This window comes from Sylvia atricapilla, chromosome 6 (genome assembly GCF_009819655.1).
Source record: "Sylvia atricapilla isolate bSylAtr1 chromosome 6, bSylAtr1.pri, whole genome shotgun sequence".
In the NCBI taxonomy this organism is placed as follows: domain Eukaryota; kingdom Metazoa; phylum Chordata; class Aves; order Passeriformes; family Sylviidae; genus Sylvia; species Sylvia atricapilla.
In genome coordinates, this window is record NC_089145.1 from 46,833,180 (window position 1) to 46,977,358 (window position 144,179).

Consider the following 144,179-nt stretch of genomic DNA (forward strand, 5'->3'; position numbering starts at 1 on the left):
ACAAAAAGATTAGTTCTGCTCTTATTTGTTTGTAAAACAAAAAGCATGAAATATTTAGCAGCATTGTAATGAGAAGCAGATGGGAATAATGCCGGCTTTCAAGGCCGCTGGTAACCACCTCCTTTTCATGCCGCGGCAGCAGCAGGACGAGGCAGGCAGCCCATTAGGACAATTTATGAACTGGACTTCCACAGAGGGAGTTCTAGCAAGAGGTCCACAGCTCGTACAGAGCAACCCTGATAACATCTGTTAGGGTTATTCATTGAAGAGGATTATATTACAATCCCTCTTAATACTACGAGTGCTACAGTAAAACCGGATGAACCTTCAGTTTCATTTGCTCCAGCAATATGTGTTTATCAGAGCATTTTTCTGAAGTTGGAAACCTGGGCTGCATTCATGGTCTGTCACAGAATGGAGTTTAAAAAGCTTGAAATATTAGCCTAGAAAAAAAACCCAGTCCCTGCTTTTAATCTCTCATGGCTGTATTGCTCAGCTTCAATGTGCAGCATCAACACACCATCAGCCTTTTTCCATAGAAAGCCACTCCCCATTAACTCTCCAGGGCTGAGATTGATTTTATTTAAATAGTTCTCACTCGCTAACCTTGCTCCATCCTTTATTTAAGACTTTGCTAATGATGTATTTTTTTCCCCTTAATTTACCTAAGCATATAATGAACGCTCACATCGGAAATGACCTCATTATACCAGCAAGGACTTTGCGTGGATACGATTTAGTGCACAGACATAAGGCAGAGAACTCTCTAAATGGAGAGTTTTTAAACATTCTGTAAAATCCCTGTTGACTACAAGCCAGATTCTTACTGCTGTAAATTGACTGAGTTCCAACAGCTTCAATGAAGCTACACTGATTTACTCCACTTGAGGGTCTTACCCTATTATTCTTATTTATTGAACTTGCCACCTTTTGCTGCTACAACCTAAACTTCCATCCTCTAGCAGCAGGGTTGCTATCTAAAACAGGTGTTTCTGCAGTAATATATGACTTAAGAGATTTATAACTACCTGGAGTATTTCATTGTCCTCTAAAAGTGTTTATAATAATTCTTGTTGACTGTCCCAACTCCCACCAATCAGCTGTAGAGTTGTTTGCAGGCTGAACCTGATCAACAAAATATTCATTCCTCATACAAGCATGAGCTGTTTTATCTGTTTATAGGCACTTTTCCTCCCTGCTGGACAAAGGCCTTTCCTGGTCTCTGTGCAGTGTCTGGGACAAAATGAAGCCCCAATGTTTTTTTGCTGGTTCCAGAAGAACAGGCCCGACACAAAGCAGGCTACTTTCTGGCTCCACAAAAAACAAACTGCAAGATGAAAAAATGCATTGCAAAGGAAAAACAAAAACCTGTAAACCCAGAAATTTCTTTTGTGCGCCAATTGTAGCCCTAGTGGGAATGTGACTGTCCCACCATAACAATCTGCTGTTCCTACAGCCCTGTTTTACCTGGTTCTCTCCTGGGAGAAATTTGGGCTGCTGCTCCAACCTTGACACAGCTATGATCAGCTGAAGTGTCTGTATATGTACTTTGGGGGCTTAGCAGGAGACAGCTCATAGGGAAGGCAAAGGATCACATGGTTCAAATGCCTGAGAGAAGTCAAAGACCTGCACAAAGCCCTGTGTGTTCATAAAAGCAACAGGGAACCTAACCCACACCTTCACCAAAAAAAGTGTAGTAGTTTTCTACTTGTCTAGAAATAACTGCCTGTGGAGCCCTTTGATATCAGGGATACTGGCAGACTTTGTCCCATAAAGACAAGGGAAAGAAAGCAGCAATTACCTGGATGCTAATATGAGTTGTGCATCCATCACACATGCTCTTCAGAGAGATCAGCAGTGTTTACACTAATAAACTGTCAGCTCACTACATGTGATTGGCATTAACTTCAAACCCAAGGTTCACCAAAAAACTCCCTTTTGTTTTACCAGGTTTGAGACTGAGGAGAACCCCACAGCAAACTCTCGTTTTCTGCAGGTCCAGCAGAATTGTATTTAAATAACTTAGAGAAAAGCTGACATTTTCTGTTGAATCTCAATGGACTAGAATGAAGTAGCTACATTTAGCACAGCCATCTTCTAGTGATACCTGAGCAGAGAGGCAGGCAGCAGCAAATCTTATCCTTGCTTCACTTGCTTCACTTGCTTCACTTGCTTCACTTTCTAGGTCAGCCCAAATACTCTGATGGTATAACACAAGCACAGCAAAAATGTGTAACCACCACCCAAAATGATCTAAAAGTCCTTAAAAAGAAATGCACATGTGTTTATTTACTGCATTATAACTGCAACATCAAATACAACTATATTTTCATTTCAAAAAAGGACACATGCAATAAAATACTCTGATTTTATAATCCAATTCAACACAGTTCATTGGTAACAGTGAAGCATCACAGAACAGGCAAGGGCTTGGGGTGATGAATTTCCAGACTCTTGATCCTACTTGCAAACAGCAAAACCACATCATATTTTATTTTTCATCGAGGGATAACTTTTGGAATAATGTGGCTGGATCACAGAAGGCTCCAGCTGCCCCTTAACTCCCCTATGAGTCTTGAAGAATCAGATTTTTTTACTTGGGAAATATTATGCTTTGACAAGGATGAGGAATGGACAGTATTTTCCAAGCAGAGAGCAGAAATCCTTCCATGTTATACCACAGCTGAGGTACAAAACAAGGGCCTCTGCTTCACAGGTGCAAAGAAGCCAAGGCTGAGTTACTTTAACTATTGCTCTGAAGAACGAAATCAGGCCATTTTCTGCAATATTTCACTGCAGCTTTCTATTATGTTCATCTGCTCATGGGGCTTCAATCAATTTAATCTGGCATTTCAGCTATGGAATAAATCCACAATACACAGGAGGGATCCACAGCTCAGAAAAGAACACAAAAAGTTGTCCTGAAATACTCAAATCATAGCCTCTTAACTACTTAAAAGGCCCTGTTCTTCATTAGAAAAGGTCCTTTTTCTATCACAGCTATTAACACACCACAGGCTCTTATTTTTAGTATCTCCCATGAAGTTTCATGGGACTAATTTTGAAATAAGATTCTAAACTGTGTAAAAAAACTACAGACTCAGAGCCCAAAGTGGCACCATTTCTAGCATAAACTCTCCTGACTTTCATCTGGGACTTTTTAGGCAGTGTCACATAACACTGTCCAGCCTTTCAAAACAATGACCTGATTTCTTCTCGTACATCTTGCGTGGCATAACACTAAGGATGACTTAGCTCTAACAATTTACATAAAACATAAAGTCAGTCTTTTGATGCAGCTGTGTTTTTATAGAATTTCACAGAGTCAGTATACAGAAGCTTACAGCTTTTTGAGCTAATTCTCGCAAATAGGAGGATTTATGTATGAAAACAAAGAGTTCCAAAAGTACATGGAAATCTGTAGAGCAAAATATATATCTCTATATAATTTCCCAACACAAGCAATAGGCAGTTTAGAAAAATATGATTGTTACAGTCTTTCTGAACCAGAAAAGAAAGGATTTAAAAAATAAGTTCAGCTTTTCACAAAGCCATATTTTTAATAAGAAAATAGAGTGGTCCACATTTCCCTGAAAGGTTAAAGAAAGGTCCAAGCAAAGCAAGGAGTCTGACTTGGACTTGATATCAGCTGTGATAACATGCACATGTACAGAGACAGCTGCTTGGCTCCAGTATTGTTTACCTTAGAAACAGCCTAATTTATCACAATTGTATGCAAAAATCATAAATAACATGACAAAAGTGGAACTGGTCCCTGCAAGGCAAATAACTATATTCATACAAGCAAAAAGTGACATCAATCCAGTTATTTTCTTGTGACAGTTAAAAGGTTATTTTGTACCCAACTGCTACATTGTACAGCACATGTATAAACACAGATTATTGCAAACTTTGCTATCAGCTACTATACATAAACAAGAAGAGATGTTCATGCTGTAATTGCCTCTAAGGTTTTTGTTCTACTTGAATATTAACATTTACAAAAGCTGAGGTGGAGACCTGAATTCAAGCCAGGATTTCAACATGCAAAATGACAGGGTTCACAGGAAGGTTTCGTATCCTCCCCATTACTGACATTTGGAAGTGGATAGGAGCTCTGAAGAATTTTGAAACTATTCATAATATGAGTTTTTCTTGTGAACAGCCTTTGTTTTCCCTGTTCCCACAGGTGGATGATCTAACACGGGACATGCTGGTGAAATTTAGATTCACACCAATAAATCTCCTGTTAAAGAGAATTCACATTTTAGTTTCAGGTCACTTCTAAAGGAAGGTGGCAAAATGTACCTCAGTATTTGCTGATTTTTAAATTAAATGCAGAGAACAGTTTGATTGCAGAAACTTTGCTCCAGGCTGTTCTTAATAACTATTTATCAGTTAGAACTTCTTATTAATTCTGTTCAATGTGAGAGCAAATCCCTTCATTTTGTTGCAAGTTTTGTGAAATAAATGGGATATTTACTCACTATATGGGAGTCTTAGCACATTTCTTTAAACTTTCTTCTAGCTTGAAACTAAACAAAAGCACAAAAATGGATGGAAGCAAGATTGATGGAGTGTTGGTGAAGGGATCCAAAACTGTTCAAAATCCAGGCTTATGAATAAAATTGAGGCCGAGACAGCCCACTGCTCTGAAGAGTGAGGACCTCTGTAAGAACACTGGACATGGGTTCTATGGCCAGGAAACAACAATGCAGCTTCTGGGTCTCCTGCCACTTTTCAGTGCCAATGGAGAGTTATGTCTTATGAAAGGCAGTGACAGAAAAATGCAACGCCTGCATTATTGCTTGTGTAATTGCTTCACAGTGGTCCAGTACATTCAAGTAAACAAATGAGAAGAAGGTATGCTGCTGAAAGGGAAGCTCTGAGGCTGGGCAGATGAAGTGTGCCCTCCTGGGATTATCCCATAAACTCAGTTAACACAAATTAAAAGGGAAAAAAAGTTGAAAGTTCCACTGATCAAAGGAAACATCTACCAAGGCAAAAATTACCGTCAGGGTCTTGAGTAAGACAAAGGTGTGTCTTTTGCCTTCCAGTCAATCTCATGTACAAAATGAAGGCTGGAGTTTGAGGACAGACACACACTCAGCACATGAAACATCCAAACACCTTCAAGAAGCCAGTGTTCAAGCAATGCCTCCCAGGTTAAATTCTTACAGGGTTTGATCTGGGAATGTGATGGAAAAATCATCTTGGATGCTTTTCAACCTAAAGACTGAAACCCAAAATCAAAGCTTACTAAATCTCATCAAAGCTCATTAAAACATGTACCTCTAAACTCTTCCAGCTTTACTTTAAGACACCAGTTTTTCTTAAAAGCTGCACTTAAAAGTTACACTGAAGTGGAATGTCACTTTTCTTTAAGTAGAACAATAATTATGCTCCCCATTACATATATATATATATACACACACACATACATATATACACACACACATATATATATATATATACATACATATATATGTATTTCATGGCAATGGAAAGTACCATACAGAGGCATTCACTCATATCTGTAGTGAAACAAACTTTGTGGTGTTCAGTGGTTATTAGTCTTGACAAAAGAAATAATTTGATTTTGAAGGTGGGAATCCCTTCAGGAGAAATAACAGCCCCTACCCCTGAGTTCCAGCAGGAGCCTCCCAGCAAAGTGCTGCTGAGGGTGGTGGCACTGCTCTCCAAACTCACCTCTCCCTTTTAACACACAGCTTTTCATGGACCAAAAAGGAGCAAAAATAAATGGCTTGCTATAGGGCTTGATAAATGAGTTGTGAAATCAGTTTGTTAAAAGCAATCATTTTAGTTTGTTTGTTTTTTTTTTTTTCCCCACAGGTCAAAAGAGGGTTGTGGCTTATTTAGGATCTGTAACAACAACAATGGAACACTCCTGGCAGCTCAAGGGCACAGACCCTGGCTGAGCAGCACCTGGGAGCTCTTACCCCAGCAGTGACAATGTGAGGATAACAGAGCTGCAGCTGAACCACCAGCTCTCTGCTCTGACTGAGGGGCAATTTTCTGCACACAGTAATTGGATTACACATCAAAACCTGCTTAGAGAGGAGAAGAGAAAAAGGCTCTGGGCAGGCAATGAACAATGCTAATAGCGAGGCTTTCATTATTAATAATTGTTTGTTCAGTGACACCCACACACTCCTGTCTGCAGATGTGACTATTAGGAGCAGTCCCTGAGCCAAAACTGAAGGCAGATGAGGGCAAGACACAGCCAGGACACTTGGAACAAATGGCTAGCCAGGACTACAGTCCCCCCAGATAGTGATGAAGGCTGGTTTGACACAGGGGACAGCAGAAACAGACAGAGCATCTGCAGGAGGAACTGCAAGGGGGGGAAGAAATGTCTGGATTTTAAACTTACTGAAACTGGACCAGATATTTTGCTCTAGGTGTTGAGGAAGAACAGCCACTGGAAACACTTAAGGTGATAGGAATGACCTAGACTGTGGAAGAACTGCCACAGGAAAAGAATAAAATACTGGGATAATTTACTTTGGAAAGGAAGCAAAGCCAAATCTCCTCTGCTCTCATAAAAGAAGGAAAACCAAACATGGCCTGGAAAGTGTAGTGCTGGTCTTTCTGCTTCCTTGGATTTAACACAAAGTGGCCAAAAGAAGGAAAATCAAACCATGCCACACCCCCCAAAAAAAGCTTCTGATCCAAAACCAGTTCAGGGGAATACCTTTTTCACACAACTTGAGTAATGTGGAGCTTGCTGATGTAAATGGCTCTGAAGCCAGAAAGCCACGAGCATTCAGTAAGGCACTGAATAGGCTTGCCCCCAAAATCCAGAAGACTAAAGACAACACCTGACATTTACTTGAAAAGGAACAGAAAACCTCCCACTTCAGTTCTACAATGCATTTCTGCCTCCTGAGGATTGAACAGAGACCATCATGACTAGCTTTCTATCTATAATAGCATTTCCTGCATCTTTTCCTGGAGCACCAACACCCACCACCTACCATTAACCTGTCACTGAGGGGGTTTAATTTAGCAATTTCTTCTGTATTTAATGAAAAGAAAAAAAAAAAAAGAAAACAAAACAAAACAAAAAAAAAAAACCCAAAACACTTCCAGGGCTCAAATCTCAGCTTGAGTGAATCACCCTGAGGGGAGCCTCCTTCCACACTCAGGGACATGAAACTGAACTGTGCTGATGGCTGCTGTCAAAATTCTGTCTGGCAGAGCAGGATGGCAAGCCCTTGTTCCTGTGTCATTAGTCCTGGACTGCTCTCATTAGGCCAGACCCACATGCTCCTCTCTTCCACTGGATATCAGGTTGCCTTTGGAAGAACTAATGTCTCCTGCTGCTCCCACTGGGATGCTGCACCTTAAGCTGTGCAGGTCCACCTTACCCACACCTTACTAGGAGGAAGGTTGTTATCTCACTGGTACAATGATGTAAAATCTGACATTTGCTGAAGCAGGTTAGGGAACAGAGGTGCTATTTAGGCTATAGTTTGGATTGGTATATTCCTGATATATTTTCCTTATTTTCCACACCTACTGATAACTCCCTGGTAGACACACATTCATATTTTAATTTGGATAGAAAAGAGATAATAAAAAAACCCAACTGTGTGACAGATTATTCCCTTCTGCTTTGGGTTGTTTTTTTTTTTTTTTAAATTCAAGAATCTTTGTTTTCTTTTACCATTTAAGAAGTGTAACATGATCCCGCAATTCTTAAATGGACATGTACAAGTCAAAATGCCTTGTGCCTAAAACATCCTGCAGTTACCCAACACCTACAGCTAACCTGTTTATATTCCAGTAAAACCAACAGATACCTTTTTTAAAATATGGCAAAAGTAATGAGATTGATTTCTCAATGAATCATGTTGCCTGCACCAGAAATATTATCTTTAGTATTTTAATAAACTGCTTTCTGAGACTTGCCAACTGCTGACAGATAAATTAATGCAATAAAGTGGTAATGGCTCAGAGCAGGTCAATGATCTGGGAATTGCTAAGAATATCTTCAACAGCCCCCAGCGATTCTGGCAGAAGCTGGTATACGTTCTCTGGACAAACTTGTTTCCAGCTGCAGTCCAGCAAATGATACTGTCCAAGGGGTAGTAAAGCTCCAAAAGCAGCTCTTACAGCCAGCTTGGTACATAACCTATGACTTGAAAGACATCTATGATGCCTGGCAAAGACATGTTTATTGGGGATTTTATACCAACATTTCTTGAAAGGCAAAACTATTTTTCCTATGGCGGATAATTTAGTTTTAGTCTGTAATCTTCAGTTATTCCAAAAGGCTTTGTTTGGTCTGAGAATCTCTGTCACACGGCAGTTTTGGGATTTTGTTGTTTTTGGTTTGGGTTTTTTCTGAAGAAAAGAGGACAAGGTACTCTCTTGTCGACACAAGTTAAAAGAATTATTGTGCATGAACTCACCCTTCAAATCTCTTTAGTGCTAATGAGATGTGTATGCATACACATCAAAGTAAAACATTCCCTATTTAAAATTGAAAAAGAGATCAGATGTAGCAAACTCCTGCAGTCTAGAGCAACTAAAGAGAAAATACTATTTCTTCTGATCTGCAGGGAACACCATCTGTCTGTCTAGGAATGGCCATTTTGTGGAGATATTTCTTCTCTGCAAGGTCTACAAATACCCCAACAAAAGGGGTTAAGGAGAAGCAAAAAGCCATTCTAAAAGCTGTCCAAATTATTCAGTGATCAGTAGGTGGTTTTATTAGTTAGCCTAGTAGCTTTATTTACAGCCTCAAATGTTTGAGTTTTCTAAGTCTCTCAGTCAGTACAAATAAAGTAGCACTTGGTAGAAATCTTGACTACTCTGGAGATCGAATGCTAGCAGAGGAATACAACATTGTAAATGTATGTGCTTAGAACTGAAGATGTTTTCCATACAGATATTTCTGGAAAAGGCATATATAAATAATATTTAATACCATTTAAATTGCTGGCTGGAATCAGAGAAAGGGCTAGTTGGGCATGTTAATAGACATGGGGCACAATAGCAATTCTCTACCTCGATGTATTGCTGCCATGAAAAATTCTCAGGAAAGCATCAGGCTTCAAAATCAATTAGAGTTTACAAGTGAGGCTTGCTTTCATGCCAAAGGTTGGGTTTGAAGTGTGCCTTAGGGTAATGTCTTACTGTAATGCATGGGCAGTGAAGTGCAGGATTTTGCCTTCAGCCCTGCAGGGTCATTAATGTGGTAAAGCAGCTCTTGGGTCCAAGAGTGCAGGCAAGAGCCTGGGCAGAGCTCTGTGAAAGGCTGGGTGTCTGCATGGAGTACAGGCCAGGTGCACAAGCCACCTCAGACATATTCATAAAACAGATATGTTTTAGAGGGTTTTAGCACTCTTTAACTGTGGCTGCCAAAACCTGGATTGGGGCAAAACAGTGAAAGTGCTCAGTTGCAGACACACCCAGGGCTCTGTGCATCCCATGTTTTGGCAAGGGAAGCCTTAAGGCAGTGGCCCCAGTGTGAACCTGAGCTATAACACATCTCAGTTACATCTGGATGTCAGAGATGTATGAGCTGGGGATTTTATAGGCACAAAAGTGAGCATATATCCACCAAATCATGTGCAAGCAAAGATGAGGAACTGTGCTCAAGATTTTAAGGACTGGTTTGGAAACAGTATGATTTAGTTTGTGTTTTGAAGAATCTGATCTTTGTACAGTTTCCTGGAAGCTGAACTGGGCAGTTTGTTTTCATTATTCCAATTACTGACTTGATTAATATTTACACACACTTCCAGGAATCAGTATCACAAGCTTTTCAGAAAAATAAAACCCATATGAGAATATGAAGGAAACTAAATTTCACATTTACATCTCAAGCTTACTTTTGTGATTTTTTCTTTCTTTATTTATCCAGAAAAATCTCACACCTGCCTTGGACAAGTGAGGTAAATGACATTATGGAAGACTTAAATTGTTTTCAGTAATAGGAACACTGAAGTCCTGTGCTTTGGATAGTTTTCATTGCAAAGAAGCAGAAATATTCATCATTTCTGTGAGATATTCAAATTATTTAAGTTAATGAGAATGGATTGACTGATATTTAAAACAAAACTTTTCAAGATTGCAGACAGGGGACTTACAGAATAAACTGATTGCAAACCCAGCAGCAAAAGTGTGTTTCTAATTTAGTTTTTGGTTCTTGTTTTATAAAGCTGCCACAAACTGAAACATCAAGGTGAGGATGCAGTTGTTCTTGTAAGATCCTCTGTGCAGAATTTTTTTTCTCCCTGTTACACACTCCCATGTTGACAAATGCATTTGTGAACCCATACAAATCACCCAGATAGAAAGGCTTGGCAGAAAGAAATTTGATGAGATTTTGTGCTTTCATAGAAAAAACTTTTCTATTTCCCTATTGATTCCCATTTACAGCTTTATTAATCCTCATTATTTTTACTTTCTCACTGGTATTTGACTTTCATCACCTGGAACAGCTCAGCAAAACCCAGAGAACTGCAATGTAGCTACGTCACAGAAAGGTGTGTGCACACCTACACACATGCACAACCACACAGTGCAGGTTTTGTTCCTGCCCCTCTTCCCCCACACTTCTTCTCTAAAGGAAGATTTAATGTGACATGGAGCTGTGTGTGATGATTAACTCCTTGCTGGGCAGCCACAGGGGTTTCTTCCCCCAAGGCTGGCAGCAATTTTTAGAGGAATGTGCACAGCCCTTGCACAGCTAATCAGGAGAGGAGGAGATGTGTCCTCTGCCACCAGAAAGAATGGTGGCAAAGAAGGAATTAATATACCTCATTCTCTGACAAATTATAGCTCCTCTCCATCTGGCTCCTTCCTGAAAGAAATCACAGGTTTTCCTTTGCTTCCTGAAGTGCATGTCTTATTGCTCAGCATACATGGACTCTCCTCACCTCTCTCCATGTCCTTCTGCCTGCTCTGAGAGCTCTTCTGCTACCTCCTGACAGTCAGGTTTTTAATCCACATCAGCCCAGCCCCTGCTCCATGCTCCCCTTGCACTTTGACTGATACCTTCATCCTCCCTGCTGTCTCTCCTTTCATTTCCACCCTGCTTTACACTTTTAGAAGATTTTTGCCATTTTAATTCAACACTAGCAAACCCAGTATAGTCAGAAACATTTTTAGGAACAGTGACAGAGTCCTGGTGGTGGAAGAGTCTCCTCAGAAGACTGGTAGAAGCCCTGTTACTGGTCTCATTTTAAACCTTGGAAACATGAAGAAAAGCTGTTTAATATGCCATAGTACCAATACTGTAGCAGGGAGAGGGAGCCAAAAAGATTCTGAGATTTTTTTTTCCTCCATACAGCCTGTACTCTTGTCCTCTCTGTTAATTTTGACTCCTTTTTCAAGGCTTTACAAATTGTTGGACACCTCTCCTCTCTATGTTTAGCTGCTCCTTTCACACTGCCTGCTTTCCTAATCCTGTGCCTAAATTGAGCTCTGTGCTGTTATGCCTCTTGATTCTACACAAGTTTGCTTCTTTAACAGAAATTTAATGATTCTTTTAAATAAGTGCCTTCCTCCTTTGGTCTGTCAGCTACGATATTATTTTAGACCTTATGTGAAAAACAACACCAAGTACCCCATACTGATAAGCAGAAGAGAAATTCCTCCTACAACAGAGTCAGGAGAAGGAAAGTAACTGTTCTTTCTGTTAATTTTTTTTTCATTATTACTACTGTGGCTAAAACCATGAGAAAATAAGTGCTAGCTCTCAGAAATGGCATAAATTTTTACAAATTACCTTTTCTCTCAGGAATTAATTAGGTTAAACACCACTAAGAATGACATCACTCTGAAGTGAGAATTGCTTTTACATAAAAAGGCAATGTTAACATGTACATTCAAAAATTTGATAAATCAGCCATAGGGTTAGGTAAATAGATTATAAAATGCCATAATTTTACAGTTTAGATTACATAAAAATCTCTGCTTGACTGTCTTTGATACAACCAGTTTACACAATTTCAATAAACCATTAATATAAAAGAATTCCTAGGTAGGAATCTTGTTTCCAGAGTGGTATTATTAAAGTACTTCCAACTTTTGCTTTATTGACACTGAGCCAGGCTGCATCCCACTGTTCAGGCTTTACAGTCCATTACCAAATGCCTCTTTATAAAGTAAAAAACCCAACAAACCAAACCTCAAACCCCATAGACACAAAAAAGCCCTAAAAAACCCCACTATTTTTTATAGACAAGACTGGTGATACAAGGTTTTGTTCAGTGCTCACAAATTTGTTCAGAAAATTACGACCTGATTTTAAAAGTTCTCCTGCTAGAGAGATGCTAAAAAAATATATTCTGGTTTTTTTCTAGCTTTCTTCCTACTGTATTCCACCTCTCCTGATTCAGGTGGGCTGGAGAATACAGTAATTGGAAAACTGGCAAAAAATAAGAACAAGAGGAGGTCCACCCCCACTCCTACTGAAGTCAGCAGAGACATTTCTATTAGCTTCTGCAATCGCTGTATTGAGATACTGAAAAAACAGCTCAAGATTTCAAAGAGGATAGTCCAAATCTTCCTTGGGCTGAATGTCAACCACTGTATTCCAACATGATTCTACTGTGCCTGTTCTCCATTTTACACTCTGGTGCATGACCATATGTTCCCATACTTGCTCTGACTTCAGTTGTAAACAAGAATCTGATGTTAAAAATCACCCAGAAAATCCCACAACACCAGCATCCTTCAGTATTGTTTGCTGAAAGGTGGGAGAAACATTGCAGAATTATCCTTACACAGTGAATGAGTAGATGGTGGTTGTTAGTTTGACCACAGATATGCAATATATATATATATACATATACATACACAATCTCTATATACATATTATAAATACAATAATAAAAAAAATTGTAAAAATATTAATTTTGCTCAAATACCTGATTAGAGTGGACTAATCTTATGTTGCAATTATGTGATCTATCCAGTTGACACGATGGCCATGTTAGAAGCCCTAAAACCTACAACAGCTGCAATTAAAAACGAAGAGTCTGCACAAAGAGTCGGGCCACGCCGAGAAGTTACGTTGGAGGTGGGCCCTCGTATCTCAGCATCAGCTTGAAGGAGCGAGCGAAGTTGTTGGCCAGTGTGCAGCTGTGGGTCTCCTGTGCCAGGGGCAGCAGGAAGGCCAGGAGCAGGAGCAGCAGCAGGAGCAGCTGCAGTGGCAGCGCTGCCCGACACACGCGGTGCAGGTACGAGCACACGCCTCCAGAGCGCTTCTGCAAAACACAAACCAAAGAGCAGCTCAGAAAAAACAAATCGCTGGGGAGGTCTGCTTCAAATACATCAAACTGCCAGAGAGAAGGTCAGAACAGCTTCTGTTATCCTTGGCCTAGGATCCAGACAGGGTGCTGGGCACACTGAAGCTGACTGAAGTTATTAGGAGAGTATTTCATTATTTTCAAGAATTCCCTGCTGGAAACCATTGTTTTCTAGAAGGAAAACACCACTGACTTTCTAGGAGAAAATGATTGCTTCCAAGCCCATTTTCCAGTTACAAAGTGGTGGTTATACATTCTCATGCCCAAGTTGCTGACTGGTCTCCTCACAGCCACCACACGGCACAAAAGGTTGTGCTTGCTACTCTCCAGTCAGTAAAACAAGAGTTCTGATGCCTGGAAGAGAGGAACAGCTTCTGCTCTCCTTCAGCACAAAGGAACTTCATTTGCAGCTTATCCAGCTCCTAGTCATCTGCCCTGCAGCACCATGCACTTTGGGGTCTACAAGACTAGAGGTCAGAAAAAAGGCCCCACAGTGTACCTGTCTCAGTACATCTTATACCTTACCTGGCCCAGCTTAAAACTTTATGTGATGCAAAAGAATGAGAGAAACACAACACTGATAGTGAAGGGGACATCTATTCCTGTGCAGCTCTAGGGGGCACACACAAAGAAGTCCCATTACACCTTTCTTTATGCTGGTGCAAACCTAAAGTAGGTCAGTTAACCTTGTAAATTTGATGTGGTTTAGCATGACCAGGAGAGACTATATCTATGGCTACAAAATTCAGAAAAGATTAATTAAGAAGGGAGATTTCCACTGGCAAGATTTCTAGGTAACTCCTGCCAATGAGCTGAACTGTGTGAGTTTCCAAAAAAACCCAACTCTCTTGAAAAGAAATGTGATAAAAAAGGCTCAATAACCCACATATTTCATCAAACAAGGATTTATACAATGAGCATAAATGCAGTGCTTAATCAGTTACATTAGGTACCAGCCCACATGATAAATGTCAGCACAGAACATCCACTGAAGTGGGACCCACATTTTCCACAAAAGGAAATTAATTTGTTTTATTCAAGTCGCAGGCAATATCAATCCTGCAGCAAAATTAGGGCTTCTGCCCACTATGGGGTGTTTAACAGGCAATGCCGTTGTCCCACTATAGCACTGTTGCATTTTCTCCCAACCTGGAAATGAAACCTGAGCTAAATTTTGTAAGAAGGTAATATAATGAACATAAACAGTCCATAGGAAACATCAGCAGAGAAGATATGGAGGAGAGTGATGGTAGAAGAAAGTAATTATGCCTTTTGCTATTTTTAATGATCTCTTCCACTGCTTTCTAAATTACTCAGTCCCTTGTAACTCCATATAAATGCTTACAGAATTAATTACAGAGGTAAATATACAGCTGCAGTTAGACATCATGAGACAGTTGTGCTGCAAAATCCTTCTGTTGTAGTTGGTTTGCTTCCATTATATTGAATGGCTGATGAGATTTAATTATTGTGTCAGGCAGATGTAGATGCAGCAGAGCAACAGCTGCTTGCTCTATCATTTCTGGCCCACAGTATCTGGGTTGTAATTTGTTCACTGAGGCCAAGGAAAACTCAGGTCCCCAGACACTGGAAGTGTCAGTGGATAAAGTGTACATGCCAGGGTGTGAGTGGGACTGACTTTGTGCACCACTGGGCAAGTTCCCTAGGTACAGTGATTATTTACCCATGAAATCAAAGCTTCACTAACCTGGCTGCCTTGCAGATGTCATCTGCTCCTAATGTGACCTGCTCTCAAAGTAAAAGGCATAAGTAGCTGTCCTAATGAGACCTTCCCTTCTCTAGTCTGGGCCTGAAATCTTTCTCCATGCCATGAAACAGCCACTACTTGGTGCATTCAGTGTAAAGCAGTGCACTGTCATTCACAGCTCTGTTTTCATTGACAAAGATTTCTCATTCTTAATTCTTCACTGCATCCATAATATGATAAATGCATTTATCAGAGTACCCTAACTACAAAGAAAAATAGGATCTTGAGAGTGACTGTTCGACAGTTCATTACACCTGGAATCTTCAAAAATGTTCCCACAAACTCAAACTGGGTCTTAGAAATCCACCTGTCACTGACACAGTTGTGAGGACCAGTCTTCCTTGCAACACGCAAAACTTTTGTTTTACTGCTGTCAATCCTTTAGAATTGGTTTTGAAAGCTACTTCAATCTGAAACTATTCTTTCATTGCCAGACCAGCTGCAACATGTCTCTTCCCTGTTATGTCTTTCTGCCTATGGTGGGAAATGTGTGTTTCCAGTTGTGCCTTGTCTCTGTTCCTGCCACAGCCCAGGGAGCAGATATGGTCATTGCCATTGGCTTCCTATGATGACCATACTGTCAGTTAGCCACTAGTATTTTTCCTAACCTGATTCTTCTACCAATCCAGCATTTGATTCAGAGCAGTTCACTGACTCGGTCTTGATTTCTATAGCAAAGACTATTAATGCAACTCAAATAACATTTCATTCTCATCCCATTTCTCAAAGTGCCTTGCTTTTAGATACACTGGAAAAAGCCGTCAAATACTATTGCTTTGCTTAATGCCAGAAAAAATTAATGCAAAATGGATTTATTAACAAGCTCTCATTTGCTCTGCTTGGAGCTTTCTGCAGAGGAGAGTACTCAAGCTGACCATAGCAGATCCTAGCATTAGGAAAATCTGTGAAGGGACAGTTACCTTGGGGTAGAACTTCATAGAAGGAGAAATATTTTGGTTTCATCTGCTGCTTCTCTCCCACCTGCTTGCTGGGTTTATAGGTATTTGTGTTCAATGAACTTTTGTCTTCGATGCCCAGCTTCTCTGTTTTGTTTGATCACACAGCAAGGTCAGAATCTTGTATTTTAGATCCCATTTGTTGTCATGGGAATGACTTAGCTATAGCAAACATGGTATTATGATGTCTCTGCAGGACTGAAAATGAGGCCCACAGGAGCTGTGAGGGTTTGGTGTTTTCAGCAAATTTGCAATGATAAACCCTTAATAAATGAGGGCCTCAACCTGCAAACACTGAAATCCACAGGAGATTTATCATTAATTTCAGTGTCTGCAGCGGGATTATGCACAGAAACAACTAAAGAAAGTCAGGATCAGGAACTATTTGTCTCTAGGGGTCAGCAGGTATCTTACAAATGGATTCATTACTTATATGCCCAAGTTGTTGTGACATGAAACCCTATATTAGTTCCATTGTTTTGTGCTTACAGCAACAATTGGTGACTTTTAATTTTTTTTTTTTTTTAATTTTGTGTTAGTACTAAATCCACCACTATGACTGCTTTGGCCACTGCCCAGCAGAAACCATCATGACCTTCTGGGTGAGATATTATCTCTTTCATTGCACAGGTAAAACCTGCAGAACATCAATCCTCTCAACTGGGAGAAAAGGACAGAGTGAAGACACATAGAGAAACAACATGAAGACACCAAGGTGAGTAAAAAAGGAGTCAAGTCCCAAATGGGAGGAGAATGAGGAGATGCCTTAGTCTTTGGCAGAAATTCTTTTATAAGTCCATGGTGATGGGCTGTGATACACTAAAAATATCCCTTTAGTTCATGGAAGCAATATGGGGAGATGGAGTGTTCAAATCACAGATATGAGCAAAGGCATTTGTGCTGAAGCAAGTAAATGTTGAAGCAGCTGTGATCTCCTGAGAAGCTTGAACAGAGAAGATGAGAACGATGAAGACCCTTTGCCCCCAGGGAAAGAAGAAGAAGACTTCTGTTCCCCAGAGATGAAGATGATCTCAGAGATAGATGAAGAGAACCTTTGCTTTTGAAGAGCTCATCCTTAAAAATAGTACCCCATGAGTTTGACATGGCCCATGAATGCAGCTGTGGGAAGGCTGCATGAGATGGGAGGAACTTCACAAATATGGATTTCTGGGCAGCTGCTATTCATGGAAATTAAAAACTACAAGAGAAGTGTTTCTTGTGGAGAAGTCTCCATGGCATGGCAAGAGAGACGTCCTCTCCCTAAGAGAACTGAAAAAAGACTGTTTTAGAGGTGATAAACTGACTGAAAGTCCCAGATTTTGTCTCTGTACATTGTCAGTGGGAAAGAAAATAAGCTTGTGGGGGGAGGAGAAGTGTTCTGAAGGTTTTATTCTGATTCTTATTATTTTTCTCTTTTTCTTTCTGTTTAAATAAAGTTTCCTTAATACCATTTAAAGTTTTGAGCCTGCTTTGCTCTTCTCCTATCTCTCAACAGAAAAGGAGTGATTCTAGTGGGTGCCCTGGCATTTGGCCAGCACTCCACCCAACCTACATTATTTGGTGCATTGGCTGGGAAACTCGAATTGGTGAACCAAAACCACTACACTAAATTGGTATTTCTGCCCGGTTTCAACCTGAAACTGCCACAAGGAGAAAAAGAATTGAAGGAGACACAGTAAATTTTAATAGGAAAGATGATACATGTGGGAAAAGCATGGAAAATTTGAGGCACTGAGTATGAAAAAAATAGCACTTCAATTTTAGTACATCAAGATATTTTTTTAGATCTGTGATGTGAAAAAGACATGCTTTCAGGATGTGGTGGCCTGAGACCATGACACCAACAAGAAATTCAGGAGGCCAAGGTTCAAATCTCTATTCTACTGGACTCAAAGTGATCAGGGTCCTGGAGACAGGATACTTCCAACCCTTTAGCACATCACTCACTATTAGAAAAGGACAGCCTTTCTAACATAGTTCCACCTTTGCAAGAGACAGTTTGAATATATCATTTCCATATGAGATGGAAGGTTGATGGCGAGAAAGATGAGAAGGTTGGAACCACAACCCTTGCTACACAGTGGAATTCCCTTCGCCAATCACTCCAGCTACTGGCATCAGTACAGCTACCACCTAGCACCCACAGTGCCTGCAGTGCATGTGTCAGATACAGCCTCCACTAAATATTCTGAAATCAAATCTTCCTCTGAGAAAAACTGGCAAAACTCCAGTGAAGTCAACAGAATTTTAATTTCCACCATCTTAGAATAACAGCTGGAATATCTGGGTATGGAGCCAAAGTGTCAGAGACATTTTTGAAACACACATGGAAAAGGAATAGGTTGGCATTTAAAAAGAAAATATACTTTTAAAGTTCACCATCGAGAATAAATGTCCTCCCCCTTCTCCCTCAAAACACAAGGACAAGCAAGGACTATCAAGCAGTGGATGGCTGTGTTTTGTGTAATGCTAAATGCATGCTTGCTCCAAATGAACGGCACTGGCTGTGAACATTCACATTTGTACATGATTCATCTTGGGGCATTTGAATGGCAAGCATCAGTTTAGATCTAGGGAGTCCTCAGAACTTAAATCTGTTTGCAGTTAATAACTCCTCACCAAATGCACCGTGAAAAATCACTTGGATGGGAAACAGCAGAAAAGCACTTCAGAACTTGCTACATAATATTCCTGCGTAAGTTGCTGAAGTGTTTAACTAAAAATCAGTGCCCCCCCGGTTTGTCATTGACCACATTCCAGGATATAAGAAAACACACAGTTAATCTAGCTATTTGAGAGAGCAGAGCAATATAGCATCTTATACCAGCCTCATTAGCAGGGTTTTGCTGCTGCTTGTATGTCACCAGCGTGCCTGACAAAAATCATACCTGCACCACTGAGTCAGTGAGCCAGCAGAGAAAAAATATTTAGTCTGGATTTATTCCTCTTACCTCAGAGTATTTCCTGAGTATTGCACTGCTGCCTGAAAACTCCTGCTCTGCCTAGGGGTAAAGAGACCAATGACTTGGTGTCCTACAGACAGACACATCAGCAGCCGTCCTGCTCCGTGCCAGGGCTGTACCCAGCCCAAGTATCCTCTATTCTACAGCAGTTGGCCCAGATGTCTAGGTAGTAAGGCAAGCATAAATAATCTCTCCTTAATATTCTCAGCCTCCAGCTACTTTCAGTTCAAGCAGTTTCCTGAGCCTGATAGGACTTGTTCATCTGTTTAACATTCAGGGAAACTTTCTTCCAGATACTTGTCCACTTTCCCCTTAAACCCACACAAACTATGCAGAGCCCTCAATATTCTTTAGCAAGGAGTTCCAGCTGGCATGAAGAACACATCCTTTGTGTTACCTTTGAACCTGGCTCCTAGTTCATTCTACAAGAAGAGATGAAACCTAAATTAAATGCCTGGGCAGGAACAATCCAGGCCTACCTCAACAGTGGGAAGGTCACGACATTATCAGGCTGAAACTACAGCAATAAGGACAGAGGAAGAACTTAACAGGAAGAACAGATAGGCCTTGGAAAAGATCACCTACACAGGTAAGGATTCTACCACTTCATTATTCCTCTGAGAATAAATAGAGCTGCCAGGAAAGCTGAAACAGCTTGCCATCCATTCTTTTCATCCTGGATAGGAGTATGCCTGGATAGGAGTATTAAGCACCACCACTTGTTTTGGTGAAGCAGCTGCCTTATCAGTGGCATTTTGCCTCTGAGAGGCCCTGTGTTTCTGCCACTTGAGATCCCACTGGGTACTAACTCAGCTGTCACTCACAGAAGCAGGTTATACACAACAAGAAGAGATCAGTTCCAGGGGGATGACAGGCAAACCAAAGCAAATTGGTTTTTTTACCTCAGTGTGAGATAGTTTGGAGCTCATCAGTTCTCAACTCAGAGCCATGAGTGTCCCTTTCCAAGATAAACAACTCATTGCAAATCAGAGCTGGTCTTTTCAAGAGGGAAACAGTTTAGGGGAGTTGGATATTACTGTCAACACAGAACTGAGCACCCAACATGCTCTTGGGCAAAGCATAATCCCATAAACCACAGCAGGAACTAAGGTCAGCCTCTGCTGATTAGAGGTTACATGGCCTCTAGAAAAGGACAGTGAGACCTGGAGTTCAGAACTGTATTTTCCTAAAAGCAAACACTGCCCAGGGTAGGCAACCAGCAGTGAGGAATGAGTAAGGGGGCCTGGGACCCTGTACACTGTACTTATCATTCTCCTTTGCATAAAGAGCTATCAGAATGAACCAGAATGCTGAAGAGAGGTTAACTGCAGTCAGACAAGCAATTTTAGCTCTGACATTTTCCATCTTCAGATTGCTTGCCTTTGCAACCTTAATGCTCCTTTCAATTCTGAAGTGCATAAGCATATGCATGTAAATTGGTAAGTATACAGGCAAATTAAAGACTGTTTTCTTCCTTAGGGAAGATTCTGGAGTACCTCAACATGGCTGGGGGATAATCTAGAATCTTTGATGGAGGCTTCATCTAAAAGAAACAGAAAACAAGGGACAACCAGCAGCTCAGACCTGAGGTTTCAGCAGCCACATATGGTGAATATTTCAGAATTTCTGCTGCAAAGTCACTTAGAAATAAGCACTGTGCCATATGCTACCGTGACACAAATGGATTTATGAAAGTTAGTTTCTGTGTGCATATACAGCGTGATATGTTTCCACGAGAGGCATATCAGAGGACAAAAGCTACAGCCTGATCTGTTAAAGTAGCACTGATTTCTATGGATCTCCAGACCTAAGCAAGCAGGAAAAGAACTCAGTCTTCTGTATTCAGGAAGGCAGGCAAGCAAAACAACTTTTCCCAATTTCCAACTTCCACTCATCCTTCCAAGTTGAAATAAACTAAAATATGCACAGAAATAATAGAAACTGAAAGAAAGACAAAATGTTCTGGGACTTGTAGAAGTAGTTACAGACATCAAAAGCTGGTTTATCATGTCAACAATGTATGTTTCCAGCTGCTTTGCCAGTGACTTCTCTCAAGTCAAGACCAAACTTTTCTTCCTTCAGCAGTCACATAATTTGAATATATCTGCATTTTATTTAAATACTTTTAAAATGTGATTACTTACTTTTAAATAAATAATAGATATAAAAATTAGAGGTAATGATTAGGAATGTTTTTCTCACAGTGCCTTTTACAGTTGTGTTAAAAACGTTTTTTCAGGTATATACTGAAAACTGGTTGCATTCTGCTATTGCTCAATAAATCTCTCTCTCTCTCTTTACCTTTCAGTTAAGACATAAAATTATATCTACTGAGAAAATCATTCTAAGTTATCTCCTTGCTGCAAATCTGCAAATGCTTCACAACATGGCAGGCAGCTAAAGGACACATCTCTTTGCATAAAGCAGGGAGCACCAACCACATGCCTAACTAATACCACATGAGCATGAAAAGAGAGAAATAACCAGGTGTCCTGGGAAGCAGGATGACACCTCTTTGCACCAGCAGAGAGCACTGGCAAGGCACAGGTGTAACAGGACCTGATAAACAACAAAGAGCCCCAGATATCTAATATCTGAGGATATTGTAATGTAAATTGGAAAACAACATGAAACCCATGGAAATAAGAGCACACAGGCAGGGAGTCTCACAGGTGCAGTAATGTGAAGGGAAGCTTGTAAGCCTGCTGGAAAAGAAAGGGTTTGCTGCTGCCAGGTTCAGCACACTTAACAGTGGGTCTGAGTTAGGAATGAGCCAGCAGGATTTTTCTGGAGGTGTTTTTTTTTTTTTTTGTTTGTTGTTTTGTTTTGGGTGGGGTTTTTTTTTGGGTGGGTTTTTTTTTTTTTTTGGTGCTGTGGGTTTGTTTTGTTTTGTTTGTTGTTGTTTGTTGTTGTTTTTTGGGCTTTTTTTGACTAAGTTTCCTTTCTGAGCAAACATCACTGTAGGGAGAAAGTAAGTCCATCTGCTAATTTTTAATGCTAAGATGCCCTTCCTTTGTTTGGGTAATCGTATAATTCCTAATACAGGCAAACACAGGCTTATAGGCAGAGTGATGGAAAAAAAAAAATAATGGAGAGATATTATCTTTATCTATAAAGGAGGTATTGAAAACTGAGGAAAATACACCTTTTAGTAAGTCTTTTTCATTTTACTAAGACTGTAATTGTACAGAAGATTTCCAGAAGTGGGTAACACCTAGCAAGACTTGAAGAAAACAAATGGGCCACACACTTTCAATAGAGAGGCACCGCTACCACAGGCACTAGCACAGAATGCTGTGCTTTTCTGCCACCAGGAACTCTCATCATATCTGCATTGGGCAGAGCAGACCACATTACTGTTTTCCTCCTGGCAAGCTGTGGCAGCTCTTGCTTCGCAGTCTCCTGAATGACTGCATTAATTTGATTGACTCCAGATCAATGGTGTCTCTAAATAAGATTAAATTACATGTTCCTTCAGTCTGTACGTTACAGGAGATTACTCTTAGCAGAATCTCAAAGGAAGCAATTAGCTGACCACTGATGTAATGAATTCTAATTATTTTGTTTGTACAAACAAGAAAGCCAGATCGTTTGTTTAGCAAGGAAGCGTAATTACTCTGAGCACTTGAGAAAATAAATCAAACAGTGCTACCTAGAGCTGTAAATAATGAGCTTTTGACTTCCTATTTATGCCAAGAATGCTCATGGAATATTTTCAGGTAGCTGGGAGCCAACCTTTGAAAGTAACATTTATCATAGTTATTATTGAGCACTTGCTTGATTATGTTCTTGAGTGTGCTAGGTACCTTGCAGAAATATCCATCTACATTGGCTGTCACTGGCACCTGCTAAAAATTCACTGCAGCCAGTGCAATTTCCTGCAACTGTTTTTTGTTAATCAACAAGAAGTTGCTCACATCACAATCATTAGGCTGTTCTGCTCCTAAGGGCACCAGTGGCAGGGGCATGTCCTCAGCAAAGGATAAAGGATCAGGAAAAAAAGCACATTGCTATACATGGAGCAGGCTCAATTCAGCCCAACATTTGGCCATGTAGGCTAGAAATGGAATAAAATCAGAAGGCAATCGAATGAGAATGGTTGCAGCTGGGTCTTCCCCTTCTCCATGCTGATCTGCTCCTGCTGCAGAATATTCACAGCTCAAACAGGAGAGACAAGCAAAGTCACTGGGGACCTTGTGCTGCAAAAAGCAGAGATCAGTCCAAAAATACCTCAACTTCTGCCACTTCTGCTGATTTTGTGTGACTCAAGCGCATGAGGGAGCTGACAAATTAGATAACCTGATCCTATTTTATGCAAACTCACTGGTTGTTGCAAGCATGGTGATGCAGCCATCTGCACTTCCTGCAAATACCAACTCCTGAGATCAGCCATTCTCTTCAAGGTAGTTAGCTTCCTTTACCATAGCTTTGAAAAGATATTCATGCATACAAAAATATTTTGCTTAATCTTTCTTCCGTTTCTAGCCACATTTTGGGTGTTAAATCTGAATTTAAAGTAAACAGCATAGCCTAGAATTCTGCAGTTGGCCTGGTTTTCCTCTTTTCTTAGGCCAAAAAGTGATACACCCAAAAGGGATCAACATTATTTTCTGGCTCTCTTAAGTGGTGCTCAAAAATCTTATGGCAACACTGTCTCACATCCTGATAAAACCTGAATGGAAAAAAAAAAAAAATAAAGACACATCTGCTTCCAGCAGTTGGATTCTTGTTGTAATGATACTGTTTAAATAGAGAATGAAAGCCCTGAGGTCAGCGAAATCTCACTGAAGTGAGCAGGGTATAAGTTACAGCAACATCTGTACTGGCTGAAGGGAAACTGCAAATCACTTGTTAGTGCAATGGGAGCCATTTCCCTCATGCTTATGAGCTATTTCAGTTCTTCAGTCCCTTCCACCCTGAGCTGTTTCTCTTTGTGTTCAGTAGCTATTAAAAACTCAGAGTGGTTTTTTTTCTTGTGCTCTTGCTGTAGGCCTAATTGACAAATGTTTGCTGCCTGCCATTATGTTAAGCCAGTATCTTTGGAAATCAACTGAAGACATTAGTCTAATCTGGAGAATTTAAGGGTGAATAAATACCATGTACCCCAAGGCAGATGAGGCAGACGAAATAAAAATGGCATCTAACTGTAGTGGAGACATGCTTATGCCTTTTGTTTTCCCTACAAACAATATGACCAAATAAAACAACATGAAATCAGAGAATTCCTTGGTCAGTCTTCTGGAATATCCCTGTGAGCCACTTCTAGAGGAAAGAAGCACTACCAAATGTTTGGCTGCCTCTACACCAAGTATTAAAATGTCATACTGTTTTTCCAGCCTGAAAAATTCTGGTGACCTTACTGGATGAAACAATTAATGCTGAGCCAGACAGGCAAGAACAGAAAGTCCTTGGGGGTCTTCAGGAAGGCTGAACTGCAGCCAAAACTATTGAGGAAAGTGTGAAAACTGCCTTAAAATTGGTCAGTACTTTGCTGGGTAGAAATATCGGAGCTGCTACTCCACATTTGAGTATTAGAGAAATATCTCATCAAAATGAGGAAAGTCTTGATTTCTGGCCATGCTTGAAATCCACTGTGCTACACCCTTTAAATATTGGTCTCTTCTACAGAGGTGTTGCAACTGGAGAAATCAAGGGTTTGATTTACCTTAAAATGACTAAGTGATTATGATCCTGCAAAACGTTATTTATCCAACTCCTTTGTGTTGGGCAAATAAAGCCTTACTCTATTCCTTCTAAAAACAAATGGAAAGTGAGGTGACAGTAAAAAGTAGAACAGCGTCTATAAACAAAGCAGATTTTGACAGAAAAATTTGCTGACTCTATGAAAATGGGATAAGAAGTGCTGCTTGATTTAATAAGAAACTGGCAGTATTTTGTTTTCTTTTAGCTTCTCCTTATCATCTCCTGTACTGCTTCTGTTTCTTATGTCATCACTTCAAAAATAAAATCCATCACAGGAGGAATTCTGCTGCTTAGAATAAGGATTTAGTCTGATAGTATTAGACAAATCTCTTGACTTTCTCTGGCTTTCTACATTAAAAAGAAGGTGAGCTGATTGATCCAAAGAAATTTTCCCCCCCCCGAATTGTCTAAAGAATTAGAAGTCCCATTTTCAAAATGATTTTAGGCACTTAACCACTAACCACCATCCTTTGGAGAGATATTTTGGCTCTTCTTTAGTCTCTTTTGAAAAATGAACCAAATTCATATAGCATGTAGATATATAAAAACAGAGTTCCCCTCCGCTCTCAGGAGATGGATATTTAGCTTCTAGAGATACAGTAAGCCTAGTTCATAGTTCAAGAATAAAAACCCCTGTAATATTTTTCCATTTAAAAATCTGGAGAAAATCAACAAATTATTTAAGAGTGGCTCTTAATAAGCAAACTGATTTCAGGAATCTTTAGAAAAGTTTAAATTAAACATTTAAATTAAACACCGCACAAACATTTTTTTTAGCTTAATAATAAGAAAACTGTCTTGCCTTTCTGAATCTGTCTGGTTCCTCCAAAGATACAGCACCCTGTTTAAAAAAAAAAAAAAAAAAAAAAAAAAAAAAAAAAAAAAAAAAAGGCATGAAGTTAAGATCCCAGAGGAGCCTGTAAATGAGTACTCACCACACAGGGGATGTTTCTTTCAAATTCATGGTCACCTGGACTGAGTGAACCAGAAGGAGATTTTTTTTAATGGGCTTTTTAACAACATTAGGCAGAAAGATGACATGTTTTTAAGTTCCTGACTACTTGATTCAGATGAGCAGCTCTCCCAGTAATAGCTTTGACTTTACTGACACCTATTGACTATGCTAATGCTTACAGAAGGTTTTGGTTAACAAAGCATGAGTCATTACAATCAATGGCAAACACAGAAATAAGCTCTTTATTAATAAAAGTCATGCTTACCTTCTATGCATTTAAAGGATTCGTGTTCTAAATAAACTTTGGATTTCCAAGGCAGAAAATTTTAAAATGCCTCAAGTTTTAGGTGTTCAAGTTTAGATGCCTTTGAAAGCACTCACATACAGAAAGTACCAAATGCAAACCTATAAATTCTAATCCTTTGATTATAGTATCTTGAAGCTGTTCAGATAATGTGAGTAGTTAAGCTAGAAAAAATATTTATTAATAATTATATATGTTTATGCTAAGAACATGGGAATATCTTTAGCATGCCCTGGCATATCTTATTTATGATGATGAATTCTGCCATCCTTAGCATGTCTTATATATAACAACCCGGTAACTTCTTTAGTAATTTGGTTTTTGCATTAAAATGCCTCCTCTTTATTTCATTCCAAATCATTAGCCTATAAAGTTTCAAAGGGACTAGGTTCTTCTGTGAACAGTTTGAATCAGTTCAGTCAGTGACTATTCTGTCTCACAGCAGGAGACACAAATAATGAACAATATATTCTTACTGCAGGAAGTGTCAAAAAATAACTCTATGGAGAATGTTGTGTGGAGAAAGGGCAAAAAATAGAAATCCATGTGCCCAGAACCAGGCACATATCCAAAATATTTACACACAAACACCTCTCAGTCCCCAGCTGCACACCTCTTCGTCATTTATTATTCTGGTTTGAAACTTCCATCTCAAGAAACATTTTGAGCATAGCTTACACAGCCAAAAAGCCCACAAGTCTTAATTAAGTAGACACACATGAATGCTGCTGAAATAAGACCAGCAATGTGAGCCAACCTGACAGAGGAAAGGCAGAGCCCAGACTGTGTGTTGTCACGTACCAGTGAAGTCATGGACTCTCTCAGCTTGGATTTGTAGAGCATCCATCGGTAACGCAGCTCCTCCAGGTCCTCAGCATTTCCTAAGACAGGATGAAGGTGAAGGAGGTCCTCAAAGAGATGCTGACCCTGAGGCACACGAGACTGCAGCTCCTAAAAGACAAAGGTCAGCAGCAATTCAGGATATAGGAAGGCCCCATTTTTTAAAGTAGCATTTGAAAAAAATCAGTTGTTATGTGATAGCACATTTATTTTTGTTATTGCTCTTTTGGCCTGAAATGATATGAAACTTACCTGCAGGACTCCTGTAGCCTTGGATATGTCTGTGTTTAGTTTCTAACAATCCAACAAATCTGACAAATTGCCATGTCATTTGGCTGTATACAACAGGAAGAGTGAGACCAAATACTGATTTGACACTGATTTTAATCAGCTTCTTTTAATGAATAGCTTTGCCATACCACACTGGAAATGTCCAGCCCAACAGCTAAATGCCAGGTGCTCCTTTCCTTTCTAGTCTAGTTCTGGCAGACCTTTCTTAGCAGAAATGATGAAATTTGTCTTAAACTCCTTAACTTCATCAACTCTAGAGTCTCATAAAGCAGAGAGCATGGTGCTTGAATTTTTTTGTCTATTTGTTCTTGAGGATTTTGAGGTTTTTTTTAAGGGGTGGTGGGTTTTTGGTTGGTAGGTGGAGTGGTTTTGGGTTTTATTGTTGTAGTTTGAGTTTTTACAATTCTGAGAGAATTTGCACTTATTGCAATATTTTTCTCCATTCACCCCCTGAAAACTAACCTCAAGTTTGCTCTGGTGTGCTTTAATTTCCTCTGTGGAAGATGGAGTCCCAGCAACAATTTTGGTCAGTTTGATGTTTTCTCCTTGTAGCCACTCTTCGAAGTCATGTAGGAGCTTCAAGTGGCCGCTTGTACTTTGCCCTTCTCCCATCTTCTCCTAGGATACAGAACAAGAGAAACAAAAAAGCCCTTACTGTTATGTCAGAATGTTTCTCCTGAAGGCCTGATTCCGAAATCTTAACCTCCAACTTTGTAACCCACAATATCAGATCAAGACAATGAAATCTTTCTTGTGAAGCTAGTATGAAGGCAGACAGAGAGTCCCCATCTCACCTGCTTATGGCTGGGATCGACATCAGAAAGGCGGAAAGCAGGCCTAGACATCCATCTGCTGTCCACAAATGCCCTTTTCTTCTTCTTGTCAGCCACTGGTATGTTTAACTGCCACTTTTTGAGGAGGCTTGAAAACACAAAACCAGAGATATCAGTGCAGTGGACACCCACATTTTGACTGGGGCTATGGGAGACAGCTCTGGGGAAACAGTACTATTATTGTTATTATTATATCACTACTAACGCTAATAACACTATTACTATTGAATTTATTCCCAACCAAAGTGTCTCACAGCTGCACCAGGACTCTAGATCTAGCATTTCCAAGTGTTTTGCTTTCTTTTATAAAAATTTTACCTTGGCCATATAGCTTTCTTTCTGGCTACAGGAGGCAGTGCAATCAAGCCTTCCTCGATTTTATAATTTAATTTTTGTGCCTATTCTGACAGTAGGTATGAATACAATCATACACGCAGCACATCATTAAATAATAATAATACAGACTAGCAGACACAAGCATCATTTCAACAGTACACAGTGGAGGCAAAATAAATTAAGTCTTCATTTCCCAGCTTAAGAGACAATTTTTAGCTCTGTTCATATTTCTGCAGGTTTGCAAAAGGCCCAAATTCCATTGCAGATGCACCCTCCTTGGAGGCATCTCCAAGGAGAACAGGAAGATGAGATAGAACAGCACAAGTCACCCAGTCTATGCCAAATTTTCTCAGACACAGACTGGCAGTACAAGAGTGAGCCAGGTCAGAAGACACTGCCTACTCCGACACAAGATAAAGGAAGATTCAAAGACATTGCAGTTCACAGAGTCTTAAAGGGTTTTCTTAAAAGTAATGATTTTCAGTTTACAAACAATTAAATACAATCCCATCTTGCTTCTAGCATTATGGTATGGCTGTTCACTTTCACAGCCCAGAGCATAAAGCCTCAAGTGTGTCTGTTGTTATTGCAGTAAAGAGAACCTCCTTGAAGGGCCATAAAGGGAGACTCACATGAATACTCACCCAGTTGCCATCTCCTTCAGTGATTTCCATGACTCCTTCAGCTGATCCAGCTCTGCCTGGACATGGGCAGTCTCCTCTGGAGAAGAATTCTCCATGACCAACTGGCCATGAGCTTCCACAAGGTGCAGCTGGATCTCCTTATCTGGAAACTCGGCTAGCAATCTCTGAAATGCAAAGCCCTGACCAATTACTCTCAGGCATCCTGGGAAAGGGAGAGGCTATGTCAGACTGAAGGCCATGTTCACTCCAGGACTATGCTGGTTTTGCTGGCACTAGGTAGAATGTACCTAGTGGGAAAAAAATATCCTGTGGATGCTTCCAAAGAGCTGATGGGAAAACTTTGAGGGTGTAAGCTGTCAATGCACCTTGTTCTGTAGCCTTCCCATGAAAGATTTTGGTCTCCCATACGAAGGCAACAGGTGCCAGCTGAAGTATCCTGCTAGAGTGAATTCAGCATGCAAAGTACTGCTACCCAGGGAAAAGCTGACAGCTTTGGAACAGCTCAGTTCAACAAGTACAGGGCCAGCTGAAATGGCAGGAATGCTCAATATATTGATGAGCACACACAGGCAAAGGCAGGTTTTGTTCAGAGAGATCACCCCGACAGGAACAGACCACCTACCCTTGGATAACACTTAATCCACCTCAACACTTCTTACTCATTTTCACTGCTCTTGTCTGTTACATGGCCCCACATCCCACAACAGGGCAAAGCAGAGAGGCAACAAGAACTAACAGTTACTGAAGGACAAACACAGATCATTACTCTCCAGAACCAAGAAATCCTCACAAGAAACCCTCACTCTTAATGTCTGAATGCTGCAAAGTGAATAATTAACATCTTTAAAATAAGACGCTTTTGTCACCTCCAGGTCTTCCAGCCTGCCCTCGGTGTTCTGCTCTCCATCAGCATCCTGGCAGGAGTCAATCTTCTCCCTGGTTACTGAGATCCACTGCTGGAGGTCAGATAGCTTGTCATTATACACCCAATGCTTCTGAATGTGGTCTTCACTCTGCTGTATCATCATCTATAGATGATAAAAACATGTCAGCAATGAAAGACAGACAAAAAGCACTTTCTTTACTGGCTCTAACACTGTGATGGGCAAAGAACCTCATGGGCAAAAAGGAAAAACAGCAGCTATTAATGGGAAACAGTAAACCCTATCCTTTTAGCGCCAGTGGTGTGGAAAACACCTCCAAGCTGCTGCAGGCCTGAATTCAACCACACGGGGGTGTATTAAGAACTAGAATAGCTCCCTTCCTTCTCAGCTGAAAGGGAATAAAGAATGTCTGGGCGTTTTGTACCCGAGTCAATACCAAATACATCTTACACTCCCCGAATCAGAAATTACTGTACAGACTTGTTTGAGAAAGGTTCAGTTCAGTGATAAATGGGATGATTGAGATTGAAACTAGAATTCCACAGTGCATGTTCAGGTAATGCTGTAACACATACAACTTTATAGCGAGCTAACAGCTAAGGTAACTTTATGAGCTGCTCTTCTGAGATTGCTCTGGAGTTATGGGTATATTTGCCATGGAGTTATAGGTATGTTTTCAGGCTACAAAATGCCTCAAGATAGAGCAAGCATTTATGCAGTCACAGCACTTTTCTCTCATTCACTTTTAGGTCACAAAGCCATAAAACCCCCAAACACTTTGGTACAAATTCCCTCTCCTGTAATCCATGAAGTGCAAGCACCACCATGATAATACGGGTTCTTTTGGTCAGAAATCTCAGGTCCACTCCAGAAATAGTTTATATAGACATAAAATTATTGTGGCTGGCATCCTATCCCCAAGGGAAATCATATTAGAGATAATCAGAGAATCCTGAAAGAGTTATCAAAGTCATAAGAATTCAGTGCCTTCTTCCCCTGAAATGAAAATATCTATAAATGTCCTATGCTCAAAGATTTTTAAAAATATTTTTAAACAGAATCGTCTGACAACTCTCTAGGCAGCTAAAAACTTCCTGATGTTACCTCCAGTGATCTCTTCAGGGCCTGAGAGTCAGACGAAAGTTGGTTCATTTCATGCCTGTGTGTGGTATTGGACTGAACAAGCTTCTCTACCTCCTCCATGTGAATTGCAAGCTCTGCCAAGTCATCTTGGATCATCTGCAGAGGGAAAGACAGATTCCATGCTAGGTGTAGCATGGACTTTCACAAAATATACACCAAAAGGTAGCTTCATTTGGCAGCTTGAGGGCCAAAAAAACCTAGCAACAGCTACTGTCATTAAGAAAATGAATTGTTTCAATGCCTAGGAGTAAATGTTTCTGAAAAAAATAGTTGGATGTCCTTTACACGTTACTGGGAGATAACAAAGAAGCTAAGTTGCTGAGAAGTGCTAAAGGAGCCATAGTAAAGCAAGCAAAGAACTGTGGTGATAACACCCCTGTGGTCACCAAGGATGAAATGCCACAGTACAGCAGAACTGTCACAGCTCACCATGGCAGTCACATCCTCTCTCCCTTCTCCTCCTGCTCTTCTCTCCCCTCTCCCAGGTATGTAACCCCACTGTATGCCTTGACCAGGCACTACTGGATGTTGGTCCCTTTGCTGAACCAGTTCAAAACACTAACCAAAAAAATTATCATCTTCTTCTGTTAGGCTTTTTTTTCTTATCTTGGATAGCTGAATCAGCCCGTGGAGTAAATCCAGCATGTGTCACAGCCAAATGACAAGGTAAAGAGCAGAAAGAGGAGTATACAAAAGGAAGTAGAATACTGGAAATTCTTTTGAGGAAGTTAACCTGAACCAGATTTTTTTTTTTTCTTATCTTGGATAGCTGAATCAGCCCGTGGAGTAAATCTAGCACGTGTCACAGCCAAATGACAAGGTAAAGAGCAGAAAGAGGAGGATACAAAAGGAAGTCGAATAAGGGAAACTCTTTTGAGGAAGTTAACCTGAACCAGATTTTTTTTTTTCTTATCTTGGATAGCTGAATCAGCCCATGGAGTAAATCCAGCATGTGTCACAGCCAAATGACAAGGTAAAGAGCAGAAAGAGGAGGATACAAAAGGAAGTAGAATAAGGGAAACTCTTTTGAGGAAGTTAACCTGAACCAATCTATCTTGTGCAGTTTCACTGCCAATGGGAAGTGTCAGAATACATTTTCTCTAACAATTAAACTAGCCCAAGAAGGTGTACCAGCAACAGCTTCCCTCAAACTCAGTTTGCCAGTGCTTCATGTGTACTGCTTTAATTTCATTCACTGATGCTATAAACAGGACCAAATGAAATTATCTAACACACAATTGAAGGGAAAAGTACAATGCTAATAAAATATGAATAAACAGGAACCACAGTTAGCTGGGGATAACATGGCCAAACAATACTGTAATGTACCTGGAGTCTCTGGAGTTGTGTCTTTTTGCCCAAGAGGTCAGGCTGTGGTTCCTTCTCCAGATCTAATTTGGCTTTGATGGCAGATAATTTCTTCTGCAATGGTGCAAAACCAGCATCAAAGTTCTTATGTTGCAATACCAAATTCTAGATGGAGAAATAAGAAAAAGGTCCAGCATTCAACACATATTTGGCAGTATCTTTTGTCAATATCTGCTTCATATTCAGAACAAACACTGAGCTACACTATGCAACAGACCACAAATTTATTTGAATATTTGATCAACTTAGGAAAAGGGATTAGTAACAAATTTATATGTATAAAACTGGCTTAGTAAAGACTTAATCTTTGTCTTTGTGATCTTTGTCACTGGCAAAGACAGTATGTGGGTTTTGTAGTTCACCTGGAGTTTGCTCTTGCTTTGCAGCAGACTCTTGTGTAGAATTTCTCTCTCCTTTGAAGCTTCAGCTACTTCTTGAAGGAAAGATTCTGCTTTTTCCTCACCAAGGACACTGTTTAGATAATCTTTCTTTAGCTGTAATGTCATCAACTTCTCTTTGAACTGGGAGCTTTCAGCTAGAGCAGCCTGAAGGAGAAAAATTCTTCCAGTGAGATCACACCAAAAAAAAAAAATCATATAACCGTATTATTCTCACACAAGTCACACAACCAAAGCAGTATGACAAAGTCAGGTAAAAACAGCATGCTGGCCAACAAGGGATAACAGAAGGTACCTAGACAGGGCCCAGTTAAAGGAAAAATCTTCCTGATAATGTTAGAGACATCAAGGCTGCATTCATTTTGTGAACAGAAAGAGAGGTAAGCTGTACTATGGAAAAGAATTGTCTGTGCAGAGGAGAGGCCTAAACAACCAACAGAAAGGACAGCTTGAATGCTCATCCTGAGGGTAAATTTCATCTCTGTTCACAGACACATTTATTCTGGAGATCAGAGGGATGACAAAGTAACAAACACGCTTCACTGGGCACATGCACAAATCATGCATTTTAATCCCATGTCTATATCACCACATAACTCTTTATCAGAGTCCACAAACTTCCCACCCAGGGAGATCTGAGCTAGTGCTAGACAGTATTATCATCATTGTTTAAGATATCTAGCACTTGGTGCAGCCTCAGCTGACAACTCCAGTTAACCAAATAGAGGGCAGAAAATAAGACAGTGTGCTACAGCTGGAGCTAAGTAAAGGCCTCCATTCCTACTGTGGGTTTTCCTGCCACACTGGCAGGACCTTCCAGCTGCTTCCTGGCAGCTGTATGCAGGCTTGGTCAAACCCATATTTCTGAACTTAGCAACAGCTTTGCTACCTCAATGTGAGCCAGTTCTGGCTCTGGAGTCTCCAGGAGCATCTGGACCGATGGCTTCCACTGTTCAAAACTTTGCAGGGGATTTTGGATGAGTCTCTTCAGTTGGGTTTCTGTATCAGTGCTCATTTTAGAAGCCTTGCCTCTAACACTGTAAGGATAAAGTGACAACCAAGAGAAGGATTATGAAGAAATCCAATCCCAAACATTCTATTCTTCAAGGCATGAATTAGCACAATACTCGGGTGTAAGCCATAGACAACACAAAAGCCTCAGTCTGTTTTACTGCCTGAGCCTGGTGTTGCATACCAACAGCTGCTCTGTCAGTCAGACACATCCAACAAAACTTTATTTAGATGCCGTAGGACACATTTGTCTTTTGTGCAACTGTGTATCAGGAACTACTTTGCTTTTCTAATAGCCAGTAGTCTCCCCTTTTATGTGATCTGTCACCAGCGTGATTTAACAAATCATATTATCAGAGCAGTCTCACTGACTGATGGGACGAACAATTCAAGAGTGTCCAGAATGTAACTGCAGTTGCTTGTAAAACACAAGGTTTTGTTTCTTAAAAAAATTACCTTAAAAAGTCTTTGATAAGCTTATATTAAAACAAAAAGTGAAAAATACATTTTTATTTCAGATACAATTCTTTTAAACTTCGCAGAACCACTGATATAAATTTTTGAATTTATATTAGTACATAAAGGTGATTTTGATAAAAGCTTTGTATTTATGTATATGTATTTACATACATACACAGCTATATTACTGGGAAAAAATAAATCAGCAAAGCTTCGATGAATATCCAGGCTTCTCTGAAAAAGGCTCATCCCAAACACATCCCAGTGACAAGGCCCAGCAGTGACACACCCCATGCAGCTGCCTCCTGTTTTTCTCAGCTTGCCTGACCTCCCAGTTGGCAGAATCCTGCCTCATGTGGCAAAATGCAGCCCAAACTTTATGTTCATAGGGGAACAGTATTTTGCAAACTCACAAGACAGGCAGGTGAGAGCAAAGCCAGTCAGGATCAATACTGCCCTTCTACAAAAACAGAAACAACAATCTTACCTGTGTCACTGGGCCGTGACGGGGCTAAACAAAGGCAAGTTTGCAGAGGCCAAAAGCTCCGCAAATAGAAAGTTCTGACTTTACATGTCCTCTGCCATTTGCTCTGCTGCCCCTGCCAGGCTCAGTGGGAAGCTGCCAGACTTCCCAAAGAAGCTGCAGACAGAAGCTGGCAAAGGAGCAGCTGCCATTTTCTGCTCAGAGGCAAGTCCCCAGCCTTCCTTGCTCCTCTTTCAACATTGCTTACTTGCTAGCTTTTAAACTGAAATCCTTTCCCACAGTGACCTATAACCCTTCCAGCAGGACAGCATACCGTGCACAGAGGGAAAGAAGCTGGGATACAGGAAAAGAACTGACCTTCTTTTTTCCCTTAAAAAAATGATCCTTTCTTCTAGTTTGCAAAATTTGCTGCAGCTTCTTTACTTCCTGATTCCAGGCAGCCTGGAAACGGAAATACTGAAGTCTGGGAGAGGCTAAACTTTCAGAGTTTCCAAACCAAGGCAAGTTGAAAACAGGAACACGCATATAAAGCTGCCAGGAGAAGGGGAATAAACTCTGCCAAATAATTGCTAAAGCTGGTGAGTCACCACAAGAAACTCAAGGGAGGGCCATAATTCTTCTGAACCGTTTACTACCACAGCTCCTGTCCTGATTTTCTAGTTGCTGGCATGAAAGACAAGCAAAATACATAAACTATTACTATAAAATGCTAATTAGATCAAACCAGCTGCCAACAATCTAATTTTCTTCAAACCATACACAATATTAATGATGTAAGATCATTGCTTGAAAATGACCAGGAGCCTCCAGCTCCTAGCAAATGGCTAGAATTACAGCTTTACTGAAACATGGAGGCGGATGTAATTAGCAAAAGCTTTTTTTCCTACCCATCACCTACAATTGGATGGCATATCACTTTTTTTCTTAGGCCCCTGACAATCCCTGAGAGAAGATTCCCCCCATCTGCCCACCATAATAATCAGACTTCCCAGTACCTTTGATACTGGTGGATTGCAGAGACAACACTGTCAGCGTGTGGCTGCACATCCTGGGAAAACCGTAGCAGTTCCTTAAGCTGAGCCTTCAGCCTCTCAATCTTTGACTCTTCTGCAGCCAGAGCTGCTCTTGTTGCCTTAATTATAAAAATAATGAAGAGATCACACCTTATGTAGTGTCTGGCATATGAAATGAAGAAGTAAGGCTGTGTCTCAGGGTATGCACAAATCCCCTTTTAGTGACTTTTTTCCTGGTTATAAGGAATACAGTCCTTGCAAAGACAGAAAACATTCTCAGCAACAGTTTTTTTCCAGCAGGCTCTCTCTCCTCCCCTCAAACTGCCCAGCCTCTGCATCTGATCTGCAGGCTTCACTATTTGAACAGAGTGAATCACAAACAGGCCTGGTTTCAGTTCACTGATTGCAGAATATAACATGAGCTGCATTTTTGGAGCAGTCTTAACAGCAACCCTGAAAAGATCTTTCTCAGAGACTCACGTATAGAGAATGTTAATTCTAGGCTGACTCAGGGAAACAAAACCAACTAAAACCTATGCAAATGTAGCTGGATTGAACCAGTCTAAATTTTTTGGATCCTTTTTGCATATAGTTTTCCCAGTTAGTCCTGCATAGCTCTAGACATGCAAACAGCAATGAAAGGCATTTTGAGAACAGATAATAAATGCAAAACCAGCCCTCGAGAGGAAACGAGCAGTAAAGATTCTTATCTACTTAATGTGTGACAAATTTTTTGCACTAATTTTTGCAACAGATTTGTTTTGGTGTAAATACTGGACTGCTACAATCTTGGGACTTCATAGTACTGATGATGTGTCTGCTAGTCAAGGAAGAGAGGTACCTGTCTTACAGAGATGAAGGATACGATATAGCAGTGGTCTTACCAAATACCTCAGAAATAAGTGTACTTGTGTCTGTGAATGCATTTGTGTCTGTGCATTTGTATATACACTGAGGCATTAATTTCCTGCTTCTTTTTAAGTGGAGAAAATTGTGTTGTTTGCTCTTTATTGTGCTCTTTTTGCATATGATCCCTTTGAACTCTAGGCACAAACTTCAGCACATCCTCCAACTCTGCTCCTTCTGTGCAGCATATGATGAAGGTTGAGGTGGTTGATTCCATTGTTTGCAGTCACATTCTCCTCAGTATGTTTCACACACACTCATTCTCTTTCCTTATCATCTCTAACCCATGGGACAGGCATTTGTTGGATGTGACTGTGCATGTTGAGTCTATGGCTGCACTTGATCTTCCACACAAAGGGTAACAACTTACATTGCATTTTCTCCACAGAGCTACAAACTCATCTTCAGTCTTTTCCCCTTCCCCAGGGTCAAGATCATTTTCTAGTCTCTGTAGATCTTTTTTCAGCTTCTGGATGTCTGCTTCTAATTGTCTGGCTTGGGACTCATAGGCACTTTCAGACTGTTGGATCTTGAGCAACCTCTCCTCCTCCTCACTACTCCACAGTTTCAACTTCTCCAAGGCTTTTCTTAGCTCTTCAAGTTCATCCTTCAGTCTTGCAGCTCCAAGTGGAGAGGTATTCTGAATCACCTCTGCACACTGATTTTCAAGGTGCTTCCATTTCTTTCCACCACTCCTAATGTCTTTGGCAATTTCCTGCAAAAAGAAGTTTAATAAAGATTACCTGCAGGAATGAGAAGCTGGGGAAAAAGCTGAAATCAGTAGGAAAAGAGACACCTCTCCTAGTTGTATGTATTTTGGTTTCTACTTCTTATTTCAACATATGTCTTTTTTCAAGTGACCAGAAGCCAGGGTTAGTCATCTGACTGCCTTCTGAGTAATACTAATTGCCATTGATTCTGAAAGTACTGGTTTTCATTAATGCTTACTACCTGAGATCTCTGACAAAGAGAACAGGAGCTGCAGACATTAGACATATATTAATTGTTGGATCTCAGAGATTTTAAGCTAAACATTAAAAGCATTGGCACCAAAATAAAGGATATTGTTCTCAAAACTGGTATTTTCATTACCAGCTCTAAACTCTCAAAAACTATGGATCTTCAGGGTCTAGTTGGATCATGTTTCCCAAATTTGATTTATTTAAACAAGAGCCTTGAAGAATCACATAACTGTCGGAGATCAGGCTTTAAGAAATACAAACCAGACCAGTTTGTGACTCATACTGCAAGAACCATACGTACAAACAGTTTCAGGACCTCATACAATTCATCTGCCCAAGCTCATGCTAAAATCACCATCTATTTTGTTTGTGTAATTCTTTTCTCAAGGACACCCGTGTATGGTTTGAGCAACACATATGGGGCATGAAAACCACAGAATCCTAATTCCTTGTCAGAGCTATATTGTTCAAGGACCTTCATTGCCTTTAGCTTGTCCTCTGCTGAAGGCTTGGTTGCTTCTCCAATGCAGCAGTTTAATCTCTCTGTGACACCGTTCAGCCACGATTGAAACTGGTTGACACTGGTGCTGTACTGCTCATGCTCCTTGGTTATCATTTCAAGCAGTTTCACTCTGTTCTGTAACAAGAGACATCAGAAGTGGTGAGGACTCTGCTTATCTGGCTCTTTTTCCTTTACATTGTAACCCAGAATTTATAAATAAGACTCCCTTTTCACGAGCCCAGATAACACTTGGTCTCCACAGGAATTCAAAGTTTACCTCAAGAAAAAGAACACAAAAGTACACAAAGGCTTGTTCCTGTATGGATTTTGCTGCAGGCTCTCAATATCTAAGTCGCCAAAAACACAAACTGCAAGGCCCTGTCAGGCGAATTTCTGCCTTTCCAAACCTTCCTACTCTCTCATTCAAAAAAGAAAAGAGACAGAAGTTTGTTTCTGGTTTTCACTTTGAGAGACAAGTAGTTATATTCCTCTTGAGGGTTAAAAATAAAGACAAGCACATCTTCCTTATCTCTCAAAATGGAAACAAAAGAGAATGAAAATTGGCATGAAAATCGTTTTAAATCGTTCATTATTTAAACAGACTGCATGGAAAATGACCCTCACCTTCAGTCGTGTGGTCCAGGCCCTTTTGTACTTATTTAGCAGGTCACAAACTATTCTGTGGTGGTATCACAGATTTTGGAAGCAAATTAAAGCCAGTGGAAAGCAGGCTTTGTTTTTCAAGTTACTGCCTGTGCACCCTATAACCATCAATCCTTGAATTTACAAGGGCCTGCACATCATGAGTTGATGCCTGCTGATCCAGTCTGGCACTCCTCACAAGTCAGTCACCTCTGCTCATACTAGCCTTGTTTGCCAGCCCAAGTTGAGGCCTTTTTGATTTTGACACAAATCACCTGCTCTGTTGTTTCACTAGGATAATATTCAACCTAAACACTATCTTCTGCAAAACCAGAGGGATTTTTTTTTTTGCCCTTCTCCAGTCGGCATGGAGACCAATTGAGGTACACTGTGGTTACATTAGATTAAAAAAAATCGTTCCTTGTGCAATCCATTTAGTGCTTGCAGCACCTTTAAAAGCACCCCTTGCTCTCACAGACAATGGGCCAAATTTCATTTTGTGTAATACAGGACAGATCACTGGCCTCTGAGCAGCTGCCCCCCTCGGCAAGTAGAATGACAGCTGCAGTGGTGGGTAGAGCTGAGAAGTCCCCAAGGGCATTTCCCCTTGGCCCCTCTGAGGCCCTGGACAGGTCCCCACACCTGCCAACCTGTCTGAGGTGGCAGTGAGCCATCTCCATTCTGTCAGCCTGTTCCCCAGCCAGACCAACAGGATCCCGCATATGCTGGGGATGGCAGTCCCTCTGGAACTTTGCCCTGCACCTTTGGGATAGGTTATGCCCATGGTGCACTACAAACTCACCACCCTGCAAGTGCAACACCACCAGCCTGGTTTTTACACTGCCACTTCAGTCTCTGTTGACTTCTGCAAATCCTGAGTGACACCCCTCAAGTTAGTTGACTTGCTGTGGGACAAAAGAAGGACAGCTGAGGGACAGTTGTTTCCCCTGGAGGGTGAAATGCTGCCCAATTATTATTGGAGCACAAGCTTTAATAGCACCAGCCATACACAGGTTTGGATGAACCCAGAAGGTAAAATTATGACTGCAGAGTTCTGTGGCCAAGATGTATCCAGCAGAATGGCTCAGTTGTTAAATTTTCATGTGTCAATTCTCAAGTCTGCAAGGGCTAAACAATTGATGCTTTGACTTCAGGTCAGGGACCTGAAGTAGACAACCTTATAGCAGTGTAAAAGGACCATACATCAAAGTGAACTAGTCAGGCCAAGATTATTGACTCTAGGAAGTTAGATTAATTTGTCGTACTGGCAGAAGCTCCAAAAGCCGTAAATCAGGATAACAAAGCAGAGATGTTATTAATCTCAAAAATCTTAGGCTGATATACAGGGGGTTCAAAAGGAAGTTAAAACAACCTAACCTTGGCCACCTAAAACAAAGGAATAAGGAGTCTGGGTGCAGTGCTGGTCTGTGAGGTCAAGGAATAGATGCCATGGATCTGGACAGACTGTGCTAGTTGTCAGACAAAAGTCTTACAAAGAGCCCTCCTCCCACAAGAGGTTAAGCAAGAAAACTTTCCAATGATGAAAAATAAGGTATCACTTGGCTCCTGTTAGGTTAGCTGTTTGGGGAGCAGCACAGTGTGAAATTCAACATCCACATTCACTAGGCTAACATGAGGAGACGTGAAGCAAGGGCAAGGCCCTGCAGAGAGTAAGAGCACAGACAGGAAAAGAATGGGTTTGCCTTGGGCTGCAGAGAAAGGGATGTGTCTGGGCAGAGTATGCCCAGCCCTGGGCACTCAAGGAAGGTGGACAGAGGCTTAGGAAGCCCTTTCCCCTGAGCTCCCTTCACAGTCAGTGAAGGCAAATGAGCCTCTTCTGGAAGGCAATCTAGAGCACACAAAGGAGGTTCCTTCTTTAAATCCCTCTGCAGAGTCTCAAGGAGAGTACAGAAAACTCCTGTAGCCCTTCCTGGTGCTTTTAGTCCTACCCTTAGGGTACCTTAGCAAACTATTGCAAGTATCTAGGTTTCAGTTAACAGAGACAACATGGACTGAAATGAATTTGATGTGCTCAGAGGTATTTAACATATTTCCTAAACATCAACATCCTGTATATCATAATTTTTCTTATCATCTTCAATCATCATTTATGCTAAAACACACAACCATTTACCTCTGCATATTTTTAATTTCCTGGGCAGGGGAAAGCATGTAGGAAATGGCTGCCACATCTAAAAATATTCCTGTCGACATTATTAAAATATATGCTTTTAAAATTTGGGCATGTTAAAGACACATGTTAGCACAAATTAAAAAAAAACCCCTCCCACCATTTGCTCATACCAGAGAAGCAATATCACAGGCAAACCATTTAAGAAACACTGTCCAAGAGCCTGCCTTCTGATAGCGCTGAACAACTGCACAGGGTCTAAAAATGCTCTTCAAACACCAGTGTAATCTACAAACACTAGCGAGCCTCCTCTGCTCAGGCATTCAGCTGGCATCTGCAAGTCACACTGAGTCTGGCCTCTCATCATGTGAGGGGCCAGAGCAACCCCCTTACAACGCCTGTGTCTCTCTCATTCATTCCTCCTGCCCACTGGAAGAGGTGCCAGGGTTTCTCTAACAAGTGTTATACTTTCCAACACAATTCCCAAGGTGCCTATAACTTTGGCATTAGATAATAAATCCCTCATTTACTTCAGCTGCAAAATCCAAGGCTTTCCAACTCCCTTCTTTGTTCCATACCTCCTGAAAGCGGGATTTTAGCTGGATTCTCTCACTCCATCCTTCTAAGAAATCTATAACCAATGCCAAAGAAAAGCTTTTTCTAGAGTCTCAGTTGGCTGGAAACATAAAGACATATTTTGTCTAACTAGTATGAGCCACTTCCTGATCTCATTTACACCAGCACACATCCAAGTTGGTTAGAGAAATCACACTATGTAAAATCAGTCTCAGAGAGGTCACATTCAGGCTTTGAGTATTCAAATTATTTGTTTGAAAGAACAGCTTTATTAAAATAACTAATGACTGTCTCTGACTTCAAAACCAAAGACAATTTTGGTGAGGAGGGAGTGAATGATAATTTTAAATGGCAATCTAGACAGACAACACCTCAATTCCCAGGAACCTTCTTGTTTGTATATCCAGATGCCTTGTAATCAAGCAATATACCTTTAAAAATAAATAGTCAGTGTTGAGGCACACATCTGCTGGTGGCTTCTCTGCGGCAGCTGCAGCTACAGAAATTTCCAAATATACTCTAGATTTTGGAGAGACGTTAGCAGAAGTTGTATATTTACAGCTAGAAAAGTACCTGAAATACATGCTCAGAAAAGATGACAGCTTAGGGGACTTTTTGTCACTCTTGGGGCTTGGGATATTTTACTTCAAAAGAGAAAATGTATCTGTGGAGCAAGCAGGGCAATGGAACAAGCATCCCAATGTTGTTCTTCCAGTGTGATCTGAAGTTAACCTTGTACAAAGGCATCCAAGGAGGGAAAGTATCCATCACTGTCAGGCTCCAGTTCTGGACTGGTGTGTAGGTGTGGGAATTAATAGAAGGCAGCATTATAACAGAGGCAGACGGCAGAACCAATGTAACAAAAATGTCTTCTATTTGCTCTAGGTAATTGCAGCCTACAAAATTCCTGGAAATCACTACGAGCAAAAACTAGGTTTTAGGTTTTAGTTTGGTATAGGTGTGTCTATACAGATATTTAAAATATCCCTTTAAGTGTTTCTATTGATTACTTTAGTAAGAAATTGAGTTGTTCTGCCCATCCACTGATGTCTGCCCCTTGGCCAGGGTCTAAATCCTGTCTTTATTCGAGTTTAGAAGTGAAAATTACAAGTATTTCCCGGAATCTTTACTCAGAAATGGGTGAAATGAAACCACTGGTACTGAAAGATGAAGCAGGATGTCTTGCACCAGCCTATCTAACAATTGGTCAAGCTAGAAGATAAGTATTGGGGAAAAACCAGTATCTCTGTGCAAGAAAATCTTTCAGATAGTGAAGGTGGCCTCTGAGCAAAGTGTTGGGCCAGAGGTGACTCCCACATCTGTGTTTCCCAGTTCTGCAGGCAGGGAGGGCAGCTCTGGGTCTCAACTAATGCTGCTTCCTCCAGCAAGACTGTGTCCATGTAATATTCCCTGGCCCCTGGAATGGGTACTCTGCCTCTGGCTATACATGAACAGCTAATATGCTGGAAGATGAGGAACAATTCTAACTTTATAAATAGATCACCTAAAGCAATATTCACTAGGCCACAGCGAGAAGCCTGCAGTAACTTTACAGCAACACACTATAAAGCACCATGTAAGAGCATCCCAATTAACATCACCCCAGGACAATAGCTCATCTTGGGACTTGACAATTATTTCAAACAGTTCACTGACTGTAAGAAAGGGGTCCTCAGCTCTGTTTCCTTTTGCAATCCTATCAGGTAAGCCCCATCACTCAAGGAGCAAGTAGCAAACAACACCATGGATTGGAGAAATTTCAACACCTCCCACTCTTTATAAGTGTACCTGAGCTTCTTGTTTGATTTCTTCATATTCCACCCTCATTTTCTTCTGAGCATCCTCATCAACACTGGGGTCACCTATCCTGCTGAACAATGAAGCAGCTTCCTCCAGCAGCCTTTCCAGCAGGACTGACTGATTTAGGACATCATTCTGCAAAACCTGAGCGTGGCTCAGCTGCCACTGCTTTTCCTTTAAGCCAAGCTGCAACTCTATGTCAGGCTCCAAGGTCACCCTCATGTTGTGAATCCACGTGTAAAACTCATCTTGGGCTTTCAGGTACTCGCTCCAGTGCAGCCAGACCCACTCAATGCGGCTGTTGGGGGGAGCAAGAGAGAGCAATTAGATGACACAACGATGGGAGCAGTGGAGAACAACATCAAAAGGCCTTCAAAGCAGTGCACAAGGTTCTCAGCAATTTTAACTTGCTCTGACTTCACAGGGTTTGGATTCATGTCCCAGGTCCTCTCAGCTTTGGGGAGGAAGTATTCTGTATTTCCCGTGCCTGACCAAACTCATCGTTCCAGACCATGACGTGGGTGGGCCAGGTTGTGGAGGCAGAGCACTGAGGTCTCACTGATCCTCCCTCTTCACACAGTACCCAAAATGCTCATGGGACTGGGATTAGCAGGGAACTGCTATCCACAATCGAGGCAGCAGAGAGAAGCAGGAAGCACTTTATGAAAGCACTGGAGGAAACAGCTGCCTCAACACACCCAAGAGCATGTTTGTCTTACCTGTGACAATGAGTAATGTATATGGCTGTCTCCTCCCACAAGGCTTTAATGTCTTTGAGTTTAGAGAGTACCTCATGCTTCTTCTCCTCACTGATGCTGCGAAGAGCAGCATCTGCCTTCACAAGAATCAAGTCCATTTTCAAGCTGCCTTCTGGTTCCAGTGCACGTATTTTCTACGGGAGAAACAAATGATGCTGAAAGCATGGAAAGAAAACAAGAATAATTGATGAAATGTAAACTTTATTTTTACTCAGGAATCATGAACTCATAGAATCAATTAGGTTGGAAAAGACTCTCATGACCATCGAGCCCAGTTGTTAACACAACACTACCATGGGATGGGAATGTTTCTATACAACACAGACAATTAACTCTTCCCACCTAACTCCCTGCTGCAGTTTCTCCTGAAACGGAAATACGAACGTTTTTTCAGACATGTTTATTCTTAAACATTCTAAAGGACTGACTTTAATTGAAAACCACACAGCAGTCAAAAAACATTTAAGTTAGCTACAAAAACCAGACCATCCTCTGTGAAATGCCTGTGGCTGTGTTTCCATTGCTGCTCTAAGGTTACAGCACCGTGTTGCTACAGGCCAGCTGTTCTCCCCCACCTGCCAAAGCACAAAGAAGCAACCTCCACAGGCTACACTGCAACCTCTCAATTTTAAGCTACACTATAAGAAACCATGAAGCATATTAAAAAGGTTTCCTAGTGCAAATAAAAGTTTGCTTAGAAAAGAAGCCAAGAGAAATTAACTAGTGGAATTTTCTGCCTGCTACCAACTTTTGCTTTGACCCCAAATTGCTAAGTTATGAATTGGTGAAAATGTGTATCTTATTACACAAATAGAAATGCCAGGAACTGAAAGTGCAGTCATCAATTTTTAAGTATCCAGAGATGGAAAAATCAGCACAGGTTCTGTACAATTTAACAGATTAATTATCCCCCAATTCAGATGTCAGCTTTCAACATTTCTCTATCCAAACTTCTGATACTATCAAATTAGCTTTTCTTGCTGCTCTTCCATAAACTCCTGGCAAACTGCAGGCTTTCCAGTTTGAAGAAAAAGGCTTCTGCAATGAAAATACCAAGATTTTCAAAATCAGCGATTACTTTTGGTAAACATGACATTTACTGCAAAGGTGAGACAAGTAAAAGGCCTTTGGATCTCCAGTCCCTCATTCTGGGAATAGCAAAGCCTGTTCTTTTGGCATGTAGGCAGCACACCTGCATGTGATGTATAAACAATTTTTTTGAGAAATTATTTACTAAGAACGGTGTGATTAATAGAATCCAGGGAAGCAGGGCAAAAGGCAGGACAAAGAAAGAAAATACAAGCTATCATCCAACAGGTAAAGTATAAGAATAAAGCTCTATTCTAAGCCTGATATTTTTCCAGCAATTAGAAGCAAACAACAGCTGGAGAGAAAGCAGTGCCTGTACAGTCATTTTTCTTTTTCAAATCTGTTTTTTACATGATTTGTCTCATTGGCTGACATTTTCATTAACAAATTAACAGAAAATAAACCACAGGAAGGAAGCATAAAAAAAATCTGGCAAACCAGGCGCAAAAAAGGAACTGAAAACTGATCACTGGATTTCAAAACAGCCAATAGGTGAAGCAGTGAGCACATCATCAGGACATCCGAGCTGGAGACAGAAGCCAGGCTCAGAAAGGAGGCAGGATGAAGGAGCAGGAGGTGGTTAAGGTATACACAGGAAGACAAAACTTGTTAATCTTTGGAATGATGAATCTCCAAAGTCTGAGTTCAAAGAAACTCTTAACACGACTTTTTGCATGTTACAGACCTCCTCTAAAGCCCACAGGAGTAAAAAGCCTTCAGCAGTTCAGGCCACATCACCACAAATCTCTAGACCTCAAAACTTGTTATCTCTGCCATGAATGTTTCCCCTTTGCCAAACTACCACTCTTCTCCTCGAGTTCCTGCGTTTCTTGTGTGTTTCTTGAGACTGTACACATCATAGTTTCCCAGACAAAAGAAAAGGATGAAAACAATTTACAGTCAGAAAAATAAAACTATAGACCAGGATAAAATGCATGAGATTTTTGTGACTGACATGCAACTCTAGCTACCATCCATCACTCCATGAACAGCCTCTATATTATGCCAGAGGCAAGATCCATCCTCCAACAAACCACAGTTAAGGAAAAAGGCTGAAGACATCACTGTAATCTACCTTATCATCCTCGTAAGCCTTCAGTGTTTTTTGTTGAACTTCAGAAGAGGCAGGCCAAATATAAGTAGACACACAAAAGGAAAGACTTTGGAATAAATAACAATGGGAAAGATCTGGCCATTTAAATTAAAGAACAGATTTCTTGGAATTAAAGGTAATAAAAGCATAAAAAGAGTTTCAATGCTAGTCACAGAAATATCACCACTCCCTCCAATCATGAACGGTACAAATGGGACAAACAGGAGTGTTTCCTTCTCTGAGATTACAAGACCTAGATGTCTTTCATTAGATGTTACCTATTTCATTAGATAACATCTAATGAAACTGAAGTTAATAAATGTGAAATCACTGCAAGAGAGCAGGCACAATCTGCAACAGGATCTCTGAGAGAAGAGTTATACAACAGATTAGGTAAAACAAGAAAAAATGAGAAGTTTTACCTTTTATTAAATGGATCATAAAGGAGATCTGTAGACCCTTTTATCATCAGGGTTATGGAAAAGGACAAAAGAATTACTCTAAAACAGCCCATTACCAGGACACTGCAATCTTTTTCTATCAGTGCCAGAGTCCTCGAGGGGATGGAACCCTAACGTGATCTGATTCTCTTATAGTACATGCTGATCATCTGCAAATGACTATGGTAATTGCAAGAGCAATCAAACTGTTCCAGGCTTGAGCAGAGTGTAAACACTTTAACCTGCCAAACCTGCTGCTAGTGTTCCAAATCAATCTGAAAACCTTGGAAGCCTGTGACAGCAAATTGCCATCCTCTTTTCCTACGTCTGTAAACAATTTGCAAATAGAAAATTTAGAAAGAATACTGATGTGAACTCATCCACCCAGGCACAATGCTCCAACCAGCAGGGGCAGCTGACAATTTCCTAATGGAAAACTCCTCAGCCCACAGCAATAAGTGCTGTAACAATGGCAGCAGTGAGGACCACCTCCAAATTCCATGGCTCTTCCCTTACCTCAGTCTCTCTGAGTCTGGCTTCTAGGGCAGATCGAGGTCCTTTGGTGTTGTCATTGATCTTCAGTCTCTCTTGGATGGCCTTCATCCAGGCTTCTGCGTTCTCCACGCTACTGTCAAATTCATCCTGCAGCTGCTGAGTCATCGCATTTGAAGAAGCTGAAAGGATAGGAAACAGGGAGGTAAGCAGGTTTTGGGTAAGCCCTGAACAGCAATGAAAGGCAATCCAAAGGAGCAAGGGAGAAAAGCTGATGATGTTGTGGCTTTCCCTTTGAATAGTGACACCAAACACTGCAGCAGTATCGCTGTTCAGTTGAGCACAGAGAAAATATTCACACTGCGGCTTTCTCAAATGAAAATATACCAGGAAACAAAAGAAGGTGGAGAACTGTGGGAGGCTCCATTACAGTAAACAGACTTAATTCAAAGCTTTTAAATGAGATTAATTCGGTGTTTGTGGTGTATTCCAGATTAGCTACACCACACACAAACACCTTCTGCTTCCTTCCAGAGTCATGTCAGTGTAACTCTCCCAATGCCCTTCCATCCAGGCTCATGTACTGAGCACCTGATATCACACTAAGTACTTTGGCACATGCTTAACCCAGAGGTGTATAAACTGCTGTTGCAGAGATGTTAAAGCTGCTGAGAACAGGATCAGATGCTTAAATGCTCAGTTAACTTCTGCTGAGACCATGCAGAGGTTACCTGAATGCACATGCAGTGAGTCTGGGATACATAGACAACAGGAATTAGGCAGTAACTTCCAAGACAAACCACAATCCCCTTCACAAGGGATTATCAACACTGGTGGATGTCTTTTTTGCCATCTCTTGTACTCCATACCAGGCTCCAAGCTTTTAATTTTCCTCTCCCTCTCTCCTGTTGCCCATTCCCAATCAGCAGGAACGTATGATGCTTGGTTGCTCTGTTGATGTCTCTGTTTAGAGCCCAAGCTCTCCATTGCCCAGACAGCCTCCTTTGTGCCTGTACAATAGAGCAGAGCCATCCTAGCCTCACCCCTAGGACTGCTGGACTAAACTTGACTAATAAGGATGAGCCATAACAAAGCACCCTGTAGGTCAGCTCCACTGAAGTGAACAGAATGAGAGCCACTGACATTCAATGGCTTTGGATCACATCCTACAACTACTGCCAGCCAAGCAGTGTTTTGTAGAAAATAAAATATTCTTCCTCTTTGTTATTCATCACTGGAAGATTTTTTCAGCACAAAGTTTGGGACTTAATTACTGAACCCAAGTTTGTTGTGCAGAATTCAGTTCCACAGAGCCCCTCAGTTTCCATGAAATGATCCATGTGGAACAAAGTGCCCAGTGTGAGAGCAGAGCACAGCTCCTGGTGAAGCTGGACCAATGGTGTTTTGCAAAGACCACAGCTCTCAGCAGCTCAGTCTTTACAAGGGAAAGCCATCCTTCTGCTCACAAGCAGCAAGCTCCCCACCATCCTACCAGCGCTCCTTTCCACGAGGTAAAAGGATTCATGCAATATTAGAGGTCCTTCCCTGCAGCTCCCAGTTGAGTTTTCTTCCACGTTAGACCAGAGGAAACAAAATGCCAGCATTCACAACAGTCTGAATTGTTGCTTCCCAGCTGTCAGCAGGCTTTCTACTCAACAGGTCCCAGACCAGGACCAAAGAACTGCACCTGCAGAGCAGCTACTGCACCACCCAAGGGGACAGCTGGAGGAGAGGACAGGGTCAGACCACCATGTGCAGACCAGCAGAGCTGCATTTGCATGAAGGAGGGAATTCCTCCCTAAGTGAGACCCGTCAGACAGGACACAATCTAAGCCTGCAGCTCTCAGAACTTCAGAGCAGCTTTAAGAAGAGTGACCTCACCTTGAAAAGTTAAAAAAACCAAAACAGGATGTACTGGATTTAGCGAGGGTGGTGTGGCATGGGGCAGCTACTCCCTCTCTCAAACATAAAAAGTATGACAGGATATATAATTAAAGTTAAAATAATTGACTTACATTGCAAGACTCCTAAAGATGAAGCCAGCTAATGAAGTCATGTTATTCTCAATGGATTGCTAGATAGCTGTGTCCCTCTCCAATTGACATTTCTGAACTACAATAATCCAGTTCCTGTAAAAGAGCATGTATCTCATGGCAGCTGAAACACCAACTCATTTTCACAGTAATATTTCTCACTGTATCTGGCAGTTGTCGAGGAACTGCCCCCTAAAACTCCCCTTGTTACATACATACATATATACATTTCTAGGCAAACAGTTCCTGAATGCTCAAGTATGAGCTGTGGTGACTCCAAGTCATGCTATTGTGAAACAAAAACTCACAGTGCATTTGCTGGGTAGACCCTGACAAGAAGTGGCATTCATTTCCTCAGAGAGGTTTCTATTCCTGGCAACATCCATATCATATTTAAAATTGGCTTCAGTACTCCAGTCATGGAGTAGTTAATACAGAACATAATGTTATCCTAGTCCTATTTTTTACAAGAAGTTGAGGGCAACCTAACATGGTTAAGAAATAGTGGAAAACCTACTGTCATCCAAAAGGAAGAAAACCCCACTCACATTCTACCCTCATGCTGCTGCTCTCTGAGCATAAGGAATTCCTGTTGAAACCTCACAGTAACACAGCTCCACCCCAAACCAATCCATGTAAGCACTCAACCAAGGAAACCACAAAAAGTTATTTCAATATAAAGATCACCAGCTTGCAAAGGAAGAGAAACACTTTGCTACTCTGACTGCAGACATAAAACATCGATTGATTTTGACCAAGCAATTCCTGTATCTAGCACCACAAAGATGATTAAATTTATCTTTGCACTCAATGGTGGATTTCATAGTAGCTATAACCTGCAATACCTGATGTGGATTTGGGCTGCCTTTTGTGACCTCCTGTCCTCCCTTTGTGCAGTGCAGCCAGATGATGGCTGAAGCAATCAGCTACAGCACCAGACTTTTTGTTCTGGAACCCTTCCCAAGCCCTAACAGCACGATTTATACCTCCAAGGTAAAAGTACAATTTCTGACTTACTGGAGGAAGAGCAACCACTCTCTGTTTGAGATATGGCAAGATCTGTAACTCCTTTGCAAGTTCTTCTGAAGCTGGGACTAATGATTAGTGCATAAAAGTTAACCAATCAACAGCATTCACCCCATTTCTGTTGCACCACTGGAACTAAAAGATTAAGCAATACTTCTGGAGATGAAATTGAGCAATACTTCTGGACCCTGATCAGTACAAAAAGGCCAAAGGAGACATATTGGCTCCTGGAACAGACCTCAGCTATAGAGCTGTGCAAAGCTCTATAAAAAAATCATTCACACACCAACCTGTAACAGGAACAGACCATTAGGGACATCTGTACAGTGCTGCAACAGCCCCTATCCAAGGCTCAGTCTCAGGAACCCACTGTGCCATGGAAAGTCTTCCCTCAATCACTGATGAGATCCTCTAAGCAATTTATACCAAACTCTTTTTCTCTCAGTTTTTTTCAAATGCATCCAGCCGTTCAAAACTGCTTTCCACTTAACGCCACTTGAATCAGTGTATTAATTCATACTGTGGAAAGCACGTTTACACTGTAGAAATCACTTGGCATCTCTATACATATAAATAAATGAGGGCAAGAACGATGCATAAGAAATTCTGGCATAGATAATGAGATGCTGAGCAAAACCAACTATTATTTGTCCAGATGCAGTAACAGTTTCTTGGTAGAGGTAACGAAGAAGTGTATTTCAGGATGTTTAAACAGAACTGACCCAGGATAGCTCCTGCAGTATATCCACAGGTTACAAAAAGCACATTCTAGGAATAGAAAAATGCAAGACATTATCTGCAGAAACTTGTAGCTGAACTTCTCCCACAATACAACTCTTCCCACCTTCTCTGAATCACCTCCATGACCCCCAGAACACCACTTGGTAGTGTCTGGATAGGCAGACACATTTCAGTGCCACAGAGGGATGACAGCTCAGCCCTTGCCCAGCTCTGCCAGACCCACTGGACACTCACAGCACAACCAGGGCTTGCACTGAGGCTTTGTCTCAGGGTTTGTCTGAGGCTCAGTTCCACACAGAGGATATCTGTACCTTTGGAAGAGAGAATAGTGAACGTCTGACACAGCACACACTTGTCTCAAGTCAGCATCACTCCTCTCCCACTGTCTCTTCCAAGCAAAAAAAAAAAAACATTTTGCAATGAGCAAAGTCAGATTAGTGCAGCCTACCACCTCTTCCCCAAATCCTAGAGGAAAAGAGACAGCTGGAAGGATGCTGGGGGCACACATGCTGTACCCCCAGCTCACCCACAGGCTGAATACCCCAACATGAATTAATGAGATCCAATCATTAATTGGATGGGCTGGGCTGAAGAGAGGCAGAGGCAGCTTTGTTCCAGCTGTGGTCTTGGAGCCATCTTGATAAAAAAGCGGATAAATGAATTAACTGACTGCTCTGCATTATAGCTCTGGGAGCCATGGACATGTCTGGGTTTCCTCTGCAGACCCTGACACAGACACAGGGAGAGGTCACCCCTCATGGGACCCACCTGCCACTCGCTGGGCCAAATTTCTCTGAGCAGTTCTTCCCTGCCACTGCAGGAGCCACTAGTACATCTAGTGACTCTTCTGGAACATTGTAAGATTTACTCATTTAATATTTCTAATACACTATTGAGAGCTTTTTAAATTATTTTGCAAGTCCAGTGTCTTTTTCTTAGGATTATCCTATTATTTTGCAATGTTTCCTAATGTACTATTTCTCTCTGCCAGTCATACTGGGGTTCATTTTTTTTTTTTTTTAATTAAATCTCTTAAAATGTTTCTTACAACCACTCCCATTTTACACATTCTTTAAAACCCCACATTTATAGAACACAGGCTTTTAAATGGTTTCAATATGTCTTGGGTTCTTATATTCATGTATTACTTGCCTAGTTTCCAGAAACCAGTTCTTACAAAAATAAAAGTACAAAAGTGCTCCAGGAAAATTCAAACCACTCATCATTAGGGAGACTATTTTCTAATTATTGAAATACTTCAAACTTTTCATAACCCTTTTCATCTGGTTCTGAGATTGAATGTGGAAAAAAAAAAGGATTTAAAAAAAAGCCCACTGAACTGTATCAAATTTTAGACAAATGTATGAGTGTGGAAGCAATTTTGGTTCTGGGAATTGTATCTGGGATAATTTAGTAACTTTTCAGCTTCCCTTGATACTATAAAGCGAGCTCTGAGGAGGAGCAGAGCTGAGGGCTCTGTCTGTCTGCTTCAGACTGGAGCAGAGGTCAGGAGCTGGCACAGACCACAGAGCACTGACCCTTGCCTTTCCAAAGTGAGTATTCCTGGTCTACTCTAGGAGGAGCTACTGTGAATTTTGAATCCAGCCAGCCTTCCAGAAAGGCTCCAGGACAGCAGCTGTGCCCATGCAGAGCCCAGTTCAACTGCCCAAGTAGGTGCAGAAGCTCTCAAGGTTTCAAATAAAAGGTGTAGTTATTTCCAGTGGCTAAAAACATAATCCTATCACCTTGGCCATCTTCCAGCACAGCCATCTCCTGTGCTATTGGCAGTGCATGTTTATGGCAGTCAGCAATTGTTTGCCCTAATTAACAAGCTAGACTATGAATAGGGCTTTTTGGAATAAACACATCCATATCCTCATTACAAGCATCCCCTTCAACCAAGGAATGCAATATTTTGAGTAAATACAGCACTTATCCCTATCACAGCTTCTTCCTCTCCCTTACAAAACAGTCCACAGAAAATCCATGGCTAATGGAAGGCATTCTGCCACAACACCTGACAATATTCTGTTACCAGAAACTGAAAACCAGAGACATGTTTTGTGCAGGCTAACTAAAAAAAAAATCCTGATTTTTTTCAGCCATTTGTTTAAAAACTAATTTCAGAATTTGGCGGGAGCCAGTACAAGTGAGATATCTTTCAGTTTCCTAAGACTGCTGGGGAAAACATATAATTCCCGGGTCTAAAAGGCCATTTCCTTAAAAAAAGGGATTGAAATTTAAAAATTGCTTTATACATGAATGGAATCATAGCATAAAAGTAAGGCAGAATTGGGTCCTGGGGCCATCTTCCCTTCTACAAAATGATAATCAGTTGATCTAAACCAGCATTTTTTTTTTTTATTTCAATCTTCAAGTCATTTTGAAGTTAAAAGAGTAAGTGAGGACTCTTAATTACAAATCTCTCCCCATTCCATACACTCCACACACAAACTTCTGCATTTCCAGGTCACTCTAGGAGACAGGTTGGTCCATCATGACTCCATTAGATAGGTAAAATGCAGGGTTTAGTTCTGGTCTACAACTGTTTTTACCATCAAGGAGACAGAGTATCTGTATTAGACAGTTGTCTGGTTTAGATTTTGCTTTTCTATCCTCACATTATTGAGGTATAAACAATCTTTAGAGCATTTATTCATTCAGCCCTCCTGGGAAGTAAGACTATCCTATCCCTTTTACAGATAACAACTTGGGTTCAAAGGCACTTTGTTTCTTACCTCTAAGCAGTAAGGAAATACTTAAAAGGACAAGAACAAAGTCGAAGATTCTGTTAATAAATGTTACAGAGGGTGATTTTCAGCCTTTTCTAATCTGTACCACTTCAAGTGTCTCTGCTTAGATGCAGATATCTTTTTAGTGACTTCAAACTTAATGACAAGAGCCTTCATTTTCCTAGTTACCATTCACAGACACTTTAGTCTGGGAAAGCACAGGTTAAACACCTCTGCTCTACAACTTCAGCAAAGATTCTTCAGGTCCAGGGAATTGATGGGGAAATTACCCGAGAGATATCTGTGAGTTTACCAGCAATCTACATCTTGAGCAGCTGGGGAAAAGTTCCCAAGTAGGTTTGGTTTCAACTTTCGTCAGCTCCCTAAGTTTTATCGTCAGTCAGCCAACAAAAAAGCCCTGCAAGCCAACAGTATTAGTTTCACAGTCTTTAGAGATTAGAATTTATGTATTCAGTTATCTCCCACTTGTCCTCACAGACTGTATGATCCATTAGTACTAGGTGCCAGTCACAGCACTGATGTACTGACTAACAAATAAATCTCCATGGTATCTGCCCCTTGGCTAGAGATCAGTGAATAATTCAGAGTGAATAATAAATCTGATAAATCATTCCTCTTTTGCTGGTCATATTGTTGTGTACAGACAACCTCATTTTCTCAAAGGTGTGGTTATCTCTATTTGCCAAATATACTTTGCAAATTAGTTTTGCTCTGCAGACTATTCCCAAGTAACTCTTCCTGGCAATCTTTAATATCCCAGCTGTGCTGCATAGCTTTGGTTTGGCATCCTAACCCTAATGAGAAACTGCCCATCTTCCCTGGCTAGCTGGGAACAGCTCTCCTTGTTCTGTGCAGCTTGTCACATGGCAGCTCCCAAGGGCCAGAGCCATAATCAGGACTCCAGAGGGTTAAGCCACACACGAGGAGTGTGCTGTCACAGCACCCTTGGTGAGCAGAAGAGCTCCACAGTTAAAAGGATAATACCTCTGTCCCAAAGAGATTACAGAGGACAATTTGGACGTGTTTGGCGATGAAAGCAAGGCATCAGGGTGTACCTAGGGATGTGGAGTGATGGAGGGAAGAAAGGGCTGTTAGAGCCTTCAGCTGCATTGCCATTGCTCTGTGCAAGCTGCAGTGCTTCCACCACTCACACCCTCCACCCACCCCTTGGAACCAGAGGTACTCCAGAAAGAGACCCTCAAACCCAGCTGGAGCACGTGGCCTCAGCAGGGGCTGGATCTCACCCAGAAAAGGGGATTCACTGCACTGAACCACAGGCTGTTGGTGGGACACCCTGGGGTAGGAGCCCTCTGATTCCATGGGGAGTCAGTGTGAGAGAGAGGCACTTCCAGGCAAGGAACCATACCAGACAGAGGTGGGATCATTCACCTTCTTCAGGAATCCTGCATTCTGAAGTGGCCCAGAGCTGTAATATGGATGCTCAGGGCTACAGGATGTCAGTCTGTCTGCAAGTCTGTATTCTTTCCTATTCAACATCACTGTTTCCACATTTGGAGCTGGAGGCGTTTTACACGTGCAATTTTTTTACCCTTACAAGATCAGTGTTACATTTTTTTGACCATCATCTGACTATTTTACCTCCGAGTGTGTAACTTGGAGCACTAACCACATGGCTTTTAAACTGATAAATCTTTCTAGTCAAGTATATACCGGAAATATTTTTTAGAAACAAAGTCACTTGCAAGTACTTTGCAAGTATGCTCTAAGGGCACAGGCCTTTTGTCCCACTTAAAACAGCTGAAGGACTAGCTCTCCAAAACAAGATTTCTCAGATATATCCTTCAAAACATTATCAGTTCAGTTATCCTAATGATGTATTTATACAGTGAAAGTGAGACTTATGGAATTTTAAAAAAAATAGCAAGTAGGACAATACTAATTTTAGACACTAAAGCTGTTGATTAAGAGTTATTTTCTTGGGATCAAAACATATGGCTATGGAAAAATTAGCAGATTTTAATTTGCATGGAACCGAAAAATCTGTTTACATAAAGAAAGAGAAAAATGACCCCTGAAAGAAATGAACACTTGAAATGCTGTCAAGAACACACAGGAGGCTTTACCTAAACAGTAAATAGCTATACCTAAACAGTCAGCACTCTGTACATAATTAAAAGTAATATTTGCATTAATCTGATAATGCCAGGCTTTATATTGCAAAACAGCACTGGTTTGTGTTCAGAGAAACCCACAGGCAAACAAGGCAAACAAAATACACTATTAGAACCGCCAGCAACCTCATCCCCAAGCTCAGAAACAAAGCAGACCACTGCAAAATGCTGGTTATAAATTAATGTCGAGCGGTTGAGAACATTTTTTGGAATTGAATTAAACAGGCTGCTTTCTTGTGACTCATTTTTGCCTGAACTATTGCAGTTTCCACGTCTCCGTCACCCTCCCACAGTGTGAGCTGGCCAGGCAGGGTGGGTTAAAGAGCACGGCCACATCTGGTGTGAGCTGCAGAGATGAGCACGGCCACATCTGGTGTGAGGTGCACAGACCCCTCTGGCCGGCTGGGAACAGCCCAGAACCACCATGGCTTCAGCACTCCGATGGCTCAGGACTCCACAACGGGGAGGAAGGAAGCACAGTCCTTTTAGCAGCCCTTTATACCTGATCAGGGACTGAAGTCCTGTTGTCTACAAACCCACAGGGGATGGGAACTCCTCCTACTGGGATTCATTATAGCTCAAGCAAAGAGGAAAATGGCAGCAGGAGCCAGCAGTGAGCATCATCCCCCAGTGAGGAGGACCAGAGAGTTATTTACAGTTGTGACCACAGATAATTACCGTGCTGAGCAGCACAAGTAAAGTCAATGCTTTTTCTTCTCACACGTATAATCCATGAGCAACTGCTTCTTAGAAATGGAGTACTAGGAGAAACCAAAGCTCTTTTATTCCCCACAAACATCTGAAGAGATCAAGCAGCTCTGCTCCACTCAGACCCCAAGAGGGCCTCAGGGCATGCTGCTTCTCAGCAAGCTTGAAAATTCCACCCTAAATATTATGGGACATATCTCTGGGGCTGCCAGAGAGCTAACACAGAGATACACGTAGAGCAACAGGGGTCCACATCAGCCAAGGATTTGTACACACACACCGCCAGACATAGCACTACCTTTTCTCAAATACCTGAAAGAAGGAAAAGGTATAAAGCTATAGATTTGTTTAACCTGAGTAAGATATAATTCTTCTACAAGGAGTAATAGACATCACAGCACAAACCCAACTTTGGTCTAACAGACATAAAAATATCTCCCCACTAGTCTCCAAAGCTATCTTCTAAAGATAACACAAACACCTGCTGTATTTTAAAGGCATTTCATATCACTGAAAAATTTCTCCACTATTTCCCTTTCAATTTACAGATCAGGGCTCAGCAGGTACCTTGCAAAAGGTTGATTTACAAAACAGGAGAAGCCAGTTATCTTCCAGAAGGAAAACATGTCCAGCCCTGATGAGGACAATTGCTGAAGCACCACAGAGCAGAGCCTCTGATGACCTTGTTTGGGTCCAATGAGCACAACACAAGCAACAGCGTTCGTGCAAACTAGGCACTTTAGTTAAAAAATAAAACTGAATTTCTTTAGTCCCCTTTTTTACCTATTGCATACCTCCAGGTCATGTTTCAACAGTTATATACGCCACTTTAAACCCACACTCCAGGGAAGGGATCTCAGCAGCCCCAGTTCAGCAAATATTTTGGGGCTGTAAAAGCTGATATCATGTCTTGAGCACCAGCCACACTCCCAGCTCCCAACAGACTCTCTCTACTAACTTCACCGACCGTCCCTTATCTCCAACCCTTCTGGTGCACACCACAGGAGGGATATTTTGGCTTCCTCTCTCCTGCCTCACCAAGGAGCTCCCCATGCTGGCCTGCTGCTCACAAAACAATTTATCAGGCCTTATTTCATCACACTGGGCCCTCCCAGGCTGTGGTGCTGGCAGCAGGCAGGAGGGGAGGTGTGGGCTTGCTCTGGAGAAAAGCGCGCGAATGGCTGATCTTGGCACCCTTCACAGCTGGGAGCTGCCAGAACCCTCTGTCATGGCTCTCCTGCAGCAGGCCACTCACTTCTATTTCCCCTTTCACTAGAATTCAAATCCCTGAAATTTCAAGACACTTGATATCTTTAATATTTCCATGTCTCTGGCAAGTTTAATGCAAAGCAGAAAATCAAAAGTTATTAGGAGCCAAAAGATACAGACACTGCCCGTCACAACCATCTCACTATATCATGAAATAAAAGGAACCTTGTAAAAACCTTACCAAAATCCTGGGAAATCTGGTAAAAAGGGTAGGTAAAAGTCTGTGGTGATTCCATCAAAGTTGCCTCATGGGTTCCCAGCCTGGCCTCCACTGAGTGTTAGAACAGCAATTCGGCACAGTTGGCAGCACGAGCAAGTCTGGCACGAAAAGAAACCAGTGGCTTCCTCCTTACTAATGCAGGAGGAAGCCCAGGACTTCCTCTCTGCCTCCTTCCGTGCTGCAGAACTGAAAGAGGAGATGGCAATCCAGAGATATCTCAGTGCAGAAAGGAAAAAATTAAAAAAAAAAAAGAAAGAAAAGAAACCCAGAGCTGGGCATGCTGCCGCTGTTTAAAACGTAGGTGAGATTTAAATAGCAGTAATCCCCAGAAACTATCTAGTTCAGGTCATCAACTAACAAGCTGGTTAATTCCTGTAAGGATTAATGCTTGAAATTATTATGCCTGACAGATGTTTGCTGAATGGGAGGTAGTCAAGAATACACAGGATGAAGACCAGCAAGATGTAAAAGTGCAGGCAGGTACGTCAGAGCTGAGATTTTAGAAATCATTAACTCATGCTCTAACATAGTAATAATTTTCCTTATCTTCCACCAGGTTTTGGTTGGTTTTTTTTTTGTTTTTTTTTTTTTTTTTTTTACTCTCAAGGTCTCTAGCAGGAAATTCCCTTCACAGACTGACACACTAATCTAGATTCTGCTCTCAGTTACAATCATGCAAGACAAAAAGGAGGTTAGCTGATATTTTCAGGAAATACCTCTGCTGCACAACTTGGCTGAATGGAATATACTTTGTAGGCATTAGCTGTCCCTCATGACACACACATGATGAATTCTCCTTTCCTAACTCCCCAAAACGATTGGAAAATATAAAGCAGCATTCTCCCTTGATTAATGGGATATCCTGCTGGGTACACCTGCTTTTAGACATTCCGTAAAACCCACTGGTTTGGTCTATCTACCCAACTACTATTTGGTGTAGATCTAAGACACTCCAGGACCAAAACAGGTGCCACTTGCTCAAGTTGGTGTAAATCCAAAGCAAGTGTGTAAGGCAAAAAATCTCTCAACTTTTTCAGTTGCTGTATGTCAGACTTCATACTACACTGAGCAGCATTTCTAGAATTACAACTAATATGGAGGAGATGTGGAGAAATCAGTGAAAGCAAAACATGGGGGGAAAGCTGGTTTGAATTCTACCTTCCAAATTAGAAGCTACAGATAAAAACAGGGATAAAACTGTGAGCCTCTCCACCCATTTTGGAATCAGGCAGCAAAGGGAAGAGCATGGGGAGAAACTGAAGAGAGGAACAAAGACAGATGAAAACCTAGGTGGAAGAACAACAGTGGAACAGAAAATGTTTATCAAGCTAGCTCTGTGAAGTTGCTAATACAGAGAATTAACTGAGGACCAGTAGCCTCAGAGAGGCTGTGACCCCCATGTCCAGTTGCAACCTCAGCACAGCCAGCCAAACAGAATTTTGGTTAAAAAACCCCAAAGGACAGAAGAGAAGGAACAGCTTAGGAGTTAGCAATGCTGATTGTACCTCTAGAGGGGGAACCTGACATACCAGCTATTTTCCAACTGTCTTGGTAGCCTTTTGCTACCATGAACAATCCTTAGAACTATATGAATATCTCAAAATATATCAGGATAAGAACATCTTAAAACACATAAACATGCAAACTAAACTATACAGTGCCTAGGAGATGTAAACTGGACATTGGTCCACTTATCTTAAAGTCAAATCAGTTGTTTTAGAATTGTTTTGTTTGAATGGAGGGTTTTAAATGCCTATAAGTGAACCCTTTATAACTTTTCCCTTGTTCTCTCTCTCTCTTGTGGTATATCTCCAAAGTCACTGCAAGTTTGCCACAGTCCTGATTAAAAAAACCAAAAGCACTGAAACTAGTAGAACTGAGGAAGCAGAGCAACAGCAGCTTCTAAAACAAGGTAAGAATCAGTCTCTTTGGATGACTAATCTAGAAGGCAAAGGAGCTCCCCTGGTGAGTACAGACAGCCACAAGCAACAATGAGAGGATCAAACTAATAGTGAAAAATGCAGCATTCACCAGAAAACTTTGTGTAAATTAGTATCACAATGCATTTAAAATATATGAATACCACATTACCACTTGAACATAATTCCCTGTAGAGTGAACTTGATTCTATCTATTGCCATGCTTTTAAAGGAAACCAGCTTCAGAAAAATATTCCAAATGTCCCCACAACATCTGACCTGCCATTCTCTTCTTTCCCATACAAAGAAGTCCATTTTCGGTTTCAGGAAGGAACGAAACTGCTTTTCCCACTCTTCTGGCCAACTATCATTTCTGTTATGCTAATGGAAAGCATTTGAACGGCCCCTTCTTCAGGCTGACAAGTCCAAGTTCAAAGACGGATTCAGTTACATCTGTAACTGTGGTAACATCTGCTGTAGCTGTAACTCTTGTAACACATCTGTCGGATGATCTTAGGTTACCTGGCAGCCCGTGGGCACTGCGAAGGAAACATTTCTGCAAACCCAGAGCAGCCCGCAGAGTTAAGTGACTACACTGCCCCACTGATTAATCTACTGTAAGTGATACCCAGGGCAGACTGGCCTCATTGCCCACTAACAGTCTGCATCTTCAAGCAGGCAGGGATGTATCTGTCCTCTAACTGCTCAGGAGACAGACGCTGTCACCCCAGCAGGGTTGCAAGGGTTATAAATTATAAAGTGTTATCTGAGGCCTGACAAAGAGCTATGAAACCCCTCAGACAGGAAACAGAGCAGCAGTATAAACATTTTTCTTCAAACACAGGCAATTGTGTTACATATTCTTACTACTCTGCAGATGATATCTCTAACTATATTTTAGTTGTCAATTAGAATAACTTTGGTACAAAGGGACTGTCAGTGCAAGTGCTTCCCACCAAGGAATCTGGCTTCAAATTGCTGTGAAAGGACTTTTCAGAAAAGGAACACATCAAGCATCAAGTTGTCCTAAGTACTGGGCTTGGAGGTACTGGCAGGGATACCACACACAAGTGTCAAGCTCTTCATCCCTCTGGTTTTATGCAGTTTCACTCTGTGTAAACAATGAATCATTATGAAGAACTTAATCATTAGCACAGCCTAATGATTCAGGTATCCTTTCTGGCAAGCCGAGCATCTTAAAGTTCTGGCTTACATCATCATTATGCTCTCTTCCATTCAGCAAGGAAAAACAAAATAAAACAAAACCAAAAAAACCACAAACAAACAAAACCCACCACCAAACAAACAGGATTTTGATTTACCAGTTAGCATTAAAATAAATGAAAAAAACCCCTCAACCCACACACTAAATCAAACTCTGAAAAATGTCAGATCTCACCTGAGCAAGACTAAAAGAACCAAGGAGTGAGTTAGCTACTGATATAGTTGCTTAACTGAGAAAAGCATCAATTTACAAATCCCTAAACTAAGGTGTAACCTGCTAGTAGCAATAACAGCACTTCACAAATACCTGTGATAGCTGACATAGGAAGGGCACTATAGAAAATAATTACCTCCAGAGCACTGACTAACTCCAACTATTCAACAATAAAAGGACTTAGAAAAAAAACAAGGGGCTGTCACATTTTAAGTATTGGGATTAAACATGTTGACATAACTACTTATAAAAAAGGTTTTTATAAACACCTTCATCTCTTTCATCAGACAGCAAACACTATTTCACTCTGCAGACCAGAATGACAGCACCAGGTCTCCTCCATCATGAGGTAATCACAGAATGGCTGAGCTTGGAAGGGACCACTGGAGCTCATCTAATCCAACCTCCCTGCTCAGTCTGGGTCTTCTAGTAAAGAGTGTTACTCAGGATGGTGTCTAGATGGCTTTTGAGTCTCTCCAGAGGAGACTCCACAGCCTCTCTAGGCAACCTATATTATCACAATATGCAATAGCTGGACAAGCAAAGACCTAAGGGGAGAAATAAAGTAATGCTGAAGGCAAAAATACCTTTAGGGTTGCCAGTAGCTCCATCCCAAACAGGAATTTCTCTTGTAGAAAAAAACAAACCAAACCAACTAACCAACAGAACACCCTCACAAAACAAACAAACCAAAAACAACAATAAAAACACAAACAAAAAACCCCAAACAAACAAAAAAACCCAATCCAAAGACACTTGAAATATCTTCCTTTTTGTTAGTCTGCAGACATTTTCTGTAGACTGGCATTTCACACCAGCAGCACAAATAATAGAGTCGGCACGTTTACAATCTGAGGAGATGAGGGAAAATCCCAGGCTCTGGTAAAGCCAAGGGCAATTCTGTCACAGAGTCAAGATTTTTGCCCTGACTCCTTTGGACTTAAAAGACAAAGTAACAAGTATATTTCTCCTTGGGTGCTCTCTTAATCTGGAGATCTAAATTAATGCACGTCTGTGGTGTTTACTGAGTCAGTGTTAAAGTCTTGTACTTCACACAAAGCCTGTGCTTAACCTGCTGCACCTATAGACCAATTCTGCTGACTTACATAAGAAAAACATCACCACATTTGCCAGCTGCTGTCATCTGCCATTCATATAACCACTACCGATGACTTGAGTGCTCATGCAAAGACTCTTGCTAAAGGGATTGCACAGCCTGGGGAAGAACTGACAGCTTCAGAACTGTTATTTAGTCACAGAAACTTTAAGGCAGGAGTGTATTTTCTCACATGACCCCATCTTTGCACTGACTTTGTAACTGACTTGAAAATGCAGTGGGTACATCAGTGCTTGTGCACTTTCCACCTTCAGCTTCCCAGAACTCCTTCAGGCTGCACCAGGGTACAGAGCCTGGATAAAGACCAGCTGTTACATCTCTCAAACTACCCCTCAGTCAGAAACAACACATGTTTGTATAATACAATTGCCTCATTATAATGGCAGGAAAATAGCACAAGCATGTAATGCTTTAAATAACATACCACTTCTGTATGAGATGGAGATAAAACACAGCCAAAAGTAACCTCTATACTTTTTTCACAGTTTAATTTATTATTGTTGTTGTGTCAGTCCAGATGAGTGAGTAGGAGAGTCAGTGTGTGAGATAATCTTTTAGGGTGAAAACTCCAATCCTGGTTTTTAAATAAAACCAAGTACCCAGATCCACTGTGGGTGGTTTACTGTCACACTTGTGATACCCTCCCACCTGGTACCTACAACACAGCTGCCACACACACCAAGTGTATGTACCCTGTGGGTAAGACGTTAGCGTCCCATTTCACAGATGAAGACACTGGTGCTCTCAACAGCATCTGTCTTTCAAATGCAGCCTTTGACAGACCCAACAACACACAAAGCATCCAACATCACTGGCCCCATTTTAAACCTCTGACTGTACACGCTCCTTCAAGATCACAGAGCAAACTTGTGGCAGGTCACATTAAGGGAGGTTTAGACTGGACGTTAGGAAGCACTTCCTGCCTAACAGGGTGGTCAAGCACTGCAATAGAGAGAGGCAGTCAATGCCCCAAGCCTGTCATATCTGAGGCATTCAGTGCCCTCAGTAATGTGCTTTAACTTTTGCTCAAAGTGGTCAGGCAGTTGCACTCGGTGTGTGTTGTAGGTCCCTTCTATTCTTATTACAATCGTGATCAACCACAAGGGGAGCAGCATGTAGCCTTATGTAAAGTGTGTCTAGGATTCCCTGGTGACAGGCACTATATTTACTACGAAGAACATTAAGTTCCCCAGCACAAGCTATCCCACGTGGGGCTCTCATTCAGCTTGTGCTCCCAAGTATTACTGTCACGTTTCTCAGAATGCTTTCTGCATAGCACAACTGTAACAGCAGCTATTTCACCTATCAATGCCACTAAATAAACACTAATCAAGAACAAAACAAACAAGCTACAGTTTGAAGTAATACTTGAATTCCAATCAAATTACAATCTCTTGGTTCTCCCAGTTTCCTGCTGTCTCTTAATTTCTTTCAGTATGTTTTTTATGCACCTGTTCAGAGATATCCCAAGGGTGAGACTGCCCTGTAATCCTCAGTCTGTTATAGTCAAAGCAGAAATTCCCTTGAAATTCCTTGATATGAAGGACTTCATATAAAGTCCATGTCTTTTATTTAAGTGTAACATAGAAAAGAAGTTTGTAACAGCAGAGACATTAAAAGTCAGTCCTGTTTAAGGGAAAGAAATGTTTCCACATCCCCTTGAAATCAATTCACTTTCCTTGAAATACAATTAAGCTGTGCACACAGACAGAGACATCAAAGATTGCTTATTAGCTTGATAGGGGTTCTCAGTGAGAACCACCCTGGCCAGACCTCCCATTCTTTCCTCAGCATTGAGGTGGGGTCACTTGAGATACCTGAAGTTAAAAACCCCAGGGCTCTACTCTCTGAGAAGTTTTTCTGTCATTCAGGCAGTACCATCCCGTGATGCAATTTATCAGCAATACAGGAACACATGATAACCAACAGTTCATGCTACTTTAAGTCGCTAAAGCAGTGAACCCACAGCAGTGTCTAACAGACAGCATGTTGCAGAATCATCAGTCCTTGTGGAGGGCAAGGAGTGACTTGGAGCTCCAGCTCTGAAGAAGGGTGTGTAAGGACAATCCTTGTGTAAAGATCTCCAGTTTCAGTTTAAAATACTCCATTTCCTCAATACTTAAACTGTTATGCCCTCAACAAACACTGGAAAACAAACAAGAAGAGTAAACTTTCAAACAAAAGAGCAAGACTATGTTTAAGTTGATGCTGACAACACTGCAGCTACTCATGGCAGTATTATAAGAAAAGTCTGCATATGCCAATATCAGTCTCAGGCAATAAAATTGTATTTCAGACCAAAATGTAAGCAAAATTTAAGGCTGTGACATTTGGGCCTATAACTTATCAATATCAGGCTGTTTTGAACTTTAAACACTGCATTTGATGGCAACTGAAGATGGCAACCGAAGACACAATAAGACTTTTCAGTTTTTCTCACCTCATTTCAGACTACTTTAACCAATATTAACTAAAGGCACTAAATTCCTATCATTCAGTTGTTTGCAGAGCAGACTTGCATGATTAAAAGTCTGACCACCTGTTTTGTATGTTTTTATTTCATAGAATTGCAGCCTGAAGAAGCTGAAACATCACTGACCATCAGTAAGCACTACTCTAAAGATATTTTCCTTCAAGAGAAGAGTATTCCACTTAATGCACTCCAAAGATAGTGAGAAGGTTTTCAGCCAGACTCAAAGAGGTATTGAAGGACCTGGAATTTATTCCTGTTGATCTCAGGTGCCTGATACCTTTGTTTTCATATACAAAACATGCCAAGCAAAAAAATCCCTTGCTAGCTACAACCGTCTGTAAACATTCCTGGAGCTCAAGAATTTTTCCCGCTACAATGTGTTTTTCTCCTTTCACATGCCTGAATTACCAGGAATCACACTTGGCCCACAATCCTTATGTGGACAAGATACACAATCCAGTTATTAGGGGACAATGTCCCTTTCTAAGGGCACCACTGCACCTGTCTATATGGTAGAACAAGTTTGAGAGGACATGTCAAAGCTGTGCCACAAAACCCCATCTGCTGCTGACAAGGACTAACAATTAAGAAAACCCAAATCAAAACAGAAATCCAGTATCTTGTCATTGCTACAAATGATCTGGGATTTGTCCTGCCAGAACACATTATTTCTGTGAGTCAGGATGAATGGTCACTGCTTTTGCTTGGTTTCATGGGAATTAGGCTTATATGATGGCAGTCTTGAAACTGTTGGCCAATTTTATCAAAATAAAATAAATAAAGACACTAGCTGAGATCACAGCCCTTCTGTACTTGTGCAAATGTGCGCCTGGCAGAACAAAGACAGGAGTTGTGCCCTGGAGATGCAGGGATGTAAAAACAAAGCACTCTGTGACCAAGCCAGCTCAGGAAATCAGATCTACACAGCTCTGTTCCTTGGTTGATTTAAAGTAGACACTAAACTGTACCAAAGATTTCTGGTCCTATGTACAAAATGCAATGTAACATATCTGTGTTACCTGTATTCTTTGAAGTTTTAAGGGATGCCAGTTCAGAGACATTCACTCAAAAAATCCTTCTCCTTTTCTCTTTACAGCTTCATTCGCACCAAACACAAATATTGCCAAATATGAATGTATCACTCAGCCACTGAGCTAAAATCTTGGGAAAGCTAGCAAGTGTCTGATTTTAGACTTGCTTTTCCCTGCAGGCCTGTTTCTACGAAATCTGCAGGAACTTAATTACCTTGGAGTTGTTCTCCTTATGTCATACTTGGCTGAAACTGGGAAATGGCAAAAAAAGTGTTACATAAGGGACGCATACCAAGACTCATGTGTATACATATATTAAGTGATGGCAAAAAACCTTGTTTCCAACAGCTGCCAATTACCTTTCTGAAGCTGCAATGCAGGTGTGGAGCATCCCCTCAGGCAGTGGAATTGCTCTCCAAAGTCATGTGCATGCAGGTACAGCCACATTCTGAGGCCAAGCATCCACAAGTGTATACAACAGTTTTGAGGATGATTTGTAAGCCACGGGTAAGTGGAGGAGCACAAAAAATGGCTTATTCCCAAAGAAAAGCTAGACATCCTTTTCAATGAGGTTAGTACACAGAGGCCACGCAGAGGACATGTGTGCCAGGAACAGGCTTGGAGGTATGGTACAAGTCCTGACCAAGATGAGAGGGAAAGGAGGAGCACTGGAATATGGCTGAAGGGAAGAGCTGCAACTGTCAGAAGAAATACAAGAGAGGGAAGCACCACAATATCACACCTTGAATGGTAGCTAATTCTGTTTTCCTTGGGAATTTGAGGGGACTCTGGATCTGATGATTCACAAACAACATGGAAACAGCATTAGAAGTAGGGGAAGGCTGTTCTTATAGAGAGACCATCGGCATTGTCAGACTCCATTTCCTGACAACAAGTTTGTAGGGAACAATGTTACTGTGACTCACCAAAAGATGTTTGTTTCTTGTGGAACAAAAAGTCACCACAGGACTGAGTGCAGTAAGTTACATTTCCTTGAGATCCAACTGGCTCACACACTTGGCAGCCACAGAGACTGTGCCAAGCTGGTGTGCATTTCAACAACTGCAGATTTGAGACACTTCCAGTAAATGAAGGAAAACACTTGAAGGCAACCAATCAGCTTTTAAAGTTTTGTGGCATTTTTTAAATTCTTTCCCCAGAAAACAAACACTGCGTGCAAAGATTTTCAGATGACATGCACCACGCCAAGGGCTGAAAACTAACATTGAAAAGTAGAAGCAAGGAAGTGGCAAGAGTAGCATAGTGATTTTATTTTTCATGAATGATTCAAGGCAGCCAGGCTTAGATTTGAGGCAAAGGAGAAGACAAGCATCCTTGCTCTGATGAACTTGCAAAATAAAGCAATGTCTTGCAACCATAATTTTCACAATTGGTAATACAATCATGCATAACTCCTGCAAATTTCAGTCTGTTAACCTATTTGAGTAGATCTATTTCTATGAATAAAATTTTCCTGGACAAAGATCTGAACTCACAAGGCCAAGCCAATAAGCATGTATGAGAATCCAAAGCCTTAGTATACCTTGGCTTATGGGGGAACTTTACATACAGAAGTTACACAGAATGTTAGTTGCTCTTATAATAGAAAAAATGTGAAACTTTCTAAACTGTGAAATTTTCTTTCTGCTTAGAAAGAAAATGCAAGACAAGGTCAGACCCTCTTAAGGGGAATCAAAGCCAAGATGGGATGCATCCAATAGGTTTGAAGGGGAGAGAAGTGGGAACGGAGAAGAGGAACAAGGACCTTGCAAAACCGCAGCAGAGTCACGGCAGTGGGGACCTACAGATGAAGAAATGTGACAGTAACGCTGAGCAACCGCCTTTGGCAAGAGCCCGACATCTGTCTGAGGAAGAAAAGTTGCAGAATGCAGCTAAGCGCTGAACCAGGCTGGCTCTCGTTCGCAGATGCGATTTTCTGAAAGAAGCTAAATAAAGGCTTTACCCGTTTAGCGTATATAACTTAGGGAGACATGCTGCGGTTACTGCAGCTCCGGTATTAGGCGTATCGGGAGCAGACGGGGAGCTCTCACGGAGCTGTCCTGGCAAGGACAAGCCCTGCCGGCGCTCCCGCTCTGCGGCCCGGCGGTGCGCGCTTCCCCCGCTACACGGGCGGCCGGCCCGGGGGCCGAGCGGGGACCGGGCTGTCCGAGCAACAGGAGGCGGGTCTGGAGCCGGGCTGACAGCGAGCCCCGCCGAGCCCGCCTGCCCCGCGCCGCGCTCCCGCCGGGGAACGGACGGCACGGGACAGCACAGGACAGGACGGGACAGCACGGGACGGGACGGGACAGCACGGCACGGGACAGTGCAGTCCCAGGCGCCGCCGCCTCGTCGCTTCTCCCTCCCGCAGCCCCCCGACAGCCGCAACAGGCCCCGAGCAGCGCAGCAGGGCCCGTCCCACTCACCGCCGCGGCACCGCCGCCGCTTCCCCCGCGGGCAGCCCCCGGCCGCGCTGCCTGTCCCCCGCCGCGCCGCGGCCGCTCGGGCGCTGCCTCAGCCTCGGCGGGGCCGCCCGCCACCGGCCCCGGCGCTCCGGGGGCTGCGCGGAGGACCCGCCCTCGGCGGCGCGGCCCGGCCCGGCGGGCGGTGTTATGTAAGCCGGCCCGCCCTGCCAGCGCCGCCGGCCGCCGAGCCCCCGCCGAGGGCAGCGGGGCCGGGCGCTCCTTGTGCGGCGGCTGCGGCGGGAGGGCGGCCCTGGGCGCCAGGTGAGCACCCGCGCCCTGCTGTTTTTGGCAGAGTAAAACGCAGCTGAAGAGGAGAAGCTGAGTTTCTCCCAGTATCGTGTCCTGGGGGACTCGGAGCTCTGGGAGTCACCGAGCACCAAGGCTACGGGCGACAAGCCCCGGGCGATCCTTGCACGCGCCGGTAGCTCCAGCGATCCGTGTCAACACGTGAGGAAGTGTCTTAATGTTTCTTTTGAATGGCCAGCAAGCAGGCAGGCAGGCAGCCTGAACCTCAGCAGTTACACGTGCATGAAACAATCCCGGCTCACCACTGGCAGTGCCAACAGGAATTCATCTGGATGCATGGAGGGATATTTTGGGGGGAAAAAAAATCAACGAAAACTAAGGAAACTAACCCTGTTCCCATTGTAGTACTGATTCAGGCACAAAGCCAGCGTGTGCTCGATTATGGGAAAAAATCAGAAGCAAAAGGAGCAGCAGTGGAGGTGCATTGCCAGCCAAAGCGTCGGTTCTGTAGCCCAGTGAGAGAAGCCAGAGTCATTAACATCTCGTGCTACATCTGCAGCATCAGAAAGTTGTAATCATATGAGGGTCTATGTGCTGAGCCACTGAGAGGGAAGGAGGAAAGAATGAACAGCTTCTTCATATTTGAACAATAATGTAAACAAACTGAATGAGCATGTGAATAGCCTGTATTTCATAAAGCACTAAACCATCCTCTTTGGCAGGGGTTATATTGCTGCCCTCTGTTGCAGGCTATTTGCGATAAAAATCTCTGATTACACTTAACAGTTCTGTGGCCAAGAGCCTCGAGATACATATTTAAAAGTGAAAAAACAGTGAGCTCCCCAGTTGTGTGAGCGGCAGGGGATGACAGCTCTCAAGGTTGAGTGGGTTGGCCGCCTTACACCAGTGTTCTCTGGGCCTTCATGGGCTCACTTCTGCCCACAGCCAGCAAGGTGATCTGCCATACACGTGCCAACACACTCTTAACTGGAATAGCTCTGTATTTATATTGCTCCCAAAGCATCAGGAATCCCTATCCCTCACCAGCAGTGGAAAAGGTCACAGGAAATTCTGTCAGAACTTTATGGTAAGGAGTGCACTTTTACAGCTGGTTCTGACCTCGAAGTTTCGACTGCTCACAGTGCATAATGTAGTAGTACAATTTAGGGTGACTATGACCTTTTAAATTGTCACTGAGAGGGCAACTGAATGCTGTAATTTCTTTGTGTTTCTGGGCAAGCCTTTCACCTAACTTGGAAAATAATTTATTCCCTAGTTTGGCTTTGACAGACTATTTACTTAGAGGAAGTTCATAAAGACAGTGTGTAAAACTGAATCTACGCCTATTGCCCTTGCCCATGGTAATTCAGAGCTGACTATCTCTCAATGACCTTTGGAATAGTGTGAGGAAATGGATACAATACAAGAGGGTTGCATTCCAAAGGAACGTGTCTAGAACAGATAGATGACGGAGAATATAAAATCTTACTCGTGAATTTGCCTTAAGAAAGCAGGCTCAGTTATCATGGTGAGTATACAAACTACTGTTACTGACAGTGATTAATTCCTTAGGAAACCACCCCCTAGGAAGTTACTTTGCATGCCTAGACCTTTTAAACCCCTGTATTCAGAAAGCTTGCTGGTGGGGGACAATACATCACTATATTTAAAAATTGCTTGAATGAAGCTCCTCTTCTGCATTTCCTCGTGTGCAGGCTTTCATGGCTCTGATTTTACTCCCTCAAACAGCTTGTACATGCTGAGTTAGAAAAATCCCACACGGGCAAACAGCAGGCATTAAGTAAATGAGCATTCAGTGCATTACCCAAACAATAAAAAACTGCCCACAAACCACACCTAAATGACAGAGGAGAGGTTAGAATGACTGCAAGCAGTGCGGAAGGGTGGAGGGGCTTCTGAAAAGGAAAGAATTGCAGCCCTAGCTCTCTTTCTTTGGAAGAATATATTTTTAGAAGCAGTTAGCCCAGCCTATAAACCAAACCACAAGTATTTAGTCAGTGAATATATAGCATTGTCAGGCATTTCCTGTGATGAACAGAATGCCCAAGAGACTGGGTGGAAAGCACCAAATACTACAAATGTAACAATGGTGTTGGCATGTTTACTACACAGGAGGGCCTGCGTGATGTCTGTAGGGTATCAGAGAACCACTTAAAATGCTGCAAGGTAGCTGCTCTCTCTCATTAGCATAACACACCCATTTATTCATGCTCATAACTGATGACAAACTAGTATTACAAGATATTAGGATGTTTTCCTTTATGTTTGCTTGGGTACAGCAATACAAAATCGTTATTCAAACAATGAGTCACATAGCAGTCAGGGTGGGAGGGACAGCATTTGTTGGCAGAGTAACATTTCTGTGCAGGATACCAGTGACATGTGTTTAGCATGAGAGGTTTCAATATTGGAGCTTCTCAGCGTTTTGTGTTGTTTTATAGCTACTAGATGTTGCACGTTGCTCGACAGAGAGCTTTTATGGGTGGTGAGGGGAGTTGCTACACAAGAACTCTCTCCTCAGTAAGGAATCAAGAACTATAAACTGTAAATGCTGATGCCAAAGCAATATATCCTCAGGAGCACTAGGCCAAGGACTACACTGGCATACCAGGCTAACTTCCTGTCTTTTATCCACCCAGAGGCCACATGGACTTAAACCCAGCATTTCACATTCTCCCTGCTGCATATGCTGGTCTCCACCTTTTGACTAAATTGGCCCCATACCTGAGCACATACTGACTACCTCCACAGAGAAGTGAAAACTATGTGCTACTGGATTAGTTCTGACACCCTGTCACTTTAACAGTACAGCCAATGTTTTTGTTGCATTAAGTTTGGCCGAAAAATAATACCCCGTTCATCCCAACTGGCCTCAGACATTAAGAGGAGCTGGGGAAAGCTGGGCTTATTCTGAGAGCAAATTCAACACTAAGGAACAGAAATGCAGAGCAAATTGGACACTGTAATTCCAATTATGCTCAATAAGAACTACCACATTTTGAAATTTACAAGTGATGTGATATACTCTAAGTCTGGTCACATCCAATGAACTCTCAATGCTGGCCTAGAAATCAAGTCCTGTTCAATTACTCTCACAGCCAGGTGCAACTGTAGTTTACTGAGCAACACACAGGCAGGATCATATTGGAAGAAAAGGCTCCAGGGAGAATTTATAGCACCTTTCACTACCTAAAGGGGGCCTCTTAGATGTGCTCTGGAAGTGTGAAGGAAGCTGCAGCAAAATGGAAGGCTGTAGGTTATGGAGGATGCAGTGCTAACTTTTGTAACTAACAGCAATGCCCCCACTGGCACTCAGCAAATGAGCCAGGAGAAGCCAAGACTCCATGAAAATCAGGATTTGAAGCCAAATCTTCTGTGTCCAATTCCACTGGATTAGGTTTTCTTCCTTACTACTCTCCACAAGTGTTTTGTTTTTTTTAACTATACAAGTTGCCAACAACTAGTTTAAGAAAATATTCTCTGAAGTCCTCTGAAGAGAGAGCAAAGCCAACTGTTGATATATGACATTCCATAATTAAAATATTTCCTTGGTTCCCTTCCCAGCACAAATACAGTTCTATTACACTAATTTCTCTGAGACTCAGTAGTCTAGAGCTACACTTCAACTTTATTAGTCTCCCTTTCCCTAGACACGACAGCTTTGTAGAACAATTTATTTAGATCTAGTCTTTTAAGGGATGGGAAACACATGCTGCACCAAACAACTGTTGTATGCCAGTGTTTAAAAGACTGTCAGTCTAGGAAGTCTTTAGTTTTACTTTCCTCTTTCCATGGCATACAGACCTTAAGTCATTCACCACAGTAGCTAAGCATAAAACAGAGCACAGATCTACTTACTCTAATTGTCTCAAACTAAAGTACAGTGACAGAAAGCAGCTGTGAGGGCATAACTTTTGTCTCCTCCTGTCTCCCAGGACCAGCAAGGATGGAAAAGAGCAAAGGGGCTACTGATAAGAAAGGGAGTCGAAGGATGATTCAGAGTGATCTGAGCATCACTGTGACAAGCAAACTGATTGTTCTGAAACTCAGAGCTTTTTCCCAGGCTGAAAAATGCTTTTGTTTGTCTGTTTAAAATGAAGTCAAACTGATTATAAAGCAGGCCTTTATACAAGACCAAGAACTGCTACAATTAAATGACACACAACCTTCATGGCCAAGTTCTTTATCCTGCAAGTTACTAGCTATGTGAGGCTGGGGAGCAATCTCAGCTGCCCTGGATATTAGCAAGGGAAGAAGGCTACTATGAAGTAGTAAAAGGAAACACTAAGTATTGCAGGATGGAAAGGTCAATCAGTGAATTGCAAGAAACTAACTTAAAGGGAGGCGTTAGAAAGCATGCCATTATTTTAAAGGAAATTTAGGAAATATGTGTATGCTTGCATTTGTGGAGAAGCTGCCTGTTCTGTGAAAGAACTGCCCTCTAAAGCACATAGTTAATAATCATCCCTAAAAAAACCTGTTTGTGTGATGGAGTTATGAGCAATAAAACCACTGCATGTGCACGGTGAGAGTAATGAAAATCACTGTATCTATATGGAGCATTTAGAAATACTCTTTGAAAAAAAAAAAAAAAAAAAAAAACAAAAAAACACAAAACCCAAACATCCCTCATCTGTATATTATTATTTCTGATTTTACAAGTTTTTAGTTAACTGCAGCAATGTAAAAATTCAAGTTTCTGGGCCACCCTTTAAGAATTTGCATTTTTACCACCCACAAGAGATACTTTGCCTCTGTTCTTCATCTCTGAGTGCACATATTACAAATGCAAGTATGCCCTACACACCCACTCCTCCTCTCCCAATTTAAGTTTCTGCTACATGTTTGGGTCTGATTTTCTTCACATCACATAAAAACTTTGCTGACCAAGTGATAAAATACAGTCTTACTGTACTCATGCACACTTTTATGACATTGATATCCATGGTCAGCAGGCAGGGATTTAAAGCACAGCAAGTTCAAAGCACCTGCTGACTTCAGAAACACACATTCCTAGAAAAAAAAGAAAGACTAAAGGCTGTGCAGAGAAAGAATCTTTATTGAAATATTGTAGTACCAAACTTAAAAACTCTTTAAGATACAAAAGACCTTATCACTAAGATTCTTCATACCAATTCCTCCTACTTTACAAATAGAGTGATGTGTGCAAAACTCTTGAATTTTTACTTGAGGAAATAGTTCATACAGATGAAACTCACATGTGATGACATGTTTGGTACTATCTGTCCTCTACCACAGAGGAGATCAAATGGCCAGTGCTATTAATTAACGCCAAGATTTTGTAACGGGACACATTCCTCAAAATTACATAGCAAAATACTGTAATTAAAAGTATGTATGTATATAAGAGGTAATGCAGAAGTGCCGAACAAGAAGGGATGTAACCACTGAGGCACCAAGCAATGAGCACTGCCCCTGTACCTCAGTGTGTAACTCCAGTCTCACCCAGACCGAAGCTGCCAGGGCCCCCTCGTGGTCACGACACACACGATAATCAGATACTCTTGTGCCTCACTGCACCTGCACGATTTTAAAATAAAGTGAGCCAATGAAAGCACCTCTGTCACTGCTGCTGTAACACAGCATGCTGGCAGACCTTAACTGGGGTGCAAGAATCTTTCTTACAGGCAGTGAGTGCCCTGGGGTTTTCCCAGCCTCACTAAAGGCCAAGACACTTCCAGCACTTCAAGTAAGTTACAATTGTACAAATTACCATTCCAGAGACCAAGACCCTGCTTCTGTGACTGGACAAAAGTGAGCACACAGGAAGCAAAGAATAGGACATGCATATAGTTACAATCCCCCTGCCTTGCCTTCTATGGCTCAGGACTTGATACCATAATGGTGTCTTTATACCTGGCAGATCAGTTTTTTCTTGAGCTTGCCCAGTCTCTTTCTAAGGCCCATGAAAGATTTTAGCACTCCTAACTCCTGGATGAAAAAAGGCAAGAGGTGTTCTCATTAGAGGTGGTATTTCTCAGTTCTGCATGGAAATAGATGCATATAAAATTATGCTTCTTCCATAATACTGAAAGACTCAAGAACTCCTACCATCTGCAAATCAGAAAGGAGGATCTAACAGATTTTCCTATGCCAGAACAGCTGCAAGCAGCTTGCTTATCCCAAAGAACAAATCTGCTCCTCTATGACAGAGGTCATACTACTTGTCCTTGCTTCAGGACAGTGTCACAACTCACGAAGTTCAGTGAGAAGAGGCACACAGTGATATCAGTGTCATTAAGAAGTAAAGGAAGTCTAACAAGTGCCGCATTTAAAGGTCCACGTTCAAGTCTGAACATGACCTTCCATTCTCTTCGTTAAATGTGGGCCCCAGACAGTTCTTGGATGATTACCATGACCCCTCTCTGCTAAAGGTATCTTTACATGGTTTAAACAAAAAAACTGCCTTAGGTCATGTTTATCCCCATCAGTTAAATTGATACAGGTAATTTTGTAAATATTCTTCACCTGTCATTTATGAAATGGACTGTTGTATTTTAAGGCTAACACAAACACCCTCTTAGGAATATGCCATAAATCCATGGATGCTATTTAATTACTTATCCAGTTGAGAAACAAACTTGCTTATAGATCTCTAGGTTAGATCCAAAACAGGAAGTTAGGTACAGTTTAGATTCCAAAATGTCTATTTCCCTGTAAAACCCCCACAGCATTGCTGTATTTCTGCTGTTTGTTGCACAACTTCTTAAAACTACCACATCTCCAAAATAACCAGGAGCTTTTCACAGATGTGTCTTCAATGCTCACAATTAGGGAGCTCAGAATTCTAAGTATATTTTAAGCATTCATAATGCTCTCAAAACTGAGGATATGTTGGTGCTGCCAGATGTTACTATGATGGTGCACTGAGATTATTTACCTGGCATGCAAAAACAGCTGGAGCTCAAGCTATCCCACTTAAAAACTCCAATAAACAAACAAAAAAACCCCACCTAAACAGAGCTCAATTGTTAGGGCACAAGAGACTTCATTTTCAGTCACTAGCACAACTCAGAATGACAGAGATATCAGACTTGAACATGAAAATGTGTTCTGTTCTGATAAGCTGAAATGAGACTTTTCTTTCTCACTAGCTAACTTATCCCTCCCCTTTTTAAAAACAAATAAAAACCTTTTTGCTGGCAGTATCATTCTTGGATGTACCTCCTTGTACACCATGCGTGAACAAACCACAAATTTATAGAGCATAATTCTGTTCTGCAGCAGAATGCCTGAAGTTAATTCAGTTTATGACTGACTGTGAGTATTTAAACCCTGCAGTTTGAATACTGGTGCTTTTATTAGTGTTTTCAAAATGAGGTGATAGGTCTTCTAACAGGAACATCAGCAAAATGTCAGGAGTCTCATGGGAATCCCATTAATATTTCTTCTGAACAGATGATTTAAATCATTATCTGGAAAACACAAGAAGTTTCACTTAGACTAATAGAAGATGGGACCAGGTGACAATTATGGTTCTAGAGTGTAAATGGATGAATTGTTTTAAGTCTTATCAGTAGGTAAATGTGTTTATCCTCTAGCTGAGTGCTGCATATTGCATAATCCAAAAGCATTTCACCATAATAAACACTTTATATTAAAGAGCATTCTGTTAAGCTTAATATCTCACAGGCTGATCTCATAAAACTACAGGGAGTACAAATTCAGTACTTCTATTTAACATAGTACTCAAGACTTCTGAGAAGCTTTCCAGCATTTTATAGCAGTTTCTTCAGTGTTCAGCAGACGTTACTCTATTTGCTAAACAATATCAGACTGCAAAATTGCTCTTACTGTTGGTAGATCAATAATGACACGGGCAGAGTCATTATCTCCGTGGCAACAGAGTGGCAACTGTTGGAGGAATATTGCGCACGCTGCTGCTGCGCTCTGGCAGTCGTGCCTCGGCTTCCTCCTGCTGCTGCTCTCCCTGCAGGCCTGGTATGCCCAGGGTACCAACAACCAAGGGCACCTCTTAGACTACAGAGGGTTCAACTACCGTGTTCAAGCTGTGGTTACACGATTTCTGAATGAATATATTCTCACAAGGGTTTATTACATTGGACTGATGTCTTTATGTTACTTATTTTTAAAGGACCATCCCTTTGTAGAAATAGCTAGGATGAAATTCAAGTAGGTAAATACCACAGTATTCTCTTCATAGCCTAATATTTTGTTGAAAGAAAACGTTTAGTTGTCTTTAAGAATAAAAAGATACCTTTCTTGTCAATCAATTTTTATTTCATTACATTTTGACTCCCCAGGATCTAAAAGCCATGGGAGTCTTTATATTTGATTAAAATTAAAAAGAGACCACTTGGGATATTACATTTAACACTTGTTATGTCTCTGTATATTGAAACAGTCCAACAAATAGGAAAACATACTTTTGCTCTGCATAAGTTACTGCAGCTCCATCTAGCATGAACAGGACATTCTTTTTTTTTTTCATTCTGCACAACCTTCACTATGTTAATCACAACATATTAATTTGCAGAAAGCAAACACTCGTCTGTGTCTTGATGACCATGGCTGAGCTAGCCTTTTGATGTTTTGTCGAAGGCAAAACATACCAACTCACAAAATACATGGTGTTCATCAGCAACACAACATATGAACTATGCCTTCAGATTAAACATGGAAAGTATTTAAAAGTAGATAAATAAATCTACTTTTAAATACTGCAGCAACACTGTTCTTTTCATAACTCACATGGGATGACAAAGGGCAAGTTTGCAACAAGTCCCTTTAGAATCTGTTCTTAATAAATATAAATAAAAGGCAACAGAAGCCATCCTGAGGACAGCTTCCAAAAAGTTAAAACGAAGATGTCACTCAAGCATCAGCCAAACTCCACAAAATACAATCAGACAAGCACTCTTCTGAATGTTGAAAACAAGCTGGTCTTATTTGCAAAGCTCTCACAAGAACAGAACTGGATGGTAGAAGTTCTTTTCCTTACAAATGTAAATATGACAAATGGTCATTAACATACCGAAAGTCCAGATGCTACATCTGCAATATAAATTATTGCTCAAAATGCACTGTGACTTGTTATTTGTGAGAGACTTTGTATTTGAGTTAAAAGGAAAACTATTCAACATTTTCTTCTACTTACAGGATAGGCCCTGCTGCTTTAGGAGACCGCCACGCTCTGCGCCAAGTTCTTGGAAAGAATACGGCGTCTGCCCAGGAAACCAAGGAAAACTGGCTGTACATACGGCCGTCTGCAGGACACGTTCCAAATCCAGCACTTCTCTGGCTAACATGAGGCAGCTCTGCCCTTGCTCCAGCACCGACTGAACCATCCTTTTGCACAGGCAGCCAGCCAGCCCCATCTTGCTCCTATTTTCCCATCCCGCTGCTACCCCTGGCAGCTGCTCGGGTGACAGGTCAAGCTGTGCAAAACTACTCGGGTCTCCCCGCTCAGCACCAAAGCCGAGCATGCAAACCACCGCTGCTTTCTCAGGGACAAACCGCCTGCTTCATCCCATCAAAGCTCAACCAAACCCGCGCAAATGAACGCAGTCAAACCGGTCCCCGGACACAGCCAAAGCCGGGAAGGAGACAGACCCATGGAGCTCTTTGCCAGCTGCCCACGTACAGCCTCCACCGCCTACGGGGATAGAAGCTGCCGATTGAACGGCGCTGCTCGTCCGAGAGCGGCTTCCCCGCCGCCACTCGCGCCCCGGGCACGCTTCAGCAGCGCGGCTTCATCCCGCACAGCCGGCGACACTCCAGCGCAGCGGCTCCATCAGCCCCTTCTCCACGGATTTCCCCGGACCCTCAGACAGCCCCGGCCCGAGGGAGCTCCACCACCGCCTGCACCATCACACGGCCGGCGGGATAAAATCCAGACCCCGCCCGAGGGCCGGCGGCGCCGGCGTGGCCCGGGGGTCTTCGAGGGCCCCCAGGCCCAAAGAGAGAGACTGAGCACAGCGGCGGCCCCGCGGCAAGGCCGCCCCGCCTGCTGCTCGGCCCTCCGCTGCCCCGCGGAGGGGACGGTGGGGGCGCGGGAGGGGAAGCGCGGCCCGTCCATCCCGGGGACGGCGCCGGGCCCGGGCAGGAGGAGCGGCAGCTCCCGACGCGTGCCGCCGCTACCCGGAAACGGAAGGCCCCTCAACGCCAATCGCCCGCCCGAGCATCCGAGAAAAGCCCCGCCCCGGGGCAGTTTGACCAATCGCGTCTGCGGGGGGGCGGAATTAACCCATCCACGTTGGATTGACAGGTCCCCCTCCCAATGCAGCCGCAGCGGCTCTGTTCTCTCCACTAGGAAAGCGAAGCCACCTCAGGGTAGCTGGGTGGGACAAGTCCCACTGTATCCCAGCGCTATTGGCTGTGGTTGCTGATTGGCGGGAGCCTGCGCCTATGCGGGGGAAGCTCTCCGGCGACCGGCCGCGCCGTGCGCCAATGGGCGGGCGGTGCGGAGCGGTGCGGAGGGGCGATGAGAGCGGCGGTGCGGACGGGGTGGCGGATCGGGGCCGCCGCTCTACGGGCCCGGGCCGGGCGGCCGCTCAGCCAGGCGGCCGGGGAGAGCGGCGGGGCTGAGGGCGGCGGCGGCTCGGGGTCGCGGGAGGCGGTGGAGCGGCTGGTGCGGGAGCACCCGGTGGTGGTGTTCATGAAGGGCAGCCCGGCGCAGCCGCTCTGCGGCTTCAGCAACGCCGTGGTACAGATCCTGCGACTGCACGGCGTGGAGGATTACCGCGCCCACGACGTGCTGCAGGACCCCGACCTCCGCCAAGGTCAGCGCCGGGCCGGGCCGGGGTCACCTCTGGGTGCCGCCTCCCGGGGCCTGTGCAGCCCAAGCCGGCTCCCGGTGGGGGGCAGAGCCGGGGCCCGTTCCCTGTGGGAAGGGCCCTCGGAGCCGCCGGGAGGTCGGGCTTGTCTTAACGCCGCTGACCTCGGGCACTGTGGGAGCGGCCCCTGCCCGCTTGTCCCGCCCGTAACTTGCCTGTTCTTGCTGTATTGGGTGGGCTGGGTTGGTCTCTGTTCTTTCTTAACGAGGCAGCATCGTGGGGAGAAGGTGAGCGGAGCTGGGGAAGGATCTGGAGCGCACGTCCTGTGAGGAGCGACTGAGGAGGGAGTTCGGCGGCGTTAACCCTGGAGGGGAGCCATGGTGGATGGCACGGGTGACCTTACTGCTCTGTATAACTACATGAAAGGAGGTTGTAGGCAGGTGCGGATCGGGCTCTTCTCCCAGGCAGCAAGCGACAGGACGAGAGGACAGTCGTTGGTTGTGCCAGGGGAGTTTTAGGCTGGATACTGCGAGGGATTTATTCACATGAATGGTGATTAGGCATTGGGGTGCGCTGACCATGGGAGGTGGTGGAGTCGCCGGCCCTGGAGGTGCTAAAGGAAAGACTGAACGTGGCACGTAGTGCCATGGTCCAGGTGACAAGGTGGTGTTCAGTCATGGGTTGGACTCGATGGTCTCAGAGGTCTTTCCTAACCTAATTAATTCTGTGATTCTGTTTGGGTGTTAGTAGAACTAGAAGTGTGTCACAGAGATGTGCCATTGAGGTTGCTGCCCAAACACCTTGGTTTGGTTTTTGTGACCCTCCCCGTGTTCATGAAGTCTGAGTTATCAGCACAGTGCAGTTGTGTGTGCAGGGTGATGCTTGGAGATTGGGCTCTTGGTGCCACACTGCCTTGCCTGGCTCGGAGATAGAGAGACCCCTGATACCAGTTCTTGTCTTCCCGGTGAACAGTATGGTGGAATTTCATGTATGGCTTGGGCTTGTACTACTTGATTCCCAGCTTGTACTGCCTGCTGGGATTCTCTTGATAAAGTACAAATTTATGCTAATAATTTGCATAAGAAATACTTCATAATAGTTTCACCACTACTGCACAAGTGGTAGTAGCTATTCTGTATAAGGTTTTGTTGCCAGTTACAGAAAGCTAGTAATCAGTTCTAGTAAATGCTTTTCATCTTTCCCTCTGCAATGTCCGTAGCTGACTGTTGAGTTCTATGTGGTTATTTGATAAAGTTCTGAAACAAAAAAAATTATATACAAGTACATAGTAATTAGTCTTGTAGGTGTGTGGCATTAACAGTTCTTGCCCAGAATACACTAAAATACACTGTAAAGCCACATGCTGGCATGTATCAGGTGACTTTGTTCTCCTTTGCTTTTGGTGTCATCTGACTAACTCAGTATTTCATTAGCTCTTAGCTAGAAGGCTGATTTTTCCAGTCCTTGTTTGCTTTTCAATTCACAACTATAATAGTTGGTCTAGTATAAAAGCTTGGAATTTCTGTGTAATGACATCGTTCGTTATTGAAGGTTGATTTTGTTCAAGTACAAAAACTCCTCTGCCTTTGCAAGTGAACGAATAATGGTAATTTTCTAAACTTTGTGTATCTGAATTTATTAATTGTACAGTTTACTAGAACAAACTCTTTATCTCTTCCCACAACTCATAAACTAAAAAGGAGGAAGCAAAACCCTGGAATCAAACCATCAGCATTTCATTTTGGTTGAGGGGGTTCTTCTGAGCTTCTGAATGGGGAGTTCATTTATAAGTTATAGCCTCTGAGCACTTGACCATGTAAATAGATAGTATTTTCTTTTGTGTAGCTTAAATTTTTCCTCTACATGATCTTGGCTTGTGCTAGTTATTGAGAGAGGTTATTGCTCTCTTGGCTACCAGAGCTATAAATTGAAATTAGTGTCTTGATCCAGCCCTCCAGTGTCTAAGCTACATAGAATGCAGTTACAGAGTGTACCCTTGCACAATATCCCGCTGGTTCTCAGGTGCTTAAAGAAGTTGTTCTGTTCCTTTCCATGCATCAGCTTTGACACTTGTCCAACTGTGCAGAGGGCCAGCTCAGTTTATTAACTGGATCACTGGGCCTGCAAGTTGGAGTAGCAGTCTGTACTGTGAGCTGAGTGCCAGAGCCAGCATGAAGAATGGAGCCTTGAAGAGTTGGGGAACGACACAGCTGTTTTCAAGGGCAGCAGAATTCTTGTAGTGCTTCAACTGTATTACCTCCTGCACCCCGAAAAGCCAGGATGTGCCTGCTCCCGTGGGTGGCAATCTCTGACAGGGGAGAGGACAGGCCTGCTCAAAGTTGTAGTTCTCTAAGTTGCGAACTGTATTTCAGCAGTGACTGTTGTGGCCTCGAGTGCCAAACAGGTCTGAGCATGTGAGCCTTTCCTAGGCTCTCTCTGTGAACCTAGTCTGCACTGCAAGCAGGGGGGCTGGTGAGGGAGTGTTTCACAGGCTTTAGCTGTGAAAGTATCAAGAACATCAACTGATCTGCAAGGAGATTGCTGTATAAGATCTGGCCACCCACTTTGTGTACATCTGAACCTAACTTCAGTGTTTGAATATATGTGTGCTTATACATTTGTAGTAGAGACAGGCTGTTGGAGAATTCAGGCATGTCTGGATTGCTTGTTGGTTTCTTGCCTCTATCTATTGAAACACCTTATTTTTAGCTAGGTATAGTTCAATCGGTGAAACGTACCTAGAGCTAAAATATGACAAGCTGTAAAGCTAAAACAACTCCCCTGCTTGCCTCTTTACCTAAAAACTCAGATCTGTGAGACTAAAGTTATTGGTACTTCATGTGATCTGAGTTTAGGCTGAAGATACACTTCCCTGACACAAATCCTTCCTTATTAAAGCTGGTTTAGAAGACTGTGCCACTCTGTTGGGCTCCATGGCAATTCAGGTCTTCTAAGTCGGCTCTCAGCTGATGGACAGCATTAGACTGGTTCCAGTCTCTGAGGCAGAGAAGTTTGGGATTACATACTGGAAAATAGGTGGTTTAAACTGCTGGGGTAGTTCACTCTCAGATTATTTTCTTTGTTATCTCTACATTATCTGGGCATGGGATGCTTCCAAGCTGGTGTTCTTGATCCTTTCTCCCACCCTTGGCTAGCCTTCCCTCAGTAAAGCTTGTATCAGTGCTAATGGTACTCAGGCTTGGAATTGACTGCGCAGGGAAGTGTTGGAATCTCTGTCCCTGGAAGTGTTTAAAAGGCATGTGGACATGACACTTGGGGGTATGGTTTCCTGGTAGATGATGGTGCCAAGTTAACAGTTGGATTCTATGATCTTAGAGGTCTTTTCCAACATTAATGATTCTGTGATGTCCATGAAAATGTGTTGCTTTTCTGGAGCAAGTGTGGTAGAAATGAATGTTGTTTGAGTCAGTTCTCTGATGTGGCTCATCCTTCGTTAGTGCCAATGCTGCCAAGAGAGGCTGAGAGTTGGAGCTGGGGAGAGGGGTGGGAATGTGCTGGGTACCTGTTTCAGTAGCTCTTTGCACCGATCCTGGTTTCACAGTTACTTTAAATGTGCTCCCACAGCTGTCAGACTGAACTCCTGACCCGTGAGTGTGTTGTTCCAAAGTAAACAGTGGTTCAGAGCAGAAGCTGCAGCTTCTGAAGTACAGTAGGGAATCAGTCTGCAGCGGGGGATGGAGATCCCTTGGGATGTTCGAAGGAATCATCACAAAAGTGTATCCCTAGGGCAGCAAGTGCTGCCCAGGCTAACTTGCTTTGAGACCACTGCAGCAGTGTCAGGCACTGCACCGAGGTGAGGCTTGGGTGGCCAGTGCAGGGAGCATTCAGTTTGTGACCTGGGAGAGCCCCAGCAAAAGGCATTTAAAGCAGCTTGTCCAGCACATGAAATGCAGCACACAGAGCAAATGAGCTTGATGGTATTCTTATTTTTATCTGAAGCTGGGTAGGTCCTTGAAAGTACTATCAGTTGTGTGCAGTTGGGTCCTTGAAGAAAATATTTCTGTGAAAGAATTACTGGTGTAAACATTGCCTTGGAATGCTCATTAGCAGTAGGTTTATTATGCAGAGCCCTTGGTTCTCAATTCATGTTTACCATTGCAGTATCTTAAATGAGCCCTAATTTGTATCTGCAGTGGCCTTAGACCAGGATTATCCTTCGCATGTCTTAATCATGGACACAGTTTTTCACTGAAACTTTGATGGGTTAAAAGACATTTAGGAGAGTTTATGCAGTTTTGAGTACTCAAAGGCCAAAGAGCATTTAAGGAAAGTATTGCTAAGTGCAAGTTGACACTAAAGCTTAAAAGTCCTGCAAACTAAGGAAGAAGTTACAAGTGAAGATGGAGGTTAGATGGTTGTGGGTTCCTTTTGGCCTTAATTTATATGCTAAGCTTTTAGTTCGGGCTTACAAAACATGGGCTGTCCATGCACAAAATCTGAAGTCAGAATAAAATCTTAGCTGACATATGTAGTGGTTAGGAACACTTAGTTCCCAACAATCTTTTTTTCTCAGTTGCTATTGTTTTAGTGGATATTTTAAGCATGTTGTATTTTGCTAAGGGGAATTATTTAGCTATATTGCATCTTTTATACATTGAAGTAGCAATCCCACTGTATTTTTTTGCACATATACATATTTATTAAAAAAGAAAGTGGTTTGCATTCCAATAAAGCAAGCATAATTTCCTTACATGGTTATTTTTTTACCTCAAGTATTTTGGGGTTTGCTCTTTTAGTCTCTAGAGACGAAAATGTTTTCTAAGGGGAAAACAAGTTCTCTTGTGCTCTCAACTACTCAGGTCTAATAGTTGGTGGTGGGGGCTTGGCTTCCAAGGTAAGTGGGCTCTGATGTTTTGAGAAGGTACCTCTGTAGGTTTAAGTTTGCTTTATGGGCTTTCATGCCTTTGGCGGAAAAATTCTAGGTACTGCATGTTGAAAATACATAAAAATGTTGAATTCAAAATGTGTCATCTAATCAAATGCTTGTGGTTGTGCTATAAAAATAAGCAGCAGTAGGTTTTAGCTATTTCCTCTGCCACAAAAATAATGGCTTTGTGTGAAGGGTCATTTAAAAAGTGGCAAATTAGATACAAAGATTCTTCTGTGTGATGTCTAAGGGTGAGCTGGTTTCAGTGTGTATCAGCTGATCAGTTTATATTTTTGGGTGGTCTTATATCTGTCTTCTGTGAAGTATATTTTTAAACTTTAATTCTGTATTTCTTAATTGTAACTTGAGGTATGTTTTGTCAAATGAGTACTTCCAAATGAGTTCTTCCGCCTTTGTGCCCCTCCCATGTGCTGTAAGGTCTGGCATTGAAAGATAAAGGAATTTGAAATTCATAAGGCCTCTACAGGGCCAAATGTATCTTGCAATTGAAATTGCAGGAATAAGTGTAACTGTATGAGTTCAGGATATTTTAAAGTCCCTTTGGGAAATATAACAGAAAAGTAATCAGTTCTCAGTATTTTTCAATACTTCTCATTTCTGTAATTGATTGAAAGAGTCAGGCTTTTTGTTGGGAGTAAAAAGAGATGTGTTTTTCCACTTCCTGCTGACTCCTTATCTTTCAACCCACATCTTTGAGTTGGGATGAGAAACAAACCTGATTAATATAGGTTTTTTTCTGATAGTGCTCCTGTTACATAGATATCTTTTTGCCTTTATTAGAAAGAAATTTGGATATCAATGGCAGAGTCAGGTGGAAGCAATGCATTCCTTTTAAAATACCATTCTATTAAGAGAAGGGGGAAACCTTTAATATTTTTTTTTTCCTTTTGCAGGAATAAAAAACTATTCTAACTGGCCTACCATCCCACAAGTGTACCTCAATGGTGAATTTGTTGGTGGCTGTGATATACTCCTCCAGATGCATCAGAATGGAGATCTTGTAGAAGAGCTGAAGAAACTAGGAATCCGTTCAGCGCTTCTGGATGCAGAAAAAGACCAAGAGAAAAAGTAAAATAAGCAAAAAAAGATGCTGTGACAGGAATAAAGCAAATCTTTGATAAGAACTTGTTACCCATAAAGCCTTACGTACTTTAGGTCAAGGAAGGCATCTCTTTGAACTGACACTAAGTGAATGTCTCTTAGCTCATGGTAAATGTAGTGATCTTGGTATTTTGATTTATGGGTATTTTGAAAATTTGAGTATAACCACTGCACTGTAAAGCAAATGTTTGTGAAAATTTGTGTTTTAAAAAAGATCACTTCTAAAAGCGCTCTTCATTGAGGTGGGAGTAAACCAAAAGAACTAATAATATTTTTGTGGATTTTATGTGTGTGATTCTCTGTTCTTTGATACATGAACCTATACAAACAGCATTTGCATTCCCGTGCTTCTCTTGAAAAAGCATTGAGTAATAGTGCATCTGTTTTTCTGTTTAACTCCTGGTGATAAGACTTCCTGAGAGCCTGTAAAACCTGTGTAATCACATACAATATAGGAGAAAAACAGTTTTCCAACAATATAGGAGAAAAAAGATTGTATGAGAGTGCATGAAATATACTTTTATTCCAATGGGTAAAAATAAACAGAACTTGTACAAAAACATGTATAGTGGTCATTATTACTTTGTAACTTTCTGATGGCTTTTAAAACTGCTAAGACTTGTGCCTAAATATTTTATAAAACCTTTTCTACCTCTTGCAAAACAGCTTTTCCCCTGCTTATATACTTTGTGTATGGCAGTTCTGTGTCAGTGCTAAAATTGTCATTGGGAATTGTTTGGGGCTTCAGTATTCTAGCTTCAGTATTCCTGAAATAGTACAGGAGAATACTTCAGTTATTACTGTAATCTTGTATTATTTGCTTGTTATCTTTTTATATCTGTTGTGTTTCCAAGTGTTTTCTCCTGACTGATGTGCTCAGGAGAATATAGTCTTCAAATGTGGGATTTACAGATGAGACATTCATGTGGGTGAGTGCAGCAGAGAGGTTACTGAAAGATAAATATTTATTTGTGGAAAGTCTCTGAAGTGTTCAGTACCTACCTAACCACATTTCTCTAAATAAAAAAAAATATATTAAGCAGTGTAGCTTCAGCTCTGTGACAATACTGCTAAGGTTAAAAGCTAACCTAGCTATTTTTGATTGCAGTTTAATTATTACAAACCAGTCTGCATGTGAATTAGGCAAATGGTTGGAAATAAACTGTTTTATGTTGATTGTCTACAGTAGTTGCTCCTTATTTTAAATGTCTAATGAAACTGATACTACTTTTGATTTGAAGCCTAAGATGTTTTCCACTGCATAGGATATGTGTCCTGGCGAAAGAAGAAATTATAAATGGTCAGTGAAAGGACTGGAACCTGTAGACAGGAGAGATTTGATGCAAGTTCTGGTTCTAAATCTCTCCTGCCCACTTGAGCAAGCAGTGGAGAAACTATATTAGAACATTCTGCACAGGATTTGCCAAACTGCTATCAGTGAGCTTGCTGTATAGTTGTAATGCAGTCAGGGTCAGCAGGACTGAATAGAGCGTGTGTGTTGTGTGTATTCACTTGGCCACCACAGCAGGTCTGTGGGGGCCATGTATGACTCTGTGCAGGAGGGACTTCCACCTGGGGCAGTCACTTGGGGCTGTAGGGCATGGAGGTGTGTGTGCAAGCTTTTTTCTGCTCATGTGCCACATCACATCATGCAAAGCTTAAAGTATTGATGAAGGTTTGTTCTGAGCATTTGAATTCAGAGTAAATGAACTTGGTTATGGCTAACCACAAGTAGTTTTTTGCCATTCTGAATGTAAAGCAATGTTTAGAAAAAACATTTCAGAAGTCTGGTTATTTGTGTCAACCTATTGAAATGAATGTACCCAGTAAACAAAAAGGTAATGAAGAAAATTTAATTATTTTCTGCTTCAATAGTTAACTTTTAGTGTGACTACTAAATAAATCTGTTTAAAAAATTCCCCAAATGTGCTGTTTCACAGTTCTCTAGTTTTCTGCACAATCTGAATATTTTCAAGTAACATCTGCCAGCAATTTAATATAAAGGGAACTTCAACATTGTCAGGTAGTCTTTATCCTCTATGCAGCAAAATTTTTCTCCCAGCATGAGTTCCTGCTTTTAAAAACCATGGAAGTTTTTCTGCTTTCTGTACTTTCTCTCCCTCTTTAGATTTTAATTTTTTGATTAAACCATTGCATACCATACATGGTAATGTTTATAGCAATCTTTACCTGACTGGAACGTTATTGAGCAAGTAAAAGCAACAGTGATTCCATAAAATGTGTGTGACAGCCACAGTGGGGAATGAAATTGGGACTTCTGCCTGCATTCCCATGCAATCCATAGATTTTCAGCCAATGCGTGCATAAGCAGTCATTCTACATTTATAAAAATGGTAAGAATGTTAAACCAGCTGCAATAAAAAAAAAATTACCATCTATGTAAATTGTAGACTTTGGATGCTTACAAAGAGCTTTATTTTGTTGATTGAGAGTATTTCCCCCAAGAAATTACTTCTAGGGGATCATTTTAGAAGATGGGCAGTGTTGTGCACTCTGCTCATCATCCTCTGCTGTCCCTCAAACTAGAGGAGAAAGAGAGCATGTGCTTCCTATCTCAAAAGGGTGCTACAGATAAATGGATTTTTGAGGAAAAATCCCATGCCTCCCTCGAGGAGAGATTTGTACCTGCTTTTCTCATGCTTTTAGGTAGGGGAAGAAGGCAATTGATAATACTGGAGTATGGAGTGACAACCAGTGAGTGTGCTGAGCTAATGCTGGGGGGCTGGTCCCAGCTAGAAGGATCCATAAGGAATCTGTGGTCAGGAGGATAGGACAGGTTCTGTGGAGGAAAGGGTGACTTCTCCCCAGGAGGAGCAGCTTGTCACAGGAGGTGAGGGAGGGGATGGGGGAAGCTGCTACAACTGCTGTTCTTCCTGGGTTCCTCTTCCTAAAATGAAGACCCAAGAGGTAATGGTGGCCAAGAGCTTGCCTTGGGAAGGCTGACTGGAGTTCCTGAGGAGAGCCAACAGCGAAAACGGGGACCTGCCCTTGCCATCTTGGGTGAAGAGAGGCAAAACTGCCTGGGCTAGAGTTCGGTCTGCTGTGGTAAGGATAGGGCAGGTGGCAGGGCTGTGCAGGAGCGTTGCCACCTTCTATGGATCAAGGTCGGGTGTGTGGAGCTGCCAGTCCCATTCCTGCTCTTTGTGTTCTTGTGTGTTGTGCCAGGCAAGAATTCCAGCTGGCTGCTCCTCTGGTGAGATGCTGCTGGATTCATCTGGGTTGGATTATCCTGCTGAGAGCTTACGGTGAGATACTTGAGAATGCATGTAAACTTATGGGGGATTGTTATTTTATTATGGGTTTGTAGTATGAGCGTTTGCCAAACTGGAAACCATTACTGTCATTATTTACATTTTATTGTGAGGCTGCCCTTGGTGTTGCTGCTGTGCTAAAAGGCTGAACTGAGTGGATCAACCTAACCACCAGATCATAAAGTAAGATAGTCTTTTGGATTTGCTAGCAGTTCACACCTCTTAGATAAGATAATATCTTATCTATATTATTATAGATAAGATAAGGTCCTTTGGTTTAAGCAAATGAGATTGTTCATATTCCAAAGCTGATCTACTGTCTTAAACCTTCACCAAAGTGGACTCTAAGGTTTCTTTGTTCTTCTTGAGCAAGAAGAAGAAAACCCTGGTGAGAAGCAGAAGGAAGCAGGTTGCAAACACTTGCTATTGTGCTGCTAATTTTGTGTTGGGAGCATTAAAACCAATTAACATAAAAGTTGTTTTCCTGAGAAAACAGCTGTTACAGCTCAGCTCATATTAAGGGATTACATGGCAAGTATTTCTCAGCAAGTGTGTTTCTCAGCCATAATGACTTGCCTTAATTTTGCTAGCAAAATTTGGACATGGTCAATATTCTTAATTGCTTGTCTGTTCTGAAAAAATAACTATACCATCTAAATGCCCTGAAATACTTGAGTGCCTTTTTTTAGGTATGACAAACATACATGTAGGCTTATTTTCATGTTCTCTGGTTCTCTTTGAAAAGTAGGCTAGAAATCTTGGCAGGACTTTTCTGGAGTCTGTCCATACCAGTGAAGTGCATAGCTTGAGAACATGAAATCAAAGAATTGTACCAAGGAAAATATCTCCTGAGTTGTCACCAAGAATATCAGTAAGACCCTGGCAGTCTCTGCATCTAAGAAGGGCAACATTAAAAAGCAGAGCTGGCAGCCTGATCAATAAATCCCTGTCTAACCTGATTTGCATGTCCCTTCTGCAGAAAACAGGTCTTCTTACACTGGGTTGTTCAATATCCATGTTACAGGACTGTGGAAGAAAAAACCACGTATTAGTTACAAAATGTGTGTCACCTGTAAGTTAAGGAATCTGTGAGCAGAGGTGGATAGACAATAAGGAATGGTAAGGAGAGTGGAAAGGGTCTGGATTTTTAATGGTGCTGAGTGGTAGGTCAAGCTTGTTTTTTGGCTGAAAGAGTTGAGATGAATAGACTGCTCTGTAAAGGGCTGTGGTTCATTATCTAGTTTTGGCTTTTTCTTTGGGATGCTGCTTGTTTTGTTTAATAGCTCTGTCAAAGCAGTGGTGTCTCTGATGTGACCTGATAATGGCTATAGAAACTCCTCACCGATTTAAACACTTGAGGCCTTTCCTGGAATCACCCAGGGAAAGCAGGTTTTAGTTACACAGAAAATAGGACTAAAATGGCTAAGTGGGTTCAGGCTTTATTTTCAACAATTTTTTTCAATCATCCAACTTCTCATTTTGCCTTGTTTCTCTGAACTAAGGGAGTAGGCCAGGAGCAAAGGGTTTTAGTTAGAAAGACCATGGTACTCCATAAAATCCACGGTAGTCATAGGGTGTAACTGAGATGAATGCGCCGTGCTGTATGTAATCAACAAGCATTTCTATCTTCCTAGTTTTGAGGATCACACCTTAATTGGACCATAGAAATACTGGCAGAACAGCAGGCTGCTGGCTTATACTCCCCTTTCAAGAAGAAACAAAACCCTTTAAGGATGACTTTTATTCTCAAATGACAATGTTTGAAGACATTTAGAATCAGAGTAAATAAACAAATTAAACTTGCTAAAGATGGAGGGAGTCACTAGAAACTTTTTTTAGCTGTAGAAATACATGTTATAATCTCCACAGGACCTGGTTTACCTTAAGTACCTGCAGCTGGTGATGGTTTATAATTACCAAAGAAGAATCCAAAGGACAAGTTCCATATGAATTTTGAAACAACTTTGCCACTAAAAAGATGTTTAGCAAACAACAGAGAAAAGAGTTTTTTCCTTTTCACTGTGCAGCATGCACACAAAGCCATGAGACTGCTCCTGTTCAGCAGGTGCAGGCATGGGTGTCTGTGTTTATAGTTACACGCTAACGTCTAATTTAAAGCTTGCACAAGGGACTTACTGAGCATCTTTTAAAGATGAGCTTCTGTAAAATCTTGCCAGACGTTTAAGAGTAAATTTAGCTAAAACAGGCTTTGGATGAGTATTGAATTAAAAAAAAAAAATCATTGACCTAAACTTTTTTGGCTTATTATATAAGCCTTCAAGGTGTGAAGGATTTTATCTACAATTTAGCCTCAAAACAGTGAAACAAATCTTCACTTTGAAGACTAATGAAAACTGAAATACAGAGGATATTTGTTACTATACCTATTACCAAACAAATACGGCTATATTTTTTTTGTAATAGCTATAGAGAGAATAAAGTTTTTATAGAGAGAATTAAGTTTTGGAGCCTTTGGTCCTAAACCCATGATCTAGTGAGTGAAAACCACAGGCTTTTACAGGGTGTATCTCAGCAAGCCTTCTAGAGCCTTCAAATACATACTACAAAAGAGTATCTTTGAAATACTACTTGTCAGACAGGATTTCCCCACTGAATGGAAATACTATGAAATCACCCATTTCTGCTCATTTCCATCATTTCACTTGTCTAAACTCTAAACAGCTCTTCAAGTAGATTTTTTTTTTTCTCGAAGAAAATACAGGTATTCTCTGAGAAGCAGCAATTTTTGGTTACTTTAAAGAGGATGTGCTCCATGAAGATTGGGTACATATATAAACATTCACAGCTCAGGAAGGGAACAGATTTAGGGCTGTTGTTCAAAAATGTCTTGTACTGCTGATTTAAAACAAACAAACAAAAAACCACAAACAACCCCCCCCCAAAAAATCAATCAAAAAACCCCCAACAAATTCTAGAATTCTTCAGTATTTCACTTATTTACTCATCCATCTGTGATACTTCATGAGAGACAAGCAACAGGATGTGAAAGGAAACATTTGCAAAAATATTGATAGCGCCTGAAAGGAAAGCAAATGAGCTAATCGCGTTGATGGCAGAGGAAAGCCGCGGAGGGTCCCCCGGGGAGATGCTCTGGGCTGAGCCGGCAGCCGGGAGAGCCACCCAGGAGATGGTGCTGTTGGACCGGGGAAGCGGCGCAGCCCTGACCCAGAAGCGTCTTTCAATGCGGTCCTCCCCGTTTTCCATCTGTGTTGCATGTTACTCCTCGGGGTTTACTCGTTTTCTTTTGGGAGGAGAGGGTGTCGGTGTTGACCGGGGGCGCACCGGAGCGCGATGCCGCTCCCGGCCGGCCAGCCCGCCGCCCCGGGTGGAGATGACGGCAGCGCTTGAAGGCGATGTGTTTCGCCGGGACTGCGCGGCTGCCGAGATGCTAACGCCGAGGCGGGGAGCAGCTTCACAGCTCAGCGCCCTCAGCGGAGCCACCGCCTGAGCAGCGCTGTGCCCCAGCCGGGCGCCCGCAGCTCGCTGCCTGGCGTGGGGAGCTCCTCCGCGGCTTCCCTGCGCCATCCTCGGGGCGGCCCGTCCCGCCACACGTGCCTGGCCCAGGTAAGGCTGGGTGAGGCCGCCGGGGCCGGCGGGGCGAGCGGGGCGAGCGGCGGGCGGCTCCCGGGAGCACTGGCCCGTGTCTCGGCACACGAGGCGCTGCCCTCCCGCCGGCACCGCGGCACCTGTGGGCCGCTCGGTGCGAAGGTCTGCGGGCGGCTCAGCGGGGCAAGATTGGAGGCGGCAAAAACGGGGATCTGGGGCTCTTTCGGTCCTGAGTTGTCTCAGCAGAGCAAGAGGTCAGAGGGCCGTGGTGACGTTTTCTGTCAATTTGCTGTTTTATTGGCATCCTCTCATCTCATTTGGTTCCGAGGCTTCAAATCCGGCCAGAAAAGATCAGCGGGAACTGGAACAGGTTAGTGGATGCCCTGGGAGGGACTGTAGCAACGTGAAGTCACCAGACTGAGTACTTGAAGAATATTTAATGGAAGGGAACATTAAAGGCCTTTCCCCAGTTGCAGGAGGGCTTCTGTCTCTGACCATGTCTGCATGTGTAACCAGGGTTTTATATGTGATATAAATCTATTCCCCCAATTCTTCAGTTCTTTTCTATCTGAATGAGTATAACGAAAAGAAGATCTTTCTACATGCAGGCAGAGGTGCCAAAAGCAAAACTCCTGCAGGTATCTGGGTGGGTTACAAGGCTTCCCTAATGGCAGCCACCACTGCTTGCTATGAGCGAGCCATTCTGAGTTGGTTGCACCCATTTCTCTGTGGCTGAAGTGAGCATGGCCAGTGGTGGAGGTGAGGAAGGAGCCATGAGAGAGAGGATGGCCTAACCTCCTTTGGAGTAGAACCACTGGGGAGGCCAGTGGTACAAGGATATGAGGATTATTTCAGTTGTGCTGCATTTCTATTCCTCTCTTTTTAAATCATTAACAGCAATTCAATGGCTGGTGGTAGGACTCTCGTTTTTTTTCCTTAACAATAAATGATTTAAAGCTCAGCTGACATTTTGTGGGGGCTGTTGCTACATGAGTCATTTGGCATGAGCTGAGTAGGGAAGCAACTGAGAAACTCTGCTGTCCAGTCGTGTATAGGTGTGTCAGCAGAAGGAAACCAGAAGAAAAATACTAAAAAACCAGCAGTTCAGGAAAGAGTATAACAGGCCCAAAGCAAGCTTGTTCAAATTCCTTTTCTTTTCATGTGAACTTGAGGTACAGTTCAGCTCTGCCAAACATCTGTCAAGTTTTCAGGCCAGGAGCTGATGTTCCTTGGGCCTGAGGAGTGGGTGCTCTGGGCAGGAGATGGCTCAGGGCTCAGGCCACAACTTTAACATTGTCCCACACATCTCTGTCTCAGAAAGATAAGCTCTTCCTACATATTGAAGATGAGTTTCAGCAGGCATCAGACAGTAAATTACACATTTGTTTTAAGGATCATTTTATGCTGGGCTCATGGATAAACTAAAGTGCTTAGGGATCAGCACACTGACCCAAACCCAGGAGACCTCTTTGCTCTAAGACCCCAAACCACCAGGCTATAGTGTCAAGCCTCCTTTAACCCCAGAAGCTTTGCAGTTCTTTCTGGGCCAGGAACCCTGTCCCAACAAGTGGAAGGCTGTGCCCACTTCCCTCCTTGTTCCCTGCCAGGTGGCCAAGTGCTTCGTTTGAGATGGGCAATGATTGCTTGACCTCCCTCCCATGCAGCCTTTCCATGTCTGGAAGAAAGTACTCTAACCACTGCAGTATTGCAGAACAGCAGTTTCCAACACCATTTGCTACTGGTATGGATTACACACCCCAGGTTTGCCAGGTACTGTCCAATTACTGCCTTTGGAAAGTATTCAAAAAAAGGGTTGGTGCCTTTTTTTTCCCCAGCTTGGGCTAGAGCCATAAGTCAGTATGTAATTTCAGACCAAAATGCCACATTTTTTAGGTGCCTACATCCTAATATCCTGATTTTTGGCTCTTAATCAATGTGCAGGGAGAAATTCAAGCCAAGATTGCATCTGTAGATGCTAGCAGACATATTAATGTAATATAGTCCTGTAGCTTGGTGGGAAATAAAGTACAAAAAAGTGACTGAAATTTCAGAGCATCTGGGTTTTGGTTGTGTTGAGAGGATTTGTCACAAAAGCTCCTGAGGGAAGAGTAGTGGAAGATGCCATGAATTCCACTTAAGAACAATAATAGAGTCTGGAGGGCATGTATGTTGCCAACAACAGTAATACTGGGCAAACAAAGAGGAAATCAGTACAACTGAGTGTCAGAGAACTCTTCCAAATCTGAAAATCTAACCTTAGTTTTCTGATACATTTGTTTATTAATTAGTGTAAAGACTAGATGAAAGGGAAATAAAAAGGAAGTATGGTGGACTGAAAAATACAAAAGTTACAAAATAAGAATGCTTTAGGTTTGTCAGTCATAAGAGTTGGAATAATTAACTGGTAGCTCAGAAACTGGATCACCAAAGATTAAAGGCAGAAATTAAAGAAGATAAAGACATTGCTGAGAATCTAAATTATTTGTTTGCAGCGCTCTTCAGCACAGAGAATATCAGAGTGATACCTACTGGGACTTGCTCCTTTCTGGTAATCAAGATGTGTCAGAAGGAAGAGCTGGAACAAATCGATAATTTAAAAAGCTGCAAATCATCAGCTCCAGATGGTACATTGAAAAGTTTTGAAGGAGCTTAGTATGAAATAGTTGATCTGCAGCAAAAATATGCCTTCCTTAATTAAAAACAGCTATTTTGCTAGAGAAGTGGAAGGTAACAGTTGTATCCAGAGTTGAACACAGAATTGAGATAATGTGAGGAAGCACACACTCTCTATACCCAGATATACACTTCTGTTTTATAAGCTGGTTGAAGACAGAATATAAAGTAGGGAAAAAAAAAAAAAAAAAAAAAAAAAAAAAAAAAAAAAGAAGAACCATAATATCTAAAGAGCAATGTTTCTGCAGGAAAGAGTCATGCTTCGTCATTAATTTGTTTTAACTCCAACTGGGATATGAGAAGGAACCTCTGTAATTTAGATAAACCTCAAAGGACCTTTGGCCTAGGCAGGATATGGTGAAATAAAGAGAGGAGAGCTTGCTGCAAATCTCTTATCTGATAAGATTGTAACAAGCTGCATGACCAAAAGAGCCCTAGCCACCCTTGTCATCTCCACGCTGCGTCAGGCCTGTGACTTGTTCCTGCTCTGTGTTATCCCACCCATGTGATGCCAACCCTGCTTTCAGCTGTTCTGGGAGGTGAGGAACCAATGAGGGGATGAATGATCCATTACCAGCCTCCGAGAAAGCTGAGCAGAGGTTGTTTCTGTGTGTCTGTCAGACTCACGAATCTGAAAAGGTGAACACTGTTGAGAACGCTTACATACTGCTTTTAAATTTTAAGTCCTACAGAGGATCATGGGGTTGCTGTGAGGAACTGCAGGGGGCCAGAAACTAGGAGCTGAGGAGCATCAGTGGCAGCTGTGGTGGGAAGCTCTTCCTGTGAGTAGCACCAAGGCAGCATCTGTGTGGTAAAGGCATTCATGGGGAAAGAAAAATATGAACAAAAAGTTTAAGACCCTCCAAATTATTAGGTAAAGGCAGGGGCTGGCTGGCAGGATGCTTTTTACTATTGTCATTCACTGGAAGCAGGTCTAGTACTATTTTAAAAAAATTAAGGAAGGAATTTGCTTATTGCAAAATAGAAATGATTATGACAAGGCATCTAAATTCAGAAGAAGAAGCGAGAGGAAATGTAATAATTTTCCCTCACAATGCTATGCGTGAATAAATTAGATACAATATCAATGTCAACACTGTTTAACAACAACCCTGTATGCTTGTAGTGAATACTCTGGATGCAATGAGAGGAAAATCCATACCTCTTCCCTTAGAGGGAATCCACAAGAATCCATACCTTTACCCTTAAAAACTAGTTTTTTCCTATCTTAATCTTATGCAAATTGGGACCATTTGTGGACTCCTTATCATGTTCTTCTTTCCCACATCCTGCTTCAAAGGCATTTCCCTGCTTCTGTTCTGTCAGTGAAGGCTGACAAACTGACAATGTCACCGGGAAAAAAATTCCAGTAGGATTTTGTGCAATACCTTAAAAACCCAAACAACCAACCACCAAATCTTTAACAAGCATTGCATGTTCAGAACCTTTGTTAATACAAATGTACAGTTTTTTATCAACTTCAACCAGAGGCTCTTTGCTCTTTTAGGCAGACAACTGAACTACTACCTCCTTCTTTCTCATTTGTTCTTGCCTGTCAGTCCTTCTCTATTTCTCCTGATCTCTTCTGTGCATTCTTCCCTCAGTCCTAGGGTCTTTCCTTGCTTGCCTCTCCCTCACAGGTATGTGATGCTGCTGTTGCTCATCTTCTTCTATACCTGCTCCTGCCTCCTCACAGCCTTGTCAGCTCACAGCTGTACCAACTCTGGTGCCCAGCCAGAGTCAATTATGCCAGCAGAGCTAATTAGAAGGCACGAGATGCCGTGCCTCATTCTTGAGATTTGTACAGCTCACCATCACAGTGTGCTCTACTGATTAGGAAGTGCTAATTTATAGTAACAAAAATTACAACCAAAAAAAAACCAAATTTAAAGGCCTCTGGAATAATCCTGCTGTTTTTCTCTTTGCTCTGTTCTGTGCAATTATTTTCATATTAATAGCCACTAGTATACAGCACTTCTAGGATTTTGCTGGTTATTTGGTGGGGAGCAGCATCAGCCAGGAAATGCCTGGGGAAGTGCTGTATTTATGGATGATAAACTAGGCTGTAGATTTTAGAAAGAGTGTGTTTTGCCTTTTCCTTTAAATTTTCTTATGCAGAAGCATAAGGGAGAAAAGGATGGTGCAGAGGTGCCCAGGACACTTTTAAATTAGCTAATTTAGATGCAAAGTCAGTTTTGCCATGGCAGCATGGAGCAGAGCAGCACGGCTGATTCACTCAGCTCCCCAACAGTCCCGAGGGTCCCACTGCTCAGCTTTCTCAATGCTCTTTTCTGCAAGAAAAGTCTCCCCTCTCTGATGCCATGGGATCCTGTGGCTCATGTCATCACACAGTAATTCAGCTGCTTGATGTGACAGTTTGCTGATATACAGGCTTGTGGGCTTTTCCAGATCCACAGTGGAGTTGAATGGCTAACGCTTCAGGGTCAGTAGGTTTGGGTCCTTTCTTTCCATTTATGAAAACACCCATAACTGTCAAAGCTCAAGAGAACCAAGACCCTACAAAAAAACCTGAATCACTTGCACATCGATGCCATCAGCAAATGCTTCTTTGAGCTGGTTTTCATGTCTGAGACTCAGACCAACATGCAGTGATCTTGTTATTTCTACATCAGCAGAATAGCAGACAGCTCTGACATTTCTTCCCTTACCCAAAACCACTTTGGGCTAGATAAAACAATAAGATTTCAGTGATGGCTGCCCAGAGCAGTTCTCAAAACCACTTTATTCATCATTAAGACAAAGAAAATTGTCTTCAGTTGCAGGACTATGGAATAGGAAATAGAGATTATAGATACAGACTTGGGGAAAAGCTCTGTGTTAATTATTGTTAATGTCTTGTGAACTCCTCTAAGATGTCCAAGCTGTAACTGTTCATCTGGGCTCCACCTAGCAGAAAAATACATATAGGTTTTCTGATCATCCTGCCAGCATAATGCAAATTGGAACTAAACAGTTTGTGGTTACTTTTTTTCTTCCTGTCTCCTTCCCCCAAGGCTAAAGGGTGCTTAATCTGGTGAATAAGTTGTTTTTCATTTTTACCTCATAAAAAAGCCGTAATAGAAGAGTGAGACTTCAAATCTCATGTTGAGGAGAATTTACTATATAGTTTTCTGTTTGGAGAAGCCAAAGTTAAAAGAAAATGAAATCAAATTTTTCTCAGAAGAGGGATATAATTTTGTCTGGTCAGCTATTGTAAGTTTGTTTTCCTGAACTGCTGAGTTCAGCTGGAACTTTAGGTGCTTGGTCTCTTTGAAAAATCAGGCCTGGGGCTTCCAAATCCAGGCAAAGGGCCATGGTGGTTTATATAGTAACTCTGGCACAGAGGATGAAATAGAGCCTCTCTCTTTCAGAGGGACCTTCTTACTTCAAGGGCTTCAGGGACTATGAGTACTGTCCCCTTGCTGTTTGAAGTCCTTTCTGCTTTGAGGTATTCCACCAGGGACTAGAGTCTCCAGAAAATGATGCAGTCCCAAATAGGACACTGCATCTGAACCCCCTCTAGATTATTATCTGACACTATTATTTTTTCTTGTGGAGATCATAAAGAATGCATGATTAAGCCCTTCACCATCTTTTCTAAAGAGTACTGGGAGCTATTATCCTGAGAATATGACAGGAACCTCTCATAAATAAACCTTGAAGTTTATTAGGTAATCAAATCCATGTTTCACTGTAGTGTAGTGGGGTTAATACTTCATTCTGTTCACTGTCCTGCTTTGATTGGAATTTCAAATGCTAGATCTAATCTGACTGCTGTAATTTTAACTCCTGTTTTCTATATGCCTGCTTCTAGTTGACCATGCCATGTTGCCATCTTGCTTTTTTGGTTTGAATGTGTCCATTTAGATTTCTGAAAACAAGTTTACCCTATTCTGCCTTGCAGAACTTTTTCAGAGAGTCCCAGAGATTGATTTCTGGAGACTCACTTGACTTTGAGATCACATCCTGGAGGATGGTGGTGTTGAACTATAATTGGTTTCTCAGAGTTGATTTTTTCTTCTTATTAGTTCACAGAGCAGATGAGCAATTCATTCACTTAACTCTAGATTGGTTCATGAGATTGAGGAGCCTGTCCTTGCACTCATAATTTAAACATCTCCTACCATTTCTTTATAAACAGCCAGTAGAATGATACTAAGTTTGAACCCAAAAAGTACTCATTTTCTTTACCATATTGAAGGAGAGCTCAGAGCATCCAGAGTCTGGTGTAGCTGTTAGGAAAATGCACTGTTCTAAACATGCTGCTTTTGTTGATTTGCCCCATGATAACACTAGTCTGTATGCTTTCTGAAGGAATTCAAAGAGACATTTACGTTTCTCTTCTGCTTGTAATTAGGGTAGAGCAGACAGGAGGAGACCCTGACCTTTTACATCAGTTTGTACAGGGGCTGTGGTCATAATGCCAGAGCAGAAATTTTGAGACTCTTTAAGCTTTGTTAATGACCCTGCTGGAGAGGCTTCCTCCAGGGCTCAGGTTCTGTTCCCCTTATATCAATGACTTAACCTAATTTTTTTAATCAGTGAGCTAACACTAATTAACCCACAGAGCAGGGTTTGTCCTCGGGCCTGTTTCTGCAGTACCAGTGACAAGTGACCAGAGACATGAGGTTTGCTTGTGCTGTGTGTCCTCCTTGGGAATATGGGGAGTAAGTGGTAGGATGCACATGCTGAAAAGCACTTTGCTGTGGTGCTGCCATGTCCCAGCCAGTGTGTAAAACCTGGGCAGGTTTTAACATGCGTTAGGCGAACCGTATGGAGTTGTGAAAATGTGAAATGGCTGTCTGTTCCTGGTCTGTAGTCAATGGTGGTCAGTCAGTCCTGCCAGAGTGGACCAGAGAGGTGTCCAAGCATCAGGGGCTCAGTTCAGTTGCTGAAATGTACATGCCTGGTGCCATTTGAGATGCCCTAGAGTAAGTGGAACATCCCCAGAGAGCTGAAGATTTAGCACAGAACTTTTGGTCTCCTGGAAGCTGCAGGTGACACCAGACACCTCCACAAAGTCAAACCTAATTTTCTGCTTGAGGGTAGGCTGAAATGCTCTCTAGGGTCTGCTTGCTGTATTTACAAACTCTCCCAGTGACTGCAACCTGCACGCAGCACTCACATGTAGACACCTGGATGGAAGCACCTTAACCTCCAGCTGCATCCAATCCCTTATGGCGGAAGACACAGGTCTGGCTTCCAGAGGCTTTTAGAGTCAGATATGTAGGTAAGCAGCTCCAGAGGGCAAGGCATTCAGCCTATTTTTAATAGCACTAGGAGCAAAAGGAGTGCCTTCTGAAAACGGCTGTCATCAAACTGGCTGCAGAGAACACTAGGCATGTAGCAGTTTAACTTTCAGTTTAAGAAAGTGAAAAGCATCCTGCCTTTAGATGAGATGCAATCCTTTTAACTTCACTGGCCCAGAAACAGTTTTGTCCAGTTACCTGCAGGAAAGGCCATATGGTAGACACAGTAGTGATATTCTGAACCTCAGGAGCATCCTGAATATTTTTGAACTTTGCAAAATGATGTCTACTTAATGACAGTTGAGTCGGAACTGAGCTATGCACAAGCTAAAAACTTACTGTTGTTTCTTTTCTCCAGATACTTTGCACCTTTGCAGCCCAAAAGATCTGTGGAAATGAGCATAGTTTCTCACTCTATTTCCCTGGACAATTTGAGTATTCATCACCTGGGTGGTATTTTCTTACCCCTTTCTCCTATTTTCATTCTTTTTGAAAGATAAAAAGAGCACGATTTCACTTGGGTTGTTCTGGGAGGCATACAGACCATGATGGCTGCTGTGGGATTGATTGGAGAGGTTTAGTGTGGGAGTAATGACATTTTCAAATTAAGGCTGACTGACCCAGATGCTCTTTATAGAGGTATCTCATTTAGAAGCTTAAGTGAATTATATGGTCGAAGTTTTAAAAGGAGATGTGAGGGGGAAAACTGGGACAACTAAAAAAGTGCAGCAACAGTGAAAGTCTGAGAAGTGCAATAGGGTTTGTATAAATCCACAATTCATCACCCTGGGGACATTTGAAAGTGGAAGTAATTGTAGAAAAGTAAAAGGTAAGTCTTCAATGGATGTTGACTAAGTTAATTCCAGTGGGATTAATTTTACTTACATCAGTGAGAATCTGACTCTCACCAGTGTGGGTTGATGGCTCTGGTGAGAAGGCAATAGTGTAAATTTGATATATCATTAAACAATATTATTTTACCTGCATAATTGGCCAAAATCTCATATTTTTCAGCTGTTTTGATTAGATTTAGCTTTTTATCTGTATCTAGGTAGTGTGAATGACTGAAACTTTGAACAGTCCACTTATGTATTCTTTATTTCCATATATATACACATATATCTATATGTATACAGGAAAATGCATATTTATATATCAAGTGGAGTGCACAGGGGTATTGGGATGAAGGAGCTAAGCAGATCATAGCAGTGAGCAGTTTCCTCATGATCACTATTCTGTGCTTAGATGCCTCCAGAGGGGCATGTGTATTTGTTTAGACTTCTAAGGAGACCAAGCAACAAAAGGACACTGATAAGTTGATGTGTGTTTCATGTGGTGCCTTGTTTATAAAGATCCTAAATGACCTTGCAAGGTGTAATGAAGAGAGGGTCAAAACAAATGTGATGCCAGGAACAGTACCAGGGTGCTGCAGTCCAATATGGGCAGGGGATTTGCACAGGAGCCCTGTGGCAAAAGCAGGATCACAAAGACAAGGCTCCCTGGGGCAGTCCCCTATGCACTCCAGGTCTCCCTTCACACATGCTGGCTGTTGCAGTCAGGAGTGCTGCACAGAGCTATCACCAAGGTTTGCTCCGTGCAAACAAACTGCAATGCCATCACTGCTTGCTCTGATAGATTGGTAGGGTAGGAGTGCTGCATGAGCCCAGAATGAACTCCACTCCACCGAGGCCAGCCAGCTGCTGTGCTCATGTTCATTTGAGGAATCCTCTCCTGTTGGATGCCATGTGCTCTTGGGAGAGGCCTTGGCAACCTGTGGTCAGCCGTACTTAGTGATGGACCCAGTTGTGTTCCCTGTCTCTAATTGTCATGACCTGGAGCTTGGAAGAGAGCAGAGATTATTTTGCTGGATGAATGGTATCCAGTGTTCTTTGGGGCAACACCTGGGAGGGTGTCACATCCTAGAGAAGCTGCTGAAGGCAAGTGCCCAGAGGAAGGTGACAGGGATAGTTTTGGCATCCTGAAGTGGGAGATAACTTAAAATAGGTTTTGCAATGTAATTGAAAGTGTGATACTTCAAGTAAATTCCTCCATCCATGTGCCTTCCTCAGCTCAGCTCTCTGTACTTCTTTCTTTCTTTGAACCAGCACCAACATCTCTTACTTGCAAATTTTCCTAGGCAAAATTTGATTGAAAAAACCAGAAATCAAGGACCTCTGCCTTCCCATCCACTTCTACTGCTTCTTGTGATGGTTTGAGTTGATTTTTATCCTCCCTTTGCTCCTCCAGATGCTGTCACAGCTTTAATAAGTCAGTACAAAGCTTAGGCAACCTCACCAGTCAGTCATCCTGCCTCAGGGCAGCAGGTGCCTCAGCAGGTGTTATTTGCTGGAAGGAGACATTTCACTTGGCTTAGGCTGATGGGAAGAACAGCTGATGTTGGCAGTGGGATGGGAGGAAAATGATGGTCCCATGCACAGTGGGGTTGGCTAATGCTGTAACTAGAAAATGTCCCTCTTTTGGAATTCATCTGACAAGTGAACCCACCTTCACTACTAGTCTGGATCATGACAGGAAAAGAAATTCTCCCATATAGAAGACACTACTTGTCCTTTGCTTATGTAAGTCAGAGCTATAGCTTCTGGGCTCTCACTGAATGCCTCCTTTTCTCTGTACTTTTCCAGCTCATTTGATACAGTTTTGAATTGTGGGTTGTTGGGGTTTGGTTTTTTTTAAGGTTTTTTAAAAAAGATATATTAATTACACAAATGCTTGGTGCAGAGCAATGCTCATGTCAAAAGGTTTAAGCTTTGGGTTTAATTTGGATGAATGCCTGAAATTTAGCTCTGAACCAGTGGCAGTCTTTGAATTTATAAATACTAATATCCACCTGAGATTCTAGTCCAAAGCAAGAGCAAGACTTTTATTCTGTTCAGGTTCCTCATCTCTGCTTATCACTACAGCAAATTAGGCCTTTTCAGGCAAGCAACAAGTGGTATGACTAACAACCTTGTAGTGCTTGTTCTTTCTTCCCAGCAGTTTCAGTGAGAACAGCCAAGGACTTGGCCATTCCAGCCAAGGACTTAAAAAAAAGTTTGATATTTTTGAGGACTCTTGCAAATTTTAATACAAATTATTTTTGTTCGGGAGTTTGGCTGCTCTTGGCTGGCCCAGATTAACCAAGTACAGGGGACAGGTTCAGGATCCTTCCCATTCTCCAAAACTGCAGGGTGAGTGAGAGTCTATACCAAGTATTTAACCACAGAAGTCAGTTCCTGGGAAAAGAGTGATCAAATAAGATAAACTGGAGTGATAGATCAGCTGAAAGCATGACAATAGGATAGGAATAACACCTTAGTTAGGATAAAATTGTAGAAGTTAAAATGTTCATGCATTTAAAAATTAAGAATTTATGTTTTCTTGCCATCTTGAATAGGATTTAGAAATGACATTGAACAGGTAAGTGAAGCCCTGGATTTAGGATTTTGTATATGATAAAATTAGATAACTCAGCTGGTATTTTTTTTCTGACTAATTGGTAGGACTGTGGGTGGAAATGTCTGAGGTACTGTGTGCTGTGTAAGCAAGCACGTCTGCTTACTGAGCTCACTCTTCCCTGAAATCATGTTCTGATATGTGTTTGCTGATTCCTGTTCCAACACAGATAAAGTCCTGCTGCAATCTCTTGGTAACAGGCTGGCTGGGTGGACTCAGGGATTTTCACCTTATGGTAAAATAGAAAATATCACCGAGGCAGGGCATTTTATTCTAGTTGGAGGATTCTGTTTCCAGTGTAAAGAAAGACAAGAGAGACAAAATGTAACCTTTGTGACTCCCCTACACACTTGGTCTGAGCACAGGGCTGAAGGTATCCAGCTGTTCTGTAGTCTGCAGGAGCTCTACTTTCACCTGCTAAAGGTGAGCAGAATGGGGAGCTTCTTTTCTTAACCACCCATCAATGAATACTGTTATTATTTAATACTTGTATTGAATCTCAGATAATTGCTAAAGTGCTGAACTGCTGTCTCAATTTATCCACACGCAATTAATAATATTGATCACCCTACACTGACCTTGAGAGTTAATAATTGTTTTTTTCCCTTAGTTTCCTTTGATGAATGGTGCTTTCTACATGCCAACTTATAATTTTGTCAAGGTGTCAGAACATAGGATCTGATCTTGCAGACACTGAAATGCAGACAGTACTTTCTGCAAAGGTTTCTTTTTTGGGACCAATAAGAATATTTCTGTCTAGGCTGAGAAAAGGAAGTACTTTTTTATTTTTACAGGATTTTGCCTGGGGGAAGCCTATACAAATATTTGTGTAATAGCCAAATTACTTGAAATCTGTGTAAGATACCTACACAAAGATTTGAGGCTGCAAAAGTCAGGCCTTATTTTCTCCATCAAATAATTAGGTGGTTCTTTTCTTCATCTAATGATAAAGTGTTTCTGTTCTTCCCAAAAAATCCTTTCCCAGAGTAAACACCCTGGTTAAGACACAGAGAGATAATTGAGGCAATTTATTTGTCTCATCTCTTTTGGAGAGACCTTTAGAAGTCTTTTTGCTCTAGGTAATCAGAACAACTTCTTTTTCCCAATTACCATGAACAAACTGAAGAATTTATTTATGGTTATCTTTTACTAATAGGTTCCTCTGCTTACCTAATTTTCATCTTACTAGTATTATCTGATAATGAATCAACTGTACTGCTCCTGTTTTGTATGACATTTTTTTCTTAGACTCCTGCTGCCCAATGTGCCTTTTTGTTTGTGCATATCCCTCTGCTGAGATCCCTAACAGAGGGATCAGAACCACTGCAGGCCTGGAAACAGGGAATGTAGCAAAAAAAAAAAAAAAAGGGTTCTGCTAAAATCTCTGAAATATTTTTATTCTCTGTTGCAGAGAAAATCAAACAATCAAACACATCTGGAATGTGTGAAGTAGCACTCCCAACCCAGAGCTTGGCATCACCGAGGAAAGCTTTGCAGTGCTGTATTTTCCAAGAGACACATATGGAGAGAGTTAGGGGGAAGAAATCCACCTCCACATCGGTTTTATCACATCAGCACTAACACTCAGTGGTGGAGCAGTATGTGGGAACGGTGTGTGATAACCTCACTGCTCCTTCTGCAGAGCAAACCGGGCACATTGTCCTGGAACAGCCACCTCTCAGCACTTCAGCACTGATTTACCTTCCCCACAGACACATATAACTGCCCTCTTCCTTTGGACAAAGGGCATCATCTGAAGACACCTTATCTTTGTAAAAAGCATCTTGACAAACTCTTCAAATACTGCCTCTTCCCTGCATTTGTGCTTTCACTCCCTCCCCATTACATCCTCAGCTAAAGCAGATTATTGAAAAATCCATTAAAAAAATGCAGCAGTTTTATACTGAAAGATATCTAGAGGGCAGCAAATCCAGAGGGAAATCTCATCCTTCAGTGCGAACGAAACCTCCTCTTTTATTTAATTTCTGAAAAATCAAACACAGAGTTACATAAAGCTTTTTTTTTTCCCTCTCTCTCTTTCCACAAAGCAGGAAGAATAATAAGATATCTCTATAAGGTTGAGATATAATCATACCTGGGAGCAAATTTTTAATTTGATTAATGCTTACAGTACTGGGCAAAGCCCCTAAGTTCAGGTGTGAGTTATGAGGAAACTGCTCGGCCATCCATAATCCCATCTGAGAGCAAATGTATTTTCAAATATTGCTGTATGACATGGAATGCTCCTGAGTTATTTGTGTATAACTGTGCTTGTTGTGAAATATATATTTATTTTAGTATTAAGATTGTGTTATTGATTGCAATTTCATATGCTTTCATATTTTGTTCAAATTGTAGTTGGCCAAACAGCAGCTGGGTTCCTTTTAACTGTTGGCAATGGAAATCAAGGCTTCTGTGACATCTTTCTTTATTGCATACTGCCTTCTTCACACATTTTGACGCCCTTTGAGAAGTGTTTCTGCAATTACCCTTCCTAAATCTCATCACTAACAGTTGATGTATACAGTAATAGATAGGGATGTTGGAAACCCTTATCTCTTGTCCCTAATGTCTTATGTTTGGCACTTGAGGTTTGGAACCTGGCCATCAAGAATCCCGTTTCATGCTAATGGTGTGAGGTTTTTACTCGGTTTTTGAAACTTTTCACTTTAATTGTGTATGAAAGAATGGCACCTGCATGTTGGAAGATACAAGTGGAGGCAAATCAGTGCAGCTTTTTGTGGATGCTGTCAGTAGCCACTGACAGGGAAACAGTCAGGGAAAAGCAGACAAACTCCTTTGAGCACACTTGGGAGTACTAATATCTAAACGGCAGAAGAGACATTCCTCACTTTCTGAAGTTGCAAAATGGGGTAATGAACTGACCTCCATTGGTCTGATGTTTACCTTTATGTTTACTGATGAAAAATGTGGTGTGAGGTGGGTGATTCTTGTGGTCAAGGGGAAACATACTTGCATTGAAGCAGGATAGGATGTATACAGAACAGAGGAAGGTTGAGACTGTGTGATGACTTTTTTTGCTGGAGACTATGCCTGAAACAAGAAGTGTTTAAGTGGTACCTGACAGCATTGATGGCAAAGACCACACAAGAACACAGGCAATTTCCTGCTAATTGCTTTTCTTATGATGTACAGCCCTCCTTTCTGTCTCATACATGTGATGATTTTGCACAGCTAGTATTATATTAGCATTGAAATATCAGGGAATTTTTGTCACTAGAATAGTCAGTCGTTACTGAACATCACCTTCCTTATTATAGCTGCTATCTCTGAACATCTCTGTGTTGCCTCTGCAGGAAGGGAAGATTCCCTTTCTTCCTCCATCTTCCCTAGAGTGTTCCTTTTGGCTGGGGTGATTGTTTACGAACCACTGGGTGGTTTTCTAAAGCAGCTACAGGTTGTGAGGTGCTGGTTCAGAATGATGCACTGCCAAAGCCAGCTGACTTGTTGTTAAGGGTCATAGAATGGGTAGAGTCACAAGGGACCTTCAAGGTCATCCACCCCCTCTGGCATGGGGGGACCCTGTTGGCCTTCAGGGCTGCATTTAATAGGAATATATGACTGCTTGTTTGTTTTGTTTGTTTGGCATTGTGTGTACCCTGCCCTGTGAGTACTGGGTATATCTGGGCCATGAGAGGTTAAACTCTTTTGGACTCCTTTGGTTGCTCAGAACACTCTCACTGCCCTGGGCTTTGTAGATGAAATATAAACACCATTTACATCTACTTAAAATCTGAATTGCACTCGAAATTTCTGTTCAGTCCAGTGGTGAATGTAGCTACTGTTAAATTGGTCCATTAACTATATATAAAGCAAAGTTTAATCTGCTGTGTTTTACTTTCGTAAAATGCTTCTAAGTACTGGTAATGTTCCTTTTTATTGTGTTCCTTTGACTTTTTAGAAAATGGAAAACTTTGTCCCAATTAAAAACAAAACAAAACAAACAAACAAAAAAAAAAAAAACAAATAAAAGGATTAAAATACCCATGGAAGGTAAAGGTTCAAAAAAGAAAGAAGAAAGGATGAGCATTGCCAGGAAGAATTAAGAGGGACAACACTGGAGCAACTTGCTGGTTTGCCTTTTGGTTTCCAAAGGAAAAAGGTGGTCAAAGAGCTTGGTCAAAGAGCCCCACTAAGCAGATTACCTCAGCTACTTGTGGAAAAGACTACAAATGCAATCCAGAAAGGCAATTACTTTTTTTTTTTTCCATTCAGATAGAATTTTTCAGCTTCTAACATGGAGTTAATTGCCTCTTTTTTTTTTCTCCTTTTTTCTTGTAATGGTCCTTTGCATAGGTTTAGTCATCCTTGAGGGCAGCTGCTCCAAGTATACAGCAATTGCCAGATGATTACTTCTTTAATGTTTTCACTGAGTACTTTGCTGGTTAACCTCCTTAACTGGAGAGCTGCTTATTGTTATTTATGTCTTGTCAGCATAAAGGTTCATTAAGCATCGGTAAATGACATGTTTTCATATCTGCTGACACTAGAAATGCAATATGATCAATTGCAAATTGACTTCAGTGCAGCAATAGAGTGCATTTAACACACATCAGTGGATCATTTGTACAAGCAGAGCTCGAATTTTTATGGCTGTTTATGTCTCTCTAATACCCAAGTATAAATTCTCCCAAGCCAAGTGATTCTTAGTAAAACCAAATGCAGAACTGTCCAACAAGTGTATCCCAAGCTGGGTCTCAGCACTGGAAGTTTTTGGCTGGCAAGAAGCTGAAAGTGGTGAAACAGCCCTGCTTGCCTCAGCCGTGCCAGGAGGCACAGATGGGCTGGGGCATCTCTTGTGAGCATTCCTTGCCTCAGGCTGTACCAGGGACAGCTACCCAGAGCTTTCCCTCACTTCTGGCTTGCCACTGCCTCAGGAGGGGAACACTGGGCCCTGCCCACAGCCCAGGGAAGGTTTGGAGATGGCTTTGGTTATATGTGATGTCCAGAAGCTGAGCTGATGACACCTCAGTGTCCAGGTCTTGTGGGGCATGGGATGTCAATGATGGGGAGCCAAGAGTCTTCCATTGTCAGTGATCTTTCATTGCAAGGGAGCTGAGCTCACACTAAGTTGGGTCCAAAGTGCTGCTTTCTGGTTACTGCAGCAGCACTTTCTGAGGGAGCTGCTGTTGCTTTTAGTGGCTCAAGCCCATTGTTAAATTGACAGCCTTAGGGGCAGAGGGCAAGGTCTTGAAACCTGTCCTGCTGCACAGGAGGATAGAACATCCACTGCAATAGCACTGTCAGGCATTGGGGATCTCCTGTGCTTCCATGGCCTGGGGTAGTGATATTCCTTATCAGTGCTTGGATCTCCTCTCTAGGATGAGCTCTGACCCCATGCCAAAGGCAACTAAACAGTGACTGCATCCCTCCAGGTTGTCTCTGCCCCAAACTGCACATTCACTTATGTTTGACTGCTTGTACTTCACTGGAGTACAGGCTCTCCATCTTGTTTCCTTTTGACCAAAATCAGGGACTACTGATATTTCTGTAGCTCTGAGACTGCTCTTGCCTGTACCAGTTTGCTCGGATTGGAGTATGTCACCTTCACAGACCCTTCTGATTTTCTAGACCTCCATCTTTGGAAATTGGTCTCAATGGCAGAGGTAAAATTTTCAACTATCTGGATCCAGGCAGATTATGGGGTAAGGATTTGCCTTTAGAGCTAGGAAAAGTATACAGTTATCTGTATTAAAACAAAACAAAGGAAACTCAACAACAACAACAAAAATTTCCATAACCCCAAAAGCTTATTGAGGAAAGGTTTTCATTGCAAAACATCAGGTTTCAATTTAACAAAACACTGTAAAATAAAAGAAAACCATGAATGCAGGCAGCAGCCCTGGGAACATTCAGTGCTGATTTACTATGCCAGGACAAATCTCCTGTAGAGTTAGATTATTATTTTTTTCTACTGTTCTGTCACACATTGTTTCATGTCTGAGATTCCTCACTAGCAACTGAGCAAAGGCAGAAAGGATTTACTCACATTAAATCCATTATTTTATGTACTGGAGAAAACAACAACAAAAAAAGCTTGTATTGAAATCTCTTTGGGAAGAAAGTAAGATCTTACATTGTTTTAATTGGAGTAGCTTTGGCAATTTACAATCTATACATAAGTCAAAACATTTTGACATTTATTTGGAGTATCTGACTCTTAGCTGATGCTTTTCTTCTGTTGGAATATTTGTAATATGCTCATGGCTTTATACGCTACAATAACTTTCTTGTTTTGTCTTATGAAAATGAAATTAAACTTCAGATTGTCTTTTCTGTATAGAAAAGATAGGAGCTTCTGATCTAATCTGTTTGATTGGTGACCTTCCTGAAGAAAACTGCCATCTTCCTTGTTATACTTACTCTCACTAAATATCCAGAACCATATTTACTCACAGGCAGCTGAAGTACTGGTTGTGTTTGCTCCCTGTCGGTTGGAACATGTGAAACAGCCTTGTTTAAGCACTATGAATAACAGAATACTGAATTAATATACAAAATTAATAACAAAATTGCTTTGATGTAAGATTCCAATATCCTTATTTTGTTAAATAGCCGTAATACTTGTTTAGCATTCTGTTATTCACTGGCTGAGATGATACTGATGGACTTACTAGGAGTCCAGCTATGGAGTTCATGCTTGGGTAGAGTTAGACAAATTAAGGCAAATTTCAGTCCAAGTTTATAAGGTGGAGCAGATGGCAGAGCCAGTTATTTCAGTCTTTGCTATCTTTGCTGATTGTCCCTGCACCTTTTCCCCAACTTTGTTGGTTTTTATCACAATGCAAGGCCAGATCCTGCCCTGGGGAAACCTGCAGTGTACTACAGCACAGGCTGTAAACTGAGTCTTAATAAGGTGTATTTTAAAAACAGACCACTTGTTGGTCACAAAATATGAATTTCTGCTTAAGGAAAGCAGTGATAAATGTGATGAAGGATAGAAAGATGGGGAAAAATGGACTAAGAGAGGTCTGAGTATCCAAGCACAGTGTAGTGATTCCACTAAAATCGTGATAATTTAACCAAGCTCTGCTTGTGCACACAAGTATGAAAAACAATTGAAAGGAAAGAAGAAAGAAAACTGCTCTGTGTGTCTTCAGATAGCATATACATTCCTTATAAAATTCTCCTGGAGCCATAGTATATAAAATATGGTATGAACTATACCAGTAATAACCAATTTAAGATCATGCAAAATTTTACCATTTCTCTTTTGCTTCTTAAAATCAATTAAAATGTAATTTTATTTCAAGAATATTGAAGGATGATTTACAGAGAACTGTAACTCTGGATGATGATGCCCACTAACAGCAAAATGCAAGAAAACAAGATCCCAAAACTCTTCAGAGTAATCTCTTAAAATCTGCTGGAGACATGTTGGGGTCAGGCTTTCTCAGAGGCACTGCAGACTCCATTTCTGTCATCTCTGGCTGCCCAAATAGCAGTGCCAGGCTGTAAGACATAGAAACTTTCATTTCCCTCCAGGCTACCTCAAGATCCCAGATGCCCTGCAGACAGATGAAACTGCCTCTGACATCCTCTGAAGATCATGGTCCAGCAAAGGGGTGAGGGCAGAGATGTGTCACTTCCCAGCTTGCTGTGTGTGTTCAGAGGCTGCTGCCCATCCCAGAGCTGTAGACAGAACTGCTGGCCCAGCCAGGGGTGCAGGAGGACGTGGAGCTGGAGCCAAGAGAAGGCTCTTTTTGATTGACAAAAGCCTCTACTTTTGATTGACAGGGATCTGAGTATTAATGTTACACATAGTTGCAAGGATGAGGACGAAAATTGACCAGAAATACCAAAAGGACCAGTATTTCATTAAGGAGGATAGATTTATTGACTGTCTAGACCGAAGCTAGTTTTGTATTCACACTTTAAAACTTTTAATTAAGGTTTACACTTATACTGTCTAGCCATTCCCAGGTTAGTTTTATGAAAACATTAACCTTGACATTTTGACAACTTTTTTTCCTTTCATTTAGTCTCTCATTTAAAATTGTTTTCATTGTCTGTGGTTTAGTGATTCCCTTGGTCCGCTTACACAACCAAGGCTTTTGAAGAGTGACAGCTCAGCGTGCCCAGTGGCAGCTCCCAGCACAGTGTTTAATTCTCAGTTCAAGCTGAGCAGTGGAGCTCTACCTCTGTGCCACTGCACCAGCATCCCACCGGGTTTTGCAGGCACAGGGGGGAAATTTGCCTCCACACCTGCACAGTGCACCTGTGAGAACAACACCCTGGTGCCTTCACAGCTTGTGGGACCTGGGACCTGCAGAGGATGTGGGGCTCTCCCCTCACCTTTGGGCCTTGGCAAGAAGATCCTGCTGTGCCTCTTGCCATCACATGCACACACAAACCCTGTACCTCCCAGGGCAGTCTGTTTCTCTAGAAGATGCTTCAGCTTCTGCATGAGACATTCCAAGCAGGTCCCAGTAGCTTCTGTCACGTGCTGGGACCAAGCAGTTACAGCATGCAAAGATGCCTGACAGTGCCACATGTTGATTTGGAAAGTCCAAGTTCAGCATCAGGAAAGTGTCAGGAAATGCCTCAGTTCACCCAAGAACTTACTGCAAGACCTACTGAAAACTTGCTGCCCTAGCTCCCCAAAGATATTTAGGCAGATATGTACCCAATCTATGTTTACAGTGAGGCAGGGAGGTGCTGTGAAAGTCATACAGGAATGTGTCCATGGCTCACACAAATAAATAAGCTCTTAAATTTTACTGATGTATTTCTTCTTAGCTGCTTTTCTCTCCAAAGCTGCTGTGGTTATTAACCCACTGGAGCTCACAGGGGATGAGGCAAGACATTTGGATGTTAATTGCAGCACTTTGATAGACAAGTTGAGGGAGAGAGAAGTTGTAACGTCTCTCCTCAGGGAGCCAGGAGAACACATCAACTCTTCAGAAAGGAGTAACCCTCGCCTCTGCATCCCTGCATATATTTCTTTAAGACTGCATTGTGTTGGGGAATTTCAATCTCACTGACTGCAAATGAGAAACTGGTCTTTCAAATTTACTGGAAGAAAGGAAAATGAAGGGTTTTGTTGTTTGAAACAACAGAGAAAAAGTGGTAAGATGACATAATTCAGACCAAGTTCCTGTGGAAAGAAGGAAATGTTGCTGATAGAAATTTCCAGAGAACAGAAATGCCTGCAGAGAAGCAGGAATGTAAATAGTGTGGTTGTGCCCAACCTTTCCTGTAAAAGATTCCCACATGTCCTCCTGCTTCTCTTTCAGGTATTGTCCAGCATGCTGTTGACTGGATAAACTGAATACACTCTCTGGCTCAAGTTGTAGGAGTTCAGGATGAGAGCACTGAGTCACTTGCCCTTACCAAAGGTGACTTTCTAACTGGAGTGTGGATCAGAAACTAAGAATGGTGACATTTTCCAAAGTAGGGCTACCCAAAATGTGAGAGATTCTGCCTCATGTAAGGCCAAGGGGAAAAGAAGGCTGGGACTGCATTTTTAATACTGTTTGGGAATCCAGGTTCCCAAGACAGGCAATGCACATCCCTGTGAGCACCAGGGAAGAGTGAGGAGAGTGCCTGACCCTGTGTCACCACTTCCCTGCTGGAGATGCTGACAACATGTTTATAGCAGGAACACAGTCCCTGCTCCCAGGGTGGGGTGAGGCAACGGGGACCTGAGGAACCAAACACCAGTCTTACTCCTGAATAGCAAATACATCTCTGTCTTTGAATAAAGTAAGCATCTGAGGATTAACTGGAAAAGGATAATTTTGGAATTGGTAGTACGGGTTTAGAGGAATCTGATGAAGCAAGTAGTGTACAGGGCTTGACATAAAATAGGCCTGGCAATGAAACTGGTAAGAGAACAACCCTTGGGAATCCTGGAATAGAAATCTTCATTGATCTCTTCTGGCACCGAGAAAGAAAAATGCAGGTCTACAGATTGACAAGCACTATGTGAGGAAAAAAATTAAATTACACTCAGGTGATAATCCCAAATCAAAAGGAGTTCAGAAGAAAGAGAAGTGTCTAAGCCTTTTGTTTATAACTGAAGTTTACAATCATGGATGTTATTCCCTGAGAACATGACTTTATTGATAATGCCAAAAATTAAATTTAAAAGGAAAAAACCCAACCCAGAAGAACATATGTACTGAGTTATTTATAAATTGTTTTCCTCACCATGCAAAAGAAGGAAAAGACTGCCCCAAACCATCTTCATTAATTCTGTAGCATCCTAAGGTTATGCTCTGTGTCAGATATGTAAATATTTTCCTCAGAGGAAAATATTTTTTTAATCAATCTGAAGATTACTGGAACTGATTTACCATAAACAATTTATTTTTTATTAACAGTTTATTAATATTAGAAAAATCTCGTTTGTTTTCTCACTTCACCTACATTGGATTGCAAAATTTGGCCCAGCAAACCATCTTTTCAACATATTTGACCCTCACTGATAAGAATATTGATTTTGTTTTAGGGAACCTGGCCTGGCATTTAAGTTTACAATATCTGATTCCCTTCTCTGACACAAACCTTATGTATGAATATGAAGCCTTAATTTTTGGGAGCTCATTTTCCTTTTAGTAAAATATGACTTTTGGGAAAAGAGTTCCCCAGCTTCATCCTTCTAATATCTGGAATTCTTCTAGTTTACAGGATGAATGTGATTGTGGCGAGTTTTTATACAATATCTTTATCTAAATATCTCTATAAAATTAAATAGTTCTTTTCCTATCATGGTAGTTAGTTCTTGGATGCCTTACAGACTGCAATTGTCTCTTCTTTCAGCCAGTGTTTTACTGTGCAAAACAAGATTTCCAACCTTCTGTCATGAGAAAATGCTCCTCTGATCACCTCCATAAGCCCCTCCATGTCTCTCTTTTGATGTGAGCTCTTGCGTGCAGTATCCAGATGGGATTTCTCTCTGTTTTGTATAAGAAGTTTTTCCAGCAAGACATTTTGCAGAAATGCTGGACCCCTCAAAAAAAAAAAAAAAAAAAAAAAAAAAAGCCTTCTGATACTGTTCACTTATAAAAATACATAGGACAGTGACATGTGCTTGTGATATCCTAACACCATCTCTGTCACTCTGTCCTTTAACCCCAACACACAAGGAAGGTCCAGCTGAACAGCCAGCATTTCCTGGAGCACAGCCTAAGTAAAATACAAAATCAAACAATACGGGGTAAAAAAACCCACAAAAAAAACCCCACAAAAACAAACCAACCAACCAAACAAAAACCACCCAAAAAACCAACCACCAAAACCAAAAGTGTGTGTGAATTGCTGTATATCTATTATTTACTAAGAGTTTTAAGCAAGAAAATGCTTGAAACCACTCTGTGGTTTGAGCATGGGTCACCTTTGTGTTGCTCTCTCCTCTGCCCTTGTCCACCTGTCCCTGTTCTGCTCCCTGTAGCTGCTGGCTGCAGGAACACACTCAGCAGAGGCAAAACCAGCCCACCCTAGGGCTGGAAGGAGCAGCCCCTCATGGCATCCTGGCAGAGACAAGGGCCAGCACATGAAAGCAGGTTGCTGCTGCCAAGGAGGAGCCAGGATGAAGGTTCAGCTGGTGTGAAGTGCTGCCCTTCAAGGCTCAAGGCAGCTGTGCTGGGCAGCCTGGGCTTTGTGACTCTGCTCTGTGCCAGGGGAAACCTGAGGGGATGCATCCAAATGCAGTTAGTGGGGCAGAATTTGATAGTTCTGGTCTGGAGGAAACTCTAGTCCCTAAGAGACAGACATGATACACCTTGCTGCTGGTGTGATGTGGAGCTGGGACAAAGGGCAAATATTAGGGACAGAATGTGTCAGAAGGGGGCTTTACAGATGGCTGATGCTCCTGGGATTTAACTGAGGATATATAAAATGCAACAGTTGTGAGTAACTGCACTCAATCTTTGTGCAAAACTGTTTCATTAGAAGTCACTGGCTAGTGATTGCTGCCTTGATTTACTTTTTTTTTCTAAAGTTTATTTTGCACTTAGAGTTTGTGAAATGATCTGGTTTAGACTTTAAGATGCTGAAATTATATCTCCAGATTGAAGCATTTTGTTGTGTCACTCCTTGTTTCTAGTGCCAAGATCAGAGTCAGAAGGGAGTCACCCATGAAGATTTGTTCATGCAGCTAAGCAGACTTTCATGGATAAAGTTCAAACCAGGAAAGGTCAGTTATACTCATGTAGTTTTGTATATTTCTAGTTTTCTGACTTATGAGGAGGAGTCTTTGTGAAATAATACAAAAGGAATATTTTGTTTGCTTTTTTTAAGAGTTATTTGTGGAAAATACTGTTTAGAAATAAGGTTTTTCCTGAAGTTGTCTAGAAACAAGCTGGATCCAAACACACTTAAACTTGAAAAAAATGTGAGATGGATGAGGTGAGGCTCTAGTGTATCTAGTCTTTTGGCTTCCTTCTAACTTTAGAGATACATGAAAGTTCATTTTTTTGGGGGGAAGATTTAAAGCAGAGCTCCAAACTGGCTGCTAAAAGTCTGTACATTTAATTTCTGTTAGAACTCTCCTTGCTTTGTGTTTTTTATCTAAGCAGTGGGTCTCCCAACGTGGCTTTACTACTTTGACGTATTCACAGGCATTTGCAAACTATTAGCACAGGATCCTGCAATTTTTTCAGAAAATCTTGTTGGGTTGGCATTTTTGGAATGTTTTGCTGCTTGGAAAGGAAGGCTCAGGTGCATATCCAAAGGGTTTCTGCCTTGTGACTGTTTCAGACCTGCTGTAGTCTTTCCTTGATCTATGTAACTATCTCACAAAAGCAATATTGAGCATTATGCGTGGCTCAAATTTCTTTTAATATCAAGAATGAATACATTTTGCTTGTCCCTTATGGTTCCTGTAGGGTTTAGATCAGGGTTGGTTGTTTTTTAGGACTGACCATATTCTGACCCATAGAGTTAATGGAATTAACCTGGGAAGGGTTTTAGTCTGCTTTAAAGTCTCTGGTTTAAAAATACTCACTTTTAGCACAGAGGAAACTGGAGTTGCCTGTTTTTTTAGGAGTGCTTTATTAATATTACCCTCACTCCTAATCAGATTGCTCTTCAGTACTTAGCTGCATCTTTGTGCTAACATTAAGTAAACATAAAAGCCCACTTGGAAACACAAAATAATAGTATTTTGCTTTCTGGATCCTCCTCTGGAGGAAGTTCCTGGGTATCTTGCACTTCCATGTATCTAATACCAGCAACACTGTACCACAGGATGAGTGTACCTGACCACAGCTAGAACAAAACTGTACTTTGTCCTTGTATACAAAAAAATTACTCTCCTGTGGCAGGAGCTTATATAAAATATGTTCATTGGTTCCTTTTTCATGCCATCCACTCTTCCTTCTTCCACCAACAAAATAAAGGTCAGAAAAAATATTATGAATACAAACACTAACTTTATTTGTGTGACTTTCCCTTTTGCAGAAACCTCTACCCACAAAGTCAAAATTGAGGCCAAAATCTTTCAGAAAAGAGAAACCATCTTAAGTCTTGGCCCATTGTTCATCTCTTTTCCAGGCCAAGCAATTCTTTGCTACTGAATTATTTACTGAGAAGGAGAATCAGCTTTATTCATCAGAGGAGCATTAGAATCCAACAGGACTGTGAATACATATTTAAAATGTTTACTAGCGTGTTGGAGGATATTCATTTAAAGCCTTTAGAGACTAAGTTGTTCATTACAACTTCAAATGAGGTTTGCCCTAACTGTTTCTTAACTTTCCAGATGCTTGTCTTGGCTTTTTTTGTTTGTTTGTTTGTTTTTTTTCTGCCCTGAGTGTGTGGCTTTTTGTTTTGTGCTGAAGGTATCAGAAGCAAGATGTTATTTGTGATATTAGATTACCTTATGTGGACACTGTGTGTGGTATTTTATCCATGAATTTATCCATGTTGGATGATGTACGGGGGGGAATTCCATTGATTTCCACAGAGAGGGGACGAAATTCTCCTTCTGTTTAAGACTGCAGTGTCATGGTTGCAGTGGCATTAGAATATTATCCTCCTATGCTTGAGAAGCATTTAAAAGCACTGCTCTGGATGTCTTGCTCGTTGAATCACCCTCATGGATATTCTGCTCCTGGTGCAATCAGAGATAAACAATACTAATTCTTCCTCATAGCTATTAGCATTTTAAAATCTTACACTTCAAGCAATTCTTTCACATTTCCTCAAGATTTTCAGAGTCTTCTTTTGGATTACTTCTCAGAATGGAGCACAATGAAATATTTATTAAGCTTTCTGGAGAAGCTCTGGAGGCAGGATTTATTAATAGTGAAAATTCATTACTGATGCTGTTGTTCTCAACTGATAAGAAGTTTTATGCCTCTGTATGTTATATTTTTACTTTTTAAAAGATGACATAGCTTGCAACTGCTCACTATCATAAAACCTTCTCTGGCTTTTGAGCTGGCAGAAGACTGAATCCTTTGTGTTAAGGGTTAACAGCTGAATCTCCTGACCTGTACCCATAAACTCAGTTCTGCTTGTATCAGCTAAGGCAGAACAATTTATGTAGTCTGCTATTCACATGTCTTTCTCAAGGCTGCTTCTGATTGTCTAGATCTGACTTCTCTCTAGATCTGACCAATGCTTCACAGAAGTATCTCCATCTCCTCTGCCTATGTCTCTGCCATTTAGTTCCTTATGTCCCAGTACAGCAGTCCATGATCCAGCACTTCCAATGGTGCATGATATGACTGAGATTAGGGGTATTACAATTTTGCTGGGGTGGAAATAGATGGGTTTTGTTATTGCTATGATGGTGGGCAGAGCTTCTCTTCCAGGAAAACTAGATCTCTTTCAGAGCCTTCCTGAACTGCTAACCTTAATTTTACATTCTTACCATACATTTGAAGCACCTGTGGCTAAAGGGACGCCTTTAGAGATTAAGTGGTGCAAAGCTAACCCTTCCTGGTGGTCAGAAACTCTTAAGTGTCATCTTAAAGACTCCAGACTATGGGGCTCAGGGCTCACCATGATGTGGTAGGGATTAAGGTATTTGTGTGAAACATTCTCTGTATAAAACGATAACACATTCCTCAATCACATTGATGTTAAATCCTTTGTTTTACATTGGCAATCCTAAGTATATAATTGCATTTCGGTACAAATTGCTTGTTGCATTTAAATACACTAAGTAAATCCCACATAAAACTCACTGTTCTGAATGCAAAGCATTTTAAGTCAGTGTTTCTAAAACAGCAACTCCCAGTGCTCTGTCAACAGTATGATCTGAGCAGGCTTCTCCTTCCTATAACCTGCAGAGAATGAGAGAGTGGGAAGAGACCTGATCCTTCTCAAATCCACCTGTCTCATCTGGAAAAGAAAAAAAACCAGCATAATGCGTAATAATATTGCAGGGGTATAAGCCTGGTCTTCCCTTCTGCTTTCTTTTCCCATAAATAACATTAAGTTATCTTCTTGTCCCTAAATTGCCTTCAAAATACACTTTCATCTAGTGAGAAGCACAGAACCCTTTTAGAAAGCAATGCCAGCAAACCGTATGCTGCCTGGTTTTCATTAAAGATACACTCTGATGAAACCCCTCACCTTAAACCAAATCTTTTCTGTCCTGGGTGGGCTGGAAGTTTGTACTTGATGATTGCAGTCTGTAAAACACAACCCACTGCAACGTGATCTGAGTTCTAGTACATAAAATCACCACACCACATTGTCAAGTTTGTAATGGGAGATTACTTGCTAAAAGTAAATGATCTGTTGTGCCCCAAAATAAATAATGGCCAATGGGCAAACCTATAAAAAACTTCTTTGAGAATGACCTTGTTAGAGTAGCTGAGCTGTCAGTAAGGAGAATGATGGTGGGCTTTGTTACCTATATGGACTCCTTGATCTGTCTTGATGTTTGCTAGTTTGCTTCCTGTCTAAGATTAAATTATTTTCTCTGAGAACAATGGGGTTAGTTGAAATCCCGAGGTCTCTGTGCTACTCCTCGGCTGTGGTGAGAGGATAAGACATCCCTTAGTAATTACCTTTGAAATTGCAAAAGACCAAAGCTTTTACCTCTCATTAATGACCAGATGTGTTTTGACTTATTTTCCTCACTCCATCTAGATTTAATTAGAATTTTGAACAAAAATGCAGCTTTATAGCTGAGATAATAATCCAGGAACAATTTCTGAACCTTGCCGTGAGTTTTGCTGCTCCTTATTGAGCTGCACCTCCTTCCCAAAGCGCCGCAGTTTGCCTTCCTTGGGCAAACAATTCCCTCCCAGACCGTGGAGTGCGAGCTGCAGAAATGAGATCAGGGCGCAGATAATTGCATGCTGAAAGTAAAGCTGAACCGGACTGCTCGTGGCTGGAAATTTTAAGTGTACCCTTCTATCTCCAATTTTTAAAAGTGTTTTTTTTTTTCCCCCTTCCACCCATTAAGCGAAATCTAGGAAATGACATAAAGGGCCCTTGTGTTATCCAGCTGTGACTATTTTGGATATGGAACTTTTCTTCCCTTTCTCCTCTGCTGGTTATTATGAAACCTGTATGAAGAGATAATAAAATTGCTTTGAGGAGAATATGTATGTGAATCCTTTTGACCAAAATAATCTAGTGCGGTTACTTTATTCCTTTTTCTCTAAGAAAAAGGAAAAGAAAATATCTTTGGCTGAGTCCTTCTCTGTCCCAACTTGGTCTGGCCATGCCAGAGGTTGGGTGGATCAATTTAGAAGACGCTTTTGGCTCTGGGTTAGTATCTTCATTTTCGGTTCCCAGGCATATGACTGCAGTGTGGAGTAACTGAGTAAAAAGTGATATTCTACTACATTAGTCTCTGAGTTAATCTTCTCCCTCCTGAGTAGGACATAAAAACCCAAGGAAAGTAGGAAATATTTTAATGTGTCTCACCAAGGCATGCTGTAATCTTAAGGATCCCTTTTAGTAGCCAAAAGTGTTTTTTTCAATTGGCAATCATAAAACAGCCTTCGTTGCAAGGGAGAAACAACTGGAGAGATAGTCAAGCAAACAGCACCAAATATCTCCTTTTTCGTTCAGATTTACAGGCCAAGGCCAAGCCTTGCATACTTATTTTGGATAAAATCCAGTCTTTCATAGAAGTCTGGGATGACCACTGTGTGCTTACACCCAGGAAATGTGCCTGGAGCAGAGCACAGGGCTTGTGCTGGATGAATTGGTGGAGACTCAAGCTGTGAGCCAAAGGACACCTGCCAGCAGCACTCAGGAATGAAGTCTTTGTCTCTGCTAATAACAGTGTGAGGGCTGTGTGGCTGGCAGGTACATTGTACATCCAAAGGGACACAGTCTTGTATCTTCTGTCTCTACTGGACCAAGCATATTCTGGCTGAAAGCAGATGCAGGAGGGCTTTTCTACTCACCAGACCTGTGGCCCTGCTGCTGGAGGCAACTGCCATTCCTCTTGCCAAAGTGTTTTTGCCTGGAGGTTAATTGTTGAAAATTTTGCCTCCCGTTTCCACAGTCGTGGCTTTGCTCCCAAACCTGTGTCCTTGGGTGATTTAAAGGCTTCCCATTTCTAGCCTCAAGACTTTCATGGGCAGTTTATAACCGTTTGTGTAAATCAGGTAAATGACACAAAATCATAGCTACTGAAATGCTTTATACTATTAACACTAAAAAGTTATATGCATTGAATAATTGTTCAGTTGAAATATTGAATGTTGAAAGTAAATACCAGTTTACTGAATGCCAGTCCATCTTGAGATATAATACAAAACTTTTCCAGAAGATTGCCTGAACTGAGTGTTTCTTTAAATACCATCTTTCTTGATTTCTAATGCTACTGGTTCAAAATTGCTGCTTATTCTTGCTATCCAATTTCACAGCATCACTTCAGTCTGATGCCTTTCCTGCACTGAGGGGATTGCTTGGAGACGCATTTACCTTTTTTTTGTGACTTTGCAGAAAACTAGAGAAATAAGAAGCCCAAAGAAAAAATTCTACAGTATGGTCACCTAAGGTACCTACAGTATTACAAAGTTTAATACAAATAGATCTTTAAACTTGAAGAAGTGATGTTTGAAAGGCAGGTGAGATGTTTCAAAGAAAACTGGTTCCATGTGATGAATAAGGCATGTGTTCCTTTGGAACACAGAGTGGCTTGAAACATATAGCTCTCCCAATATCTGAATCATCCTGTGGATGTGATTATATCCAGAGGATATTGAAACATAGACAGAAAGAAGAAAAGTCAAACAATAGAGGCAGAATGAAAGAAAAATGAACACTAAGATAAATATTTCAGCAGTCTATTTAAAACCATGTTATTACAGCGCTTGAGGCATTAAATTTGCTGGTCTGACTAGTGTGGGAAATCATTTTATTTTAAATGCTGTACAGTCTTGGAGAACTTGCAGAAGTTTTCAACCAAGTAATGCATTATGCATCTGAATTGGACTGAAAAAAAGTGTAAATCCTACATATAATAAAAATTGATGGAAGCATAAAAATGCCTGGAATTTAAAAATAAATTATGAAGAGCATTCAAGGAGATTAAATCATGTAAAAAAAGAACAGTGGAGACAAAGCAAACTTTACAAAAAAGAACAACTGGGAATTTCATCACAAGATTGCTCAAAGATGTTTAGGATACACTTTTCCCACTGGCTAAAGTCAATCCACAAAGTAAAAGCTAAATCATCTACTTTCAGGAAATCAGAAATAGGGCCAGTGCCTTGGTAATTCCAGTCCTCTCTGTTACTGATAAACAGCAAGGTTCATCTCATGGCTTCCGAAGAGGACTGATGCTGATGTCCTCTGCATCAGATTGCCTGCTGTGGGAAAGAAGAGGCTGCTGAAGGGCTGAGCTACAGTCTGCCACACATCTCAGCAGAAATAGATTCTCCAGCTTTCTCATTCCCAAGGTGAGAGGGCATAGGAGTGGCAATTAATAAAATGCATGCTGATCCACCTTTTTCAGAATGCCTATTTATAGGCAAATACCTATTTATACAGTGAGGGTGGAAGCAGAGATCTGATGCATTCATCAAACATGGGAAATAAATGGTGTTAGAAACATCCTCCTGCAGGTGCTATAAACTGTTTCTTAGTGCTAAGCAAAAAGGAGCTTATCACCATCTTCTTTAGGGTTTGGTATTTGGGAACAGTATGATTTCACTTCTCTAGGCTCCTTTAGATGTTGTGTGATTAAGTATAGTCCATTATGGTTTATTATATGACTCCACAACAGAAACTCTTCATTCCTTCCCTTTTCCCTCCCTCCTTCTCCTTCTCCAAACTGCCAAGGGAAGCTGTTGCCTGGGTTCTGTATGTCTGAGCAAGCTTTCTCAAGGAGAGCTGGAAGCAGAGTCATAGTCTCAGTTGTGATGTGCTGTAATGAGGTGTTTTCAGGTTTTCCAATTGCCACTTCTGTTCCTTTGCTGGCCAGATGGCCCATTTGAAACCATCTCATCCGAGTTATAGCTCCTTGCTGTCAGCACTTGCTTTCTGCCTGAACTTCCAAATACAGCCCTAGAGTGATATCCAACCTTTAATTTCTGAACACAGTATAGTTATTATTCACCTTGCAGTTTGTTCTCTGATGCAGGATTTTTTTACAGTGTCTGAGTCTTTTTTGAGCCTTCCTTAAGGAATTCTTCAAAGCATTTTTCTAATATTTTAAAAAATTTTTAGTTTCTTTCTTTTTCAGGGAACGTTGTTTCACAACTTTGTTAAGATCTGATTGTGGAACAAAACATTAGCAGTCATAACCACTGTGGTACTGAAATCTTTGTAGCCTAATTAAAAGTAAGGCTTGAACTGGAGACAGTTTGGGTTGAACACCCCTGTGTTCATTTCATTAATGAGTGCCCAAATTGTCACTCTGAACAGGACTTGCTTCAGTGCCAATGGTGGATTAGGTTGTCCTGTGTTTGATCAGCCCACATAGAGCCAAAGGGGTTTGCAATCATGATGGGTTGGTTTGTGGCTGGGACAGCTCTCCTCCCTGATCCCCACAATCCCTTCTGCCTCAGCCACGGGGGAGCTCCATCCCTCCCCATGTACCTGCGTTTTCTCTGGGAGGAGATGCAATGATTGCAAGCAGAGGTGACAGTATTTCCTCACTTAGGGGTAGGGCATGGAGAAGGCATGAACCTGGAGACCAGGACAGTAGGATAAACCCATCTAATGGTGAAGCTGTGCCTTAAGTTCAATAAACAATATTTTCCATGTGCTTAATGTCTTTTGTTAGAATAGACCATGCAAATACACTGGTGTTTGGATTATACCAGTGCCTAATTGTGGAAACCCCAATCAGTTTGCTCCACTTTGTTCTCTGTCTTGGAGATTTTATTTCCTTTCATGAAATGAAATTTTTCATTTCATTCAAGGAATGGAAATCTTGTGATTTCAATGAGTGTTGATTTGACAAGGTTTGGTCCATTTCACTGCTAAAAAAGAACATCCCACTGCCCAAAGATTGCTCCCTCCACACCTTTCTGCTTGGCACCACCCTTATGCTGGGCACCTCAGCAAAAAACTGCTGTTACTGCTCTATTTAGGGTTAGGCTTGAAAAATCCACAAAGCCCAGAGCTCCAGGGACACTGCAACTACAAAAAGCATGCCAAGGGGAAAACAGCACTGCCCCAGCATTGCTCCCTCCACAAGTTTCTGCTTGGTACTAGTCATGTGTCAGCAAAAGACTGCAGTATTCTTAGATCTCCCTTTCATATCTTTAGCAATCTTTTTTGTCTAACTTGTGCTATTTGCTTTAATGATCCTAAGACTTGGGACAATGTGTATATCTGGAACACACCAGCATGTGGCTTTTGACTCTGATGTACTGTTACCTACAGAAATTGCAGCAAGGGTTATGACATCAGAGAAATGTAGAGTGTGAGAGGTTGGAGGTAATCTTGGCACTTGCAAAGAAATCTACATTTCAGTTTAAACTGAGCCAAGAATCCCCTTTTGCCAGCCCTTATGCAACCTCTGTTTTCACCTGAAAAGCTCCAGATCTAAAAATAACAGAGAGGAGAATGTCAGTGTGGGATTACATAGTGACTTCAATATTAAAAATATATCCAGGGTGATTTTGAGCATTTCTGAAAATGCCTGACATGTACCATCTTAAATGCCTGTTTACCCTTTTGCAAGTTGGAATTTCTCCTGTGGTAGATCATTGGGCTGAATACCCAGGGGCCTGGGTTAAAGCTTAAACAGGAAAGACATCAAACAATGAAAATGCCAAAGCAAGTTTGCTGAGTGGAAAGTTGTTATCTCTGTATCTATGGCTTGTAAGGTTTTACACAGCCAGTAATAGATGGTCCATCTCAAATGCTTATCAATATGTCTTTTTGGTCCTTGTACATAAATGTCCTTGGGTTTTAGCATTTGGAACCTGGGTCTCTAAGCCTCCCTCTGGGAGGTTTATTTTGTGACACTGAATATTTTCTGTGCTATCTATGTTCACTTCAATGTTTCAGGGCAGAAAATCATCCATGATACTTCTTCCCTGGTTTATGAACTTTTTTGCCTTCAGGTAATTTATAAAGGGAGGTTTGAGTGGAACTTGTGAAAAAATGGCAGATGTTTGGCAGAAATTGCAGGACTACACTCTTCCAAATCCCAAACATAATTTGTTACAGGGAACAAGTACATATCATGTATGTTTACAGTAGGATTAAATCTAAAACAAATGCACTGAAATTAGATAACATAAAAGTAATGAAAAGGTTTTCATTCCCAAAATTCTACAAATATATCTGATGTTTATATTGCAGTTCTGTATTTTAGCAAATAAGAAAAAGCTTGTGGAATATTTGGATCATGAAAGAGTAAAAAATACTAGGTAACTATAACTTTATGTATCAATAAATACTCATGCTTTCAAAAGGCCTTGAGAGCTATTGTTGATTATGAAAACATCAGTTGCTGTCCAGAAGAACAATATTGGAAACACTGATTCAGTAAAATGTGCAACATAAACCCCTTAGAGTAATAAACAATGTAATAAAAACTGCCAGTGGCATAATTGTTTAAAAGGTGCCTTCAAACCTGAAGCTAAGACCATAGAGTTAGACTAATAACTGAAGATGTGAGAAATTTATGCTGGTTCCCTCTCCTTGCCTGTGGATTTTCCATGTGACCAATGGTCTGTCTCTGAGTAGCTCATCTCTCTGAATGCTGGCTCAGAGTTCCAGCTGAAGTGCTGCTTCCTGAGGTTACCATCTGTCAACCAAGTGTGCGCAGGCTTTTTATTCTACACTCATACCAGGTTAATAGTATCAGCTACAATTAAAAAGATCAGATCTTACGTATTTTTTATTTTGCCTGTGTGACAAGTGCATGCAGCTTCACTGGCAAACAGGACTTTGTCAAGTACTGACAGCTTGACTGGGTCCCAAAATGGGGATAAATATTCCTTTCTCTGCACTGAAGATAGTAGCCACATTATAGCGGAGACAAGTGGTTTTGGGTGGTTCTGGATAAAGGTTTATTTTCCTACTGAAGTAGTACTTAGTCATGCGAGATATTTTTTAGCTGGAGTTCAGCTTGCTGCTAGTCAGTGCTCCGTGCAGCTCAGTGGGTTTGTGCCTGTGGCCACATCGCCCTGAGCAGAGCTCAGAGCTGCCCCTCTGCCCTGTCTGCGCAGGGCTGTTCCCACCGAACCTCCAGCCCTGCTCCCTGATGGCTGGACTGCACGTCAGACAGGGCACAGCTCTGAGGAAGTTACTGAAGAGGAATTACTGTGAAAGGGAGACTCAGGATTAAATTCCATCTGCACCTGAGGGTGCTGCTGGGAAAAAAATATTCCCACTGACAGAGATGTAGCTGGGTTTGATCAGAGGCAAAAGTATTCCAACAACTCAAATGTCCTGTTCTCTTACCTTGTCACAGCCTATTCATTGAGTGACAAAGATGTGTTAAAACATTTGGTATATTCTTTCTCCAGCTGTGAATGATACTTTAAAAAATTTAAAACCTCATTTGCCTCAACATTTTCCCCAAAGAGTTACTGCCATTAAAATTTCTGTGGCATTTGCAATAACTAAAAATAATGTTGGAGTTCATTTATAAATATTATAAGTTAATTTATGGCCAGTGAGAATCAGCTAAGCAGATTCTGTTGTGCAAGAGTAATAACATGAACAAAAGTTGTTAATTTCCACTTCAGGATCTTGTGGATGTAGATTAAGGCTGTGTTGATTCTTTGACTTTTTTTTGTGTGTTTCTGACTCATTGTCACTTTAAGCTGTCTGATAGAAATGCAAATCTTGGCACCTGTTAAACATAAGCAGTAGCAAACTGGATTTCTATCAAAATGAACAGCCCAATGATTTCTCCTGATAGCCTCTGCCGAGACAGATGTGGCAATGGTAAGAAGGCTCCCACCAGTTGTACAAGCATCCCATGAGAGGGAGAGAGCTCAGGCAAAATTACTGACCTCAGCAACAGCAGATTTATTAGTCTCTTGTCATATCATACATGAGAGTGAAGTAGGAATTTGCTTTAGGCTTGCCTAGTAGGGGGATGCTTTTTGAGAGCCCATACATGAGACACCTGTCAACTCCTTACCCTGATGTGAGAGTTTTGCTGGTGAGCTTCACTGCAGAGACTGAGTGTGTTACTGTCTCCCTCCATCTGGACAGCATGCTGTATGCTGTCTTTCAGTGGAGGAAGGGTATGAAAGCAACCAGTACAAGGTCTCAGAGCCCTGTTCAAACCTGATGATTCAGGCTAAAAGCAAGTGCAATATTCCTTCTGTCAGGTCCCCCCGTGGAAGAGGAGCCTGTGTGGGAGATGCTCTAAGGGATGTGATGGAGAAGGGGCAAGGGAAGAGACAGGGAGTGTCTGGCAGGCTGGAAATGTGCATTTTAAGTATGTTTTACTGTACTTGAGAAGCAGCTCTGCCTGGCTGAAAGCAGTGAGCTACACAGTGAGGAGCTGTGAACATGTGAAGTCTAGACTAGCTGAGCTCTCATATGTGAGGTCAGTTGCTATTTAAACATACAGCAGTAGCTGCCTTTATCAGGACCAAATAGTTAGAACCTTAAAGAAGTTTGAGATAGGAGGCTTTCTGCAAAGATCTTTTGTGGTGGAGGCCCTTCAGGATTTTCCTCCATACATTAGGGCTGTACTGATTTTGGTGCCAGAGCAGAGGCTGCTGGTGAACAGGAATGGCTCCTGGGGCTGAAAAGTCTCACCAGACTGGTGGCCATCCACTTCAAGCATCTCCACCCTGCAAGACTCAGCAACCTAAAACTATAAGTACAGTGTTATTTTAAGATGAGTTATGAAATGAAAATCTGAATTAAGCTGGTGGATCTCTTGAGATGAAAGGGTTGTGAAATTAATATTATAGTTTGAGAAGGAAATGTTGTATGCCATTCTGTTTATCTACACTGCTAATGGTACTTTTTAAAAAATAATGATTGACACTTATCAATTAACAATTAACAACTTGACAATCACTTGTCTTTTTAAAGTGGGGTTTCTGGATAGAGGCTTCAGCCAATGTTCTATAAGCAAACAAACTTCTGATTTACCTCCAGACAAGTCACAGTGGAAGGACTACATGTGGCTGAATAAGAGAAAGGTAAACAGAGAAACACATGAGAATTTGTAGGGCATTTTGCTGCAAGCAGGTTTTTGTTGACTGTGATGACATTAAAGAGAAGCAATCCTACTTAATTTTTTAAACTAAGAAAAAATATAGGCAGTAGGGAACTCTATTATGTTTTGCTGGATGTTTTCCTTGAACATTGAACATTGAAACCAAGAACCACCCCCAACCATTTACAGGTGAATTTCACTGTCCTTCAGGAAGCCCAGCTTTGTGAGCCAAGAAGTAGTGCTCTAGTGTTGCTCATGGTCTCTTTAGCTGGTTACACATTCCAGCAGTGAGTTAGTGTGGCAGTGGGTCAGCCTGCAGGAAGCAGGTCAGCGATGCTCAGTGCTCTGTCTGCAGGAGCCTGTTTCAGAGAGAAGTGCACAGAAGCAAGAGGGACGAGAAGTCTTGATGGGGACCACTCTGTCACTGGTCCATGCTCGCAGGTGAAATGTGTGCTTCAGGTGAAATTGGTATTGGGAGAGGCAGGAGGCATCTTCATTCATCCACCTATCACTGTAGTAAGAGTCGAGCTCTAAAAATGCAGTAGGGTACATATGCATCCTCCTTCATCCTTGCTTGAAGATTATAGTCTTCTTTGGAAGGGTCTTTGTCAAGTTTAAGTACTGATGTGAATAAAAACACAGGCAGTAATTTAGGATCCTGAATATCCTCTTTATATGGCTGAAAATTGCTGTAACATTTATTGCACAAATACAGAGAGCCAGCAAGATTCAGTCACCTTTAGTCCAGAACACCCCATGTCTTCTTCCAAAACACTTGTAAGGTATGGAGAGCTGGAGAAAGGGAAAGCATCATCTTGACCCAATACCCTTTTCTGACTTTCCACTATTGTCTAATGCTTTCCCAGAAATGAGTCATTGCTTCCTTGAGGCCCTTCCACTCCAGTGAACTTGTAGTATTAGGCCTGATATGATGGAAAGGTCCAGGCAATTGAGCCAGGGCAGTTCCTCACAAAAGCTGTCATGATCCTGTCTGTTGTCATAGGACACCACTTATTTTCTTTGGATACACTTTTGGGCGAGATGAAATGTAGGCAGATGTAGCTTTAGATGGTTTAAATTTAAAACTGATTAAACCCCTACTTTCACTTGTTCTGCTGGTAGCCTAAGATATTACTTTTTTTTTCTGTACTACAAGCTCTGGGCAAGAACTATCTGTGATTGTGACTCAAAATCTGGAGACTAAACAATTACTTCAGTAAAGATTTCAATGTGGCATTTGACACACCACAAATTGCCTGGCATATATAATCCTAATAACTGGAGTGGAGGGATGAGATCCTTTTATGCGCAGAATCAACAAACACTGCACACTAAACACTGCTTATCTCAGACACTAAATGGGCACCGAGAATTGAGGCTGGTGGTTGGCTACCTGACTCACCAGTGCAAATACAGATAATACCACATGTTCTGAAAATACCAGACGTAAAACATGCTGGCTTGCTTTTTCCAAAATATCTCTAAAACCTGTTTGTTTGTTTTTCCTGGCATAGCTTTTGGCTTACTTGCTTTTACTTAATTCTAATTAAGATTTTCTATATGTTTGTCCTGGGGGAGCTTGATGATGCTTGTATCCCCAGTGATCTGTTCTGTTTATTCTGGGTATTAAGTTCTGCACCTTTCAGACTGGTTCCGAGAGTGAAGGGAGGAAAGAAGAAGTGTGCAGTTTGTTTGCAGATACTGCACTGGCTCCTCCAGATTCCTTCTCATGGAGTGTGTTGTCTGCAGCATGGACAGCCGGAGAGAGCTCTCCTTTGCTTTTAGTTAGTTTTTGTTGTTGGTGGTGATTTTTTGTGATGATGATTTCTCCCCGAGCTGCAGAAGGACTTTCTGAATTTGCTGTCTCTTCAGAACAAGGAGAGGTTCCATTGTTTAATATTATTCATTTTTTCATGTTTGTGAGTACTTTGCTTGTTAAATAAACCTTTTTTCCCCACTTCTCTTGAAGGAGGTTTTTCTCTTCCAGGGGGGAAGGCAGCTGAATTTTGCCCCTTAAGGAATCATCCCTTTGGAAGTTCCTTCCAAATTTGTCCCAAGCCAGGACAAAGTTCCAGTAGTAGCAACCTTATGTCACTTGCTAAATGCCAAAACTACTACTTCCATGTTTTTTATCTCAAGTGAAATGGAGACCTTGCTTAGGGATGAGCTCTGATATGGTACAGAAAATAATATTTCCGTAAAAAAATGCTGTAGTGAACAAACATCAACACATTTACAACATCAAGCTTACAGAATGTGAGGAATAACAACTGAGAGTGTCCTTTGCAGTCTTTCTTCAGTGCCACTGTGCACATTTGCTGTGATGCAGTCTTCAATTAATTGAAGATACTATGAACTTCACTATCAATGTGAAGACACAATGAACACACTACGTGTGTTCACATAGTCCTTTTCTCAAAACATGGTAATATGCCTTTAATAAGGATTTTCTTGGGTAATCTCCTAGGGATTTCAAAGGGATAATTTTTTTAACTGCATGTTTATCTTCCATTTTGTCTAAGGACATAATTAGCACCAGTTCAAAGCTGTTTGTATCTGGATAGGCCCTAGAAGGAGATGGCCCCTCTCTCCTTCAGTTGTTTATTCTGATCTCATCTCACATCTATACCAATGGGGTGCATTTTTTGCAATTGTTCTCTGCCTTCATAAAATTTCTCATCTTGCTGTTTTACAATTGATATTTGCAGATTTCAGAAGTTGAAGTGAATCACTGGACTGATTTTTATCAATGTGCTCCTGTAAAGAGCAAACACTTGTTCAAGTCAATCAGCTAGTGTTGCCTGTTCTACTTTAAGAGAACTCTGAGCCCAAATAAATCAAAGCGAAGCAAATACTGTAAATAATTTAGGTGATACACATGGTTTTTCTGTTAGTGGCAAATACTACCTACATCACCAGGAAATATATTGAGAATCATAAAACCTTAATTCAGTCTGGAAGGGACCTCCAGAGGTCATCTACTCCAATACAACCCTCACTTAAAATGAGGTCTGACTAGATAAGGCTGTCCAGAGTTATGTCCAATCACCATCCTGAGTGCAGTGAAGCCTGCGGATTGCCCCAGAACATCTGGGACATCCCAGATTTGCTGCAGTGTGACCAGTGACTGTTTGCTTTAATGGCATGAAACAGGATGCCTGGGTGAGCTTCTGAATAGATAGAGGAATTAAACTCAGTTAAATGTAAGAAAAAAGACACTGCAGTTTGTTCTTGGAGAAAAAGGGCAAGAATAAACCCTGAACAAATTAAAATCGTGAGGATGTAAAACAGGGGGGTGTTGATAGATGCTCTGAATTCTCAAACGCTGAGCTAGCAGAATGTGAAAGTTAACTCTGTAGGTTGCAAATTTTTTGCCAAGGAATTTCAAATCCTTCCTGGAAAACTTGCCTTTAAGCTGCTACTGTGAGCTGTGGGCATTTATTCTGGAGAGAACCCACAGTGTTTCTAATGCGTTTTGTTGCATGTGGTGTGCATCTGCCGTGGTGTGATGTAATGTAACATGGCATGTGGTGTTATAAATAGAATGATGAGATCTTGCAAAAACCTGCCTGGCAGGCAAACTCCCTGTCTTTCCTTTTGAAAGGTTTCCTGAGCTCTCCACTACGCCTCCCTCTCTTGTTAAGTACCTTCCACCTCAGCACCCTCCTGCTTGGGTTCCCGGGGAGAAGTTGGGATGGAATAGGTTTTTCTCCCAAATTCCTCCTTCTTGTCAGCAACACAGCAAAGACTTCACAGGGGGAGTGTCTTGTTGCTCTCATTTGCTGTCTCTCCTTTCATCTGTTTCTATGCATTTCTAATTTGCTCGGTGCTATGGGCAAGATGCTAATTTTAGCAACCTTGTGTAATTACTCTGAAGTCACTGGGGTTAATGCATGTGTTCAGTATAGCTCCAATCAGAATCTGGCCTTATGTTGTCTTAATATTTTTAGCTTTTTTTTTTTTTTTTTTCCACCCTGCTGCCAGTAAATTAAATCTCTGTGGCTTTAGTAGTAACACTAATGTTAGAATAATATTCAGACGTGGTTTAAAATAGGCCAGGGAGTGAGAGTTACCAACAGGACAACATGGGAGCAATTCCCTGATCTTTCTGGCAGGGATGCTGGTCTGCAATTTTATGGTCCCCAGCTTGCTCTCTGGAAGAGTGATGTGTTACTATATTTATACCAATCTGTTAAGAATATTGCTTTAGCAGCATTTATTTCTAGAATTGTTTGTGTTTCCAGGCAGGCTTCTCCTCTGACTGCCTAAGCAAGAATAGTTTGTTTTAGCAGCATCTTGTATAAGAGTTGAAGGTCATATCAGTTGCCTGATAATAGTCATAAATCTAAAGCCTCAGCTGTAAATCTGAACTTATCAGGACTCCTTTTATGTTTCATGTGACAAAATACACATAAAGGAATTTAAATGTTATTTTTTGCTAGCAGTTTTAAAGTTTTTTGTCTTCACTTTTTGTATAGACTGAAATGAAATTTCTGACTCTGTTGATAGAAACATTAGATATTAGGATTTTTTTTTCCACAGAAAGGATTGTCAAGCATGGAATAGGCATCCCATGGAAGTGGTGGAGTCACTGTTCCTGGAAGTGTTCAAAAGAAGTGTGGATTTGGCACTTGAGCCATGGTTTAGTTGTGATTATGGTGGTGATACTGGGTGGGCAGTTGGACTTGGTAATCGTAAGGGTCTTTTCCAACTTTAATGATTTATATTCAGGCATATAAATACTTTGACATGGTGTGATTTCCTGTTGCAAAGCTTGTTGCTTCTGTTGAATAAAATCCAAACATATTGTGATACGACTTCCTGAAGTCTTCAATGGTTTTGAGACAACAGTTGTCAAGTCCATACATGAAGACAGCAGTTTGGTGGCATTCACTCTCCTTTGGCTGAGCCACATGGGAGAGGTGTGCATGCAGAAATGACTGAGATATTTCACAAGGGAGATGTTGCATCAGACTTGGTGCATTTCCTGGAGGGTGAGGAGAAGCAGTCAAATGTAGCAGATAAATAATTGGTTTGTTTAATCACTTCCCATTGATTGTCCGTCCATACATAAGAAAACATTAACCAGGGAAAATGTTAGCACATGAATGCTGCATTGAGTTGAAACTCGTGTTTGGCTCAGTAATCTAGGCAAAACCAAAACAGATTCAGCCTAAAGCATGATAGCTCTTGTTAAATTTCACAACTCATGAAACATTTGAAATGCTATAGTGTTACAAATTAAAAGCATGTTTATATGCATGATTGGAGGCATTATCAGGGGGTAGTTTTATTAAAGTCTTTCTTTCTTTCTTTCCACTTATCTTTCCAGCTATGCTGAAACAACCTTTGTTAAAATGTGTCTTGTGTGGGATAACCCTGCCTCTAATTTTGTGCATCTCACATCCTCATTTGCATCTGGAGTGTTATTTGCTTTCTAGTTACTTTGAGGGCTGTTCTTTGCATCCAGATTTATTCTTCTCCAGCTCCAAAGATTTATTTCTATCTGCAGTACAAAAAAGAAATCAGACTAAGCAATGCAAGAAAATGTTGCTCCCTTTTTCAGCAAAGAATATTTTTCTTCTGGATTTAAATGTGCACTACTTGTCAGAAACAAATGGATCTTGGTTGGATGCAATCCAAAGCATATACAGCAAATTCTGGACTTTTGCAGTTATTTAATTGATAGACAGGAATTGAGATAACTGCAGGGTCCTTTGATACTACTTAAGGAGCAGAACAAAATGATCCAGTACAGTAGAATGGGCTTGAAACACATTTGATCTCAAATTCCCCTCATTTGAAGTGAAAATACATGATAAAACACAGAAGTATTGAAAGAAAATGCAGCGGCTGATAAAACCTGTGAAACCTCTTTTAGTCACCATGGCATCTTGTCTTTAATTGCTGATGGATAAGCATGAAGGGTGGGCTAAAGGAGCTAAGTAGATGCTGTCATATTTTTGAATACTCAATGTTTATTTAAATTGCATTTTAAATGTGTAACTGTATTGGAGCTGGGATTCAGCAATATGACAGAATATAAAATCAAGCATTGCTTTATGATGTAAATATGCCCACCTGCTTTTGTCTGTGTTTGTTTGACTCTGTAGTCTTTGGGTGTGGCTTTTTTTTCTTTATTAGTAAAGCTTAAAAAAGAAAGCAAGGGGGAAAATATTCCTTATGTGATCATGCAGTAAAAGTTAAGGACACCTCACTTCATCAAAGGCATCCTTAGAGTAAGTGGCAAAACAAAAGGTTTTCCACTCGTCAAAACACAGAGCACACTGCACTTGTGCAATGAAATTTATTCCTCATGAAGCTTGCTTGAGAGCTCACCCTGGAGTTTGTGTGCAACTCTTCCACAGTTCTCTTTGAGCTTAACAGTCTCCCAGAGCAGCTGAACTAAGTGCCCAGTAGACTTTTCTTTGCCCAAATATACCTTGAATATTGCAATAGCTGAGATATGAGCTTATGCATTTTTCTGTCTGTAAGCAGCAAGAAGAACTGAAGAGGAGATTGCCTCTGCTCCAATCTGTTCTGCATTTGCCAAGCTTTTCTCTGGTGGTAGTCAGTCTCCAAGTATCTTTACACAACTTCTGTAACCAGAGAAGCTATGTGCAAAATAACCTTTAAGTCAGAATTATCTCAAGATTATTGTGTGCAATTGAATAAAACATAAATTGCTTTCTATTTTTAATACTCAATTGAATTTCTAAAGCTTGTTGCTAGATGAGAAGTTGGTTTATTATTCTACAGATTCCTGATGGAAATAATTAGCTTCTCTCACTGCCAAGACTCAATGCAATAAGCTATTCTTGAGAGCTATCCTGCCAAAGATATATGCTTAAAAGCATTCTCTCTGTGAGTAATTGTTTTCCTTGTTATCTGGAGAGAGAAACAGATTTACATACCAGAAACAATTGCTGTCTGCTGAAATTGGCCACTTTCACAAAAGCCAATTACTTTTTTCCCGTTTTCTACCTAAGAGTTCAATTTTGATATGGAAACTATCCTGTGTTACATTGGTATGGGGTCAAACTTATCAGAATGTATTTTCTGGTCATTCATCATTCTGCTGTGTGGGTCTTGACTTCCTGCACTCCTTCTCAGTCAGAACATGAGCTGCCTACTTATTTTCTTAGACTTTGGGTTGGTTTTATTTTGATTTTGTTGGGCTTTGGGGTTTTATGTTTGTTTGTTAAAGTCCTAACACAAAATTTGGATGAAAGATCTTCTCTGCTTTCCATTTTTGAGTAAGTTCTTCTGTATCTGGAAATTCTCCTTAGAGGTGGTTGTTCTGGGATGTGGTGCTGGAGGAAGGAGGCTGATCCTCTGGATGATAATGCCTGCTCCTGTTTTTTAAAAAGGATCAATTCTTGTGCTCATGAGCAGTAGTGTTGGGACTTTGGTCCCTGTGGTATTCCCAACTCCTTTGCTGTTTTTAGGTATGGAAGAATAAATGCAGATCTTGGCTTCTGAGTGAATATCATACATGTTTTGTTCAAAAAGAGATCATATTAACATTGGGCTAAATGCAAAGTTTCTTTTGTATGCCTGAACCTTAAGACGTATGAGGCCTTTGTTTTGGTCTGCACATATATTGGCTTTGAATAGAGCAGTTAATGCCCTACCACTGTTTGGAATTACAGACCCAAGAACAGTAGAAGTTCAAAGGGTTTCTTAAGAAAAAGTCAGAATATCTGGTGTTGGAAGGGACACACAGGAATTGTGGAAGTCCAAATGCTAGCCCTTCAATGGACCCACAGGGAATCCCACCATGTGCCTGAGAGCACAGTTCAAACTCATCTTGAACTCTGTGAGGCTTAGTGCTGTGACTGCTGCCCTGGGGAATCTGCTCCAGAGCTCAACCACCCTCTGGGTGAGGAACCTTCTCCTGATAGCCAACCTAAACCTTCCCTGATTTAATTTCTAGATATTCCCTCAGTCCTGTTAATGTCACCATAGAGATAAGATCAGTGTCTGCCCCTCCTCTTATCCTCTCAGGAAGATGTAACTAAGGGTTTCCCCTTAGTCTCCTCTTCTCCAGGCTGAACAGACCAAGTGACCTCAGCCTCTCCTCAGAGAACTTCCCCTCAGGGCCCTTCACCATTCCTGTGGCCTCCTTTGGACACTCTCTAACACTTCATCAAGTGAAATATATGTTGGATATTAGGAAGAAGTTTTTCCTGGAAAAGGGGATTAAATACTGGAATAGTCTGCCTGGGGTGGAGGGTGGAGACACCATCCCTGGACATGTTTAAAAAAAAGCCTGGATGTGGCACTCAATGCCATGATCTAGTTGAGATGTTAGGGCTGGGTTGGACTCGATGATCTTGAAGGTCTCTTCCAACCTACACATTCTGTGATTCTGTGATTCTGTGATTCTGTGACTTTAATGTCTTTCCTGTGTTGTGGCACCCAAAACTGCCCCCAGCACCTGAGGTGAGGCTGCCCCAGTGCAGAGCAGAGTGGGACAATCCCATTCCTTGCCTGGCTGGTGATGCTGGGCCTGAAACATCCCAGGACATGGTTCTTCATGTATTGTGCGTGAATACGACTCCAAGCACAAACAAGTTTCCAGGCTTCATTCACAAGAGACCAAGGAGTGGTTAAAAACAGTAGGAAAAAAGTACACAGTTCATTTATGTTCTTAAACTCTAGATGAACCCATCTTGACAATCACAGCAGAGGAAAAATGAAAAATTAACTTTGAGGATGGGGGTAAGTGGGTGAAACAAGAGGTAAAGTTGTTAAGATAGCTTTATTAAGAACAAGCTAGTCTATTAAGGAAACCTCCTGCTCCTGTACTTCTAGCTATGTGCTGTTGATAGATGCAATCCTTAAACAAAACAAAACAAAAAGACACATAAGCCCATAAATGCGAGTGCCAGATAATGATTTGCAGTTTTTGTGGTCATCTTTTCTGTTCTCAGTAAATATTTTTCTTCTGAAATGTTTGTCATGGCAGTTAATAATTTAAAGTTATTATATAGCTAAGGGCTTCTCTCAAGGCTGATGTTACATTAGGCAATGCAGAAATACAGAACAGACAATGAACTCTACTGAATTTGCTCTCTGAAAAACTGAGACATACTAATAAAAACAGGCACCAAATAGAAAAATGGTACAAATGGATTTCTGTTTGAAGCATAGCCTGTGCCAGGAAAAGAATAAAGTGTTCTCAAGTATTTATTTCCTTCTTCAGTAATCACTGAGGGAATAACCTTCATATGTGCAACAGCCAGGGGGTTTCTTCTAGCTATAAGTAAAGTAAAAATTGCAGGGATCTTTTCCATGCCTAAACCACTTTATTTAAGTATATGTTAAGTGTAGTCAAATGCTGTCTTACATTCCCACTTAGAAGTAGTAGCTAGAGACTGAACTTTTAAATACAATATCCTAGAATATCTATGCTCAACAAGTGGTGTACAGAGGTCCTAAGTTTGCTCTGCTCTTTGAAGGGGGATAACAGCACTGATTGCAGTAGAAAGGGGAATGACCCAAAAGGTTGGATAAATTGGGACAAATGGATTACAAAAACAGTTATTGACTTCATTTACCACAACAGGCCTGCAGCACATGTGGACCTTAGTGGAATTAAGTCAGAATCCAGTTGATCTATTAATTTTTTTCTACCTTAATATACATGCTACATCTGCAGAGAAAATGATGAGTCTAACTGAATTTCAGTGGCTGAAATGTTTGCAGTCTTAATGCAGGGGTGAAGTTTATAGATGTATAAAAGAGCCTTCTGAAAGACCAAGTAGTAAAAAAGGTCCATTAACATTAATGTGGCTTGTTTTGAATACAACCGGGGAAGAATTCCAACTTCAGCTGTACAAAGTAGGCAGATTCCAACCCACGGATACATAATATGGGGTGGGTGGAAATTGAGCTCACTTTCAAATAAATGCAAGTACAGTCAGTATAGGGGAGAGTTTGATGGATCTGTTCTGATGGGATGTGTGTTAATAATAACTGAGCTATATTGGTAAGCTGTATGCTTCTTGCTCAGGCGTAGGCAGAATATATTTAGTGCCCATTAGAGCCCACTGAGTTAACTTGTGATATGGAGTCCAGTGAAGCATGTGGTATTTGAAGTCTAAGAAATTCTGTGAAAATTTCCTCTAAGAAAGATTCTTCTAGTGTTCAGTGGAATTATTAAATTATATTCTGCCCAGGCTCTGAGTCATGATGCAATATAATTAGGAAAAAAAAACAACACTGGTGTGTCCAAAGAATCTCCCACTCCCCAAATCCTTGAATCCTATGCTTGTGCTTTCCTGCAAAATGCTTTATTTGATCCATCATATGTTCCTGTAGAAACTTTCCAGGTAAAACCAAGCAGCCAGTATCCAGCTGACCCAAGTAAGGAAAGATAGTAGCTGCTAGTTATTAGCTGGGAAATTCTTACCTGCAAATTAGAAAAATGGACTTACAAATTTGGCTTGAGGGCATTTTTGTCTGCTCCCTGTTCTTACTAAACTACTAAATGCCAAGGTTTATGTTTGCCCTGTTCTTCCTCATTTATCGCGTCCTGTAATAAGATTGACACCTTCATTATGAAGATGTACCAGCTAAATAGGTAGACAAATTCATAGAAAAATATTTCATTTTTATTTGGTGACTTAACCTTGAATTGCAAAGATAAATAAAGGGCTATATTCACTCATTTGGGAATATATCAGTGGATATAGATTGCCCAGGGTGTTTTACCCATATGCTGTAGGTAACTTCCCTGTTACATGAAGTATTCATATCTATGGTGAACAAGCAAGACCCTGATAGATACTAAATCCTCAGTGAATTGTTCTGTGTTATTATACCTGCTGGATGCTAATCAGTGCACTGAGCTTGGTCTGGGATCCAGGATCTGACAAGAACAAGGTGACTCTTTATCCTTCTAACAGTTTTTTCATCTCCAGCAGATCTCTGCTTCTAACTTTTGTCTTCATATCCCTCTGAGATTTGCTTAGCAAGCAAGTCTCATGTCCAAATTGTTTCACAATTCTTTCTATTTGTTCATGTTCTCTGAGGGCTTTTGTAGAGGAAATGTGGAAATATTCTAGATGATCTTCTAGATACTATTTTAGATATTTGTTTCATATTCCACTTTACATAAGGATCTATTGTTACTCAGGCCTGCTGTTAATAAACATGTTCCTATAGATTGTCTTACACTCCTGAATTTTTCATGATGTGGAAAGTTAACATCCAAGTCCTTGTTGTAACACAAGACCCAGTGAGTCAAATAAATCGAGTCACTTGTTGAATACACGCAGCTCTTGATATGACTATTTTGCTGGTGCTGAGCTTGTCATAGTACAAATACAAGTGGGTGGATTGATATGGTATGTCTGAAATTGCTTTTCTTCTAAAGAATATTGCTCTGGGGCTTTTATGCATGTCTGATCTCATCAGGTCCAGGGGATATGTAAGTATCTCAGCTATTATGCCACTTATGACACTATATGTTGATTTCTAGTAGAAGTAAGTGGAGTATCAAGTTTGAATGTATCCAATGTGCCATAAATTTTTGCCTACCTGGAAATGTTGTAGATTAACAGGGCTTTTAAAAATCATTTTAGTGAATACCAACACATGAATCCTGAGAGATTTAGAGATTGGACAGTTATTCTTGTTTAGTCCTATTGAGTTATGCCTGTGACTTAAAAAACGTTAAATTAAAAATTTTATGCTATCCTTGTCCAGGAAGGAATTTTTTTCATTACTGTTGTATTTTATAAATTGTAAAGGGAAAGCACAGATATTGTACCTCTTGCTAAGGGTCATAGATGAAAGAACACCAAGAACTTGACGTTCTTATTTTTCATTTCTGGGTTTACAGTATGAAGGGATCAACATCAAATAAGCTTTGCATTTGATTACTTTTTCTTTCAGAAACTTATCCAAGCCCTTTTTTCTTATCTTCTGGGTTGTTTTTTTTTTTTTTCCCTCATAGATAAGGGGAATCTGTTCTCCGTGTATCTTTTTTTCCTGCTAATAGGGTATAGACAAGATACTGTCTCTGATATTGCCTCCGCTTTCATGTCCTACACTTTCTTCCATACTGACAACTCAGAACACACATCAGTTAAATAGGACTTCCAGCTCTTTCCTGTTTATCTCTCTGATCAGATTTTGATGGAGAGGTCATTAGAAAATGGGTTCACAGTCTTCATATGTATCTGTACTCTTCCTGACCTAGGAATCTATGAAAACTCTGAAATACTTATCTGGCCTCAGTGAGAAACCTTGTATAGATATTGTTCTTTTAGTTTATCCTTATTAAAACTCTAAAAAAGTCTAGAAAATATGTGTGATAAGCTATGTAACTATCTCCTACAATACAAACATTTATGCATGAAGGAAAGACTTAAAAAGAATAAAAATTCAGTGACAAATTCACACATTTTGACATGCATGGAGCATGCTGTATTGACAGTATACTCCAGTAAATTTACTCTTATAAACCAGAATAAGTTAAAAGAGGCAGAATGACACTATTTTTAAAGAAATCTTTATGCTACTCTTAGCTGGATTGCTAAAGGTGTTTTTCTAAGGGAACGTCAGCTGATGAAATTGGAATAGGCCAGTGTTCCAAATGTGATTCCTGCTCTGAATTTTCCCGGGGTACTAACAGGAGTTTTATTTATATATATGGTGTGTTAGCAGACTTAACCCTTATATGAGAGAGTGGCAATATTGGCTTCAGGGAACTGGGAAAATGCTGAAGTTGGAACAGAAATTTCAGAGACACTTTCCTTAGGATTTGGTATTTGATTCCATCATGACCATTTGCCAAACCTCAGTGCTGGAGTGCACTCGGCCAGGCAGCACAATGGTGTATCTGTTAATTAATCAGCTGAAACCTGGTGATGGTCAGGCATGGAGTAATGAATCGTGGTGAAAGCCAGACATGTACACAAACGTGAAAAAAAAAAGGAACTGAAAAGTTGTAAAATAATAATTAGATTGATTACAGTTGTAAAGCTGCAAATGCTTTTGAAGGGAATTAAAGAAGTTGGTAAGGGGAAAAATATCAAATTACCAGTATGAAGAATGATTATGTTGATACCTTGCTGAGCTTCCAAGCACACCCCGAGGGAACTAGATGTTTACAGGATCCTGAGCAAGCTCTTTCATCCAGGTGCTTATGTACAAGCACAAAAAACAACCCCCCCCCCCCCAAAAAAAAATCAACACAAGTACCTTGCCTTAGTCAAAACTCCTCAGCACTTGCTGAACAGCACAGATGAAGAAATTTGCAAGGGGACTTAAAATGAGAAGCCTAAAGGTTAGAGGACAGAAATGAGAAAGTCTTGAGTGCTTCAGAAATTCAATGCAATATTTTTCTTTTCATTAGAGGTGAGCAAATGTTCCTACCTCAGTTATCTTAAAAAATTCTGCTAATTTAATCCCATTTCTTTTTGACTGCTTAGGTAATTTCCCCCCTATATTCAGATGTGTGTATTATAAGCTATTACTTAGTTGATCACCCAAAGCTTTCTGCAGAGTCCATAGAAACAGTCACTTACCTGTTCTGCTTCACCTGCCTGCCCTCAGATGGGATGCACTGTATTCTAGCACTACCAGTTTCCCATCCATGGCTGTTGAGGGAGTCCACATGTCTGTCATGCCTGGCCCACTCAGAAGATTTTCAGCCTTTATTTGGATAGCCTTTTATTTGGATTCAGCTTAGTAACTTGGCCAAATTATAGTAATCCTTTTAATCAGGTGTTTATCTATTTTAGAATAATGTCATAGGCTAAAGTTGTGCCACATTTCCTTTCATTTCTCTTAATTTCCATGTCTAGTCTTCCTATAGATTCCTATTTTTACTATTCAAGTATCACGAAGGCCTTGTGGGTTCTAATAAATAGCTCTAATAGCCAGGCACAAACTTGGTTTTCCCACTCAGCTTCAAAGTCACTGTTGGAGGCATGACAAAGAGTGGTGTGTCATATTGCCAGTTTTTTAGATCAAGCACCTCCACTTTTTAGGCAAAAGATTGCATATTGAATGCCTACAGAATCATCGCCAGTGTTAGAAGTGACCCTGAGCAGCTGGTGAGAGAGATTTCGGCGGCAGCTTTGCTCAACCTTTGCAGCTCTGGGCTGGGGATGCTCAGTCCAGATGGAATCTGCAAACCATTCAGCTGCCAAACCCAAATAAGCCTTTAGTAGTCATGTGTAAAACAGGATTTTCTCTGTTCTGAGATTGCATAAACTTTGGCATATTTTCCTGGAAACAGGAAAATTCAATACCCTTCCAAAATCAAACCAAGCTCCTTATTAAAAGTGGGCAGCTTTATATATATATATATATATATATATTTTTTTTTTAGAGCAAATCTTATGACTGTGTTACCATAAAAGTGTTTGAGGTTTTGGTTGGTTGGGTGTTTTTTCTTTTTTCTTTTTGTGTGTTTGTTTGTGGTTTTCTTGTTTGTTAGTTTTTATTTTGTTGCTTTTTGCTGGTTTGTTTTGTTGGATTTTTTTATGGACAACAAAAAATTTGGATGAATTTGTTGGGAATTTTCCAAAATTCACCCTGACACAGATGTCCATCAGGAAATTTCCATGGCCCAAACAGACTCACAAAGCAGGTTCCACAAAAGGACATTTGGGATGTAGGCACACTGCTTATTGTCTATTGTCAATATCATATTGTCAGTGATATTGTCTCTGGAGATCATCTACTACTGAGTTTTCCTAGAGAACTGTGAGAGCCATGCTTGAGTTTCATTCTGCAAGATGCAGGTTCACAGCCAGGAAAGAGGGCTTTGAGGACTTTTTGTTGTCTAAACAGCTATCACTGCCTGCCAGTATGCCCTGTGTAAATACCAGGCTCTCCTGCTGGGATCATCCAAACCAGTCCTGATCTTTTAAAAATGTACAAGTTGTGAATGCAGACACACAGGAACACCCCTAAAAGAGCGATCTTCAGCAGATCTTGAGGCAGCTGGTGTTTATAAATGTTTTATGTATCTCAGTGCTCTGACACAGACTAGACCTTTGTGTCCCACCTGGAGCTGAATGGGAAAGCTCCTTGTGTAATGCAGTTTTGTTGCCGTGCTGGGTGAGACAGATGGGCATCCCCGTGCCATGCTGGCAGTCTGGATTGCACCCACGGGTGTGCAGGGCTTTACAAGGAGCTGCCCTGGGCTTGAAATGGGAGCTGGGCAGCCAAAGGATAAACCTGACTGTGCTGCTGAGCTGCTTTCTCTTCGTGCACGTGTGGAAATGTGGCTTGTGGATCCAGGGTTACCTTGCAGAGAGTTGGGCCAGTGTGCAAGGATCTGAGTGCCAGTGGTCCTAACAGGGTTCTGTAAATGGGAGGAAAGCCTTTTGTTAGGCTGAGCAGGAGTTTTCCCATTGGGATATTGCTTCAAGGACAGGATAAACACTTGGTCTGATTGTGCAGTGCAGAATTCCATGTTGTCAAACCCTGAGATTTCTCAGGGTCTGTTTAAGGGCATATGATTACAAATAAGGAATAGGGAGACATTGTCTCTAGGGCCTGTCTCTTACCCCTTCTCTTCCATAAAACACATTTCTTGAAGCAAAGTACATGCATTATAAATGTCTTCTGGCTGTGTTGCTATGCTTTTTTTATATTTTTCTTCTTTGTATACAGTCGTACCAGTTTCCTGCACTCAGGGGACAATAATCAGCCTGAAAATTATTTGACTGCTCAAGAGAGACAGTCAGACTGTCTGGTGGGGAAATGATTTCAGTGTCTAGAAGGAAGGGTATGTTTTTCTATTTATACAATTACCAAATCTATTTTTTAGTAGAAATAGGAAGTAAAAGCTTAAGCCAAGATCTGCCTTCACGATCACTAAGTGCAAATCCAAGCACTGTGTTCACTCTTGAACATGGGCTGGCCCTGCTGGCAAGCACCTGCTATGAGCTGACTTAGAAACTCTGGGCATTTCTGGTGATGCTGCCTATGTCTGGAGCCCTGCTGCTGTGGTACCCAAGCCTGTGCTGATCACAGATCTATGGTGATATATATCAAAGGACATAT

General features: G+C 41.5%; 2 protein-coding genes, 1 long non-coding RNA gene and 1 other non-coding gene across 10 annotated transcripts; 1 reads left to right on the top strand and 3 right to left on the bottom strand.

Moving 5' to 3' along the window:
* Positions 1-2,263: 2,263 nt before the first annotated feature.
* On the bottom strand, positions 2,264-68,422 carry SYNE3 (spectrin repeat containing nuclear envelope family member 3). 7 transcript variants are annotated; one of them, XR_010743866.1, is made up of 20 exons: positions 57,877-58,449; positions 47,058-47,215; positions 43,881-44,053; positions 43,150-43,459; positions 37,986-38,147; positions 36,919-37,263; positions 35,625-35,761; positions 33,565-33,712; positions 32,640-32,822; positions 32,239-32,382; positions 30,871-31,005; positions 29,749-29,910; positions 28,883-29,046; positions 27,864-27,990; positions 27,532-27,687; positions 26,740-26,889; positions 25,482-25,520; positions 12,909-13,247; positions 5,013-6,487; positions 2,264-4,246 (listed from the first exon to the last, which is right to left on the bottom strand). XR_010743866.1 is itself a non-coding variant. In XM_066321812.1 (18 exons), exons 1-18 carry the CDS (start codon positions 57,929-57,931, stop codon positions 13,050-13,052), a joined length of 2,946 nt encoding a protein of 981 aa, XP_066177909.1. In that variant the 5' UTR covers positions 57,932-58,449; the 3' UTR covers positions 8,336-13,049. The 7 variants fall into 7 exon arrangements, 1 of the variants encoding a protein (XP_066177909.1); XR_010743869.1 differs by lacking the exon at positions 57,877-58,449 and adding an exon at positions 68,317-68,422 and having other exon boundaries at positions 2,264-6,487; XR_010743867.1 differs by lacking the exon at positions 5,013-6,487.
* A 5,239-nt stretch (positions 68,423-73,661) lies between these two features.
* Positions 73,662-77,895, bottom strand: LOC136362897 (uncharacterized). The gene is made up of 2 exons (XR_010743870.1): positions 77,762-77,895; positions 73,662-76,058 (listed from the first exon to the last, which is right to left on the bottom strand). It is a non-coding gene; the product is annotated as an uncharacterized lncRNA (long non-coding RNA).
* LOC136363250 (small Cajal body-specific RNA 13) lies at positions 76,360-76,632 on the bottom strand. The gene has a single exon (XR_010743952.1). It is a non-coding gene; the product is annotated as a small Cajal body-specific RNA 13 (non-coding RNA).
* Positions 77,896-78,948: 1,053 nt separating the features above from the next.
* On the top strand, positions 78,949-86,570 carry GLRX5 (glutaredoxin 5). Its single transcript, XM_066321822.1, has 2 exons — positions 78,949-79,385; positions 85,182-86,570. Exons 1-2 carry the CDS (start codon positions 79,088-79,090, stop codon positions 85,358-85,360), a joined length of 477 nt encoding a protein of 158 aa, XP_066177919.1. The 5' UTR covers positions 78,949-79,087; the 3' UTR covers positions 85,361-86,570.
* Positions 86,571-144,179: the final 57,609 nt, after the last annotated feature.

Bases quoted from the DNA above. Each gene is read 5' to 3' on its own strand.
- SYNE3 (XM_066321812.1), bottom strand. From the start codon at position 57,931: ATGGAATCACCACAGACTTTTACCTACCCTTTTTACCAGATTTCCCAG. The intron at 37,264-37,985 runs GTCCTTGAACAA...TTCTTTTTGCAG, and splicing joins ACAAGCTAAAGGCAATGAAG to GAAATTGCCAAAGACATTAG. The intron at 29,911-30,870 runs GTAACATCAGGA...TATCATCTATAG, and splicing joins CCCTGAAGAGATCACTGGAG to ATGATGATACAGCAGAGTGA.
- GLRX5 (XM_066321822.1), top strand. From the start codon at position 79,088: ATGAGAGCGGCGGTGCGGACGGGGTGGCGGATCGGGGCCGCCGCTCTA. The intron at 79,386-85,181 runs GTCAGCGCCGGG...TTCCTTTTGCAG, and splicing joins GGACCCCGACCTCCGCCAAG to GAATAAAAAACTATTCTAAC.